Here is a 134,417-nt window from a genome sequence, read left to right as displayed (position 1 = left end):
CAATGTGTCATCTTTTTCAAGTGAATTTATGATGACTGGTGTCACCAGTCAAAAGATTACACTTTTTTCTGTTCCAGATGGATTTTTGAAATTGTTTATATATGCTTGTGACATGAATGTTACTTTCTGACATCTGAAAATTGACTTTTTCATTGCAGCTATATGAGAAAAAACTTTCAGAGGTGACATCAGTGGCATCAATATCAGGACATAACTGCCCTCCTTTTTGTTCTTTCATTAATGCTTACATTCCAAGTTGAGTTCAGACAAATGGAATATAATGGCAGCCTGAAATTTTCTTTCTTTCATTATGCTCAGTCAACAGATTTTTTTTGTTCAACCATGTTGTGACTTGGGAACGAACAGGCCGTTTTGCTGGCATTCTTTTAGTGATGCAATAGAAAGTTTAGTAAAGCTGAGTCTTTTTAAGGAAACTTGTAAGACTGATTTACAAAATTATGTCAAGCAGTATGAAAACAAGTACAAATAAAAGGGGTTTTTCCAAAATGCTGTACCAACAAAACACCAGTCTAAAGAATAGTAAAGAAAAGTGTGTGCGTGAGCCAGAGTTGGTAGTTGTTAATATGTTTCCAAATTAAAATACTCTATATTCAGGCTGGAAGTTAATCCTAATTGGTCTCAAACTGAAAGTGAATCTACATATAGTATATAAGAACATGGATATGGAATGTATTTCAAGTTTGTACAGAGACATACCAATATTACTGAAAGATGTCTCCCCATTTTGACATGAAATAATCAATGGAAATGCAAAAAGGCTCCCATCATCTACTTCAGGCAAATGCTCATATTTCTTGAATAGATTCTTTCTAATCACCGACTTCTACTCTAGCATTTCTCAGTTGTCTTTTTGATGGATATTCCTAAAGAAAATTTATTCATTTTACCATCACATAGATTTTTCTTTTGGAGGGATGGCTGCTTGCCCCTCCTCTCCCACTTTTCTACTCCAACACTCATCTTTTGATTAGGGAAAGCCAGTAGACATGGTGCTTTTGGATTTTAGCAAAGCTTTTGATACTGTCTCTCACAGTATCTTTCTGGATAAAAATGTCCAGCACACAGCTAGAAAAGTCTGTAAGACATTAGGGAGCAATTGGCTATGGGCAGGCTCAAAGGATCTAGTAATGGGATATAGTATCAGGCTGGCCGCCAGTCATCAGTGTTCCCGACTCATTTATGGGCCAGTGGTCTTAATGTTTTTATAAATTTTCCGGACACAGGAATCGAACACTACATTAAGTTTTCTGATTATAAAGATAGGGAGCTGTGGACTCCATCAAGGTAGAGAGGCCTTACAGTGATCTGGATAGACTAGAGAGCTGGGTCACCAACCTATGAAATTTCAAGGACAGGTGCTGGATTTTGCACCTGGGATGGGGTAATTCCTATACATACAATTGCGAGACAAAAGGCTGGAGGCAGTCCCACAGAAAGGGACCTGGGTCCTGGTTTATGGCAAGTTGAATATGAGTCAGCAGTGCCCTGGCATCCCAGGAGGGCTGACTGTGTCCTGGGGTGCATCAGCAAGCATCGCCAGCCATCAAGGGAGGTGATTGTCCTGCTCTGCTCTGAACTGGTATGGTCCCACCTCAAGTACTGTGTGCAGTTTTGGTGCCTCAATATAAAAAGGACATCAACTATTAGAGTATGTCCAGAGGAGGGTAACCAAGACATTGAAGACCTCAAGGGCAAGAGTGGCTGAGGTCCTTGGTATGTTCAGCTTAGAAAAGGCTGAGGGGTGACTTCATCATAGTCTACAACTTCCTCAAGGGGCAGTGAGATGCTGATCTCTTCTCAGTCTAGTTCAGCTGGATATTAAGAAAAGATTCTTACTGAGAGTGATCAGTCCTGAACAGCCTCCCCAAGGAAGCGTCATGGCACCAAGTCTAGCACTTCCAGGACATATGGGTGATACCCTTGTCATATGATTTACTTTAGGTATCCTGGGATATGGAGTTGGACTTGCTGATCATTATGGATCCCTTAAAAACTTAGATATTCTATGATTCTATGAATACTAGAGTATGACTAATCCCTTTTTGCCATGACAAACAGAAAAAAGAGTTCACATACTTCCACTGTTTTTTTGAATCATGTCTGAATTATCTGTTCTCATAGCATAAATTGGTTACATCACTCTATAATGCTACTAGCATGGCCATTATTTATCAGTTTTTTACATGTCACTGCTGTGTCATACTACCAACTAAAAATCTATGGTAATAACAAACCTCATTCACGATAAGTTTCTAGATGACTCATTCTGATTCTGACTCTTTCCAAATTAGCCATGCTTCATACTGCTCTAGGTTAAATCACCCTGTTGAGCTCCAACTAAAGAGGGATAGAAAAAATGGCAAGATTAAAGCCTCCTTGCTGATAAGACCCAGTTCACCTCAGCATTTGCATAAGAATAATACAGACAATCTTTTTCTGTTCATGAACTGGCAATCTTCTAGATTGTTCTGTGTAAAATTATTCACCTTAGCTCCAAATTCAACCAGATTTGCTAAATTCTGCACAGACTTGGCAACCAGCGTCAGTGTTCTTGCAGCAGTAGGGGAAGGAGATCTGATAGGAATAGAAAGTAGAAAGTTACTGACCATTGAAAACCTCCAGTAGTCACAAGAAAATTCTCTTCCACAATTTTTTAATCATGAATTTAATACTTTAAATGCTGTAAGAGAACTGCATGTGAAAAATTTTCTCAGATCAAGTAAATTTGGTGTTTTAGTAATTATGTCCACAATAAATGTCAATATGCATATCTGACTTTCTTAGTTTAAGACAATTTACAGGGTGGAGACTTCAATGTGAGTTAACCTCCCCTTAGTTTTAACCACTCATCCCCTTTCATCAATAAGGAGAGACAAATGCAAAAGATATAAGTGAAAAAATAACAATTTGCTAAAAATAAAAACAGCAAACACCACAGATTAACAGCACTAACCACTAGATACAAAGGTGCTGATTCATGTGCCCTCCCCGGGAACAGAGAAAACAAGGTAGCAGAGAAGCCCCCTCCTTCTAAGATAGCAGCCACCGTAGCGCCTATGTGGCCCAGGGGCCAAGACAAAATGGCAGAGAAAACTCCCCTTCTCCCAAGATGGTGGCCACTGTAAGCAGTCCATGTAGCCCAAAGGACAAAGACAAGATGGCAGAGAAGCCTCTGACTGCGGACCACACACGCCGAGAGAGAACTAAGGAAAACAACACAGCAACCAAGCCTACACAGTTCCAGAACACTCTCTCCCCCCCCAAAACAACAACCAACAAATAAAACCTGTAAAAAACTATTTTGTCCAAAAGGCTCTGATGCTGCAAAAATACTGAAAGAAAATTCCCAGCATTTGCAGGTCTGATCCCTCCTCAGCATGGTGCAGCTGGAACTGTGGGCAATGGCTTGAAAAACTTCTGGAGAGCAGGTCCAACCCCTCCTTGCACAGCAGGGATTGAACTGGGGGCAGTGGCTGGAAAAACCCTTGGAGAGAGCAGGTCCAACCCTCCTTGGCACAGGGCAGGAAGCAGCAGTGAAGGATTGTGAAATTTTCACAAAGCCCAGGACGAGCATAAGAGCTCTTGCCTCATGCTGCTCACAGGAGTTGGCAAGTGGCAGACAAACAACCCAACAAGCAGGGAAGATGTTGCAAAATCTGGTCCAAAACAGCTTCGGATTGTGAAATGCAGCTTCTCAGATTGCCCCATTACAGCAAGGAAGTATGTTAGAAACTTTGCTCCAAAAGAAAAAGAGCCCCCCTTAGTTTGTTTTTTGTTTGTTTGTTTTTTTTATTAACAGCTCTAACAGCCCTATATAAAGTCCATAAACTTACCTTAGTGAAAGTCAAGAATATTATCCAGACTTCTAAACAGGACTAACACTTACAGACAAGCTTAAAGGGATTACACAAATTTATGGATAACAACTAAATTTACAGCTAAAGACACAGTGGTGTCAATGTAGTCCCCAAATTAGGAAAATAATATAATCTGAAGAATATAAAAACAATAAAGAAATTATAGGAAAGATGTGTGCTAATGTCTTTACAAAACAATTCCATGGGTGAAGGTATGGGTATTATGTCTTTGAAATGGGTCTTAATGTCTCTACCAACTTCAAGCCACAGGTTTGTTACAGAACCCAGACAGTTTGACTCCTGAAACAGACAAGTGGGTCTGCATAAGCTTGAGTTTCTGGACTTTGGGGGAAAATGACAGGTTGGGGGGGGGTATGTGATAGGCGGTTTGCAAAGTCTGTACTTTCCTAGTACCTCAGCCAATGAGGAAAGGAAGAGGGCAACATGCGGCTGGGAGTTTGGGATAAAAGGAGGCTGTGTCCTCCAAAACCTTAAGAGAGAAAACCCCACAGGCATGTGCCTCAGTGGACTCTCTCCCTTTATGGACACTGGCTTTTCATAGCATGATTTTCCATACAACATGGGAGCTCTTGTCCAGGATCCTTCCATCTTCTGGGGCCGGCACACGGCAAGAGGAGCTGGAGGTGCACCTCACCCACTTTTTAGGTGACCAGCTCCCTTTGATGCTGGCTGGCACTGGGCTATTGACTGGGTTCCTGAGACTGTCCAGGAGACAGACGAGAGGATGACCAGGGGGATCTGTGAAGAGTCCACAGGAAAGGACCACTGGAAATCTCAATGGTGAGTACAATGGAAACTTTGGGGAGTAAAATATGGCAGGATGCCCAGAGGGGGCTGTAAAGGAAAGTTGAGAAAGGGTCTCTACTATAGGGATGACGATCCCAAAATACCTCCAAAGGGTCTTTTGGGAAAATGTTGAGATGGATTGCACATTCTCCCAGAGGTAGTTAAGGACATGGACACCCAGAGGGGGCAATAAGGGGAGTCAAGAAGGAGCCTTGGAAACAGGGGACAGATGGTGTTGGTTTGGGAAAGGATTGGTTGAAGGGGAATGTGGAGGAATACGGTTAAGGCAAATAGCAGCGAGATACTACATGATAAGGAAGGAATCGACAAACAGTGAAGATTTGGATGTTCTTAGCCTTATCTTTAAAATTTGCAGTCTAATATAGGGCCAGCTGCAGGTGTTTTGTAGTCCCAGCTTCCAAGACAGGGAAGGCAGGGAGATATTGTTCCCCCCCCCCCCCCCCCCCCCCCCCCCCCCCCCCCCCCCCGGTCATTATGGAGCCAGAGTGTAGGATTTGGGTTTGTCCGCTTACTACTCAGGACTTAGGGGGGTTTCTCTATGGTGAGGAGTGCCGAGGCCAGGCACAGAAGTGTGGGACCAGGAGCATGGTCTGGGGGCCTGTGGGGAGGTGTGGGGCCAGGCTGAGGCTGTGGGGCAGCTGGGGCTCAGCACCAAGGAGTGCTTGACACCGCCACACCTGCAGGCAGGGGCTGCAGTGGCCCTCCAGCCCCTATGAGGTTTATCTTGTCCACCTGCCTGTCCCTGTGGCACTGTCAGCTGTACTCACCTGCCAGGACCTGCTGCTTTACAGAGCTTCTGGTGCTGGGAGAGCAGCCCAGGGGCCTGGACAAGTGTGCTGAGGGGATGCATCTGGACACTGCAGCAGAACAGGGACCAGCTTTAGTGTACAGTGTAAGGTAGAGGGACTGGCTTTGATGTATGGAGTGAGATACAATCTGTCACCAAAGCCTGGCCTGATATAAGAAGGGATTTTGTTTGGGTCACCAGGGAGGTGAGTAATTTTGCTGAGTTTGGCAGCTGTGGGAGGGTGACATCCCACAGGCAGCAGGAGCATAGGCTGGAGAAGTGTCAGAGTGGGCCCTTGCAGGAATTGGTTGGAAAGGCACATCAGGTATATTTAAGAAGGGATGAGGAGAAGGTAAAGGTACAGGCAAGGATAATGGCACAGTTTTTAATCAAGGTACCATTTGTAAAAATATATATATATATATAACACTAGAAATGGATTGTTAAGGGTGTCAGGATCTCCTATTGTAACAGGGGCTCACCACACTGGAGCCTTTGCTAAAGTGATGGGTGGGTCTGAACTGAGAAGTGTGTTTCCTAGTAGACATGAGAGCCTCTCTGTCTACTTTGAATTTTATGCCAAAGAGGGTTCCTTTGATAATTCAGGAAGTAGGAAAGATGAGACAGTGCTTTTTATTCGACCACTACTGGTGAATGTGTGAGATGGGTTTGAAAAGCATGAGTTTCTGTTTGTTTGTAGTTGTGGTTGTGGCTTGCTAGGAGGGTATTTGATGACTGAGTTGGGAATGCAGGTTAGTGTTGTGAGGGGTGATGGGGAGGCTAACACTGTTGTGCTGATAAAGCTTATGCTAAAGTGAACCCAGAAGTGTTGGCAGTCCCAGGGAAATAAGGAAAACTGGATATGGAGCCTCTCCAAATTACTCTGAGGCAACCAGGACAAGTGGTGTCTATAAAGTAATACCCTCATTCAAGGGAAGGAAGAGGTTACAGCCTGTTATTGAGTTCCTCTTAAAGGCGGGTCTTTTGGAGCCGTGTATGTTTCCTTATAACATTTCTATCCTGCCAGTTATGAAATCAGATGGTGTGGGAGCTGAATTACCTGGGACAGATAAAAGCTTAGCCCAGGTTCCCTACACGGAGGGAATAAACCTGAGACCTTGGGAGGTGGGATGTTAGGAAGATGCTAATTGAATCACCCAAAATAAGCCCCGTTGGTTCAAGACCTTAGACTTATAAGGTCAAGCCCCTGCTCTGTAACCATGATTGGACACCTGTCCCAGGTAAAAACCTATAAAATGCCAGGCTAAACACACCCCCAGGCCTTTGGATGCTACTTGCGGTCAGATGCATTAAATCATATCTCTAAGCTATCCATCGTACCCATCTCGTTTATTAGCCATGTGTAACCCAGCCGAACCAGGATTGGGTTTGCGGGGATCACCCCCACCTCGTGACAAGATGGAACCTATAGAATGGTGCAGGACCTAAGAATAATGAGAATACTAAACCCAGGCACTCCATGGTCCCAGATCCTTATACCATCTTGAGTCGGGTTTCCTCCTCACACTGCTACTATTCAGTACTTGATTTAAAAGATGCTTTCTGAGGATGCCCACTTACAGAGCATAGTAAATAGTATTTTGCCTTTGAATGGGAACAAGAAGGAGAAGGGAAAATAATAAAGACATGGATGATCCTTCCACAGGGATACATGGAAGCACTGGTCTTATTTGGGCAAGATATTAAAAGAATTTACTCCATCCTTGGGAATTAGATTATTGCAGTATGTGAAGGACTTGCTCCTATCAGGAGAACGGGAGGAGGTGGTAAGGGAAGCCACTGTGAAACTACTCAATTTTCTGGCTGGAGGATGGGATCTTGGAGTGTCTGAAGGGAAGGCATAGGTGATGGCTAGAAAGGCTGAATGTTTTGGGCCTGTTTTGACTGAAGGCTTGTGGTATGTTGGCCCAGAAGGAGTTTAGGGAATCTTGGAGGTGCTGTTGCCCAGGACGGAAGGGGAGCTGTGACAAGTTTTAGGATTAATAAAGTATTGCAGGACCTGGATTAAGGACTTTTTATTCTGTGACTTTTTAAAACCAGATAGCCCTGTTGTGGTATGGACACCAGAAAGACAGCAAAACTTTAGCCAGACTCAGAAAAAGAATTGAAATTGTATGTGAATGTTAAACAGGGCTGTGCCAAAGGAATTCTAGTGCTAAAATGTTTGACCCATTGGTGAGGGCGCTACCCCATTGTTTGCCCTAAGGGTAACTGTGGCTTTGTTGTCTGCAGAATTGTGCAACCACAGCTTTGATGGTAACTGATGGCAGTGTTATAAGTATATATTATAAAACTGGCTTTTTTCAAGATGTGTGCTATATGATTAATAGCTTTGTGGTAAGGAAATAAGTTTTTATTTCTGCTATTAGTAAAGAAAATTAGGCATAGTGATAGTAGTTGATATAGTATGCTTAAACTGTCTGCTTGGCCGGGATAACATCCAGTGAACATGTAAAGACTCTGCTACTGATATACCAACTATCAGCATCTACCATCTGAAGAAAATATAGACCGAGGCCCAAGCTGAAGGTGATAATGAAGAACAGCCAAGAAACACGCATGCTCTAAAAAGGCAGACCCAAGGAGAGACCATGTAAAACAGTTGCTGGAATATGGAAACTAGTTTATAGAAAAATATGAATATTCAACAGATTGATACAACAGAAAAAGTATTTAAAGAAAGCGTCTGAAATAGCAGGTTGTGGACATGGCTGAATGCCAAGTCACCCGACCCGCCGTACTTCCTTTTTGCTTAATCCGTTTCCTAATTGTCTTTATTTTTATTATTAAACCTATTTCTAAGAATTTACCAGGAAGTGAACTCTGTTTTTCACAGCAGGATTATTAAAGTCTGGCATCAAGTTCTAAATGGATGACCAGCACTAGATTGTTACAGTGTGGAATCTGTTTAATGGAACAGGAAGGTTTAGAATTGAGAAGCGGGGAAGGGTTTAACCTAGCCTCCTGTGTAACTGGTACCCAGGAAGGAGACCTAAAGGAAACTCATGACTGTATCCAGGTAACAGATCTTCAGACCTGAGCTAGGGAAGATTTACAGGGCACCTGTTGGGGGTTAGGTTTGTGCCTTTCTTATTCTTAAGAATTTTTTTCCCCCATAAGTTACTAAGGAGACTAAGTATTGGGTGCTTAAGGGTGCTTGACCAAAGCAAAGAGGTGGCTGAAAGCTCGGAGGGGGAGATAGAGTTTTGGGGCAGGTAAAGGACAGAGCTGGAGGCAGTTTGGCGCTCTGGTTTTCAGCATCGCATCGAAGAGGACACGGCCAGGCTGCTGCTTGCTGTGGGAGGAGTTCACTGTCACCAAAAAGTCCAGTCCTGGGAAATCTACCATCATCTGCTCGCATGCCCTGGAATTCTGAGCTTCTCTGCCTGCCCTGCTGGAGCTGGGCCAACCCTGCCCCACCATCGCAGCTTCTTCAACACTGCTCTTTTTGCTATGGTGTCACCCTGCACCTCCCTGCCCTGCTGGGACACCCTGCCCCTGCCTGCCAGGGACACCCTGCCGTTCCAGTTACCAGTCCGGGACTCTCCACTGTTCCAGTCTAGTGCTCTGAGGGTCCTGCAGGGGCACCGAGACTAAACTGCCCCGGGTTTTGTGAAGCAAAGCCCTCAAGGTTCTTGGTACTGTTTTGCTATTAATGCTGTAGTTGTTGTTTTGGGGTTTTTTTGTTATACATACTAGTAAAGAACTGCTATTCCTATCCCCAAATCTTTGCCTGAAAGCCTCTAACTGCAAATTTATAATTGGAAAAGGGGAGGGGGGTGGTTTACATTCTCCATTCCAAGGGAAACTCCAGCTTTCCCTGGCAGATACCTGTCTTCCTAAACCAAGACAATACCTCTCGGCCAAATGAGGGAAAGGTGTTTATTGATGGATCTTCAAGAGTAATAGGAGGAAAATGAGTTACTGAATATGCTGTAGTGAAAGGAAGGGAATTGCAAGAAGAGGGGAAGCTACCATGCACATGGTCAACATAGACTACAGAATTGTATGCCTTAATAAAAGCCTGAAAATTGTATCAAGGAAAGGTGGTGAATATATTTACAGATTCAAAATATGCATTTGGGGTGGTACATGCATTTGGAAAACTGTGAGGAAAGAGGTTTGTCAACTTGCAGGGGGAAAATGTTCACTCATGAGAGCTCAATTACTTGCCTGTTGGAGGTGGTGATTTTACCAAGAGAGGTAGAAATAATACATGTTAGAGGACATCAGTCAGGGTATTCAGAAGAGACAATAGGTAAAAAACTGGCCAATGGAGAGGTTCAGAAAGCAGCACTTCTGCCAGAGGTCTCTGGGATTCTCCCTTTGCTCCCTGTGGCTCAACTGTTGCTGGGGGGAGGGGAAAGTTGTGGTGGTGTCTTTTCCACCAGAGGAGTTGGAGATAATTAAAAGTGGTGGGGCAAAAGAAAGAGGGGAGCATTTATTTACAATGGACAGTAAGCAGTAGATGCCAGGAGCTTTTACCCTGCAAATATTAAAACAACTCCATCGGGGGAGTCATTTGGGCTCTTGAGGATTGGCAGAGACCTTCCTCAAGATGTACTGCTTTGGATCTTTTTGTTTTAGCAAAATGAGCTATTCCCCATGCTGGAACAGAGGAAGAGTGCGAGTCCTTCTCCTGAGGAATGGCAGAGACAATGTGATGGACTGACCACAACCTCCACCCCCCTGTGCCACTTGGAGTGTGGTGATTTTTAGAGAATTAATTCGTGCTTTATAGAAATATATGGTATAAAATAATTTTGAATCCAAGAAATAAAAGTCAACTGGGAAACTGCAGCCTCTGCCGGGAACAGGGGAAGCAGCACATTTGCAATAGAAAGAAGGGTTTCTCCACCAGGAGATGGGTCTCCTCCCAAGATGGGATTGCCAACCACTCAGTGATCAACACCTGATGGAAATCTTATCTACATCAGCCTGGGTGTGCATCCCAATGCAGAGTTCCCATAAATGTAATCAGGCGTCCAGCCCTGTCTGGAAAGCTATTCATCGGACTGGCAGACAGGAAGAAAAGAAATATGAATATGGAACAGCAACTGAGTGGACAAAAGGATGAGGCAAACTTCTTTCTGGCCAAAAAACTGTATAAAAACTGGCCTTGCAGAAGTGGACTTTGTGAACAGGGGGAGATACAGCGTGATAGAGGCTGGATCTAAGGTTCACCCAATACCGATCCCGGGCTCAGTGCTGTCTTTTGCTTGTGGCCTTTTCAAATTTCTATTTGGCAATATTTCTCAATAAAATGACTTATTGATGAAATTGGCTGATCACTTATTACAGGAGGCAAGGGGAAGAAAAAATAGGGAGTTGTGGTTTTACCCCAGCCAGCAGCCAAGCCCCATGCATCCTTTCTCACTCCCCCCACAAGTGGGATTGTGGAGAGAATCAGAAGGATAAAACGTTTGAAAACTTGTGAGTTGAAATAGACAGTTTAATAGGGAAAGCCAAAGTCATGCATTTAAGCAAAGCAAAACAAGGAATTAATTCATCCCTTCCCATGGGCAGGCAGGTGCTCAGCCATCTCCAGAGAGCAGAGCTCCATCATGCTCAGTGGTTACTTGGAAAGACAAATGCCATCAATCCAAATGTCCCCTCCCTTCTTCCTTCTTCCCTCAGCTTTATATACTGAGCATGATGTCCTATAGTCTGGAATATCCCTTTGGTCAGTTTGGGTCACCTGTCCCAAGTGTGTCTCTTTGCAACCTGCCATGCACCCCCAACTTCCTCACCAGTGTGGCAGTATGAAAAGTAGAAAAGGCCTTGACTCTGTGTAAGCACTGCTCAGCAATAGCAAAAATATCTCTATCAACACTGTGTTCAACACAAATCCAAAACACAGCCCCATACCAGCTGCTGGGAAGTAAACAAACTCTACCCCAGCCAAAACCAGCAACAGAGTGAAGCTGAGCCTGGGAAGAAGGAATGGATAGAGGGAAGGTGTTTTAAGATTTGCTTTTATTTTTCATTACTCTACTCTCATTTGATTGGTAATATATTAATTCTGTTTCCCTAAGCTGAGTCTGTTTTGCCCCTGACAGTAATTGTTGAGTGATCTCCCTATCCTTAATTCATGAGCCTTTTGTTATATTTTCTCTCCCCTGTCCAGCTAATGAGGGGGAGTGATAGAGAGGCTTTAGTGGGTGCCTGGCATCCAGCCAAGGTCTACCCACCACAAAGGAATACAGCAAAACTTAAAACCTGGGATTCCATCAACACAACCTTATGCCTGGTACAACAGTAACACACATACTAGCTGTTGCATCTCTAAGACCTCAACTACATCCATAGAGTTAAAATGCTCAGAAACAATTCTAGGTACTTAAGCCAACTGCAGTGGAATAATCTATGCCTTCACCATTCACAACAAAGCCTGACACCAACTTTCAGATACGATCCCTGATGCATGTCAACATCTAAAGCACATTTAAGAACCATTTAGGAGAATGCTATCTGTTATCAGCCAGAACTGTACTGCAGATCAGTATTGCAATTTCACAATCCCGTTCTAGCAAACAGGAACAGTCCTTGTCACTGCTTTATTTATTGATAGAGATGCACTCTACAAAGAGAGCATCAAAGTCCAAGATAATGCTTTTGTACTGGGCCTGGCTAGGACAGTTAATTTTCTTCAGGGCAGCTCATATAGACCAGTTTTAGATTTTTGACCAAAACAGTACTGATAGCAGACTAATATTACAGCTTTTGCTGAATTATGTTTATATAGCATCAAGGCTGCCTCTGTTTTTTACTCTGTCCCCCCCAATGAATTGACTGAGGGTGAGCAATAGGCTGGGATTAGACAGAACAGGGCAGATGACCTGAACTAACCAAAGAGATATTCCATAACATATAAAGCCATGCTCAGCAATAAAAGGGAAAACGGGGGAGTTTTATGGGTGTCAGCCATCTTTTGTTTAGGAATTGGCTGTGCATCAGTGCACACATGGGAGGTAGTGTGATTACCTTTGCATCACTGGTTTAGTTCTATTACATTTATCCTTTATTTATTAAACATTTATATATTTTTTGTTTGTTTTATCTTAACCCTCAAATTTTCTTTTTATTCTTTCTTTTCTTTTCCTCCATCCCACTGAGGGTGAAGAGGAAAGTAAACAAGTGACTGTGATGCTTTATCTGCCAAACAGGGATAACCCACAATGGTTTTCTTTATTAAACACTTCAACATTCACTTTCTCTCTTTTTTTTGTGTTTTGTTTTTGTTTTTTTTACTTTAAAACAAGACATTGTCTAATCTTTAAGAGTGAGAACTCTATGCTGGCTGCCTTAGGGAGAAAGTCAATTCATTCATATGATTAACATGATTTCACAGTGTTCAAATGACTTAATATTTTGCTAAATAAGGCACTAAAGTAAGTTCATGCCTATTATTACATAAAGTATGAATTCAGTCTGAAGAATAGTCACCTGAGATGATATTAAACATCCTTGGGTTCAGGATAGCAGGACAAATCAGTCGAAGAAAAACAAAGCCACTGAAAAAAAAAAAATTATTTTGCTCAATAATAAAGCTATCATAAGATTAATGTAAAATTATGTAGTCTTTATGCATTGAAGTCAGTGTGGAAATCTTTGTGAGATGACAACCAGCCTGTGGTCCATGTTTGTTAATTAAAAATATCTTGTTATGATTTCAACTATGACAAAAAACAAAATAAAACCAGACACATTGATTTCCCAATTAAGGTGAACTTCCAAAACTACGTGGGAAAAGCTTAACTGTAAAGCCATACTGAAGTCTGCAGTCTAAGATGACACTGGTTTTAAAAAGGAGGAGCACTTTATCTCCTGCCTCCTACACGTGTTGCACTGTCTACTACCACAGGTAATTCATCCTGCAGCCACTCATTTCCCCAAGCCAACATCAGGAGAGCAAGAGTGCACAGTAACAATGGAACCTCTCTTTTGGTAGCAACATGGCCTTAGTTCAGCTTGAACCAATCCATCTCTTAATAACAGTATGTCAATATCTGTCCTAGGGTGACCTTATGATGCTTGTATCCCAAATCATCTGTTCTGTGTGTGCTGTATGTTGTGTTCTGTACCTTTAAGACTGGTTCTGAGACCCAAGCAGGGAAAGAAGAAGCACGCAGTTTGTTTGAGAAAACAGCATTCACTCCTACACATTTTTTCTCTCTGGACTCTGTTGTGTTTGTCAGAGGCATGGACAGCGGCCAGACAGAGAACTTTTTTTGCTTTTAGTTAGTTTAGCTAGCTGAGGCAAAGAAGCATCCTGGACTTTTTTTCATTTCCCTTTTTCTTGGGACTGTTTAAACCTGCTCTGGACTGAAAAACCCAGAGGAGCACGGGGGAGAGCTGGCACCTGTGGCCCACCGCGGCCTGGACCTCTGAAGGGATGAATAAGGGACTGACTGAGCCGAGCTACACCCATGGCAAGGACTTTCTCAATTTGCCCTCTCACTCCAGAATGAGAGGTTTTGTTGTTTCATGTTAGTCATTCTTTATACTTGTGGGCATTTTGTTTGTCAAATAAATAGTATTTTCCACTTTTCTCTGAGGCAATTTTTTCCCGGATTGGCTGGGGAGGAGGGGCCATTTGGGTTTTCTCTCCAGAGGAACCCCATTCAGAGGTTTCCTCCCAAATTTGCCCTAAACCACGAAAATACATTTTTTATTGGCGCTCAACTGCATGGCTTGAGAGAGTGGAAAAAACTTGTATTGATTATTGATTGCATTATGGTTGTACTTTGTGTGGGGATAAAGTAGTCAGCAGCCATGTTGCTCCTTGAATTCCTAATGTCTCTTGGAATGGAGTCCTTTCTGTGTTTCTGTTCCCTAGGCTTTTTTTAGGTTTTAATACCTTTCTGGTCCCTAAGTTTGTTTTCTTATCTGGAAATAGCTCCAATGTTGTCCCTAACACATAGATTTTACACTAGAGGTGCACAAATTAGGATTGCTATTTTGTTGGGCTCAGTGATCATGATTTATAGAACGTATAATGGTAATGGAGTTTGTGCCAGGTATGTTTGGTTAATGGTCCCTTCATCCTACCCTGCATTCTAGTTCCAGCAGCATGTTTTGGGGATTTATGAATAATTGCACCCACTTTGTTAGAGGAGGAACAGGGGATGAAGCTTTTCAGCCTTTCCTGTCCCTCTTCTCTTTTCAATCGGTTACATCACTTTTGGAGAAAGTTCAGTGTCCCCTGAATGTAAGAGACCACCTTCCTGGTGTTTCATCTGGTGAGCTTCCTCTGTATAGTTTGTAGCTGGTCCAGAATGAGGGCTGAGATTTCCAGAGGGGCTGATGAGATCCCTGCCCCGGAAGTAGACCCGGAAGTAGACCCAGGTGTGGAAAATCCTGAGTGGTATGGAGAATGGGAGGATATGGGCCAAACCCTGAAGGAATTTTTTGACCCTATAGCCTGGGACTTTCCACATGAACACATTCAGAACCCGGCTGAGGTGGGGAAATACTTGAAAGAGAAGTGCCAGGATGATTCCAAGGAGAAAAAGATGATTGCAATAAGCTGGGCCCTGGCATATGCTTATCACACGCTGCTAGATACTGTAGAGCAGCAGATAGAGGCAGGGGAGCAGGGAGATAAATCAGCAGCTACCCTAGTCACTCAGGCTGCAGCCAACACCCCAGCTACTCAGACAGCAGCTAAACCAGACAGTGAGTCTGACAATGGCAGTCGCCCCAGCAAAGAAGCACACACATAAAACCAATCGACCAGTAGACAGTGATCCAGGTGAAGGACCCTCAATGCCTCCTGACACCCAATCAGAAGCCCAAACAACCGACACTAAAACATAAACCGAACCAACTGATACACAATTAGAAGCTGAACCAACTGACACAAAATCAGAAGCTGGACCAACTGGCACAAGAACAGGAGTGCAACCAACTAGCACAAGATTAGGAGCTCAACCAGCTGGCACAAGATAAGATGTCCAACTAGCTGGCACAAGATCAGGAGCCACTACTGAGTCCTATTCCCTGAAGGACCTTCATGGCCTAAGAAAGGATTACATTTGACAATATGATGAATCTACAATTAGTTGGTTAGTCTGTCTTTGGGATGCTGCAGGCGAGGCTACAATGCTGGATCGCACTGAAGCGAGGCATTTGGGATCCCTGTCACATGATCCAGTTATCGACCAAGGAATGATGAGGGAGGTTACCCTTTGCAGTCTCTGTGAACGAGTCCTGGGAAGTGTGGCACAAAGATATCCCTGTGCAGACAATCTCTATGTGCAGCAGACCCAGTGGAAGACCATAGAACAAGGTATTCAGTGCTTGAAAGAAATGGCAGTGGCGGAGATTGTCTTCTCAGATCACCTAAACACTAAGAACCCGTATTTGGTACCATGTACACTCGTGTTGTGGCAAAAACTTGTACAACTTGGGCCACAAGAATACTCTTCTGCTTTAGCAATAATGAAGCAGGATAGAACAGAGGAGACTGTGCTGGAAATGGCAAAGAAGCTTCAAGCATATGCAGATGCTGTGCACGGTCCAACACATGCAAGAACTGTAGTTATGGAAACCTATCTGCAGAAATTAGAAGACAAGATAGAGGAAAATCACAAGAAAATCAGGGAGTATATTAAAGAGGACATGCTCCAAATCTTGGCAGCACAGGTCAGAGGTTCTGGCACCAAATGCAGATGTCCCCCAGATAGAGATGGAAGGGGCATCTCACAAGGTAAGCTGTGGTCCCTCCTGTGTGATTGTGGAGAAGACATGAGGAGATGGGATGGAAAACCTACTGCTGATCTGGCATGATGGGTGCTTGAATTGGAGGAAGGCAAGACTCAGAGAGGAAGTTCTACCAAAAAGGAAGCAGCTCCAGTTACCCAGGGAAAGATGGGAAACCAGGCTTAGAGGGACCCTGCCTCTAGCCAGGTAGAGGCTAGGGAAAACCATGCTTTTTGGACTGTGTGGATTCATTGGCCTGGCACATTAGAACCACAAAAATATGAGGCCTTGGTTGACACTGGTGTTCAGTGGACATTAATCCCATCAAGACATGTGGGGGCAGAATCTGTTTCTATTGCTGGTGTGACAGAGGGATCACAGGATTTAACTTTGGTGGAAGCTGATGTGAGTCTGACTGGAAATGAGTGGAAGAGGCACCCTATTGTGACTGGTCCAGAGGTCCCATGCATTTTGGGCATACGCTTCCTCCAAAATGGGTATTTCAAAGACCCAAAGAGACTCAGATGGGCATTTGGGATAGGGACTGTAGAGGCAGAGGATGTTAAGCAATTGAACACCTTGCCTGGACTGTCAGAGAACCCATCTGCTGTAGGACTTCTGAAGGGGGAAGAGCAACAAGGGACAATTACCACTTTGACAGTGTACCACTGACAGTACAGAACAAATTGAGATGCTGTGATTCCCATCCACAAGATGATCCGTGAGCTGGAGAGCCAAGGGGTGGTCAGCAAAACACACTCACCCTTCAACAGTCCCATCTGGCCTGTGCGCAAATCTGAAGGAGAATGGAAATTGACTGTGGACTATCCTGCCTTGAATGAAGTGACTCCACTGCTGAGCGCTGCTGTGCAAGACATGTTAAAGCTCCAGTACGAGTTGGACTCCAAGGCAGCAAAGTGGTATGGCACTATTGACATTGCCAATGCATTTTTCTCCATTCCTCTGGCTGCAGAATGCAGGCCTCAGTTTGCCTTCATGTGGAGGGGTGTGCAGTACACCTGGAGCTGATGGCCCCAGGGCTGGAAGCACAGTCATACAATCTGCCATGGACTGATTCAGACTGCACTAAAAAAGGGTGAGGCTCCATAATGTCTGCAGTACATCGATGACATCATTGTGTGGGGAAACACTGCAGCTGAAGTGTTTGAGAAAGGAAAATAAATCATCTAGATTCTCCTGGAAGCCGGTTTCACTATCAAGAAGAGCAAGGTTAAGGGACCTGCTCAAGAGGTCCAGTTCCTGGAAATAAAGTGGGATAAGATGGATCATGTCAGATTCCTACCAATGTCACCAACAAGATCACAGCAATGTCTCCACCAACCAACAAGAAGGAGACACAAGCTTTCCTAGGTGCCATAGGCTTTTGGAGAATGCACATTCCCGAGTATAGCCAGATTGTGAGCCCTCTCTACCTGGTCACCCACAAGAGGAACACTTTCCACTGGGGCCCTGAACAGCAACATGCTTTTGCCCAGATCAAGCAGGAGATCACTCATGCAGTAGCCCTGGGCCCAGTCAGGACAGGACCAGATGTGAAGAACGTGCTCTACTTTGCAGACAGGAGCCATGGTCTGTCCTGGAGCCTTTGGCAGAAGGTGCCTGGTAAGACTCGAGGCCAAGCACTGGGATTCTGGAGCCAAAGTTACAGAGGGTCCAAAGCCAACTACACTCCCACAGAGAAGGAAATTTTAGCAGCCTATGAAGGAGTCCAAGCCACCTCAGAGGTAACAGGCACTGAAACACAACTCCTGGCCCCCTGACTACTGGTGCTGGGGTGGATGTTCAAAGCAGAGGTTCCCTCTACCCACCACACCATCAATGCCACATGGAATAAGTGTATTGCTCTCATCACACAGTGCACCCATATTGGAAAACTGAATCAACCTGGAATTTTGAAGATAATTACAAACTGGCCTGAAGGTGAACACTTTAGTCTTACTGATGAAGAACAAGAGCAAGTGACCCATGTTGAAGAAGCTCCACCCTATAATCAACTGCCAGCAGAAGAAACACGTTACGCTCTTTTTACAAATGTTTCTTGTCACATTGTAGGGATGAAACAAAAGTGGAAAGCAGCCGTATGGAGTCCCACATGACAGGTCGCACAAGCTGCTGAAGGAGAAGGTGGATTGAGCGAACTCGCTGAACTCAAAGCCATTCAATTGGCCCTGGACATTTGTAACGGAGGGTCACACTTGTGGCTGCTGTTAGGAGCACGAAAGGATGAGGCAGGCCAGCAGGAGGTCAAGAAGGAAAGCTTCCACTTTATTTTTTTGACTCCATATTATATACAAATTTACAGACAGGCCAAGATTGGCTACACAGGTAGCCACTTCTTCGACCTCATTGGTGAACATCACCATCAATCATCATTCTCCTCCTAGAGAGGAAGAATGTAAACAATTCTAATAATATACATAGTTTACTTGAAGCTGTGTGAGAACAAAACGTAAACAGTGAAAAGAAAGCAAACTTGAGGCAACAGACATTGCTGAAAGAGAGAAGTGACCAAAGCTCTACCTCTACACTGATTCATGGATGGTAGCCAATGTTCTGTGGGGATGGCTGGAGAAATGGAAAAAGGCTGATTGGATACATAGAGGAAAACAAATTTGGGCTGCTGAAGAGTGGAAAGACATTGCTACCAGGGTAGAGAAGCTACCTGTGAAAGTCCGCCATGTAGATGCCCATGTCCCCAAGAGTCGGGCTAATGAGGAGCACCGAAACAATGAGCAAGTAGATCAGACTGCAAAGATAAAGGTGTCAAAGATAGACTTAGACTGGCAACACAAGGGAGAGTTGTTCCTAGCTCAATGGGCTCATGATGCCTCAGGTCATCAGGGCAGAGATGTCACCTATAAGTGGGCACGAGACCGAGGGGTGGATCTAACCATAGACAGTATTTCTCAGGTTATCCATGACTGTGACACATGTGCTGCAATCAAACAGGCCAAGAGGGTGAAGCCCCTACAGTATGGCGGGCGGTGGTCCAAATATAAGTATGGGAAGGCCTGGCAGATGGATTATATTACACTGCCCCAGACACACCAAGGTAAGCACTGTGTACTTACAATGGTAGATGCCATCACAGGATGGCTGGAGACCTACCCTGTGCCTCAAGCTATGGTCCATAACACCATTCTTGGCCTTGAAAAGCAAGTTCTTTCGAGGCACAGTACCTCTGAGAGGATTGTGTCAGACAGTGAGACTCATTTCAAAAATAGCCTTATGAACACCTAGGCTAGGGAATATGGTGCTGAGTGGGTGTAGCATATTCCCTACCACGCACCAGCTGCTGGGAAAGTGGAGAGATACAATGGACTGTTAAAAACCACCTTGAAAGCATTGGGTGGGGAATCTTTCAAAAATTGGGAGCAGCATCTAGCAAAGGCCACCTGGTTAGTCAACACCCGAGATTCCACCAACAGAGCAGGCCCTGCCCAGTCTGAGCTTTTACATACAGTAGATGGAGATAAAGTCCCTGTAGTACATGTAAAAGGTTTGTTAGAGAAGACAGCTTGGATCAATTCTGCCTCAAGTACAGACAAACCCATCTATGGGATTGTCTTTGCTCAGGGACCAGGCTGTACATGGTGGATAATGCAGAAAGATGGAACAACATGATGTGTACCTCAGGAAGATCTGATTGTTGGGTGAGAACCATGTGTAAATATCACTTTTTGTTGAATGCCACTGCCATTGTCTGTATATAGCTGCATATTGTGTCTATATAGATATATGCATGTATAATGTATGTGTTTGTAGAGTTAGAATATATATTAGTTTTGGTAGATTGACAACATGGGGATAAGGAGTGGAATGTCCTAGGGTGACTGTATGATGCTTGTATCCCCAATTGTCTGTTCTGTGTGTCCTATATGTTGTGTTCTGTACCTTTAAGACTGGTTCTGAGATCCAAGCAGGGAAAGAAGAAGCACGCAGTTTGTTTTGAGAAAACAGCATTTACTCCTATACATTTTTTTTCTTCGGACTCTGTGTGTTCATCAGAGGTACAGACAGCAGCCAGACAGAGAACTTTTTTTGCTTTTAGTTAGTTTAGCTAGCTGAGGCAAAGAAGCTTCCTGGACTGTATTTTTATCTTTTTCCCTTTTTCTTGGGACTGTTTAAACCTGCTCTGGACTGAAAAAACCGAGAGGAGCACAGGGGAGCTGGCATCTGCGGCCCACCAGGGCCTGGACCTTGGCATTTTCCAGCACCGAAGGGACTGGGACTGATAAAATATTGAGAGAGCTGAGCTAACTCACGGCAAGGACTTCTCTCAGTTTTGCCATCTCCCTTCGGGGTGGCAAGACGTTTTGTTGTTTCATATTATTCATTCTTTATGCTTGTGGGCATTTTGTTTGTCAAATAAATAGTTTTTTCCACTTTTCTCCGAGGAAGTTCTTTTCCCAGACCGGCTGGGGGGAGGGGCTGTTTGGGTTTTCTCTCCAGAGGAACCCCATTCAGAGGTTTCCTCCCAAATTTGCCCTAAACCAGGACAGTATCCTAGAAGGATTATACTGGATCAGCTACTTTCTTCACAGAACTAATTGCTGCCACCCAGACAACCTAGAAAGCTAGGGAAAAGTACTCCGTTTGACTGCAGAACTAAGAACTTATTAAACAGAAACCCAAATTGTGTGGGCTTTGCATGGTCTGGTTCTTGGTGGGGGGGGGGGGGGGCGGGGTGGGGGCAGGGGGGGCCACAGAGGTGGCTTCTGTGAGAAGCTGCTAGAAGCTTCCAAAGATAGGCATGCTGTTGGCCAAGGCTGGGCCAATTAGAGACGGTGGTAATGCCTCTGTGATAACATATCTAAGAACAAATCTAAACAAAGTTTGTGGTGCAGCTTTAATTCTAGCTGAGAAGAGGAGGAGGTGAGAACATGTGAGAAGAACAACTCTGCAGACACCAAGGTCAGTGAAGAAGGAGGGGGAGGAGGTGCTCCAGGCACTGGAGCCAAAATTCCTCTGCAGGCTGTGGTGAGGACCATGTTGAAGCAGGCTGTCCCCCTGCAGCCCATGGTGATCCATGGGGGACACAGAGATACACCTGTAGCCCATGGGGGAGGAGCCCACACTGGAGCAGGTGGATGCCTGGAGGAAGCTGTGGTCCACTGGGAGACCTGTGGAGACAGGAGGCCCTTGCTTCCAGGCTGGAGTAGCCTGTCCTTGAAGGACAGCACCCTGTGGAAGTGACCTACGCTGCAGCAGTTTGAGGCGTAATGCTGTCTGTGGGATGGACTCATGTTGCAGCAGTTTTGGGAGGACTGTTACTCATGACATGGAGCCATGTTGGAGAAGTTCGTGGAGAACTGTCTCCCATGGAAAGGACCCCACAGTGCAGTAGGGGAACGACTCCTCTACCTGAGCAGTGAAAGCATGGGTGATAAACTGCCCAAAACCCCATTCCTTGACTCCCTGTGCTGTCAGTGGGAAGGAGGGAGGGGTTGGGGGGTAAAGGAAAGGTGTTTTGAAGGGCTTATTTTACTTCTAATTATCTTGCTCTGATTTTGTTAGTAATAAATTCACTTTGTATCTCTAAGTTGAGCCTTTTTTGCTCTTGATGGTAATTGATGAGTATTTTTTCCCGGTCCTTATCTCAACTCATTAACCCCTTGTAATATTTTCTCTCCTCTGTCCAGTTGCAGGGGAGGGTGAGTGAGCACCTTTCATGGGTGCCTGGTGTCCGGCCAGTGACAAACCACGACAACTGTCCTTCAGTTTAGCATGAGAAAAATCTAACTTTCTGTTAACATCTAAAATAAAAATAACATAAAATAAATTATCCATTTCAGGTTAACCATAATTCTGGAAGAGTGCTATAAAATCAAACGACATATGAACCAACTAAAGCAATCTAACTTGCCTCTCATTTTGTTCAGAGTGCATGGACACTACCAGCAGACTCTTATTTTACTACAGCAATACCAAAGTTTGACCTCTTACAAAAGAGTGGAAGTGGACCTTGCACTACCTTGCTTTTAAGTATACAGTGATGGCATTGTCCATTATTAATTGGAAGTGACACATGTAGCAGTGACGTTAACACAGCTTTCATGTGTCCAACACATATGAATTCCAATATATACTGTTATAGAAGTCTCCTGTTTGTCCAAGAACCATGGATTATGGGTTGACAAAACTCTCCTGGCCCAGTGTGAAACAAAAATATTTTCTATGAGATGAATTTAAAGCTATGAGGAAGTAAATAATTTTGAAGTCATGGCATGTACATTAATTTCTCCTATAGATGGTGTATTGTTTTTGCACAACTTGGTTTTTGGGGGGGCCACAGAGGTGGCTTCTATGAGAAGCTGCTGGAAGCTTCCACCATGTCCAGCAGAGTCAATCCCTGATGGCTCTTAAGATGGACATGCTGCTTGCCAAAACTGGGACAATTAGAAATGGTGGTAATGCCTCTGTGATAACATATTTAAGAAGAAAATCAAAACAAAGTTACATAGTTTTTCTTCTAGTCAGAAAACAGGAGGAGGTGAGAACATGAGGGAAAACAACACGGCAACACCAAGGACAGTGAAGAAGGAGGGGGAGGAGGTGGTCCAGGTGCCAGAGCCGAGATTCCTCTGCAGGCCGTGGTGAAGATCATGGTGAAGCAGGCTGTCCCCCTGCAGCCCATGGGGATCCATGAGGGATGCAGAGATCCACCCGCAGCCCGTGAGGGAGGTGCCCATGTCAGAGGAGGTGGATGCCTGGAAGAGGCTGTTATCCAGTGGAAGACCCAGTGGAGAGAGGAGGCCCCTGCTTCCAGGCTGGAGCAGCCTGTCATTGGAGGACTGCACCCCGTGGAAAGAGAGACCCATATCACAGTAGTTTTGGGAGGACTGTGTGCCCGTAGGGGGATTTCACGTTGCAGCAGGTGTGGTAGAACTGCTGCTCGTGAGAGTGGACTCACACTGGAGAAGTTCATGGAGAACTGTCTCCCGTGGGAGGGACCCTACAGTCTTACAGAGGAAGGAGTCCTCTCCCAGAGTAGCAGAAGAAAATCTCGGTGATGAACTGACCAAAACTCCCATGCCCTGTCTCTCTGCACTGTTGGTGGGAAGGAGGGAGGAGCTGGGGGGAAAAAGGTGTTTTAAGGGCCTATTTTACTTCTCATTATCCTGCTCTGATTTTGTTAGTTATAAATTCACATTACAACCTAAAGTTGAGCCTGATCTGCCCTTGAAGTGTTTTCTCCCCATCCTTATCTCCACTCATGAGCCCTTTGTTAATTTTTTTCTTCTCCTCTGCCCAGCTGTGGCAGGTGAGGGTGAGCAAGCGACTCTCATGGCTACCTGGCATTGGGCCAATGTCAAACCACAACAGGTGGCCTGAGGACAACTGAGGTATGAAGCCAAGATGGACCTTGCAGAGATAGAAAATTTGCTACTTCTTACACTAGTCAAGCTGACTAAATTAGGAATGAGTCATTACCTAGTATGGTCTTTTACAAAGAAATAGAAATGGCAACACTTTCTGAATTTTACAGAAACAAGCTACCCAGGCACTTAAAAACTATCCACCTATCTTTGAATATGTAATTATTCCTGGACCAAAACCAGTGCAGTAAAAGATAATATTCTTCACTAGAGGCTGCAAAAAAACCCCAAAAAACTGTAATCTAGAGACAAGTCACAAGTATCCACTTATGAAGAGAGAAAGGGACCCAATATTTACAGTATTCAGCAGAGATCTCAGAAAAATTCTCAGTGTAAGCTGTATCACCTAGGGAAAGCCACATGGTGCTCTCTGGAGATGGGAAGAAATGGGAAGATGGGAAGAAATGGGAAGAGACATAGTATTTGCTTCTAACTTCTACATGATTGCAATAGACTAGCCCAAACACCTCTGATAAGAGCAGCCTCAATTTTAAGGCAAAACTGTTGCAGAACACTGTTGGCAGGCATTTTATTGAAGATTTTTCTTCATTAAAATCTTGAGTCACTATTGTTACGAACACTTAATGACAGGAAAATAAGCATGGAAGGTACTGTACTAGGTACACTAACATTAACTGAAACTCGGGAAGGAAGGGCTCCTATATCTTCATTTCTGTCTCCAGCCAGTGATAAACAAGAGCCAATAACAAATCACCTGGAAGACACTGTTCAATGGGAGATTAACCTCAGCAAATCAGATAAGTGCCAGATACTGGTCTATCAGAAAGCTAGGCTTGCAAAAAAAAAAAAAAAAAAAAAAAAAAAAAAAAAAAAAAAAAAGGTAATGCAAATATAGAAAAGATGTGGCTTTGAAACCTTTAAACCCCTACAAACAGTTAGAACAATTGTCAAGACCTCATTTTTGTCAAAGGTTTTTTTGATCTGCACTAGCAACTGATAGTGTTAAAGAAAGAACTATTTATTCAATTGATTTATGAATGCATACTGGAGTTTTTGTACTTGGTGCCAGTTCAAAGGAGTCAGGTTCAGTAGCCTGCAACATTTTTAAAGAGACTGGAATGTTTCAACATGATTGGACTGGAGCCGAGAAATAAAACTGGGACAGCATATAAGTAGGTGTTTTCCAAAATGAATGCTGATTCCAAGTGGTCAGCACAGGGAGCCTTCATTGATGCAGAAAACTATATATTCCAATGCAGAAAGTACCTCAGTGAAATCTGACAGTCCAGTCACCTTTCTGAGAAGGCATTAGTTTCCTTAACATGTTATGTCTGCACTTTAAAGGACACTTAGCATGTGTAAGATTTTTCCAGTAATTAACACACTACATAAGGGTCCCTGGATAAGGCACAGTCCTCCCAGATGGCATGACAAGAACATAATCATTAGAGGATACAAAGCGTTAACTATCACTTTGAGAGAACTTTTTCCTCTTTCCCAAGATCTTAGATTAAATAAATTAACAAAATACAAGTAAATTCAAAGTTAAAGCTATGAAGTATAGCTATACTGACCTCTATACTAGACCGTTAGCAAGTCTCCAACAACATGACTAAGAATCTAGCAGATCCTTAATTGAGATATCATGCCCTACTACCACAATAATTTAAAATATTCTTGTAACCTATATAAATACTAAAAACCTTTGTCACTTAAAGAAAAAATTGATAAGCACACTGAAGCATGACAGTAATAAGACAATAAAATATTATTTTCAGCATAAAATGACAAGTAACTTACCTAACAACTCTTGTTCTCATTGTTGTATTAGCTGGCCACTTGTTTTGAACAGATTTCTGCAAACATCCATAAATATATCTCAACATCCTGTAAAAATAATAACTAATGAATAATTTAATTTAAAAAATTTAATGGGTAAAAATAGCTGGTTAGAAAGCATCTAGTCCAATCTCCTCCAATTCAGACATAAGCTGTAAAGTAATTTAAAATCTGCTATAACAGTCCCTTTACAAATGGCAAATAAAGTCCTTGACTAATGCACTACTCTATTTGTGAAGGTAAAATTCTGATAAATCATGTATGCATTATATGTTTTATAATACTTTTTTTCCTATTTCCCTAGGTAACATTTCCTTTTTTAAAACAAGGTTTGGTTTGGTGGCTTTTTTCCTTGATTTTTTTTCCACTTTTTAACTGAATGAATAATTTGTGCATCCATAACTAGAGGTCAGGTGTTTAAAAATAGTTATGCAATAGTCCTCTCCTAAAAAAAATAGGAGCCCTCTGGTATATTTCAGAAAATGTTGAAATGCACCATATATTTAACAGGATGAAGCTTTTAATACTAACTGTGCTGGTTTTGTATTAATTGATTTGTGGTGAAGAGGGAAAAAGTGAGCCACAGAAGTGAAGCCTCTGTGAGGAGCTGCTAGCAGCTTCCTCTGTGCCAGGCAAAACCAATTGCTGGCTAACTCTGAGAAGTGGCACACTGCTAAGCCAATTAGAAAAGCTAGTAACGTCTCTATGATACTGTTATAAATACATATTATATGATTGGCTTTTCGCAAATATTGAAATTAGTACTATATGTGTTATGTTGGAACGTTATGCTGTATTAATATAGTCTCTTTTAGTAGTGTGATAAATAGTTTTTAGGCTAATAGCATAGTATTAAAATAGAAAGTATGTGTTGTAAGATGTTTTTTGTAACTAGCTCAAGGAATGGGAATGACAATCAAGAAATTCTTCACATTATCCTATCTGGATAGAGATAACAGCAACAGACACCAAAACCCCAAAGGAAGAATTTATTGCCTCCATTACTGGGGAGTTTGAGACTCCATGGAGCCACAGGAGGACTGATTTGCAGGATGGAATGGTGGTGGTGGTGGGGAAGTTGAAATTAAGCAGAAACACCTAAAGTCAAAAGGAATGTTTGAATCATGTATGGGATTTATGAATATGCAGTAGGCTATTGATTTTAAGGGAAGATCCTTTGCTAGCAAGGTGTGCTTTTTCGCAGAATGCCAGGCACCCTGATGTCTGTAAACTTTTGCTTATGTCTCTTATTGTCTTATTTTTTATTATTATTAAACTTTTAAAACTTTAACAAAGAGAACCACGTTTTTAACAATAACATATTTAAGAACAAAAAAAACGTGGGAAGCTCTCTTGTGCCCTGCTCTCTAAAGAGAGGTGGGGGGGCTGGCCAGGGCCCCTTCCTGGCAGGGGCCGCTACCCTTTCCCAGTGCGGCCCCCAGGCCATGCTGCCAGGGGCCATCCCGGCACCACAAGCAACCATGGAGCTGGGGCAGCACCGTGCGGCCACGACTCTCTCAGCATGGCTTGCAAAAGACTTTATTTACTTCACCACTTTGAGCCAGCCATGGTGCGGACAGAAAGACAAAACTGGAGGCAGCAGCTTTTCTTTTTTTGGCATCCCACATGAAAAAAAGGTGTGGAATGGAGCTGGCAGCCAGTGCGGCTTGCGCAGTGCCAGCGGACACCATGTGACCAACAGAGAGAGAAGCACTGTGAGCAAATCCCCGATTGCAGAGCCTGGACAAGACTAACCTTTCAGCACTGCAGAACTCTATAAAAACTGTTTCAGTTGATAGAACTTGAGAACAACCGAACCTACAAACACCAATTCTCTCCAGAGTCAGAGAAAAGGAAAAAGTGAGGACACATGAGGAGAACAATATGATGACACTAAGGTTGGTACAAAAAAGGGAGGGGGAGGAGGAGGTGCTCTGAGCGTTGGAGCTGAGATTCTTCTGCAAGCCGTGGTGAGGATTATAATACAACAAACTGTTTCCCTGTAATCCATGAAGTGCATGGGCAGCCCATGAGAAAAAGGCACTCGTGCTGGAGCGTCTGGATGCTGAAAAGCTCTGATCTGGTGAGAAGCTTGAATAGAGAGAGAGAACCCTTGCTTTCAGAAACAGAGGAAGAGGACCCTTGCTTTTATACTCTAGAAAAGCTCATCCTTAAAAACTACACCCCATAACTAAATGGCCCATGAAAAGCAGTTGTGGAAAGACTGCAAGCTGTGGGAGGGACTTCACATTGCAAGCAGGTTCTGGGTGGACTGTTCACCATGAAAATTAAAACCACCTTGAAAAAGTTCACAGAAAACTGTTTTGCATAGTGTTGGGGGTTAGGTTTGTTCCTTTCTACTCTAAAGATTTTTTCCCCATAAGTTACCAAGGAAACTAAGTGTTGGATACTTAAGACTACTTAATAAAAAACAAAGGGGTGGTCCAAGCTCGGAGGGAGAGATAACTCGAGTTTTGGGGCAGGTAAAGGACAGAGCTTGAGGCAGTTTGGCACTCTGGTTTTTTCGGCGTTTGGGGAGAGAGAACGGCTGGGTTGCTGCTCACTGCTAGAAGGGTTCACTCTCTCTAGAGGGGTCCAGTCCTGGAAAATCTACCATCATCTGCTCGCCCTGGAATTCTGAGCTTCTTTGCCGCCCTGTGGGAGCTGGGCCAGCCCTGCCCTGCCGTCACGGTTTTGTTGGCACTGCTCCTCTTGCTACAGTGTGACCCTGCATCTCCCTGCCCTGCCAGGACACCCTGCCCCTGCCTGCCGGGACATCCTGCCATCCCAGCTACCAGCCCGGGACTTTCCACTGTTCCCAGCTTGGTGCTCTGAGGATCCTACAAAGGCACTAAGACCAAACTGCCCTGGGTTTTTGTGAAGTTTTTTCTTAGTACTGTTTTTGTTATTAATGCTGTAGTTGTTGCTTTTTGTTTACTTTGTTATACATACTAGTAAAGAACTGCTATTTCTATTCCCAAATCTTTTGCCTAAAATCTTTTGACTGCAAATTTATAATTGGAAAAAAGGGGAGTGGTGGTTTACATTCTCCATTCCAAGGAAAACTCCAGCTTTCCCTTGCAGATACCTGTCTTCCCAAACCAAGACACATAGGAAAGACCCTGGGCATAGGAAAAGACTCCTCTCCTTAAGCGAACTGAAAAAAGATCTTAAGAAGTGGCAAACTAACTAAAATTCCCATATTTTGTCTCCCTGCACTGTCGGTAGGAAAGAAAGAAGGGCTGGGGTGGGGAGTAAGGTGTTCTAAAGCTTTATTTTTGGTTCTCGTTATCCTCTTCTAATTCTGTTAATAAATTTTTCTTTATACCTTTTTAATTTTGAACCTGTTTTGCCCTTAAAGTGTTTTCTCCTAATTCTTCTCTCACCTGATGAGTTTTCTTTCCCCCTCCTCTGCTTAACTGTAGAAGAGGAAAATCAGTAAATGAGTTTTGTGGGTGCACTGGCAGGTCCAACCAGTAACCTAACACTGCCAAGTCCACCATTAAACCCCATCTCGAAGTGAAACATCCACATGCCTTTAAATACCTCTAGGGATGGTGGCTCCAGAACTTCCCTGGCCAGCCTGTTCCAATGCTTTACTGTTGCAGTACATCCCCATGCCCTAGCAGGTGTTTCCATATTAGGAAAGAGTGTAAGTTTCACCCCTGACCTTTTAAGGAAAGAGAACCAGAAACTTCTATGCTTCTCTCACCATAATTGGCCCAGTGCCGGGACAAAGGCACCTGTTGAATGCTTGAGCTGTTCCTAAAGAAATGTAGCTCTTTTCTATTGAGCAGCATGCCAAAAAACCCTCCTTGATCGTTGAATACTTAAGAGAGAGCACAGAGTCTTTCAGTGCTTTTTGGGGTGTCTTAGCAGGTGCAAGGGACCTCCCTGCACTGTGCACGGCTTTAATTCTTTTGTTTTGTATAGTTTATTTTCACTTTAATTAAAACTTTTTTGCTTTTCCAAACACCTCCGATCATGCCATTTCACTAATTTTTATAAGCCATTTCTGAGAGGCTGCTGGCAACCCTCAGAGATCGATAAACCTTTGTGGGGCTAATAACACACTGGCCTCCTGCAGAAACGTATCACTTAACAACCGTTTTGGTGAAGTAATTTTTCGTAATATCCAATCTAAACCTCCACTGTCACAACTTGAGGCTATTTCCTTTCTTTACTTGCTACTTGAGAAGAGACCAACACTCACCTTGCCACAACCTCCTTTCAGGCAGTTACAGAGAATGATAACGTCTCCCCTGAGCCTCCTTTTCTCCAGGCTAAACCAACTGAGCTCCTTCAGCCACTCCTCATAGGACTTATTCTTCAGCCTCTTCCTCAGCTCTGTTGCCTTTCTCTGGACATGCTCCAGCACCTCAATGTCTTTCTTGTAGTGAGGGGCCAAAAACTGACCCTAGTAATTCAAGGTGTGGCCTCACCAGTGCCAAGTACAGAGGAACAATCACTTCCCTGATCCTGCTGGCCACACTATTTCTTCTACAAGCCAGGATGCCATTGGCATTCTTGGCCACCTAGGCACACACTGGCTCATGTTCAGCTGGCTGTCAACCAGCCCTCCCAGGTCCTTTTCCACTGGGCAGCTTTCCAGCCACTCCAAGCCTGTAGCACTGCCTGGGGTTGTTGTGACCCAAGTGCAAGACCTGGCATTTGGCCTTATTGAACCTCATACAATTTGCTTCAGCCCATCTATCCAGCCTGTCCAGATCCCTCTGCAGAGTCTTCCTATCCTCATGCAGATCAACAGTTCCACCCAACTCTGTTCTATCTTCAAATGTACAGAAGGGCAAAAAGCAAGAAAAATTCACAAGCTGACATAAAAATAGTTTAATAGGTGTGATGATTTCAGGTTGAAACCAGGTGGAAACACCAATTCATGTAGTGGTTTCAAGTTTGCCTATTTCTGTTTCCTGAATTATGCGTAGTGGTTTGAGTATCTACCAGAATTATTTACTTTTTTTCTGCTGTGAGATAGGATTAGGAGAGAAGCAAAGCAAGCTCAAAACTTAAAAGGGTATAAAGACAGGTTTATTAAAAAAACTACCAAAGAGAGAAAAAAAAATATGAATAAAACCTTTAAAACACTTCCCCTCTCCCCCAACAGCTTCTTTTCCCTTCTCACAGACAATGTATAGAGACAAAACTTGGAACCCTTGGTCAGTTTCCCACCTATAAAACAGTCTTTTATCAGTTCATTTAGAGAGAGAGATATCTTTTGGTTTACTATGGGACTTCCCACAAGACAAAAACAGTTCTCTTGTGGCTTTTTTAATTCTCACAAAAGCAGCCGTCTTGGAATATGCAATTCTGAAGTCCTTCCCATATCATCCAGCCTTCCCCTGGCTGCATATGGGCAATGTACTCACGGGGTATCATTTTAAAGACAAACGGTTCCAAAAGCAAAGGCTTTTCTTCCTCTCTAGGAAGAGAGATCTTTTCTCTTTCTAGGGGCAGATCTTCATCTCATCTCTCTCTCTCCCTGTTCAAGCTTCTCATAAGATCACAGCTACTTCAGTATTTACTTAGTCCACCACAAATGCCTTTGCTTATATCTGCAATCTGAACACTCATCATCTTCCCGATACACATTTCCACAACTTAAAGGGATATTCTAGCATACTCCACTCTGTTACCACAGCTCACAAAAGATTTTCAGCCTAAAACCAAGGCATCTTTTCATTCTCGTCCATCTAAGATGTAACTCTTCCTTCACTGACTTTGTTAAGATAGGGTTAAGAATTTCTGTAGCCACAAAGCTGAGGAATAGAACCTCAGCTCTACTGCAACCAGGATGTGCTTTCATTGTTCCAACCAAATCAAGTATGACTTTGCCTGGGTAATCGGGGGGGGAGGAAGGATTGGCTATGTATTTTAGAAATAAAGCTATCCTCTACTAGGTCGGGTGAGACTGTACCTAATCATCATAAGATAGATGATATAATTGTAACAATTGTTGGTAGCTGAACATAATTATTATCTTAAACTAGAATCGTGAGAATCATAAAGGAAGATATTTACCAAAATTCATGCTTGGGTGTATACAATAGAACAATGGAGGTTTAATGTTTAACATAGAGTTATGTAACGAAATGCCATAATACAGGGCCCCTTTTGGGCCCTCGTTGGAGTTGGATTTGGGTTTGTACCCCGGCTCCCAGAGCTCTCATTAATAAAGCACCCATGTGATCATTCACGGTCATGTGTTTTCCTCGCTAACAGCTTTGATGTCTTCATATTGTCTTTTTACATGTCTTCACTGTCTTTTCTCTCACTCAGAGAGGATTTAATGTTTTGCAAGTTTCATCTGTCAAGGAAAAAGTTAACATTCTCCCAGGTCTACAGTGGGCATGATGGTTCTTCCCTGGGCAGTGGCCGAAGGTGGTAAAATCAGGCCGTGCTGAGCTGTGCCAGGATCCCAGGGGCCCCAGCAGCACCTAAACTTCAGCTGTAGGGCCACCCCACACAGCTGGGCCCCCTCTCCTCTGCCGGATGACTTGGTAGCGGTGGCCAGAGGTGTATACAATGAAGGATTCTTCAGAAAGCTACACTGGGTAGGGGGCTAGCTCCTGGCAGGGACCACCCAGCCCGGCTAGGCCTCCCAGGGCCATGATGGGAAGGGGGGGGGGGGGGGGGGGGGCTTAGTGGAAGAATGTTAGCAGTCACTGGGCCCGATCCGGCCAGGACGGGGCTCTCTCTCCTCCCCTCCCCCTGCTCGGCAGTCATTGGGCCTGGGCCTGAGTCAGGGCTCAGCGGGCTTCCCGGGAAGGGGCCTGGCCCCTGGCAGGGCCTGGCCAGTCTGGCCCCCATGGCAAGGAGGGAGCCAGGCCCAATTGTTACCTGTTCCCAGGTTGGAAGGAAAAGAGAACTTCTCGGGATTTTCCCTGATTTTTAACCTGTGTTTTCACAGAGGCGTGTCACCTTTCTAGTGGCTTTACCACATGTCAGTATTCAAACCTGGTCACTGACTGGTTTTGCTATAACTTTCTTGAAAAAATTACTTCCGTGCAAAACCAGCACAAGTGGTAAAGTAAAAGCTGTGCATGCAAGGAAAGCAAAATAAATTAATTCACTACTTCCCATTGGCAGTCAGGCATTCAGCCATCTACAGTAAAGCAGGGCTCCATCATACATAATGGTTACTTGGGAAGACAAATGCAGTAACTCCAAAATGTGTCTCCTTCATCCTTCTTTCTCTGAAGTTTTATTGCAGAGCAGAACGTCATATCATATGGAATGTCCATTTCGTCAGTTGGGGTCAGCCATCCTAGCTGTTTCCCCTCCCAACTTCTTACCCATGTCCAGTCTATTTACTGGGGGGTAGGGCAGAATGGGGAGAGAAAATACAACCCTCAACACTGTGCAAGCACTGTTCAGCCAAAATATGGACGTGTTATCAACACTGTTTTAGTCACAAGTCTAAAAGAGAACACCATTCAGGCTGCTATGAAGAAAATAATCTCCATCTCTTTTTCCATACCATTTGCATAATATGCTTGAGTTGTACACTATCCAGTACATCTTCATTAACCACCACCCTGTCTTCCTATCCTTTAGTATGCATACAGATATCATTCCCTTAGTCTATAGCCCCCCTCTTGCCCCCAAAGTGTCCATAAAATGTCCATTCAGTTCACTTAGTCTGTAACCTGGGTTCTGTTATAGTGGTCACTTGGAACAGAAGTAGTGCATTGTGTGGAGTCATTTGGCACCAAAGGCAGCTCAGATTGTGTCACTGCTGCACTTGCAATGCTTTTTGCAAAGCTCATCCACCACTAGTTCAGGTGGTCCCTTTTATAGTACTACTTCTAGCATGCAGCTCAAATCATGGGTTACAACAGTATAATCACATATCCATTACAATCTCCACCCCTGGTCCTTTTGGATCAGACTATAGAGTTTTACATCACAACGAACTCCATGCCTTGTCCCCACTCTGGCATGGATTCTCCATGGGCTGCAGTCCCTTTGGAGGCATACCTGTTCTAGCATACACTTATCCACAGACCAGCCACTTCCACTCCAGCTCATACTGGAGTTCTTTCATGTCCAGTATGGCAGCACTAAACCATGGCATGATTTTATTCAGGCCATGATAGTCCACTGTTAGTCTCCACCCTCTGCCAGACTTCTGCAGGCCATATGGAACTATTCAAGACTGATTGAGTATTACTGATTACTCCTTGGCTCTCCAGTTGATGAATCAGCTTATGAAGGAGAACCAGGGAGTCTTGGTTGATGCAATATTGCCACTAGTTCAATATCATGGTAGCAGTCTGCACCTGCTGCTCTTCAACACAGAGAAAACCCATAACAGAAGGTCCTGCAAGTGTCCGGGCAAAGTAGACTGTTGTTTATTCTTCTTTGCATATACAGCAGCTACACCAAAGGCCCACCACTACCCTTTTAAATCTTTGAAATACCCTCTCCTGAAACTGTCTGTACCAAGGATACATGGAGTCTCTAGGTCAGTCACAATAGGATACTTCCGTCACTTATTCCCTGTGAGGCTCACCCCAGCTTTGAACACAAATTGTTGGGATCCCCTTGTTCTAGAAATCCAGATGGGTTTCATCCCCTTGGACCCTAATGGCATTAGGGTACACTGTGCACTCATGTCCACCAAAACCTTATACTCTCATGGGTTTGATGTGCCACATCATCAAATCCATGCAGTCCAATAAAACCAGTTGGCCCTTTCCTCTGCCTGACCCCTCTGTTCTTGGTTGGAGCATTCATTACCCAACTCCTGTAATTGTAAACCAGAAGTCCTTTCATTAGGACCAGGAGGATCAACCCTTCTACTCTGTCTGGGGAATGGCTCAAAAGCAACTGGAGCAGTAATCTTTTCTGAATGGAGCTTTTCTGGCTGCTGCTTTTCCTTGCAATTCACATATGTGGTCTAGGTTTGAGGTAGGTGCAATGCTCCAGTTCATGTCTTCCCTGTGATTGCAGAGCTAGAATCACAAGGTGGCATATAGTGTGGACCTACAGTTCCCTTTCCCTTGAGCAGAGAAAAGCTGATTTCATATGGCACTCTTGATAGCCGAGACACCAAACTCTAAGGGTAAGGAGAAAGGGATATTCTCTTAAGAGCATCAGAGCTGGCAGATCAGTTTTTACACAGTTGTTGCATCAATGTCTGTCTATTATCACCAGGGTGCTGGTGCACAACATTGGTGTGTTCCATACAAGCTTCTACCACATGGACTGGAAATAAAGGACTTCATCCAGATCTTTGGAAGCCTGCTTATTGTTCAGATTGCTGTAGGTCACCACCATCACTAAATCCCTCAGATACTGAATACCTTCCTCAAACATGGTCCTCTTGCCTCAGTAGTTTACAAGACTTGCCTTGAGGGAATACCTTGTTTTCATACTTGAAAGGAGCCACTTCCAGAGACTGTGGATTGCTGTCCATCTTTCTGTCCCTTTGTTGATTTCATGGTCCCTTACTAGGGATCCCAGTTGCTGGTCTTGTCTACCTTCTATAATTCCTGACTGTTGGACCCAATATCCCAGCATTGGAGCAACCAGGTCATAATTTGCTCACCTGGCTGGTGACCATAATCTTTCCACATATCTCTCAGTTCACTCTAGGATAGAAACCATGTGATTTCTGATTAATTTATGATTTCAATCTCTTCCCTCTCCTGTTCTTGTGACTACTCTGCTGAAGAACAGGCTGACTCTTCTGATTCTTCTTCCTGCTCTCCCCTCAGGAGGAGGTTTTTCTTCCATTACTAGACAAATGGACCTCTGCTTCCATTGTTTTTTCTTGTCTATAGGAACAACTGTTATAGTTGAGAGTTAGATCTCTAGCTTAGCTAGTGTCTGTTTGTATGTTCTAACATCTAGAGACCCTCTTGAGCTCTTCAAGTGCTTAACATAGGTTCAGTAGGGGTAGAGCAGGCCTCAACACAGTGCTAGAAGTTGTGTCTGATATAGACAAGACATAATTTTATCAAGTGTTCTGTTGCTTCAATAGCATTCCATGCCTGTTCAGGTTTCAAGTCCTATGTCATTGTAGGGGGGAACATTCTAGGTACCTGCCCAAGTTCTATACACCTTGCCACCCAAGACCCATGTGCCTCAGAGCACATCCCTGTGTGGCATTTCAAATTAGCTGACTACCTTTTTGAAAAGCCAGAATTATATTCACAACACATACCAATATAAGCATTTGGATTACACAAAAATGTTCCAGAAACCAGTCATTGTAACAAGGCAAGAAACATCTACCACCAAGGAGAAGGTGCCATTCTTCATTTCCCCCACAAAATGGCTTCCAGAAAAGAGGAAAAAGGTGCAATTGTTAATTGCCTCAGAATTGGTTTCCAGAGTACTGGGACAATAGCAATGCATGGCACAAGCAACAGATTAGGCTCAAGGCCAGTGCTATTACCATAGCTCTCCCAGACATAAACGTAATAAAGTGATAAACAACACAGTAAACTGAAAAAGCCAAAAGCAGCTATTAACAAGCACTAGAGTTTGAGGCAGAGCAAGAGATGGAGCATGTCATGAAGCAGATGATGTAACAAATAAACCAGTATCAAGAAAAAAAGGCAACATCGTGACCAGTAAGAGCAAGTAACAACTTGCCAAGTAATAACTAAACAGTTATAAGAACTATAAATGTAGTCTAGCATGCTCAGATCAAATCTGTTGTTATCTAGAACCTCTCAAGCCCTACACTGGGCTCCAGAAATGATTGTCATGGGTTCACTCCAGCCAGCATCTAAGCCCCCACCAAGTTGCTTGTTCACTCCTCCTGAGCAGCATAAGTAAGAGAATCAAAAGGGCAAAATCAAGAAAAACCTCATAGGCCATCATAAGGACAGTTTAATAGGTGAAGTTGTGTACACAAGCAAAACAAAATAAGGAATTCATTCATGACTTCCCATTAGTAGGCAGATGTCCAGCCACTTCCAGTAAAACAGGGCCTCACCATGCATTAGAGGAACTTGGGAAATATCCCTTTGGTCAGTTAGGGTCAGCTGTCCTGCTTGCATGCCCTCCCTACTCACCTTTTTTTCCAATTTTCAGAGATGGAAGAAACAGAAGACAGCAACTGAACAACAAAAAAAAAAAAAAAAAAAAAAAAAAAAAAAAAAAAAAAAAAAAAAAAAAAAACCAAAAAACAAAAAAAACCACCTCTACACTGAAAATACTGTTAAACAGTAGCCAAAATACCAGCATGCTAACAGCACTGTTTTAGTCACAAATCCAAAAAAACAGTACCATTCCAGCTACTATGAAGAAAATTAATTCCATCCCAGACAAAATCAGTGCACAATGCAAAATTTATCATTCTTTATATTAAAAGAGAACGATAAAAAAGTGAAAGAAAACTGTTAGCACTACACACTTTTTATTCAATGGTTTCAGACTAAAGAAGTTATTTTAACTTTTTTTAAAAAAGGAAAAGAATAACCTGTGCATTTCCCTAATACCCTAATAGATAGAAGTAATCAAAGCAGGGTGTCATTCTACTGCGACCCATTTGTATTGTTAATGCTTTTAATAATTCCATCTCTTTTTCAGAGTAGAAAGACTGGAAAGAATTGGCAACTGACTTAAATATATACTATTGTCTGCCAACTAGTACTGTCCCCCAGCTCTTTGTAGAAACAATATATCAATATTTTATTTTCTTTTCTTCTTTCCCTGACCCCTTGGAGTCTGTTTCGCCCCCGTGACAGTAACTGGTGAGTGATCTCTCAACGGTCCTTATCTCAGCCTTCTGTTATGTTTTCTCTCCCCTGTCCAACTAAGGAAGAGGAATGATAGAGTGGCTTGGTGGGTACCTGACATCCAGCCAAGGTACACTCATCATATTTGCAAAAAAGCACAATTCAGGTTTTGATTTTTTTCTCTGTACATATAACAGCCTGTCTTGGTTTAAAAGACAAATGTCTGCCAAGGAAGGCAGGAACCTTCCTAGAAGGGAAAAGAAGACCCTTCCCTCCAATCTATTATAACTCCAAAAATTATGGGGCTTTCAGGCAAAAAATAGGAGGAAAAAGAATAAGTTCTTTACTAGAATATATATTTAAAAAGAAACAGAACAGACCAAACAACAACACAATAACAGAAGTTTCCCACACACCAAGCACTAGGACTCCCATTTGGTGTAGTTATGACCACAATCAGCAGGGGGCGGTGGCAGCTCCAGTGAGGTGAAAACTGCAGTAATTCACTTGCAGCCGGCAGGGGGCGCTAGCGGGCTCAACTGGTGCCAGGAAGGATGGAAGGAAGGAAGGAAGGAAATTGCTCCTTTTGCAAACTCACAGTCAGCGTTCAATCTCATCACTGCCAAGTAGCAGCTGGCAGAAGCAGGGTAAAACAGGCAGATTCGGTCGTAGTCCGAGTCGCAGCGTAACAAAAGTCCCTGAGCCAAATGCACAACTCCCACAGCACGTGACCACTCTCTCCGATCCCACGCCGGAAGGAAGGCATGCAGCCCCCACCCCCCAGCAAGTCTCAAGCCAGCCCCAACACCTCTCGCAGCAATTTCTATGCCTCAATTTCTAAAATGAAAACCCCAGCGGGAGAGCCAAACCCCCACCCAAAACTCCCCAAAGACTTCACTGGAATACCAGGGTCATTAGCCACTCTTTTGTTAACTCAATCAACTTTTATTCATCCCCCAGGTGCCGCCCCCTTCTTCTCCCAGGGTCTTTTTCAGATGACAGATGGGAAGAAATTCTCTGAAAAACCTAAGCCACAACACAGCCCTAAAGAATTTAGTCTTAGTACTGATTAGTATAAAATAAACCAATAAAAGCCTATTTTATGGTGCAATGTAAACCACAGAGGAATTTTCAAGTACAAATTTGAACAGAAGAGTGCAAACTTACGGAGGCAATATCTCTGCAGCCATGAATATTTTCTCCACCAATTCCGAAAGTATACTGAGTAAATGTGCCAAATTAGTGTTTACATCTTCATTTTTTTCTAACTTTGAAGGATTTAACTAAAAGCAAAAGGGAAAAAGACATGTTTTGTCTCTTGAATATAACTACATATATAATTTGATAATATTTCATACTGAATACTATTTCAAAATAAATTAAATATTCTCATACTTGTACAGAACTTACAATTCTGTTTCAAGGGCTGGCCAGAAAACTAATGTGAAAAAGCAAAGTTTTTAAGTTCTAGTTCACTACTATGCTTTTAACAGAACATTTAACACTATCCACAAGTACCTACCTTTTTCTAAGTATGTATATTTTCATCTTTTAATCCACTATTCTGAGGACACAGCCCTCCTCTTTCCATAATTAAGTTCAAGTGAAAAAGAAGGTAGGAGAGTTGTTTTAGAAATAAAGATAGGATCTAACACAAGCAGTTAATGTAAGGGAGTTTAAAAATGAAACTTAGTTCAGACATTGACTTCTAGCATATCTGGAGCTCAAAACAAGTTATTTAAGGTAGGCCATTCAGTAACTGCTACAACAGAACATATAACTGCTAAGGAATAAATACATAATTTAAAGAAATCTGAGCTTAAAAGCTTATTTAAAAGTGATGCTATGAACATTGTCCAAGGTCACATTTAGAAAAAAAATCTCATAATCAGTTCAGTTCCAGTACTGAAATTATTTCTGAAGTATTAATAAATGCTTCTAAAGCAAATAACCAGTAGATCACAATTTCAACAAATCAAAATTTGAAAAAAACATAGTTCAAGCTATCACCTCACAGGACTGCTTGCTCTCCATTATCTTTAATATACTGTCTTTTAGTGCATGATGAACAAAACGTGTTGCTGTGGCTTTCATATATTGCTCCATAAGTGTACTTGCTAAAGTGGTGGCACGAAACAAAGTAGTAGCTTCATCTGAAAAAAAAATAAAGTGCAAAATTGAGAAAATGAGACAACAAAATGCAGAGGGGAAAAATAAGCTGTGTTCACAGTTTGATATATGATGCAATAAAGAGAGGAGACAGAAATGAAGACATAAGAGTCATTCCCTTCCCAGAGTTTCAGCTAATGTTAGTGTAATTAGTACAGTACCTTCCATGCTTATTTCCCTGTCATTTAGTGTTCGTAACAATAGTGACTCAAGCTTTTCATGAAGAAATATCTTCAATAAAATGCCAGCCAACAGTGTTCTATCCTGGCCACAAACATGTGATAAGGCATAGACTACATGCATCTCTTTCTGGAGTATGAGCTGAAAGAAAACCAAAACAGTGTTCAGAAATTTGTGCTAAAATAACAGTTGCCACAAATACAACTTAGCAACATCTGTAAGTACTATTGAAATTTCTCTCAAACAATAGAGAAAGTGAATTTTGACAGAAAACATGAGGAAACAAACTTAATACCTCTTTAAACTCACTGTACTCCTCTTCTGGCATGATCTTCTCCATAGAATATCGTGCTCGAACACGCAAAGATCCTGGCTCAATACCTTTCAGTGGTATATGGGAACTGAGTTGAAACCACTCGTCTGTTGCATGTCCTTTCTGTAATCGGCTTAATTGGCAACGCATAAACACTAAGAAAAAAGCATTGTTAAATAAGTTATCTCCAGCAAAACAGTGCTAGCATTAAATTAAAAAAGGATTTTTTTTAGCATGTCACCTTGCTTCAGGAAAAGAGTATTAATAGAAATGATCAAAATTTGTGTCATCAAATATATGGACAGATTTTCTCTTAGATGGTTTAACAGACTCCTGAAAACTGAAGTTGAAATATAAAGCATGCTGTAAATAATGTATACCCAGAGATATTTTAAAAAATTTCTTTTTAATGCCCAAACAGGGGGAAAAGCCCCTCTGCTCCCTCAGCTACCTATCAAACCTAGGCAGCAATCAGTAAATTAAAACAGGTAAAATTATTAGAATTCAATGTCTTCTTTTGATTTATTGCTAAAGTAACACATTTAAGTCAGTCAGGTAGGGGATAAACCAATTCATCATCATCTGCTACTTATCACAAGTGTGGACTAGACTGTCTTTACACCAGACAATCAATTGACTTTCCCAAAATATTTCTTCTGAGCAAAGGCTCACATCCTCAGCTGAGTAACGTGCTTTCTTCTTGTTTTGCTTGTGCATATAAGGCATAAATCTCATTGACAGGAACAGTGAGATACAGGATTCAGAATAATCTGATTGAAAGGAATGAGGGATTTGTCTTTACAAACAAACTGTAGGTCTGCTGATAAAATTGGATACTGAGAGATTAGAGAAACAATGGGAAGAACCATAAATTCCATAGGAATTCCACTGATTGACACAAGGAAAAGAAAAAAAAAGGGAGGTATACATTAAAAGGGGGTCTTAGGTATTAGGTGTTTTTGGGAAGTCTGTACCACTCAAGTACCTCAGCCAATGAGGAAAGAGAGAGGGAAATGTGACCAGCAAATTAGGATAAAAAGGAGGCTGCATCCTGTAAAAATTTGAGAGACCCCATGGGAAATGCCCATGACCTCTCCCTTTATTCGAATAAAGTTACAGTACTCCTCTTTCTCCTTTTTGGACATAAACCTCTGGTGTTTGTGGATTAATTTTCCTGAAACTGATAATTTATTTTTTCCCATGGTTATACAGTAGCACTTCCTAGTGATAATATAAATATTATAATCTTATTTTGATCTTAAAAGATTGAAACAGAAACATCAACATATGGACTGCAGAATACTTGTTATAATTTATATTCAAAAACTTTAAGGAACACTTTCTGCTACTTAAAAAAATATATTGAACAATTAGGCTATAATTAGTCTCAATAAGAGACTGCCATTGAGAATTTAAAGATGCTTAAACTTTGCAGTCTAGCACATTAAGATAGAATAACAAATACACAGAAAAAAAACCCCCAAAAGTTGATCCATTCTTTGCAAGCACAGTCAAAAACTACATATAACAACCTTGAACCAAGAATGTTTTATGTGATGAACATTAGCAAAAATAAAAGGTAAAACTGAGGTTTCTTAATGGTTTGTTTGCAAATTTAACTTAGGGATTAATATTTAGTAACAAGTTTATATTTTGATGATTAATAATTGTAATCTGGAAATCAAAGTGGTTAAAACTCAGGGTTTTTTCAGAATAGAAATGAACTTAAGTTTACAGTGAATCATTTGTAAAGCCTTCGTTGAACCCAACCAGAACCAACCAAACAAACCCCCTAAAACCACTAACTGATTCGGAATAAAAGCTTATCTAAATGTTGACAAAGAATAAATTGCTCAATAATGGACATATTAAATGCTGGCTTTCTCACCCACAGCTTACTCATATGTTAGCACAATCCATTTACAAGGCAGTGAGGAGCTGTTAAGGACTTGAACCTCCTATTCTAAGTTCTTCAAAGAAGGGGCTGCCAACGTCTTATTTTTGGTACCTAGTGTTGGTAGACAATATGTTGTTACTGCCATTAACAAGTACCTGATAGGCTCCATAGTTTCTCCCCCTTGTTCAAAGCCCACCCATGTCAATGTAAGAGTGCTTACACATGCTACTTAATACATTTAGCACATATTTCATGAAGAATATGAGAGGGAAGAAGCCAAGTATATAACCTGCCATAGTAGGCCTATTTCCCAGTGCCACAGAAGTGATACACATGTATCACAGTGACTTTTTTTGTCCTCTAGCTCCATATTTTCAAATAACTTCAAAACCAAGTTATGGGACTACTGCAAATACAAACTGGCTGAAAGAAGAGACAAAGGCAATGCACTTGCAGCCCAGTAAGCCAACTGCATCCTGGCTGCACTAAAAGTAGGGTGGGCAGCAGGTCAAGGGAGGTGATTCTCCGACTCTGCTCTCAAGAGACTCCACAAAGAGTACTGTGTTCAGCTCTGGGGCCCCAAGCATAAGAAGGAAGTGAACCTGCTTGAGTGAGTCCAGAGGAGGGCCACCAAGATGATCAGGGGGCTGGAGCAGCTCCTCTATGAGAAAAGGTTGAGAGAGTTGGGGTTGCTTAACCTGGAGAAGGCTGTGGAAAGACCTTATAGCAGCCTTCTAGTACTTTAAGGGAGCCTACAGGAATAATGAGGAGGGACTTTATCAGGAATTGTAGTGATAGGACAAGGGGTGATAGCTTTAAACTGAGAGTGGGTTTGGATTAGATATTGGGAATAAATTCTTTACTGTGAGGGTGGTGAGGCACTGAAACAAGTTGCCCAGAGAAGCTATGGCTGCCCATCCCTGAAAGTGTTCAAGGCCAGGTTGGATGGGGCTTGGAGCAACCTGGTCTAGTGGAAGGTGCCCCTGCCCATGGCAGCAGGTTGGAACTAGATGATCTTTAAAGTCCCAAGCCAAGCCATTCTATGACATAGCCAGGACAGCTGACCCAACCTGACCAAAGGGATATCCCATAATACATGGTGGTGTGCTCAGCAATACTAGGAAGAATACTAAGCTAAGAAAAAGGAGGGGGGGGCATTCATTATTAAGGCATTTGTCTTCCAAAGCAACCACTATGCATACTGAGGCCCTACTTCCCAGCAAGTGTCTGGACATCACTTGTTGATGGGAAGAAGAGAATAATTTTTTTCCTTTGCTTCCATGTGCAGCCTTTGCTTTTGTTAAACTGCCTTTATCTTGACCCATGAGTTTTTCACCCTAGTTTTTCTCCTCCCTTCTCCCTGAGGAGGGGGAGAGAGAGCTGCTTGGTGGGCACCTGGCAGCCAGACAAGGTCAACTCACTACAAATATTGAAAAAATACAGTCCTCACATTAGTCCTTCTTCAGAGCAATTCACTTTTAAAAACTGTGGCTACAAAGGAGAAATGTTCAGAAATATTTTTTCTTGCTTTTGGAGGTTTAGGCAACATTGCACAGAGACAAGTTGGATATGGTCTCTTTTAGCTCAGTTTTTCTCCCCATATACTTCAAATATTTAATAGGGATGGGGATGTAGGCAGAGATGCTTGTTAATTATAGTTGATATGGTCTACTTCTTATCTCAAAATGAAAGAGCTCTTAGGTTTTGCTCTAAAAGTCTACCTAACCATGATCAAAACATTGCCAATCTTCTTGACCTAGGTAAGAACAAGATCTATAACCTTCCACTGGTTGGATACATCTAAAAGTAGCACAATCTCCTTAATCTGGACAAAGAGAAGGAAACTACAAGAACACTTTAAAAGAAGTGACTGAATTATCCCCTTCATGAATCATCCTTTGAAAGGGTCTTTTACTAACCAAAGCTTTGGCCAAGATAAAGAATTTTCTAGCTCAAATGAATAGAACCATGCAATGACAAGGTCAACTGCAATCAGAAAGTCCTTTTGTCTGTCAAATGAAATACATATTTTTTCCTTCTGCTATGCAGAAAATTTTGTAGTTAAAGGAAAGGTCAACAGTTTTGAAATTGAATTAGGTTTGGCAAGAGCATTCAGTCTTCAAAGTAATTCTACTTTCGTCAAAGTTTCCCTACAAATCTCTTCTTTGAGAGGAAAAAAAGAGAAATAAATTGACATGGAGGCAACATAACAGGCCAGTAACACAATACCATGCAAATCAAAACCAACAGCAACAGATCATCATTACTGTGCTAGGCTTTGGGACAGGTCTGAACACAATGGAAAAGTACTTGGAACAACTGTTGGGCGAGAGGGTGTCTGCTCTGCAGGCAACAGAGAGGAGGCAAAGGGATGAAGTTACAAGACAATTATGGTGGGAAACAAAATACCTTGAAGGCCAAAAAATCACATTGTGTGGCTCAAAATTCAAGTATGGGTTTTTTGGGGAGAGTTCATTTTGGTGGGTTGGGTTTGAGGTTTTTTGTTTAGTTTTGGTTTTTGAAAGCTGATAAGTCTTAGGTCTTGTTAGTAGTTTTCTGGAATAGAAAAATATAAACAAAACAGCTGAAGAAGCTGTGTAAATAACAGGAGGAAAGTACAATCTTGGGAACACAAATGAGATACGATGGGGGGAAGAACAAGATGCTACAAGGACTGAGGCAAATTTTGTTTGACAGACTGTCAAATTGGAGTTTTTTTAATTTATTTTCAAGTGAGGAAAGTACTACTGTTTCTCCCTCTTTCTCACTGGAAGCAACAAAAAACCCTGAGAAGGAAAAAAGTAACTCCACACAGTTGAGCTTAAAAAAAAATTAAAGAAATTAAATGAAACTTAACATTTTATGAAGGAGATTAATTCTGACAGCTTTTTTTTTTTTTTGTAAACATGGTCACAGCATAACACAATAGGTATACTGGAATAGAGCTAGAAAAGCCATCAGATATATAGTATTGGATTACTGTGTATTTTACTACTAAAAACATGCAGGTTCTTACTGTAAAAACATTAATGTAAAATTCGTAAGGGACATCTAAAACATACCAATACAGCTGTATGATAGTTACAGAATATACTTAATTCTCTTGTAACAATGTTTGACAAGACCAATGAAATTCTATCCATTGTTAAAGTATGTATGCATCCTTTACATAAAAATACTTACATATATCTGGATCTTTACTTTTCTTTGTTTTGTTACTAACACTTATCTCAAATCTATTAATATCAGATGAAAGATCACTGGGGAAAAAGAGAAAAAGCCCCAATTAATACTATATTTGGCCAACATTTAAATTTATTCTAAAGTTATTTTAATCGTGAGTTATCATGACCAGCCAAAGACAATCAAAGACTTTGTTAAAGATACTTAGATTCATACATAAAATTCTATCCAAGCATTTGTGGATACTATATAACCATACATACAGTATTTTTAAAAGCAGATACAAAACACTACAGTGCAAAGAATCTTAAATGCAATGCAACTTTGAAGTAAAATTCAGTAATTCAATAAGATTAAGACTTACTCAAAGACGAATTCTTCTGACCATACAGGGTTCTGACCTTCTCTGATATGTGTTTTTGCTACCTGAACACTGTTCAGGTAGATGTTACAATATGGATTAGTAAAATGTTTTACTGGGAGTGTATGAGCTTCTTCTACATTCAAGATAAGACTGCTGACCTAAAGAAAATACATAAAGTTTATTTATTTAAGAAAGAATGGAATTCTCCCCCCTCCCCATGTGGAGCCTTAATGTTAAGCAAGAAATACTAAATACAAAATATAATTTCCTAATAGAAAGAGCAGGGAAGATGAATAATGAAAGAAGATTTTAAGAAGCACCAGGGACAAAGCAAGAGCAACAACTTGAAAATAAACCTCCAGCACCATAGCTTTACCTCATTTTTTATTTTAAAACCATCACTATAAAATTTGCAATCACTAACTTTTCTACGCATAGAAAATTCTGCTGAAGCTAAAGACTTGTATCTTAAGTAAGAACCATGGACAAGTCCAAACACAAAGCTGCATTTCATGCTTTCCTAACAGATCAGGCTCAATTGGAGTCAGCAGTGAACCCTGGCAGCCAAGAGGGCAAACCACATCCTGGGGTGCATCAAACACAGCATAACCAGCCAGTCAAAAGAGGTTGATTATCCTGCTGTATTTAGCATTGGAGCAGCCTCACCTTAAGTACTGTGTGCAGTTCTGGGCCCCACCATTTAAGAAGGATGTGAAGGTCCTTAAATGTGTCTAGAGAAGGGCAACAAAACTGGTGAAAGGGTGGGAATGAATGTCCTATGAGGAGTGGCTGAGGACACTAGCTTTGTTTAGTTTGGAGGAAAGGAGGCTGAGGGGTGACCTCATTGCTCTCTACAGTTTCCTGAGGAGGGGAAGTGGAGAGGAAGGTGCTGAGCTCTTCTCCCTGGGATCCAGTGATAGGACATGTCGGAATGGTTCAAAGTTGTACCAGGGCAGGTTCCGACTTGACATTAGGAAGCATTTCTTTATCCAGAGTATGGTCAAACCATGGAACAGGCTTTTCCCAGAGAGGTGGTTGATGTCCCAAACCCATCAGTTTTTAAGAGGTACTTGGATGATGCCCTTACTTAATACTATGCTTTAACCTTTGGTCAGCCCTGAATTGATCAGAGTGTTGGACTAGGTGATTGTTGTAGGTCCCTTTCAACTGAAATACTCCTATTCTATTCTATTCTATTCTATTCTATTCTATTCTATTCTATTCTATTCTATTCTATTCTATTCTATTCTATTCTATTCTATTCCCCAGTAGATTACATAAAATTCTTTTGTTTAACACACTACACTGTTTTCTCCCTTTTATAAGGAAGATATTAGTCTGTACCGTAGATTCTCAAAATAAGAGCACTTGGAAACTCAATTTCCAAAAAATGAGAAGTGAACACTCTGAACTCATTTAAATTAAATACATTTTAAACAGTCTACTATTTTACAAACTTCTGAACTGCATGCAATTCATACTTAATCAAATATCTACAGATATCAACTGAAATCAATTTAGTCAAATACAGGAAATATAATACTTGATCAGGTCAAAATTTCATTTAAATGCAAATATTCAGTACCAGAAATTTCAAAGGACAGTTTGAGAAACTCCGAAACTGATATAACTTCTGTAAGGCAGTCATGGAAGTATGATTTTTGATCTTTATACACTTCATCTACCTTGATCATTCATGCTTTTTATAGTTTTCACCTCTCTAAACAGTCCAATACTTCCCACACTTATTTACCTGGAAATTCTTTTACTCATTCCAGCCTATATTTTTCTCATTTTCTTTATACATTTGGTATAAGATGATCAAAACTAACTGTATCCTAAATGAGAATATCATAAATATGAAATAGTATCTATCTTCTATACTATTCCTTCATGCAGCCTAACATTTGCTTTGTGTTTGCAAGTACAGAACTATTTCAGATGATCACTATGTAGGTGCTTCGCTTTTCTGGCTCCAAATTTCTTTGCCACTTCATATATCAATTGACCTAATTTAGTTTACTTCTTCAGAAGTATTCAATCATCTTTAATGTTGACCACAAAAAAATTTCTGCATTTCCTAAAAAAATCCCACCAATAAAATGTATTCCTTTTCCTATAGACTGGTAAAACAGCTACTTCCAACATTCATAGTGTTCAAAGATACCAGGGATTCTTTATTCTCATTATTCTTCAATCATCACTTATATAGTCATTTATGATTATCTGTCCTCTACCTCTGAAAGAAATTCTGGCCACAACAGTACTCTCAAGAAACCAAAAGAATATACACCACAATCACAGTTAAGCATCTATTTGTCACTGAAAAATGAATATATTAGTTATATTATTATTTTGGTTACATGTGACATAAGTCTGTCAAATTGAACTGTAAGAGTTAAGACAATACAAATGCTGAATTGTTGACACTTACTTGAATGGGATCAGAAATTAATACCTAGCAAAACATCTGCCAATTGCCTAAACACCATTTTGATCTTTGTGTATATAGATATCATAACAGAGTGGAAGTCATTCGCATTGGTTTAACAAAGTTACTGTATAACTCCAAGAAAAATAAAGCACATGCAGGATTTACTATTGTTGAAAGGAAAGTTCCGACATATATCATTTTGCAAGAAGGAGGCAACCTCTCCCCCTCTTCTCTCTCTCCCTCTCCCATATCTATATAGCTTCACCTGACGTAGACGTTTATTTGATGTCCCTGTACTGTTTTTCCTTAAACTGCAAAACATCTGCAGAGCCTTCATCCAATCCTAAAAGATAAAGGCACAAAACAGTGTAACAAATAGTTAGATACAGCTTCTTGCAATAGAACTGACATATCAAAAAGTATCTGAAGTTGTTTCTTTAGTTTAAAAAGAACCAACTTATATACAACTCAGAGTATGAAACTTTGAATAGTAAAGCAAAATTCATAAATTTCTCAGTAAATCTAAAAAGACATTGGCAAATTTGAGTTTCTCCTTTTAGAAATACCAAGCATTACTAATGGATATACAGTGACCTTTATCAATTTTCCAGATTAGTCATACTTAATTAAATAAAAAATGGTATATAAAATGAAGCAAGACTTGATTGCTTCTGAGAAACTAACAGATAAGTCCAACTGTTCTGATCATTCTCTCTTCTATTTCTATATGCAATTGTATTTACTCTATGTGCTTCAAACTAAAAACAAAGCAGCATTAACAGAAAAACACTGAAAAGTATAACCTTCACCCCCATTCTCTCTGCTCATAAATACATAAAACAGAGTAGATACTTGGGAAGGTGGAAGATATGCTATAGCCTCGTTTCTCATGTTTTCACATCCCACACCATCAAATGTTGCAAGTTCTCATGAAGCACAAAATTTAGGCTTTGACTAACATTCATAAAGGTGTAGGTCAAAGATCTGCTAGCTACTCTCGAAGTGCAATTTAATAATTTTTAAAATACAGGTACATTCAGTATTGCAGCTATTCTCAAGTAAACCACTTTGGGAGTGAAGTTTAAGCTTTCCAAACCTTCCACAAAATGAGTAAATGTCAACTATGCATCAAATTTTTATTAGCTTGCTTTCTTATTCAAATAAGAAAAAGCAAATAAAGAAATATAGAACTTACTAAACACTCTAAATTAATCTAAATATTTCCTAGATACAGTCATCTTTATTCTCCCTTTTAACAGGAAAATCTATCTCCTTAAACATCACAGCTTACAGCAGCAAGTATGAACAGTACACCATAGTATGCACAGTGACACTAGCTATGTCATGAGGCTAACATATGTCATGTATATGAGGCTAACACTACATTACATTACATTCACTTAATGGTTTGTACAAACCTCAGACAATATGCAATCCATTGGACAGCTGCTTTGATATTTACCCCATTATATGAAAACCATCAAATTTTCCTTAGTATGACAACAAAACTATTCTTCTGTGAAATATTATAAAGTACAGACAGCTGTAACTTCTGAGAACATAAGCATTAGTAAAACATCTGACTTACCTGAACCAGAATAATTTTATAAAAGAAATCCCAGTATTCTGTATAAATGCAGTGAACATCTTAAGTGTTAAGCAAATCTAAACCAAAAGTAGATTATACCAAATGTTCAGAAAACAGGACAAGATATTCTGCATGTCCTGACAGGATCTTCTGCCTACTATGTATTCTTAAATAAAATCAAATGCATAGCTTGACTTCTGACACAAAATGTCAGTTTCAGAGCTCTGGAATACCAAAACAACTTGATGAATAAGAACATAGTCACATCTTCCATATGCTCTCCTATTAGTGAGTGACTTCTAGAGAATTAAACTCTATTCCTACATTTCTTAATCAGCAAACATTACCTGTTAGAGAGCTAATAACTACATGATACCAATGTAAAACACAAAAAAAATTTATTTTGTGCAAGATTAGGGCCTAAGACAGGACGAATAACTGTAAATGGCTTGACAGATTTTGATTGGTAGGCATACCTGCATTAGTATTTTAGTTCTTATCAGGAATGTGCCCTTGAAGCAAAACTCCCACTTACCATGCTCTGGTTCATTAGTTGGAAGAGTGCTGGAAAGTAAACTTTTTTTTTTTTTTTTCTGCACTGAACTACCCCAAAATATATTCTCCAGAAATATCTAATGGAAACTAATGGAAGTTCAGTCCATGGACCAGACTTGAACTTCTCCAAAGTAGAAACCCTAAAGCATAGGTAATGTAGGTGCTGGATTATCATCACCAACTATATCCCTCACAGATCTGCTATTATTGCATGGTAATATTTGCTAATGTAGACATAGCCACCATACATTGTACACTTGCTTTCTATTAGAGAAGGATAATATCATTAAACACTAGAAAACAAAAAATTACTTTTAAAATTATATTTACCAACAAAAGCTCTCACCTGCACTTGTTCTTGAGTTTCGCCTGCAAAGTAAAAGATGTAATGCTCTTCACTGAAGTGCTGAACTACTATCTGAAAACAGTTTGGCCTTAAAATCAAACAAAACAAAAATGTCGGAAAAAAACCCAACAAGAAATGTTTCTACATGCTTCAAAAGTGCATTTTGGTTGGAATGAATGATGCAATTTCAAGAAAATTGCACTGTAGTTCAACTAGTTTGTTTCAGAATATTTAAGAAACTTGGAACAATTAGTATTGAATATACATGTACACTGATACTTGAGGCAAAATGCATCTGATAGCATTAACAAGTCTTTTATGAGGACTATTCACCACAAACATTTTAAATGATGCACAGGTTCAGCATTATATCCCAAGCACTTAATCATGCCTTATAGATTTGTTGTTTTAGGAGTTCAGGAAACCATATTAACATAATGATTTCTTTATCTGAATGTGTTCCACAGCTCTCACAATCAATAAAATGTGTACTGGATCATGATCAAATATGTGTCATAGAAACTTTTTAAGCTCTAAATGTGAGTATAACATCTTCTCTATTTTATGTATGCACACACTCATTTGTCAAGAAATCTCAAAAATATTTTGTACTGTTGCATTAAAAGTTGCACACTACAAGTACACTGAGTCTTCCACATTACCTTCAAGGTAATTTGGCTCTCCCAAACACAGTTACATGAAGGATCTTACTTCACTTGCATGTGATATTTCAGTCTTCCCTTTCTCCCCATCCATTGTTTAGGTAAATACTGGCATGGCATTTTCTGGCCATGCACACAGGAGGATTGAGGAGAGGGGCAAAAAATAGCTGGGTCAGGGGCTACTTAAATTATTGTTAAAGACATGCAAAGCTACAGCTCTCACTGTACTTCTGAGAAAAGGGGAAATATATTTTAAGTAGCTGGTAAAAATAAGAGGAATTTTGTCTCAACTACAGTTTTTCATCAACAGCTTTCCCAAGCAGGTGCAACCATACATCTCCTTCTACCCACACTTTCAGTGTTACTTATTATCTAAATATAATTTAACCCACAGTACAGCATTTCTTAGAAGCTGCTCAACATTCACCATTAACCAAAACACTCCTTGTTTACAGTATCCACCAAAGTTTCATGTATAATTGTGAAATTTCATGAGGAATATCTCAGTATTTTTTGAAATGGTACCCTCATATCTATGGCTCCTCATTGCAATAGTTGTGCAGATCTTTCAAAATGATTGCAAAATGTATAAAAATCAGATGCTACAAGAACACCAGATCTTTGCAGCTTAAGAAATGCCACTAATTTTAAACATCTACCTTCACATTATCTATGTGAAAAGACTTTAGGTTGAGTAAATTCTCTTAATAAATATTAAGATGCATGGAATAATCAGAGCTGCTGTTTGTGTTTTTCTATCTGTTATGAAAAAATAACATTTGCAGGAGTAAATGCATATATTTTCTTCTATATTGCACAGGATTGCATATTTTTTTATAATTAACAATGAAAAAAGTGTGATCTCTTTCATCTTAGTTATCAGTGATATCAGGAAGTGATTTGATTCTCAATGTCTTTGCCAGTAATCAAATCACTTGCAGTTGACATATTTAGTACAGTAAATGAAACTGTGAAAATGCTCTCTTGCAAAAATAATTTTTAAAATGTTTGCTTATATGAACTAACTTGTTCCTCTAATATTGGTTGGTCTAATCTGATTCTTATTGATGCCTAAATAGAAAAGCACTGACACATTATATACCTAATTTACCTTTCTAATACCTATCAACAAAAGAATGTAGATCTTTTGAAATTGACAAAATTCTTGATCTTATCAACTCTTGGTTCAATCAGATTAAAACACTCAATACAGTTGCTTCACAATCTTTTTAATACATGAAGAACAATTCATACACAATATTGAAAAATGACAGTGCAAAAGGCCAAATCATTATCACATCATATTATGCGAGAAAATCTTAAATTCCAAAATTTCTCACTAGAAGCTGTTTATGAACAGTTCCTAGCAATCAAGTTGCCATGGCTTAAGTTTCCATTAATCAGTTAAATTTGTTTACATATGCTCTTGCAATCTACACCAACTATGGAATAAAATGCAATATGAAACAAGACTCACAATACTTGCATTTCACAATCAGCAAAAGCTAAAAGGAAACCCCAAAACAACAACCAACCAAATAAAACCCCACACGTCGACAGTAACTGGGGCTCAACTGTCAAAACCCAAGTTTATTGTGCCAGGCCAACTTGTTCATTAGTGACGAAGTGTTTGTATCTTGCATATATCTCAAACTAGTAGTTAGCTGTCCTGCTGCATGTACAAGAATTAAAAGCCAGTGCCCTACCTGCCAAATAAACTGTCGTGTACTCCATAGACTGAACAAACACTAAGGTCTATTAATCCTTTAGGTTTTGTGGCTCGTTTTTCACTTTCAAAATAAATAAGCTGGGCATCATTTCCCTCCAATATAAAGTACAAGTTTTTCCATCTTTTTCCTTTACCTGTAAGGAAAGTATAATATTGTTTTAAAGAAAATGTAAATTCTGTAAATGAAGAAAAAAGAGAGCAGTAAGGTTTTTGTCAAAATACAAACAGAAGAACAGTGTACACAGAAGAACAATGTACAGGTAATTATGTTTAAGCAATAATATCAGTATACATACTCAATTTTTTCAGGATGCAGCTAAAACTAGACCCTCTTCACAGATTAAAGTACAATTTCAGATGATTCACTAAACATTTTTATTAATCTCAACAGGATTAAACAAGTGTGTGTGAGCTCCGTTCATATCAGTGAGAAGAGTACATCTATACAGTTTTCAAATAATGTATGATGCTGTAAGCAATCTAATTTATCATGGCTATTTTAAGTAAGAAACCGAGTTCTTTTTGCATGAGAAAATTATTCCTAAACTCTTACCAACTGATCAGCATAACGAATTGCATCACAATATCTTAAATCAAAATTACTAAAAAACCAGAAATGGGAATAGTGTATATGCAAATCTGGATCAGAACCACAACCTAAACACAGATATATAAAAAAATTGACCATTTCAAAATTAAAAAAAAAAAAAAAGAAAAAAAGCATTAAAAAATGTTAATACACGGAGATTTATATGTTGAGTTTTGTTGGAAGACAAATTAGATGTACCAGTAAAATGTGGATTTAGCCACTGACTAAAACAAAAATAAATCACTCGTTGTTTAATGTCCACTGAATAAAACTAATAAGGTTCTGAACTTATTCATACATAAACCAGAGTACATTTTGGAAAAACATTTAGCCTTAATTTTCAACTTGATCATCATAGATCCACCACAGCCCTTCATAAACAACCTTTTGCTCACTTCAGTTTTGCCTCCACTAGTACCACCACTAGACAAATTTTGCATACACATCTGCAATTTTTAGAAAAAAGATACATTTTATAAAATCAAACAGGACTCACTTTTTTTCAGAAGATATCCTTTTTTGACAATATTTTTATAAAAAGCATCCTTTGTTTTGCGACGAATTGTATTGTAGATTTCTTTTCCATCAACTGTATCATTAAACACTGGTTCTTGATGCTGGTGAACAAGGAAGAAAACATTGAAAACATTTTTTTTACGCTCAGAAATCACTGTGAAACAATTGCATACTATGCAGCCGCAACTGAAGTTTTACTGAATGCTACCAATTCTTTATTTTCTCATGTATCTTAACAAACCAATATAATTTTATACAATACATTTGGCAGAAATGTAATATAACTATTTCTTGTGGAATGATTAGGCCACAATTATATTATGAGAAGAAAAACAAGGTTTAAATACAGATCAATTTTCAAAAAGTAACATCTGTATTTATGTGTTTTAATACTAAATACCTTTCAGCGATTTATGCAAAATTTACACAAATCTTTAAAGGTTATTTACCTTCTAACTGTCTTCTACCATGGATTTTGGGACTGAGTAATTAAGGATAAACTCTGAACCAACAAGAATGGTATAGATCACAATAAAAACTGAATTAACACACAGCTAATGCACAGTTCCTCACTAATCTTATTAGCACCCGTATTCTAAACGACTATCATTCTAACAAAAAGCAATAGGAGAAAGTAGAAACAAGACATCGAAAAAGGATAAATTCACATATAAAACGAAGATCTGGAAACGTAGTTACCCAGCTAGAATGGCCAAAAGCCAAGCCAAGTTTGACCTTACCAAATCAGCTGATCAGCAAAAGTTCTTTAGCCATAAGAAAACATGAAAAGCAAGACTATCAAGCAGTGAGAACAGTACCAAGATGAAGTGATATGCACTAGCTCCATACTAAATACTCTACTTTTCTCTCCTGTATTCCATAAGAATCATGGTTTTAAACAACATGACAAAGGCAAGATGAAAAACATTTCAGTAATAGGAATTACAGGGCTGACAATAGAAGCAATATCCAAGTTTTTACTAACTCAGTAAAATCCCCGTAACATATCTATGAAAGAAATAACATACAAAACAACACATCTAGTGGAAAATGTTTTAAAGTAAATTTCAAAATTCGAAACAGGAAGTCTATTAGATTGAAGCAATAGCATGCAAGACTTGTGATTTTTTTTTCTTCACAAACAGCATGACAGTATGTGGTAATCACACCATCAATATCTTTTTTTATCAGTCACAAATATATCTTAATAACTTAAAATAATTTGATGCAGTCTCACATGAAAAATTAGTCAATACAGAGAAATCTATTTATACAGTAACCATAACTGAATAGACAAAGTGCCAAAAGGAAGATGATCATCATAATCCAAAAAGAATGATGGAGAACAAGGCAAGTTATTGGGTGAAGCTTTTCAAGGATCAGTCTCTGAATTCAAGTTTCCTCACATTTGTCCCAACCACATTAAAGAGCATGAGTTAATAGTAGCAGAAAACTGGGAGGCATTGATGACAAGCCAATCAGCCAAAAAAAAAACCCAACAAACAAACAGAATAATAAGGTATGATTCTAATAATACAAGATAAACATTGCCCTGTTGATACTTACCAATAGTTAACAATGATACAATGTGGATATGGTAATGACACAGATAACGTTCTAGGATATGACACAGATAACCTGCAATCTGGTAAACACTCTCACAGAAAAAAAGGAATTACTAATGACATCGTAATCTCAGCTGTTCTGGTCCATTACATTCAAGAAACACAAACTCACACTGGAATCTGTGGTAGTAGGGCAACTACAAGAATCTTATGAAGAGACAAAAACCAAATTTTGGTATGCTCATGTTAGTGAGCTGACTAAAGAATAATACAAGAAATGCCCTTGAATGAATATAATAGATCTAACAAAGGGGTAACTATTTAGGTTAGAAATTAAAACCAAATTTCTAACCATCAAAACAGGAAAGTTGAAGATTAGATAGGGAGAAAGGATAAAAATGTACTTTTGAATTAGTTATAACTTTATGAAAAACTAGACAGTATAGTTTATTATCACTGGCCTCTTAGGATGAATTTATGCTACAGGGCAACAATGTTCTTGAACACACCCTGTATTCCTGGCCCCTTGAAAATCTCTGAAGCTTTTCTGTTCATATAGATTTTCTCTGAAGGAAGAAAGATACTAGACACAGAAGAACAGAGAACAACCTACTTCAGGGACCAGAGTAAGGGGCACAAGATGGAGCATTTACACCCCAGAGCACAGACAAAGCTTATTATAACTTCTGTTTACTACAAGCCAATTGATAAACAAATGCATATGAAAATAAAATGAAAGAAACACACAAACTCAAAACAAAAATTCAGGAGGAGATGATGCTGTTTAACTACAATAGATACCTCTGCAGTAATTCAGTTCCTATATTATAAATATTTGAGTATTAAGTCAATACCTTCAATAACAAGCACTCAGAGTTGAAGTTTTACCTGCATTGGAACAGGATCTTTGAGGTAATATCCTTCAACAATCTGTTCTTTTCTATAATGTTCAATGATCTCTGCAATACTGTTCAAATAAGGAAAATAATATTTAAAATGTTAAACCGATTAATTTTTCCTCTGTGACACATGCAATCACACATTTCCTCACAAATTATAATAAAAATCAAGTGTTAAACATCATAATCTCGTTTGCAGCAATGACAACCTACTAATACATTGAAGTCAAGAAAATTCACAGAACTGTATTTATTTATTCTAAACTTCACAGAATATTTTCAATCAGTTGTTGAAAATGCATGTATTGAGTATGTCTGGGATGGAGTTAACTTTCCCCACAGCAGTCCTCACAGTGCTGTGCTCTGTATTTTTAGCTAAAAAGGTGTTGATAAACAATCAGTTTTGGCTACTGCTGAGCACTGCTCCCACAGCATCAATGCTGTCTCTCCAACCCCATTCCTCAAAAGCCAGTAGGCTGGGGGTGGACAAGAGCTTGGGAGGGGACACAGCCAGGAGAGCTGACCCAACCTGACGAAAGGGATATCCCATACTGTATGACGTGCTCAGCGATAAAAGCTAAGAGAAGGGGGGGGGGGGGGGGGGGGGGCATTCCTTATTAAGGCATTTGTCTTCCAAAGCAACCACTATGCATACTGAGGCCCTACCTCTCAGCAAGTATCTGAACATCGCTTGCTCATGGGAAGAAAAGAAAAAAAATCTTGTTTTTCTTTGGCTTCCCTGTGCAGCCTTTATACCTTTCTTTGTTAAACTGCCTTTTTCTTGACCCAAAAGTTTTTCACCTTGTTTTTCTCCCAGTCCCACTGAGGGGGCTGAGGGGCAAGAAAAGGTCTTGGTAGGCACCCATATTCAAGTAACATGTGCATTTCTCAGCTCTCCAACCTGATTGAAAATTGTTATTTTATTAGTAATAATTTTCAAAGTTCTAGAGTTACTAGGGAAGGGGAATGGAAGATATTTCAAACTGTGGAAATCAAGTTCTTTCTAGGAAGACAGGAATGGGAAATAAAAAAAGTTTTGTAACATGGATTATGCAGATGGTACTTCAAATCACTGAACCATCATGTTAAATTAAATACTCAGTAAGTAACATGTCTCTATGGGTAAGCTTACATTCTAATCACCAAAGTCTGGTTTAAATTCTGTTTTGAAGGATCAGGAAAGAAGTAGTGATAGACACAATCTAAAATTCAACACATCTTTGAATTGTTCTTATTTTTGTAGTTATTGAAAGTTACATTGTAATAAAGAGAAGTTAACATCAACACAGATGAAACATTAATCTATGAAATATAAACCTGAAGATAAAGAGGTAATTCAGAAGAGAACAAAAACATACATTATGTGTTTTCTCATTTCATAGAGACTGTTAGCTGTGTGTGGAAATGCAATCAAAAAGGCACACATGATAGATCTTTGGCATATTACAATTGGATAAAATTTTATCGAAAGGAAAAATATAGGCTACTATAGAAATGATCATAAAAACAATCATAAAATACATGTAACTAAAACAATAGAAAGAAATCTATTTGCTTTTCCTCAATTTCATTCTTCTAAAGCTATCAACTAGTGTATACACATTAAGCTAAAAATGTTCACAGAAAGATTAGTTATTTTTTCAAGTTTGTAATGACTTGATTTTCTCAATATTACTAAAACCCAAATAAATTTAAAATTTTATTGATATGTAACATGCATATGCCATTTTCACCATGAAAATTTAAGCATTACTACACTGCATAAAAGAATCACTCACTGTATTTTGCATGTTGAACAGCTATTGCCAACATGAGGGCAATCAATAATAAAGCAGTTTTATACAATTTCTTTATCCCTCCTCTCCCCCACACAAACTCAACTTAGATGGTCATTATCTATTGTCTAATCAATGAAGCAGTCCAAATGACTGAACAAACAAAACACTACAAACAGAAAGATATCACATATAATCAAATACACTTGGGAATGAATTTGCAAGTCATCCAAGTTATCTAACATAAAATACAAAGCACGAGATGGAACATACCACAAAAAGAACCAAGGTGACAGGAAAAAAAGGATTTAAAAAATTTTTCAGCATCTGAGAGCAACAAAATCCTACTTACATAAAATACATTAAGGAAGGTATAAATAAGCACGAATTTAAAAAAATGAATGGTTAAACTTGATTCAATATGGAGAAATAAATATGAGTCTCAATACTACACTACAGATACATTAGTAACTATAAAATGTTTAGCATAGTTTATTAGGCTGCCCAGATCCTAGCTACTTGGATAATTTTAAAAGTATCTAATCATAATGAGTAGTATCAGTCTTTTAATACTGAATGGGTGAATTAAGAGTTATTCCAACAGCTGATGATAAGGACATTAGAACAGAACAGCATTTTACTCCGATAAGGACAGTAGAACAGAACAGCATAGCCCTGGAAAAACAGATAAAGGATGTAACTTAGACAAACAAAAGTAATGCAAAATGCAAGCAGGATGCCGGCTCAGCTCTGCAAGGCTGACAAAGCAGAAGTTATGCAAAACAACGATCTTGCGCTTACTCAAAAACAGAGCTCAAGGAACAGCCACCTAAAAAAGGACACCAGATGCTGAAGACTACCAAAGAAGCATATAAGGACTTCTGATAAGGGGTGTGACCATGTAAAATAAAGCCAAGGAAGTGGGGATAGCGAATGAATATGTAATCAGTGTGTATGATAAAAACTCTGTTCACTTGATGCTCAGTGCACTTGAATGGAGGAAGGATCCTCTGAGTGACCAGCATGCTGCAATAAAGAATGCCTGCTTTCTAAAACTCAAAACTGTGTTAGAAAGCTTTTATCTGGCCGATTTTGGAATCAGTGACATTTCAAATAGTGAAGAATCCAGAAAACAGAATACTACATCATTAAACTATAAGGAAAAAGAATTAACATGTTAAGCCCATATTCTTCAGCCTATCAAAATATGGATTAATCTATCAGTTATAATAAAAAAAGTCTTCCAACAACTCCAATCATCATCTAGTCTAAAAATTGTCTCATCTCTCAAATTAAAGATAATTTGAAACCTTGTTCAATGTATAACTGTTGGGTCAATATTTCTTATGTTCTACTTTGACATGAAATCAACAGATATACCACCTTGTGCTGCTGCCCCCCTTCTAAATTTTTCAAGTTTTTGGAAAACTCTGTCTCAGGAAGGTGAGATTTCAGAAAGAAAGAAAACAGAATGAAAGGAAAAAGTGGCATGAGATATGTGGTAGGATAGGTATGCCTATCCTACTCTACCTTCTAAAATCAGAAGTGAAACTTTAAAAAGTGCTACCTTATATTCAAATTTTTACTTCCCAGGTAGTTTGCATATCCAGATATGGGACTGGAAGTCCCACAACCTGTATAAGCAATACTACATTTCTGCCTATACTCCAAAAGCAAGCACAGGTAGCATTTTCATCAATCTTCCCAGTAAGGGGAGAGGCTTTAGAAGAAACAGGTGAACTCAAGACATCAATATCTGGCTCCAGGTCTGGTGCCTCTACCAGAACATTGCTTTTTATAACCATGAAAAGTCTGAAACACAAGGTATGCTGGGACCTGACATTATACATCTGTCCTGACAAGGGAAACGCTTCTTTGTTCATAAACTCACAAGACTGATTGAGAGGACTTTAAACTACAGTCATTGTAGGAAGGGGATACCAACAGGAGAGCTGAAGGTAAGCCAAAGCTTGTCATGGCATCGCCTGAGGGTGGCAATGCTAATGGGAACATTTATGCTGTTCCGAGTAGCACTGAGGACTTAGGAGCACATCTAAAATGCTTGTACACCAACACATGCAGTATGAGAAACAAATAGGATGAACTGGAAGCGCTGGTCAGTTCCCAGAGTGACAATATCATTGGTATTCATGAGACTTGGTGGAATGAGTCCCACAGTTGGAGTGCTGGGATGATGGGCTACAGGCTGTTCAGGAGGGATAGGCAGGTCAGGCAAGGTGGAGGAGTTGCACTGTATGTAAAAGAGACTGTACAGTCCTTACAGTTAACAATAATGTGTCTGAGAGACTCTGAGTGAGGATTTGGGGGAGGGAAAACAAAGCAGCTGTTCAGAGTAGGTGTCTACTATCGATCTCCCAGACAGGATGACAGCACTGATGTTATTCTATAGGCAATTAAGAGAAATCTCTGGATCAGTAGCCCTTATCCTTATGGGAGTTTTCTACTTCCCTGACATCAACTGGGAATATCATATTGCTGTGACAATTAATGCTAGGAAATTCCTAAAGTTTGTAGGAGATAACTTCTTGTCACAGATACTCAGCGAGTCAACTAGGAAAGATGTCATCCTAGACTTATAGTTTGCAAATAGAGAAGGACTCATGGGAGATATGATGGTAGGTGGCTATCATGGCCACAGTGATCATGAAATGGTTGAGTTTAAACTTTTCAGTGTAATGAGAAAAAAGGACAGCAGAGTTGCTACTCTGGACTTCAAGAGAGAAAACTAGGCTATTCAGGGAGCTACTTAGCAGTGTCCCCTGGGGAATCTGTTTTTGAGGGCTTAGGGGTCCAAGAGTACTAGTCAGTCTTTAAGAATCACCTTCCAAAGCACAGGAATAGGCAATTCCAGTGTGTCACAAGTCAAGCAAACGGGACAGAAGACTAGCTTGGCTGAACAGGGAACTCCTTGTCAAGCTCATGTGGTGGTTTAGCATGAATGTGAAAAGTGTTTTTCCCTAAGGAAGTTCTAGCATGGATTGTGATTGACAGCTTGGCTGACGAATGGGAGTGTTTCTACATCTCTGGAAACACAGTCTTAAATCATAGATTCCCAGGTGACTTGTTCCTTTCCTTTTCTGGCTGATGAGAAGGTAACATCATTTGCAAGTCGGGGTTCGGGCTCGGCCCCCTGGGGCCAGGCCTGCCAGGCCTCGGGGAGGAGCCCTGCCTGTGGGACAGTGGCTGAGGCTGGCCGTGTCCCCTCTGTCCCCTCCCGGCTCCTCCGATGGGGAGAGGAGGAGGAGGACTGCAGATCAGCAGTCTGGCCCTGCGCCAGGACCTCGGTGGCCGTGCTCTGGGCCTTGGTTGCCAGAGCCGCTGTTCCAAAGGAGAAGAGACTTTTTAAGAACTTTTCTCCGGAGCTCCAGGGAGCTCCAGGGCTCTCTCTCTCCCTTCCTCCCCTCCACCATCACCTGTGGCCTTGAAGTTCCTGGAGTCCGCTGGAGAGAAAAAAAAAAAACAAAACTCTGGGCAAAGACTTTAACCCTTTTCCCTCCTCCATGGAAGACAGAGGGATTTGAAATGTAGAGAGAAAGCATTGAGACAAAGTCAGTGAAAGAACTGAGAAAGACTATTGGAAGATGGGATGGAGCAAGTGGACATTTTTGACCAGACTTCTTTAGATGTGAATTATGGGGAAATGGACTGTTTTTGTAATATCCTAATGCTGCTTGGGGGAATGCAAGTTCTAACCAAAGGGTTGTGTGTATTGATATACATGGGTTTTAATTGAAAATTTTGATTAGAATATGTCCCTGGCTCCTGTGAAAGAACAAGGAGGTCTCTATTTCCTTTGAGATAGAGGTGATTTTAGAGATGGAAGAGAATCCCTGTTTTGTACTAGAAAAGCATTCTTAAAATGATACCCCAAACAGCGTGGAAAACTGTTATATGGGTGAGACTGCACAGAATCTGCAAAAATTCCAGGCAGTTGCAGATCTGTGGCCTTGAAAGCCACCAGACCTTTTCTTGTGGTGTGTTCTCCATAACCCTAGAGAGGTTCCTCTCCCAAGGTGATGTAGGATTGTGTTTAAATGGTGGCAACTGACTGAAAATTATAGTTTTCTCTCTGTGGTGAGTGGGAAAGTGAACAGTTTGGCTGGGGAGGGGGGGGGAAGGTGTTTGAATGTCTCAGAATGTCTCTTTTTTTTTTCTCTCTTTTTCTTTAGTGTATATTAATAAAATCTATCTGTTTTTACTTTTAAGTTGTGCCTGTTTTGCCTTTTTCTCCCAAAGTCCTATCTCCCAGTTGATAAATGAAATTTGGTGAACGTGAAACCATGACAGCTCAGAGGGAAAAACAACTGTATGATATTTGGAACTGAGGTCAGGCTTCACAGAAAACTTACAGAGCCCTTGTTTGCATATGAAGGGAAAAGACATTGAAGGCTAAAGCTCAACTAGTGTGTAAACTCTGGAAAGCAGCCCTGCAGAAAGGGATCTGGGGGTGCTGGTTGACAGGAGGCTCAGTAGGAGTCAGCAGTGAGCCCTGGCAGCCAAGAGGGCAAACCACATCCTGGGGTGCATCAAACACAGCATAACCAGCCAGTCAAAAGAGGTTGATTATCCTGCTGTATCTAGCATTGGAGCAGCCTCACCTTAAGTACTGTGTGCAGTTCTGGGCCCCACCATTTAAGAAGGATGTGAAGGTCCTTAAATGTGTCTAGAGAAGGGCAACAAAACTGGTGAAAGGGTGGGAATGAATGTCCTATGAGGAGTGGCTGAGGACACTAGCTTTGTTTAGTTTGGAGGAAAGGAGGCTGAGGGGTGACCTCATTGCTCTCTACAGTTTCCTGAGGAGGGGAAGTGGAGAGGAAGGTGCTGAGCTCTTCTCCCTGGGATCCAGTGATAGGACATGTCGGAATGGTTCAAAGTTGTACCAGGGCAGGTTCCGACTTGACATTAGGAAGCATTTCTTTATCCAGAGTATGGTCAAACCATGGAACAGGCTTTTCCCAGAGAGGTGGTTGATGTCCCATGCCTGTCTGTGGACAATGCCCTTAGTAATATGCTTTAACTTTTGGTCAGACCAGGACTAGATATTTTTGGTAGGTCCCTTCCAACTGGAACAAACAAAAAAATCCAACCAACCCCACTCACCCAAAAAACCCCAAATTCCAAAACCTACCCCAAAACAAAAAACAAAACCAAAAAACCCCACCCTCCCATAACAAAACCGCATCAAAAACAAACAAAAGAAACGCAACTGTAAAACAGGGAAGCTATTCACAGAATAGTTGAGGTTGCAAGGGTCCTCCAAGATCACCTAGTTCAAGTCCCCATCTCAAAGAAGGTATAACAGATTGCTTAGAACCTTGTTCAGCAATGTTTTGAGTATCTTTAAGGATGGAAGCTCTACAAGCTCTTTGGGTCTTCTCTTCCAGTGTTTGATCACCATCACACTGGCCAATACTACAAAGTTTCTCTCTCTCTTCTTCGTTCCCTCCCTATTAGGTATTTATACAGAGTGATAAGATTCCCTACCACCACCTTCTCTTCGTAAAGCTAAACAGTCCCAGCTCTCTCCACTTGTCCTCAAATGACAGATACTCTAATCCATCATCTTCATGGTCCTTTTCTAAAAGCCTACAACACCTGGACTCACTATTCTTAAGCAGTCTCCCATCCAGTACTAACTGGGCCCAAAGCTGCTTAGCTTCTAAGATGAAATGAAACAGTATGTTCAGGATGGTGTGGCCACAGGCTAGTAAGCATATTTCTGTTTGAGATTTCATGATATGCAGTTAGTAAAATCACATCCCCTCCTGTCCCACCATCATACCCCTTGTCCTCACAATCGACTTTGCCAATTTTTACTTGAAAAAGTTGATATTCATAAAATCATTTAGGTTGGAAAAGACTTCTAAGATAATCAAGCCCAACCATTAACCCAGCACTGACAAGTCCACCACTAAATCATGTCCCTAAGTACCACATCTACACAGCTTTTAAATCCCTCCAGGAATGGTGACTTCACCACTGCCCTGGGAAGCCCTTTCTAGTGCTTGACAATCTTTTTGATGAAGAAATATTTCCTGATATCCAATCCAAACCTCCCCTGGCACAAATTGAGGAAATTTCCTCTTGCCCTATTGCTTGTTACTTGGGAGAAGAGACCAACACCCACCTTGCTAAAATCTTCTTTCAGGGAGATGTAGAGAGCAACGTCTCCCCTGATACTCCTTTTCTCCAGGCTAAACCTCCATTCCCTCAGCCACTTCTCATAAGACTTGTGCTCCACAGCTTCATTGCCCTTGTCTGGACATGCTCCAGCACCTCAATGTGTGTCTTGTAGTGAGGGGCCCAGAACTGAACACAGTAACCAAGGTGTGGCCTCATTAGTTATAAGTATGCCAGTAGTCACCTATCTTGTCCATGAAACAAACGTAAAGATCACAAAAGTTACATGCTTTACTGAAGTCCATGGAAAAATACTATTTCAATATCTAGTCAAAATAATTCACTCACTATGTATTTCACATTTCCTACATATCAGTACCTCCAAATAGACAACTAAAAGACTATAGACTGTTTTGTAGAGATGATATAAGAAATAAGGAAAGTAAATTTCCATATGAGTGTAAATATGGTCTGTTAGTTATACTCATCAATAGAAGTTTTGAGCAATTTATATGCAGAATAGTGAGTGAACATGCAAATGGAGAAGGTTAGTAGAAAAAGTAGTCTTCCTATGCCTCACAGAACACTAGATTGCCAAGATGTAGCCAGGAATTTTTTACCATGATCACCCAAAATAACGTTGGCTGGTTTTTGGAATTTAGTCTGATAAATAGTATTGCTTATATTGGTTCCAGTCCCATGTCTGGATATTTACATTACCTGGAAAATAAAACAACAGTCAACTTTTGAGTTGGTTTCTTAACTATTCTTCAGGCTGTTACTTTTGTATGGAAAACTTTGTTCTATAATTTTTGTGACTACAATTGTAATCAATACTCTGCAAAAGAAGATTGGCTTTATTTTATCCATGTTTAATCCCACTTAAAATCACTAAAGGAGCAAGAGAATTTTATTCAAGAGAAACAACACTACTACCAAGGATGATTTTTTTTTTTAAGTTCCAGTGTAATACTAGTATCGGATTTAAAGCAGATACCTTCAGAGCATTTAAAGAAATAGCTTATAAAAAAGATCAATGAACATTGTTAAACACATGCATTTAAAGAAGCAGCAAACCTTCAACCTCTAGTTTTTCACCTTGAAGACAAACTCTACATTTTTTAATAAAGAATAAACACAGATGTTCTCTCTGCCCCAAGAAATGCTCATAAATCATTTCAGTATCTTGCATAAACTCATACTTCCTATATTTCTGTTCTGAATTTAATGCCGTTTGATGCTTTTCAGCAAATTCTGACTGTTTCATACAACAATCCACCTTAGTCTATTCTGACTGTTTCATACAACAATCCACCTTAGTCTTCACATATTTAAAGATTTCCTTCTTCCAGAGTCCATAACAAATAAACCAGTACAAGAATTAGAAGCACACAGAAAGCTATTCCTTTTTTTCTGCTTCAAATTTATTGCCCTCTGCAGTATATCTTATGGTAAATAATTTGGAGCAGTTACCACCTCCATTTTGCATCATTATCCTGCATATTTGAACTTCCAAGAAGTCTAGCAACTGTCAGTAAATATGAATTGGACAGAATTTGAGCCTAAGAGTATATTAGTAATTCTCCAAAACATTCAACTAAAACTAGAAGTCTTTCAAAGCCAAGTAGTTCTCTCACACTGAGGAAGATCTTTGCAACCTAGGTGCCAAAATATTCAAAAAGCCCTCTAAAAGCATATTATCATAACTTAGCGGTGCCTAATCTTTTAATCTTTTTTTCCATCCAATGTCAAGGAAAGAATCTTCTCTAGTAAATCTAGCAGTGGGACGTAATAACTTATTGCAGTAAGTTTCTAGAGCTATACTCTCAAATACTGCAAAGCCATTTGAGACTAATAAGACTTCCACTAATTTGCTAATCAGTTTGACATCACCTAGAGTGTTTGAAGTCTATCATTCTCCTAATATGCCATATAACTAGAGAATGGGCAAAAGGGGGTTTAACTTCAAAGGCTGACACTGAAGCTATCTTGATTTTCAATAAGGATGTCTGGAGGCCAGACTGATTAATGTAGAAGATACTCAAGCAGTCTGTGTGTGGGATATATATAGGTTAACAAGGTTCCAATTGCTTAGTCCCAAACCATTGTCCATTTGAAATCATATGAAGAAGTCCACTGAAGTTCTTAGTTAGGAGACCTCAACATTTTCTTGGACACACCAGTTGCTTGATCTCTACCCACTCAGAAGCCAAGCTGGAATTGAGAGAAATTCTCAAATGGAATGAAGAATGCCCTAGTTCTAGGTGAACAAGTCCAGCAAATTTCTGATCATGTGACAGGCAATGGCCTCATTTAAGAGAGACAGGTGAGTTTTCACTATCTGTACTTCTGACCAATATATTCAGATATTTTAAGGTGATTAATTTAATGACTTTTTTCAACAATAAAGGCAATTTTTCCCTTTGTTGTCAATACTCATTTCTATTGTTTATACTTTAAAATGCCTATTGAATGTCTCCAATAAAACTAACATTTTAATTTTCCCCTTTCATATACACAAAACTCCCTATTATAAATAATAGTTTCCAAGACAACACAGCATTCTCCTAATTACATGTCATAATCCAATGTATAGGGTAAAGAAAATAATTTACAGAAGGAGAAAAATACTTCAAAAGAAACAAGTTACATCGAAGCTTTTGAAGGTTTTTAGAATGCACTTCGTTACAACCAATTACTAAGCAAGTTAGTTAAAACTCATAGTATATCCTTAAGAAACACTGAAACTTTATGGTCATATCAGTAAGTTATCAGCAATATATTATACAAGTTCCTTACAGAACTGTAAAATACACACAACTATTAAAACTTACCTATTATAATATCTGCCTCCCATCATAAACTGATTGCTTGATGTTGGACATATTTTAAAACGCTGAATATTTTCACTGGTCCGAAAATAAAGGGAGTAATCACCAGGTGTATTATCTGAAGGCCTCACAAGAAAACTGCACACCTGACCAACTGAAAAGATATAATACAGCATTCTTAACTGTTACTTAGTGTCACTTATGATTTCTTAGCAAAGCTCTTTCTGTACAAATTAGCAAGAATTGCACACTTAAAGGATAAAGTCTGATCTAAGTTCCAACAGTGATCCCCCATTCTTCCCCCAAAAAGGATGAAGTAGTACTAAACTGCCAAAGTAATTGCCAAATCGTTTGGCTGTAGGTGACAACCTATCCCAAACTTTTGTCACCTCTTTACAAGAGCATATGGTGTACATATGAGTTTTGACAATATTTTTAAAAAAACTAAAGATTTTTGTTCTCATATTTAAGGTATGTTATTTGACAGTATGAGTCTGAAATCTTGATGTTTTAATTTTAAAAATTATTTCCTCCATGAGGAGACTAAAGTTTAATACATTCTCCCATAAGTATATAACAGCACCAAGCCTTCCAGAGTTCAAGAAGTGTTTGGACAACACTCTCAGGCACATGGTGATTCTTGGGGGATGGTTCTGTGCAGGGCCAGGAGTTGGACTCAGTGATCCTTGTGGGTCCCTTCCAACTCAGAATATTCTGTGATTCTGTAAACAGTATTTTCTCCACAGCATTTTAATGAAGCCCGAGATATATTTATGTATATTACAATTTTTTTTAATTAGCTATTTCAATCAGAATTCTGAAACTAACTGTACTTGAGAACATAAAAACCCTTAATGCTCAGCTATGAGGTTTTTGCCAATGTAGTAGCAACCACAGATCGGATGCTCATATGTTCATACAGAAAAAACCCCAGGTTTTCCTGCAGTCTCAAAGGATTAATTTGTCTCATTCCTCTACCACTGTATTTGCATCTGAAATAAAAGTACCTGTCATCAGCAAATTGTAAGCTTCTTGTTTGGAGATCTTCCCATGGAACCATCTTTAAGATAAGGAGATAAATTAGAAAGCAAGACTATCAGCTCTTTTTTTAGTAGTTTTGACATCTAAGGCTCTGACATCTATGAATTAATCTCTGGTACATATGAATTAATCTTTGTTTTAAAAACATCTAGTAAATATAGATTATATAAGCAACTGTTATGTTATTCAGCAATTCTGTTTTTCTACGAACAGAATGAAAAATAAATATCTACATCTATATAAAGTTATTTTGAGTACAGGTGTCCAACACAAAGTAGATGTTCAAATCCAAATGTGTTTAGAGATTAAAGGCATTGTTTAAACGCTAGATAATGACAGGCATATTTGAAGCCAGTCTCAGATAGAAATTTATTTGAAGCATGAAATACAAAGTCCAAGGACATTAATGAAAGTTAAATGCTATACAGAATAACTAAAATTGAATTTCACTATAAGCTGAGGAAATAAACTCCAGCTTTATTAACTACTGAATAAGAATCACTTTATTTTCACGCCTTGCATCTTCCAGAATCCTTCATCAGAGCATCACCCTAAAAAAATACAGCAATCTATCCAGTCTTAATCTGATACCTATGATTATAGGAAACAGCTTGATGTTGCATAGGTATTTAGTTTACATGTGAAATATCACATATTACATCTTGAGAGCTCATCCTGTCTTTTAAAGGAAGACTAGGAATAGGGCTTTTCACTGCAAGGTGTATATGCACATGCATGCATGTTTAAGTGTGTCCTCAGTAACAAAGGGGTCCAGGAAGGCTGGACATACCTTAAGATGGAAATGGTAAAGGTGCAAGAGTAGGCTGTCCCTGTGTGCCTAAAGACAAGCTATCAGGCAAGAAAACTGGCCTGGTTGAACAGGGAGCTTTCACAGGAGCTCAGGGGAAAAAAAGTGAGTTTATGGCCTTCGGAAGAAGGGGCAGACAACTAAGGAAGAGTACAAGGATGTTGTTAGTTCATGCAGAGAGGGAATTAGAAAGGCAAAAGCCCAGCTGAAGTTCAATCTGGCTACTGTCATAAAAGAAAATAAAAATATTTTTACAAATTCATTAACAACAAAAGGAGGGCCAAGGAAAATCTCCATCCTTTATTGGATATGGGGGGAAGGATGGGATGGACACATTGTCCCCAAGGATGAGGAAAAGGCTGAGGTACTTAACGTCTTCTTTGCCTCAGTCCTTAACAAAGACTGGTTATCCTGAGTGTACCCAGCCCCCTGAGCTGGTAGATAGGGGCAGGAAGCAGAATAGATCCCTTGCAATCCATAAGGAAGCAGTTAGTGACCTCCTGAGCCACTTAAACACTCACAAGTCTATGGGGCCTGATGGGATTCACATGAGGGTACTGAGGGAGCTGGTGGAAGAGCTTCCTAAGCTGCCCTCCATTATTTATCATCAGTCCTGGTGAACCATGGAAGTCCCAGATGACTGGAGGTTGGCCAATGTGATGCCAATCTACAAAACGATCCAGGGAACTACAGGCCTGTCAGCCTAACCAACAGATCATCTGGAGTACCATCCCACAGCATATGCAGAAAAAACAGGTGATTAGGCCTAGCCAACATGCATTTAGGAAAGACAGGTCCTGCTTGATCAACATGATCTGCTTTTCTGACCAGGTGACCTGCCTAGTGGATGAGGGAAAGGCTGTGGATATTGTCTACCTGGACTTCAGCAAAGCCTTTGATACTGTCTCCCATGGCATTCTCCTAGAGAAGCTGAAGCCCATGGCTTGGACATGTGCACATTGATGGGTAAAAAACTGGCTGGATGGCTGGGCCCAGAGAGTGGTGGTGAATGGTGCTACAGCCAGTTTGTATCTGGTCACTAGTGGTGTTCCCCAATGCTCAGTGTTGGGGCCAGTCCTGTTTAATACCTTTATTTATAATCTGGATGGGACAATCAAGTGCACCCTCAGTAAGTTTGCAGATGACACCAAGTTGGGTCAGTGCTGATCTGCTGGAGGGTAAAAAGGCTCTGCAGAGAGATCTGGACATGCTGGATCAATGGGCCAAGACCAACAGTATGAGGTTCAACAATGCCCAGTGCCAGGTCCTGCACTTGGGTCAAAACAACCCCATGCAGCACTACAGCCTGGGTTGATATCTGGCTGAACATGAGCCAGCATGTGCCCAGGCGGCCAAGAAAGCAAATGACATCCTGGCTTGTATCAAGAATAGTGTAGCCAGCAGGACCAGGGTAGTGATTTGCCTCCCAGTACTCAGCACTGGTGAAGCCACACCTCAAATACTGTGTCCAGTTCTGGGCCCCTCACTGCAAGAAAGACATTGAGGTGCTGGAGCAAGTCCAGAGAAGGGCAACAAGGCTGGTGAAGGGTCTAGAGAGTAAGTCCTCTGATGAGCGGCTGAGGGAGCTGGGGTTGTTTAGCCTGAAGAAGGGGAGGCTCAGGGGAGACCTTATCACTCTCTACAACTACTTGAAAGGAGGTTGCAGCCAGGTGGGGGTCAGCCTCTTCTACCAGGTAACTAGTGACAGGACAAGAAGACATAGCCTCAAGCTGTGCCAGGGGAGGTTCAGGTTGGACATCAGGAGGAATTTCTTCACAGAAAGGGTTGTTATACATTGGAATGGGCTGCCCAGAGAGGTGGGAGTCAACCTCCCTGGAGGTGTTTAAGAAAAACTGGATGTGGCACTTAGTGTTCTGGTCTAGTTGACAAGATGGTGATCAGTCAAAGGCGGGACTCAATCTCAGAAGTCTTTTCCAACTCAAATGATTCAGTGAAATAGCCCAAAATGGGACCAAACTAGGGCCTTAAAGGGAAAGTTGCACCAGGGGAGGTTTAGATTAGATATTAGGAAAAATTTCTTTATGGAAAGGGTGGTCAGGCATTGGACTAGGCTGCCCAAGGAAGTGGAGCAGTCACCATCCCTGGAAGGGTCCAAAAAATGTATCGATATGGCACTTGAGGACATGGTTTAGTGGTGAATATGGTGGTGCTGCTGGGTTTATGGTTAGACTTGATCTTAGAAGTCTTTTCCAACCTTAATGATTCTGTGATTTTGTGCAAAATAAAGCCTCTTACACATCAAAAAAGAGCTCTAGTTCTAACTTGCTTTCTATACTACCTTTACAGGAAAATCCCTGGCTATTGGAATATTTACAGAAATCCCTGCCTCCCCTGGAATCTTCTGAGCAGCATGAGTAACTGAATTGAGTATCCAAGCTTCAAGATTCCACTACAAACTACTTTGCTTTTAAAAAAACAAAAGTTCCTGTATTTGAAGGCATCCCAACTACTGTTATGTTGCTATACCAAACTGACTAGCACAACACTGAAAACCTGTAAACTGAAGCCACATACCAATAATTTTCTTTCCCCTATTAGGAACAAAAACCACCAAGAAAACACCATCAGAAGAAATGCCTTCTTCTAACATCAGCCCTTTGGAGACTGCAAACTGGGTAAAAAAATACAGAAAGCAGAAGCTGCAATTATTGCAAGCAAAAAGAGGACAGATGAAGTTATCCAGCTACTAGAAAATTTCTGTAACTTTCATTTGCTGCTCATCTTTAAAACTGAAAATCATATAAGAATCAAGTTTTCTGTATCAATTCATTGTTAATTGTATTAGGTTTCTTTTTTTAATTATTTAACAAGTTGGAATTCACTGCAAACAAATTATTCTAGTGTGTCCTAGTTTTCATTTAAAGTGCTAGCACATGAGGCTAATATCAAGTGTTGTTATTATTATACTATCATTCCTCTAAGTTATACTTTGATCCCTCTCATGCACTTACAGTTGAGCAGATCTGAAAAAAGGTTACCTCTAAGCTAAACTGTATGTGTATAAAAAATCCCCACAAATCAGAAAACACCACATCCTCCATTGAATATATTCTAGGTAAAGTGATCACAGAGACTCATTCAAGATTTTCACTGCAAAACCCATTAACATTAGGCATAACTAATACAAGACTTCATGTCAATAACGTATGCAACTTCAACAGCTAGAATAGAAGAAAAGTCTTAAGATTAAAAAACAAGTACATTCAATTTTGGTTCACCTTCCCAATCTCATAGCTTAAGTTTACAAACAGTTGTTTTATTATTTACTTTTAATAAAAACCAAAAAAACCTTACATTTTGCCTTCATGTGGATCTTCTTCTCTTCCCTAATAGGAAAATTAACATATTAAGTGCATGACAACAGTATGCTTGAGTTTAGAAAAGTAAACTTCATAGGTTAAGCCCTTCTGTAGAAATAAACAACACTAAGAAGTCCAAGACATTTTTGAACTAGATGGCTAATTGCACAGTTTATGTAAAGAGGTTTTCAACTTCATTCACTGGAATTCAGTGGAAATTCAGCCATAACATGTTATTTCAAAGGTTTGTTTCTGTCACTCTTCAAGTCCTTCTTTACACGTGGTAACTTAAATCTCAACATTTGTGAACTTCAACCACTAATGTAGAAATTTATAGTTAGATGCTCTTACACTACCATTTCAATTTAGCCATTCACATCCTGATATAGATGTGAGAACAGGTGAAGCAAACTCTACTAATAGCGATATCCATATGCTGCAAAGCAAACATCATCAAGACTCCAAAGCAATGGTGAACTACTTTGAAAAAAAAAGCATGGTGGGTGTTTTTGTCCATTAAATTATCTCTTATCCTGCAGTAAATCAATTATCTTTGTCACCCGATTAGCTTCCTGACTTAGCATAAGCCCTTCTAGGTATAATTAACTCATCAATATTTTGATATCCACACTTGGCCCTTAAAAAATGAAAACAAAGACATATGGCAAAAAATTTGAGTCTATACATTTATGAATATCTCATAGCAAACAAACAAACAAAAAGAATGTAACTGAGTGACTAGCAAGTTATTTATCAGGACTGGTGAGTTTAGGAAACTGCTTAATAAGTTCAAAGTATCATTCATTTGCACATGAGCATTTTGGATAACAAGAAGAGGTACTTTGGATATTAAATTAGACTTAATGGTTTGTTAAACTACTTAAAAACTGGCAGATTCAAATACTGCAAGAAAGTTTAGAAAAGTACATAAAGTCAGGCAGCTAAATTACACTAGTTTGGTTTAATTTCAATGTTAACTTCCACACACAACTAACAAAAAATAAAAATCAAATCTCAGTTCTGCAACAGATTTGAATATCAAATTACTTACTACTTCTTCTACCAGGTCTTCTACTATAAGACCTTGTTCATCTGTCCGTAGGTTTGTAACCCACATCCAGCCATCTTCCAATTCATTATGCACAATAAACATATCTCCTTTAAGGAAACTGAAGAGAGTTACAATAACACATATGTTAGAAGTATAATCATAATACAAAGTTTAATGAACACAGTGAATTCTTGAGCATAGTTTCAGAAAAACATTTGAGAAAATTTGACCATGAAAGATACATTTTTTGGTATCCCAAGCACATAATGTGCATTTTTCACAGAGTTTAAGTAGGTATGAATATCACATGAATGTTTATCTTTCTTTATTTTACATTTAAAATCTAATAGATACTTTAAAGTACGCTAAGGATGCATAAAACAGATAACACCACAACATTAGATGATAGTAACATTCTTTTATCAAGAGGGACCAAATACTAAATACAGGTAAAAACAGTCAAAAATTTCCTTAATAGTCTAAAAAATAATATTTCTATCAAAACCTAATTTTGTATAATAAAGCCTATGGAATATCTACTATTTAAGTATTTGGATATGAAGATAAGTGCTAAAAAGAAGATACAGAACAGTTCCTTGAGAAGACATGCAAATAACTACAAATAAGAGTATAAATACAAAGCATTAAAACATTCTAAGGAGTTTCATTACTGGAGGGTTAGTATAAGTTATTCCTTAAGTGTAATCCCAAACTCAGGTATACTGGTTTTCACTAGAATAGAGTTAAATTTCTTCATAGTAGCTCCTATGGGGGAGGGAGACAGTGTGCTTGGGGACTGCTTGGGCATCAGTCTGTTGGTGGCATGCAACTGTTTTCATTTGCATAACTTGTTTTTCTTGGGTTTTATTTCCCTCTCTCTTTGTCAGTTGGTGGGTGGGGTTTTTTCCCTTACAACATTTTTTTTTTTTTTAATGATTAAAACTGCCATTATCTCAACCCACGGATGTCTCAATTTTACCCTTCCAATTCTTTCCCCATCCCACCAGGAGGGAGGGAGAAAGAGGCTGTGGGATGCTTAGCTGCCATCTGGAATTAAACCACAACAGTCCTTTTTGGTACCCAACAGGGTCCTCAAAGGGTTTGAGATAGTAACAGATTTTACCAGAAGGTATTAGAAGGAACTTATATCTGTTAACAGTTGCTGGTCCCAATATTGATCTATCTGTTCTAAACATTAGTTTATCTGATCTGTGCCATGCTCCCTTTTTTACTGTACATGTTAAAGACTGGTTTTGGCTTTTGCAGTTTTCTGTGCTCCGTAGCACTTAGTTGTGTTTTGCCTGGGATATTTATTACTAAAACACTAGCCTGGTGCTTAATCTGCTGTTTGGGCTCTGTACTGATTCCATTACTGTACTTTGGGAACTGTCTCATGGAGACAAATAACAATTACACTTCCTCCAAGAGGATTTCCGTGGAGGAAATAGAGAATGGCACCTTCACCATCTTCTTATGCGATGTTTTCTCCCTCGTTATAACAACTCTTCAGTATCTTAAACATTCTTGGGTAATGAAAATACTCCTGTTGGTATTTCTTAGAATATTGTTTTGGCTTTTTCCAATGTTAACAAGCAATTTAGGAATATCACCCAGACACCGTGGCAGTATGGTTATGGACGGCAAGGTGTCTTGGTTTAAGACAATTTAAGAGGTGGACACTCTAAAATGAGTTACCTCCCCTTATAGTTTTAACCGATCTCTTTCCACCAATAAGGAAAAATGAATATGAGTAGATATAAGTGAAAAAATAACAGTTTACTAAAAAAACTCAAAATAGCAACAGGCAAAAAAATAACAGTAATAGGCACTAGTTACAAAGTTGCTGAAATCTTGTGGATACCCCAGAAACAAAAAGAAACTCAAAATGGCGGAGTAACCCCTTCTTCAAGATGGCAAGCAACCATGTGTGGGGAGGCAAAGGTAAAAGATGGCGGACAAACCCTGCTCGGCTCAACCTTCCCCCGGAACAAAAAACTGGGAAGGTAGGAGCTTACAAAGCAGCTCTAGTGGCAGATAGGAATTGCTGGCGTGTGTAAGGTCAGTGCTGCTGCTTGCTGCCACCTCCTGCCACCCACTGGACTGTGCCAAGGTTGGTACTGGTGTCTTGGGTCCCTGTTCTGATGGGGAAGAGGAGAAGAAAATGGACTCTCAAGCACGGATGAGTGGTGGCCCAACCCCAGCCTGGCTCCAGCTTTGCACTGCCAATAGGTGTTGCAAATTTCACTCTGAAACAGATTTTGATTGTGAAATGCAGCTTTTCAGGTAGCTACTGTTGTGAGTAAGGCCAAAAGGCAAGAAGGCACTCTGCTTGAGCAACTCTGACTTTGTAAAATGGCCCTGGCAACCCCTCAGCCTCATGAGTCTGTTTCTGACTATGCTGCCAGGCCTTAAAGAGACAGTAACATTTTTTGGGCACAGATATAAAAAACAATAACATTTTGGGTTACCCAGGACACAAGACATGTAAGAAAATATGGGCAGGTAGCTAGAACAGTTGTCACCTCCAGTGGTCTAAGACTTCACTCCCAGATCCTGATGAAGTGATAGAATGTTTGAAAAAAGATATTCCAAAGAGGCACAACTTATCACACTCTACTGGGGCCTGGCTTGCACCAACCAAGACTATTTAGAACTGTTCAGCACCCTAAAGGAGGAGGTCTTCTGGATCTGAAAACATACCAATAGACACTGTGACTAAATCAGAGACCCAGCCTTCACATATATCAGTCACCTCTATAATTAAAAAGAAACAATGAAAGTGGAAGTCAACTCATTCAGTAAGGGATGAAGAAGCTTCTCCTAAGAGGGAGCAGCAGAGGAGTCACAAGAACAGGAGAGGAAAGAATGAAATCATAAATGAGACAGAAACCATATAATCCCTATCCCTAAGCAAGCAGCGAGATATGTGAAGCCATCATCCAGGGGAACAAACTGTCAGCTAGTTATTCTGATGCTGGGATGTTGGAGTCAAACATCAGGAATAAGACAGTAAGGAAACCTAGCAGCTGGGAGCCCTTGTTAGGAATAAAGTCACTGACAAAAGGATTGTAAAAGGGGCAGCAATCTTCAGTCTTTGGAGGCAGCTTCCATCGTGTGTGGACAGCTATCCCATCAAGGAAGGACCTACAAATTCCCAAAGCAAGGTGACCACCACTGGGAGAGGTATACAGTATCTGAGGGAATTAACTGTGGTGGAGGTATGACAACCAACAAGCCGTGTGAAATCCCATGCACATGGCCCATGTGGTGAAAGTTTGTATGAAGTGCACCAACACTGTACACCAACAACCTGGCAGTAAGGAGCTGGAGAGACACAAAAGCACCAACTGTGGTTGGATTGGTCAGCCAACTTGAGAATTCAAAGAGAGTCTCACTTCCTCCCTGGGTCTTGGCTGTGGAGAAACTGTTCCAACAACTGTACCAGCAATTAAAGAAGGATAAGTCTTCCTCACCCATAGTGACCAACATCTTGGCTATTAAGAGTCAACCTTTTTGTGTTCAGGGAGAAGTTTATCACTGACACACACCAGATGCCACCCTGTGGTTCTATCTGCCATGCCCAGGAGAAGGACATAAGGAAGTGGGATGGAGAACCTACCTGGAGACTAGAAGCTCAAGTACAAGAAAAAACAGCAGCGAAAAGGCATCCATCTGGGAAAATTACTGCCCCAGTGTCTGTTGGTGCTTAGTTGCTGGCTAGGGTTAAACCATAACATCAGGTCATATGAAAACTGTGGAAGATCAGACAGCTACAGAAGCTGAGCTGGGTAGTGCCACCAACCTCCTGGACCTGGTACAGTGGAAGCCATGGGAGAGATAAACTCAAGGCAAGAGCAAAAGTGAAGACATCATGTCTGGTCACTCTGACTGCTCTGATTAGAGAAGATGTAACAAGGACATTGTTGGCACAATGAATGTGTCAATAATGCAAGAATGTAACAAGGACTTGATAACCGAGAAGATTGTGTTTCTAAGGGAACTGGGGCAAAGGGGTCCAAGTGGAAAATTTTGTACAGAAATTAGAGACTTATAAATATGTGTGTTTAGTGTAATAAACTGGCTTTGCTTGCATAGCATGGTCCATGTCCTCTCAATTCCAGTGAAAACCTTTCACTGGAGCACAGGGGGACATCTCAATCAAGTCAAATGGTGTATCAGGGATACAGGCAATAGCTACATAGTACTGAAGTTCATCAACTACCAAAATCAGATAGCAATTTTCTACTGAACATCTCCTTGAGAGGGTGTGATAGATGCACCCACTCTGTGTGAACAGTATTAATTACCATTTAATAATTGTTTAATCATTAATAAAACCCTTTTAGTTAACCCTACAATGATGACTTCTTTTAATAATTCATCTGTGACAGAGTAACAAAAAATGCATTAACTTGAGCACAAAGTAAAAAGCAAGAAAAAAGCCTAATGAAAATACTTAGAATGAATTCAGCTACTAATGAACCTAAATCTTAACAATGTAAAATAGACAGCAGTCATCCTATATCAGTTTAGTTTGAAATGCTTCAAGCTTTCTAAATATTAATGATGACATTAAAATTAAGTCAAGATTCTGAGAAATATATAACATCTTCAAGAGTACATTACAAGAATATAATACATTAATTTGACCTAAAAGGGTGTACTTTGTACCAGTTTTGCTATGAACAGACTACTTTACCATGCAGACCTCAGAAACCTAGCCAGACACATAGAACTACAATTTCCTGTCATTCTTCTTACCATAGCAGAGTAATGAAATACTTTTTCTTCCTAAGTTGGTAGGTGCAATTAGGCATTTACTGGACTTGATGGACCCTATTACGCATAAGAATAGAAAGAAGCCTTACTTTTAATATACAATTAGGGAGTTCCCTCCTATCTACTACCTTATTGTATGCTTAGAAGGTCTTCTCAAAGATGAATATCCTCAGTGTTTTTTAGAGATCAGAATGGACTGGATAAATTTTCACCCTGATGAGAATATAAAGCTGTCATGTACTTTTCTCTATAATCTTAGGTTAACAGTCCTATCAAGAACCTTATTCCTAATTACACCACCATGTTCTATAAACCTGTGAAACCAAGACAGTCTCATCAGAAATTACTACAAACATCTTTCAAATCTGGCTCTTCTTTTTTCATTTGGAAGAAAACTGATATCTCAGGAAAGCAGTATTAATTCCAAGCATCTAGTGCATGTTCTTCCATTAGATACAGGACGGTTGGTTTTGCATCTTTTCCACATAATATATATAGTGGAAGAAAAAAAAAAAAAAAAAGGCAGGCAACATACCTTTAACCTCCCAGAGCATTAAGTCTAAGATGCAATTGAAAAGTATTTGCATAGTGAACATATACCTAAATCATTAGGTTTTATAAATACTCCAAGAATTTCACATATGCTTCTACCTATTATTAAAACATACCTTATTTCATCAGTTTCTGGCACTTTGGTGTAAGGTAGAATTGCTCGAACTCTCCTTCTATCTTCCACAGGCTAAAGTTTTAGAGAAGAGTTCAAAGATATTAATTTTCCCTTTCATTCTAGTGTAGCTTCCTCTCCCCAACATTATGCTATTCTGAGGCAAAAGACTGGTAAGAGTAATTTGTATCCCTTTGCTAGTTTTAAGTTTTTAAAGGGTCAAAAATAGTAAGAGCCAGAAATGCTCGATTACTAAAGTTATCTACAAAAGTCTTTGTTTTGCTTCTAGCCCTGTAACATTATCAGTTATGTAATCTCCAAAAATCAAATTACCAACAGTATAATTCCCATGAAAAAGCACTTTACAACTTACTTTTTCTTAGTGGAAACTTGTGACAATTAAACATTCAGAAACACATCTTTATTCAGGGGGGGAGGGGAGCATTACTCATACTGATAATTACTGATATTGTCTTAAGGATAGTCACTTGAAAGAAACAGCTTTCCGGAGCTTTGGTTATTTCAAGGATGTGTATTTCAAAATCTTTGCTACAAAACAGTAATATTATTTTGATATATTAAGTGTGTAAAACTCTACATTATAATGGTACTCTTTAATAGCCAAAACCCACACATTTTCTTATTTCAGTTTACATACAATATTATTACTACATTTGGAGATAGCTGCAATACCTGACATCTAGCTTTTTCATTACAGATTTTTATTAAAAATCAATTTTTTATCATTAGTTTCTATCAGTAAAACCTTGCTTATATTCATTATACTTTACTATATGCTGAGATAGGTCTAGAACTAGGGGGAGCCATCTACAAGGCTTTTTTCATAGAAAACTGAATATCAAGTGCAAGAATAATGATATTAATATTTAAGTAAATGACATTTTAAAATTTTACTACTTGCCTCTGGAGGTGCTACTGGAAAGAATAGTTTTTCCCCCTTCAGTAAACAAGACACATGACTGTAATAGCCAATTAGGTCTGAGAGTGAAGCAAAGCGACGTCCACCAATGTAATAATCTCCACACATGGCAATAATCCTGTTAATAGAGAAAAGGAATTTTGACAGAAGAACTTTTGCTACAAACTGTTGGGATGGTTTGGGATTTTTTTTAAAAGGAAATGAAGATGATGTTGAGTTGTTAAAGCAGGCTGTCTACGTTCAAAATACAATATTACAAACTCACTCTCTAAAAATCTTTAGAGCTACTTGGAAAAGCAACTTTGAGAAGGGAGAAAATATTGACAGAGGGACTGAACTATTCCTTTAGTTACACAAAAGAAAAAAATGAACAAGACATTTGAGCTACTTAAAAATTATCATTTTTTGGTAAAAATTGTGAAATTATCAGTTTTATGAAGCTTGCAGAATGCTGAAAACAGTTTCCAATAAATTATGTAGTAAATGGGAAAAAGGTCATACTTCCACCAGAACTCTTTGTTGCAGTGTCAAAACAGTAATTTTTAGGATCATAGAATCAGGTTGGAAAAAAACCTGTAATATCATGGGTTTTTTTTAAGATAATGGGACTTAAACATTATCCCAGCACTGTCAAATCCACCACTAAACCACGCCCCTAAGCACAACATCTACACATCTTTTAAATAACTCCAGGGATGGTGACTCCACCAATTCCCTAGGCAGCCTGTTCTAATACTTCCCTTTCTGTGAAGAAATATTTCCTTATATTCAATCTAAACCTTCCCTGATGCAACTTGAGACCTCTTCCCCTCATCCTATTACTTGCTCCTTGGGAAAGACAGACCAACATCCATCTGGCTACAATTTCCTTTCAGGTAATTCTAGAGAGCAATGTCTTCCCTAAGCCTCCCTTGCTCCAGGCTAAACAACGCCAGCTCCCTCAGCTGCTCCCCATAAGACTTGTGTTCCAGACCCTTCCTCAGATTCATTGCCCTTCTTTGGACACACTCCAGCACCTCAATGTCTTTCTTGCAGTGAGGGGCCCTGAACTGGACACAGTATTCATGGTGCAGCCTCACCAGTGCTTAGTAAAAAGGGACAATCACTTCCCTAGTCCTGCTGGCTACACTGTTCCGGATACAGGCCAGGATGTCATTGGCCTTCTTGCCCACCTGAGTAAACACTGGTTCATGTTCAGCTGGCTGTTGACCAGCACCTCCAGGTCCTTTTCCACTGGGCAGCTTTCCTGTCCCTCTTACCCCAGCCTGTACTGTTGCATGGGATTGTCATAACCCAAGTGCAGGACTCAGCACTTGGCCTTGTTAAACTTCCTACAACTGGCTTTGGCCCATCAATCCAGCCTGTCCGGATCCCTCTGCAGAGCCTTCCAGCCCATCAACACTCCCACCCAACTTGGTGTCATCTGTGAACTTACTGAGGGTGCACTTGATCTGCTCCTCCAAATCATCAATAAAGATATTAAACAGGACTTGCTCCAGTACTGAGCCTTGGGGAACACCACTGGTGACTGGCCACCAACTGGATTTAACTCCATTCACCACCTCTCTCTGCTCCCGTCCATCCAGCCAGTTTTTTACCCAACAAAGAGTGCACCCGTCCAAGCCACGAGCAGCCATTTTCTCCAGAAGAATGCTGTGGAAATATCTGCCAAAGGCTTTACTGGACTTGAAGTCTAGGTAGACAACATGCACAGCCTTTCCCTCATCCACTAAGTAGGTCACTCCTCATCATACAAGGAGATCAGTTTATCCAAGCAGGACCTGCCTTTTATAAACTCATCCTGGCTGGGCCTGATCATCTATTTTTTCTGCATGTGCCGTGTGATGGCATTCAAGATGATCTGCTCCATAATCTTCCCTGGCACCAAGGTCAGGCTGGCAGGCCTGTAGTTCTCCAAATCCTCTTTCTGGCTGTTCTTGTAGATAGACATCACATTTGCTAACCTCCATTCAATCACAGAAAATTCTGAAGGGCAAGATGAAAATATAAAGATTTTTCTCCCCAATATTTTCTATCACTCAGCAACTCACCAAAAAATATACTACTACAGCCAAAAAGAATTTTGTTTTGATAGACTCATACACTATCTGTCAATCGTATGCTGCATGAGCATATGCCCATATCCAACTTGAGAGGAAGGGGATTTGGAGAACTTTCACCCACAATATTGGTATTTCAGTCAAACAGAAATATATAGCGAAAGTTTAATCTGAGAAATATCACTTTTAGGAAACAAATATCAGTGAGATTGTCAAGCAATGAAAATTTCACCCATTTTTGGCAGAGAACAAGCTTTGGTGGAAGTGACACTTCCAGTCTATGGGACCCAGGGGCACATCCCTATATTTGGCTGAATTAACTTCAAGACTGTCAGTCTTGAGGTTGGAAAAATGTTTGAGTGTGGCATCTGCCCTTCTAATAACAAAAACATATACATTCTGCAGTCAGCAAGTGAAATCAAAAGCAGGTCTGCTCTATGAAGACCAGTATCAGCAGACAAATTAGTTTCCTTCAGATATTTCACATACTTAATGGATCCAAGAAGAAAAGACTCTTTAACATTTGAAAATATTATAAGATTTCCCATTTTCTGAGATGCCAGAAACAATTTTATGGTGGACATAAACCAACATTCAACACCTGATACTGGCTACAATAAGTGGAAGCTATTAAAAATGAGACTCTTGAAAACTTAAAAAACAAGTATTAACATAACTTCATTTTCTACTACTGCTACATAGTAATCAGTTCCCTAACAAGAATCAGTATAGCTGAGAAGCATGAATTGTTAGCTCAGACATGATGCAAACATGTGCATGCTATTTGTTTGCTTTGCAATAAAATTTGCTTTCTGTTTATTTCTTGTTATCTAGATAGCTGACAAAGGATTTTTCTAGTACTGAAGATGCACTTGATATCCTGTTTTGTGAAGATGAACATTACACTGCAGTACACTACATGCTAACATTCAAGTGCTTCCCAGAACATCTGATTTACACTAAATGAGACTAAATTAATGTCTATAACTTGCTAATGGTAAAATAACCACATTTACAATTTCAGATAAATGGATACTTGTATTCAGAACAACTAATTCTAACACAGACTGAAAGTTGATTCTAGCAAATCCTCATATTGTTAAATACATTACCTCTTTGTTTTTCCTTATTACCTTATAAACACAGATTTGCTATGACTGACATTCAAATCTGTTCTTTAAGCTGCAATATCTGAGGAATTGACTTAAAACAATCTGATTACTACTAAGAAGCCTGCATGTTACTGCAAATTTAGTCACAACAGCTTCAGACAAGCTTTTCTATCGTGATAATGCTAGTTTCCTCACATTTTCATTCTTCAGCCTGTAAAGGAATTTTTGTAGCATGGTTTAAAACAATTAAACCCTAGCAAAGAGCTATACCATACATGGATAAAAAGTAAAAAATATTCAATTTATAATACAATTGTTTTCTATACCATACTAAATTCTAAACCCACAAATAAATAAGTTACAGTGTTTTAAAACATTTACTTCTCACCTAAAATGATTGACACTTGTTTTACTAAGGAATGAAAGCACAAATGAACCTGGTCTCCGATCACTCTCTCGAATAAGGTAACTTCCAGGTTTTTCTGCTTGCCAAAGACGTTCTTCTGCAATTGTTCTGTCGAGTTTTCCATGATACCACCTAAAAAACATGTAACAATGGGTGTCCTTAAGAGTTAAGGCTTCTGTTTATTCTCACAGAACAGAGCTATGAAACTAATGAAAGATCTCAGTTGAAACTGATAAAATTCCAAACTTTTATTTCAAATAAAGTTATCAGATTTTTACATGTGCAACCTCTCTCAAATTACTTATTTCCAACACACAGAATTTAGAAAGCTTCACAGGTTCAGATAATCTGTTTCCCCAAATAATTCACACTGGAGGAAAGCACTCTGAACCATCCAAAGGGGACAAAGACTCTCTATAACCATCTTTTTTTATTCCCCAATTTGTTAATTTTCAGTAAATAAGTAGTATCAGATCTGCTGTATTTTAAGCTTAGGCTCTATTCAGGCTACAATACAACCTGTTTCTCAAACAACAGAGATCACAGTATCAAAATCTGCAACTAAAAAAAATTACAGCATTCACACCAGAGTACATTTCAGCCAAAATGTCTTCCCCAAACACAACATGCAGCCTATTAAAAGCAAATACAAATGCACGGCAACTCACAGACTTCATAATATGACAAAAGAACACTTCAGTTTAAGTCAAAAGCTAAACTAAAACATTCCTTACCCTTTCCTCAGCTTTGACCTCTTTCTACCCCAAGCAATCAAATGGAGGAAAGGAGCAGTGGAGGGAGCAAATCGAAGCAAAGCCAAGTGTTGCTCGCAAAATCTTTTAAAAACTAAAACTTTAATACAGCTAATGTTTTATACCATTTAAATTATAAACTGTTTCAGACGATTCACTTATTGATTCTACCAATTTGCACATCTTGCAAGAGTTGCAAGAAAAGCATTTTAGAAGTGATATGAAAGGAATCTTCTGGCTTAAAATACACAAGAAAAAAATGAAAAATTGCAGTTTAGAGTAAAAATACCCAACAAAACAGCTTAGCTGGTAATAAAAATCTTGGAAAAAAAATTTCTATAAAATAGGAATCCTCAAAGCCAACTTTCACTTCCATCAGAATGAAAGTCAAATAAATAAATTATACAGATTACAAATAACAGCAGAAGTAGTACCAGTGCCAACACTGTTTTCATTGGCAAAGATGCAGTCTTGTTAGTATAGTGCTCTCCTTTGCATCTCCCCATCCTGATTAAAACAAGTTAAACCACTGAAAGAATTGTTTTGTCTGTACACTGTATTGCATTTGAGGCAAGGTTAGAAATATCGTGTCTGTGGTGGGTTGACCCCAGCCAGCATCTAACCACACATACAGCTGCTTGCTCACTCTCCCAGTGATACAATTCTGCGTGAGGCCAGCGTGTTACAAGCCCCATAAAGGTGTATTAAGCTCTGAGGGTTGACCAGCAACTTCCCAGAAATGGCTTAAGAATAATTAGCAAGACAGCTGATCGGGTGTGTTTTGAAAAAGCAAAAGGGTTTAATAAAAGAGAAAATAACAAACTATACAGAACAAAAGACGAAAGCCGTGCACAGTGCAGGGAAGGCCCTTGCACCTGCTAAGTCACCTCAAAAAGCACCGAGAGACTTTGTGCTCTTTCTTAAGTATACAATGATCAAGGAGGGGTTTTTTTGGCAAGCTGCCCAATAGAAACAGCTACAGGTCTTGAGGTACATTCCAAAGATCCAACAGGTGCCTTTGTCTAGGCACTGAGCCAATTACAGTGTGAGGAGCATAGAAGATTCTGGTTCTTCTTCCTTAAAAGTTCCAGGGGTGTAACTTAAACTCTTTTCCTAACACCTGCTCGGGTGTGGGGGTGCACTGCAACACCCCAACGCCCAACAGAACAGGGTAGAGAATAGGAAAAACAAAAGCAAGAACATTCATGTGTTGAAAAAAAGTTTAATAAGTGAAGAAAAAATAAGAAGAGGCTGGTGGAAACAGGAAAAAAAAACCCAAAGCAATGCAAAGTCAATCACTCACTACTGTTATAAATGCATATTATAAAGTTGGCTTTTTGCAAATATAAAGATGAATGCTATATGTATAATGTAGAAAGTTTTACTGTATATTTTCGAGTTGTAAAACTTAGTGACATTTAAAACCAGTCAAACCAGTTGAACAAAACTGAATCAAACCCTCACCAGAAGATACAGAGAGAAATTCTCCTACATTCCTGAATTGATTAAGATCGAGACAGCAGTGAAACAAAAGCTACAAGAAGGAATTCATTGATCTCCTGGTATCAGAAAGACTACCAGGTGCCAATAAGGACTTTATCTAATAAAATGTTAATTTAGTACAATGGGGCAAGTTTTGAAGGAAGGGGGGCCAAAAAACCAAGGGAACATCTGGACTCAAAGGAATGTTTGAAAAATGCATATGTAAAAGGTTAATCCTTAAAAACAAGGATTTTCAAGGAGCGAGTGTGCTCTTCTGGTGAGGCACCCTTGGCCAAGATACTTTTGCTTTTTTGTCTCCTAATCGTCTATTTTTATTTTTTATTAAACTTTATAAATTTTTCTAAGAGAGTGAAACTCGTTTTTCACACTACCTCCCACAAGCAGACCAACATCCAGCCAGTCTCTGAGCAACCGCTACCTTGGAAGACACACACCCCTTCTTTTTTTTTATTATTGAGAATGATACATGATATGGTATGGAATCCCTTTGGCTAATTTCAGTCAGCTGTCCTGGCTGTCTCTCCTCTCAACTTCTTGCCCACCTCTAACCTACTTGCTGGAGGGCAGGGGGAACAGTGAGAAACTGAGAAAGTTTTAACATTGTGAACACACTGTTTAGCAACAGTCAAGATACCAGTGTGTTATCAACACTGTTTTAGCCACAAATCCAAAGTAAAATGCCACAGGGGCTACTATGAAGAAAGTTAACTCAAGCCCAGTCAGAACCAGGACACCCTTAGATGGCTCTATACCATTTAGAATTTAATAGGTCAAGATCAATAACTCAAATTTGATGCGGTTCCAACTGCCAACTGCTTAATGCATTCGGTTAGAAGCAATGCTTAACATCTCTCAACTTCACATCAAATACGGTTTTTCCTCAAAGAGATGCAAAATTGTGTCTTACCTCGCTATTCATAAAAAGAAGCTGTCCCTTTGGACATGACTATTATCAAATGTTTTAATTTCAAAGAGTAACTCACTATTACTAAGACTTTAATCATTGCCAAGGACAAGATCCCTATAATTTCCAGTCACCTCTTATTTTCTTGCCTAGTCCTAACTAGGAAGACTTTTGTATTTTCAACCTGAAGTTCTAAAGTTTTACATGATGATCGAGGTTAGTATTTGCTCCTTTCTTTTTTCCTTTTTTTTTTTTCTTTCTCTTAGGGAACTTTTCTCATGTTTGTTGCCTAAGAGACAAGAATAATGAATACTTAAGAGAGAGAAAGGATGTGACCAATATTGGGTGAGAGGTGCAGCTGGCTGCAGTCTCCTAGCTGTGATGTTTTCTCTTGGGAAGTGCAGAGCTACTGCGAGATTTTGCCTGGGGGGTGAGAGGTTGGGCTCATCCCACGCTCTTTCTCGCTCTCAAGACTAGAGAGGAACAGTCGGGCTGGTGCTATTGTGGGGCAAAATTCACTGCCACCAGTGAGTTCAGCCGTTTACTGTTTCTCCTACGGTGGGTGAGACTTTGGTCATAAGAGCAGCCGTTGAACTAGGACCTTTTTAATACCAAACCTCACTGGTGTTATAAATGCATATTATAAAGTTGGCTTTTCGCAAGATGTGTGCTATATGATTAATAACCTTGTGGTAAGGAGATAAGTTTTTATTTGTGCTATTAGTAAAGAAAATTAGGCATAGTGGTAGTAGTTGATAAAGTATGCCTAAACTGTCTGTCTGGTCAGGATAACATCCAGTGCACATGTAAAGAAGACTCTGCTATTGATACACCAACTATCAGCATCTACCATCTGAAGAAAGCATGGACCAAGGCCCAAGCTGGAGGTCATAATGAAGACACAGCCAAGAAACACACATGCTCTAAAAAGGCAGACCCAAGGAGGGACCATGCAAAACAGTTCCTGGAATATGGAAACTAGTTTATGGAAAAATATGAATATTCAACAGATTGATACAATAGAAAGGGTATTTAAAGAATGTCCCTGAAATAGCAGGGTGTGGACTTGGCTGAATGCCAAATCATCCGGCCAGCCATACTTTGCTTTTTTTTCTATGTCCTAATTGTCTTATTTTCTATTAAACTTATTTCTTAAAATTTACATAGAAAGTGAACCTTGTTTTTTACAATTTTGGGGCACTTGCCTGGATATACCTCATCCCTGAAACCCCAGGAAATCCAGAGTGAGGAGGGTGCCCCCCGCCTGATTTTGGCAGCCTTGCTTTGTTTGTCTTTGTGGGAATTGGAGATTGCAGGTCATATATCCGATGAGAAAAAAAAAAAAAAAAAAAAAAACAAAAAAGACAGAAAAAGCAAGCAAGGAAAAGGCTCCCTAAAACTGCAGGGTTTTGTTTTTGGTTTTGTTTTTTTTTTGCTCCATAAAAACCTCATGCATGAAGAGCCTAAGAAAGAAAAAAGATTGAAAGCATTTCTTAGGGGAGTGGGTTAAAGGGGGGTCTGTGTGGTGTGTGAATGAGACACTGGCTGGGTGCCCCAGACTGGTGAAACGAGTGTGGTAGCTCCTTAAGCTGCGGTTTCGTTCTCTCGCTAGAGGGGCGGCCAGTACAGAAGCGAAGCGAAAGATAAATAAGAGTTAAAGTGACCCCCGGGTGGCTGGGACGGGGTCCCAGGGAGGGGTTGGACCCCTCGGGTAGGGAGACGATAGTTTTCCTATACAATCCACTGGGAAAACAGGATAAAAAGAAGTGAAGGACCCCCAAAATATTGCCGGATTAAAGGTTACTTAACCTAAGACCATCTGGAGAGTGACCAAATATATGAACTTTTTGCCAGACTGAGGAAAAAAACCACAAAAAGGCTGGGAGTGTAAGGTTCAAGACACCTATGTTTTAAAATTAAAAAAAAAAAAAACATTAAAAAAAAAAACCTGACAGGTTGAGAAAACACTAGAGGCTTAAAAAGTGTGATAATCCAAGAGCATCTGGAGGAGGGTGAGTTAAATACCTATAGGTAAATAATAAATATTAAAAGAGGGTACCATTTTCTTGTACTGTCTGCTTGTGAAAAGGGAAGAGTGAAAAAAAATTGTGTAAGTGGGGTGAGTGAATGTATATGTAATATTGACTGTTGATTAAAAAAAGAATTTTTTGGAAGAAAGTGCATGGTATTTTACTACTGAGATAAAGAGTTTTCTGTGCCTTGTGGGGAGGGGAAAGGGGGTGTTAAGGCTGTTAGGGAAAGTAGAAAACAGAGACCAAGCGATAACTTGATAAAATCCTGAAAATGGGACAGAAAATCAGTAAAAATCAGGGTTCAGGAAAAAAAAGGGAAAAAAGAGTTGCCAGCAGAAATACCCCAAGATAGCCTTTTGGGAGTTTTGTTAGCAAATTGAGATATGGATCCTTGTAGAAGAAAAAAAGACAAAGTAAAGATGATTCAGTATTGTATCATTGAGTGGTGTAAGAGACTGTCCGAAGATCCCTCATCTGCCTCACGACCATCGTCAAGGACCGAGACTGAAACCCCTAAAAGGACTCAAAAACCCCAACACAGGAGTGCTGGCCTGGCTGAGGTGGGATGTTCGCCAACTGTTGCCTGCAGGTGTGTTCAATGGAAAAACTTTGCACGCATTTCCATCGGAACATCAGAACCTGAGCTGAAACAATGGGAAAGTCACGGTGAATTAACTGCACTTGATGACGGCTGTACCGTTCTGAGTTAACACTGCACTTGCTGACGGCTGACCTGTTCCGCTACCTTTTGGCCAACTGCCTGTTGCTTTGGAGAAGGGCTATAAGGACCCCTAAGTTAACCAAAGACTTCGAGATCACCCTGTTGGAGTCCAGGACATCCCCTTGGATGACCTGGGACCCGAGGAAGAAGACGGATCTATTGGCCGGACCATGAGGATTTCGTCTCTCCATTGGCAGCTATACCCACCCTCTCTTTCTCTTTTCTATCTTTTGTTTCCCTTCAAATCCTTCTAGTGCATTTGATGTTGGCACTAATAAAGGTGTATTTGTTTTGATGAATACCGAAATCCCCTCTGTGTTGTTTTTGCACTCTGAGATCAGTTAACGAACCATCACGATTCCCGCTTGCATTAGCGGATCGTGACAAGTGGATAACAAGAGAAATAAGATCTGACCATGTTTATTGGCCTAGATATGGTTCTTTTGAAGAGTGGATTTGTCAGGCTTTAAATATATTTGTAAATTCAAAAGAACCGTTTATTCCGGAGAAAAAAAAATATGCTACCTGTTGGAGAGCAGACATGGACCCTATGGAGATAAGAATTTTTAAAATATCAGTAACCTCAGAGACAGAGCAAGAGGAGAAAAAAAGAGAAAAGGGCTTAGATCTATTGAAAATTTAGCCTCCCCCACCCCTTCCAGCCGCCCCGCCTGCCCCCGCTCCCGCGCCGCTTTCTCCCCCGCCTCTGCCGGCCGCCCCCCCCCGTACGCGGCCATCCCGCCCGCCTCGGCCCCGGTACCGGCGGCTCGCCCCTCACACGCCGCTCCCGCACCTCTGGCTGCCCAGCCGTTCATAGCTGCCGCGCCTGTGTTTGCTCCGTCCCCGGCCGCATGCTCGGGGGGTCGCTCCCTTAGACATGCCGGGACATGTGCCAGCCCCAGGCCCGGCGGCATGGCCCGCGGCAGCTCCGCCGGGAACCCCGGCTGTCCCAGCCACGGCCACTTCGGCCGCCCTTCCCCCACCTGGGGCTGCTCCGGCTGTCCCGGCCCCAGCAGCTCTGCCCTTGATGGCTCCGGCTGTGCCCAGTACAACCAGTAAAGAACACGTGCAAAAGATTAATGCCCCGATTTGGTTTCCCCCAGAAAACCCTGTCCTGTCGGCGGTTCCGGCTACAGCCCCCGCCAACCCCCTCCCCTTCTTGGAGGACTCAGCCCCAGGGGAGACCCCTGTCCCCATCCCTCCCTCTCTGCCAGTCCCAGCAACCCCTGCCTTTGCCACCGTCCCCATGGTAACGACAGGCGCTGCTAGCCAGGGGAGTTCTCCTCTTAAAGGGGAAACACCATACCAACATAAGGATAAGAAACAGGAAAGCTGGGATAAAGGGATTAATTTATTCCCATTACGGGAAGTTCCTATGGGAGGGGGGAGTACAGGGTTTGTAAATGACCCTTTAACATTTTCAGAAGTCAGAATTTTAAAAAGGAAATTAAAGGGTTGTCGGAGGATCCAGTAGGTGTTTCGGAGCAACTAGATCTCTTAGGGCCGATGTTTTTCACTTGGGGAGAGTTACAATCAATTATGAGGATTATTTTTTCCCAGGAAGAAAGGCAGATGATTAGAGCTGCTAGAATAAGGATTTGGGAAACGGAAAACCCGCAGGGAGAACCTGGAGACCAAAAAATGCCAATGCCATCTCAAAATTGGAATCATAATGATGAAGAAGCAGGACGGAGATCTATGAATGATTATTCTAATTTGATAATCAAAGGAATAAGAGGCTGTACCACAAAGGCAGAATGTCAGGAAAGCCTTTGAAGGACAGCAGGAAAGAGAGGAAACTCCAACAGAATGGCTAGAAAGACTCAAGAGAAATATGACACAATATTCTGGAATAGATCCTGAGACATCTGCTAGACAGGCTTTATTAAGAGTTAATTTTGTTACTCATGCCTGGCCAGATATTCGAAAAAAGCTAGAAAAAATGCAAGATTGGCACAAAAAATTACTAAATTATTTATTAAGGGAGGTCCAAAAAGTTTATGTTAAAAGAGATGAAGAAAAAGCCAAAACAGAAGCAAAGATCATGGTAGCCATGATGCGAGAAAGTAATTTCCAAAAAACCCAAAGCCCCCGCGTACCACTCCTAGATATTCAGGTCTTAGAGACAGGGAAAACGAGAAAAACAGAGCCCCAGTACAAACAAATTCCCAGGAGCACCATAAGAATGTCTGTTTCTTTTGTGGGGAAGAGGGACATTACAAACCTGAGTGTCCCCACTGAAAAAAAGATTTGAAAATTTTCCAAGAGATAAACCAAGAAGAATAGGGAAGTCATAGGCTCTATTTTTTAGGGGACAAGTACCATCAAGAGCCTTTGATAACTTTAAAAGTGGGTCCCCAGGAGGAGCAACTAGAATTTGTCGTAGATACACGTGCCGAGAGGACATGCTTATTAAATATTCCAACAGATTATAATGTAAGTAAAGACACTGTAAAGGTGTCAGGGGCAAAAGGAGAAAGTTTTACAGTTCCTGTTATTAAAAATGTGGTGATAGAAGGTGAAACTAGAATTTGGATGGGAGATGTCTTATTAGTCCCTGGGGCAGGTAGTAACTTTTTAGGGAGAGACAAGTAGAACTGGGAATAGGGGTCATACCAGAAGAAGGGAAAATGACAGCTAAAATTTTAACAGTTGACCAAAAGGATGAGGATGAAATTAACAAAGAAGTTTGGGCTGGAGAAGGAAATAGGGGAGGATTAAACATAGATCCCCAAAGGGTCACAATTGAAAGAGAAGAGTGTCCTATACGTGTACGTCAGTACCCTATATCTTTAGAACGGCGAGAAGGTTTGAAGGTGGTAATAGAAGGATTAGTAAAGGATGGAATATTAGAACCTTGTATGTCTCCTCATAATACCCCTATTCTGCCAGTGAAGAAGCCTGATGGCAATTATAGATTAGTACAAGATTTATGGGAGGTTAACAGAAGAATGGTACCAAATCCTTATACTCTTCTAAGTCAAGTCCTACCCCAGCATCAGTGGTTTAGTGTGGTGGATCTAAAAGATGCTTTTTGGGCTTGTCCATTAGCCGAGGAAAGCAAAAATATCTTTGGTTTTGAATGGGAAGATCCACATACTGGAAGGAAACAGCAACTAAGATGGACAAGATTGCTGCAGGGTTTTTCTGAGTCACCCAAGTTATTTGGACAAGCTTTAGAAACAATTTTACAAACTTTCTCTAAACCTCCTGGAATACAAATTATACAGTATGTGGATGATCTCTTATTATCAGGGGAAGCTAAAGTTGAAGTTAGGGAAGCTTCCATAAAACTTCTGAATTTTCATGGGGAAAAAGGACTAAGAGTATCAAAAGAGAAACTGCAATTTGTACAACCTGAAGTGAAATATCTTGGACACTTAATAAGCAAAGGTAGCCGAAAACTAAACCCTGAGAAGATTGCAGGAGTTTTATCCCTCCCCCCTCCCTCTTCAAAGAAGGAAATAGGAAAACTACTTGGATTTTTGGGATATTGTAGACTATGGATCAAAGGGTATACACAGGCAGTACAATTTTTATATGGAAAACTGACAGAGGGAGATGATATAAAGTGGACCAAGGAAGATGATAGTAAATTAGAAGAACTGAAGACAAAACTAGCCTCAGTGCCAGCTTTAAGCTTACCCTCATTAGAAAAACATTTTCATCTGTATGTAAACGTAGAAAGTGGAGTACTTCATGGAGTTCTGGTTCAAGAGTGGGGAGGAGTGAAGGGACCAATAGCTTATTTATCAAAGATGTTGGACCCAGTGAGCCACGGCTGGCCAGTATGTATTCAAGCTATAGCAGCTACTGCAATCCTGGTAGAAGAGAGCCATAAGCTTACTTTTGGAAGTAAACTAGTTGTGTGTACTCCTCATGCAATTTGGAATGTATTAAACCAGAAGGCTGAAAAACGGTTAACAGACTCTAGGATGCTGAAATATGAAGCAATCCTGATAGACAGTGATGACCTGACATTAGAAGTAAACAAGAGTTCAAATCCAGCACAATTTTTATATGGAGAACCAAAAAATTATTTAACATATAATTGTTTAGAAATTATCCAATACCAAACTAAGGTACAGAAAGATCTTGAAGAGCAAGCCCTTTCAGAAGGGGAAACAATATATGTGGATGGTTCTTCCAGGTGTATACAAGGGAGAAAAATGTCAGGATATGCTTTGGTTGATGGGAAAAATATGCAAACCATTGAAAAGGAAAGTTACCTTCAAACTAGTCAGCTCAAGCTTGTGTATTATATGCTCGAAAAAGAGCACTAGAATATTTGGCACATAAAAAAGGAACTATATATACTGATTCAAAATATGCCTTTGGGGTAGTACACACTTTTGGAAAAAATTGGGAAGAAAGGGGATTACTCAATTCAAAAGGAAAGGGGTTGATACATGAAGGTCTTATTTTGGAAGTCTTAGAGGCATTAAAATTGCCTGAGGAGATAGCTGTAGTACATGTCAAAGGACATCAAAAGGGAATGACCTCTGAAATAAGGGAAAATAATCTGGCAGATCAAGAAGCTAAGGATGCAGCAGAGAATGGGACACAAAAGGTTAAGCTAATTCTGACTTCAAATGAGGAGGAACTGGAAACTCCAAAATTCAGTGAAGTGGAAGAAGAATTAAGTAAGATAAGGGGAAAGTCAGATGAATCAGGGAGATGGAAACTTCCTGATGGGAGACAGTTACTTAATAAGCCACTCACTAAGAAAATATTAGAAAATGTGCATCAAAAAGCCCATTGGGCTACTCAAGCTTTATGTGATCACTTTCTAAGGAACTATGGGTGTAAAGGGATATTTGGATTGGCAAAAGAAGTAACTGAAAGATGCATAATTTGCCAGAAGGTAAATAAAAAGGTAATGAGAAAAACAACATTAGGAGGTCGAGAGTTAGCTCTCTGAACATTTCAAAGTATCCAAGTGGATTTTACTGAACTTCCTCAAGTACAAAGATGGAAGTCTTTATTAGTAATAACAGACCACCTGACTCATTGGGTGGAGGCTATTCCCACTGTCAAAGCCACAGCTAATGTGGTATGTAAAACCCTTTTGGAACAAATTATTCCCGAGTATGGAATGGTTAATAGGATAGACTCGGACATAGGAACACGTTTCACATCAAAAGTCTTACAGCAAATCATTCAAGCCTTGGGAATAAAAGGGAATTACACACCACATGGCATCCACAGAGTTCAGGTAAGGTAGAGAGGATGAACCAGACTTTAAATAGAACCTTAACAAAATTAGTAATTGAAACTCAAAGGTCGTGGGTGAAATGCCTACCCTTGGCTTTATTGAGGGTTCACACACAACCCAGGTCAGACTTGGGAGTGTCGCCTTATGAGATGATGTTTGGATTACCCTTTCTGACCACCCAATATGAAACAGCCACTTATGATGTAGGGGAGATGAGTGTTAAGAAATATGTCAACACAATTGCAAAAACTCTTGAAAATCTGCGGTTGAAAGGGGTAATCCCTCAAACCGCACCGTTAGACTTTAAAATCCATAATATCCATCCAGGGGAGTGGGTACTAGTTAAAACTTGGAAAGAACAATCCTTAACTCCACAATGGGAAGGTCCTTTCCTGGTATTGCTGACAACTGAGGCTGCGATCCAGACCAGGGAACAAGGGTGGATCCACGCCAGCAGGATCAAAGAACCCGTGGAAGAACCAAAGGAATGGACTGTAACATCTAAACTGGGTGATACCAAACTGACTCTTAAACGAGGACTGGGTGGTAATGAACTGGGGAGAACCTAAATGACCCAAGAAATATACAGTGAATCAAACCTAATTGGGAAATAAGGTCAAGCTTATATCAGTGGTTTCAAGTTAAGTCTGGAAGAATTCCAGAACACCTCCATTATCACCCCTAAGACGGAATACTTCCACTTCAAACAGGAGGATCAGGACTGTTTCGGTCAGAGGATTCTCATATTCTCACCTTAGGACTTAGACACAGAAGAAGAGTTACTACCTTCATCAGAATTATGCTATATACCCTGCCTGATTCATCCCAATACTGAACATGTTAGCTGGGTTAAATGTAAATGTTTAAATTGTAGAAAAAAAAATTGGTATTGTAATTCACAAAAGTAACACTCTCATTCTATGAAGTGTTGAGTGACAAATTTATTCCCCATCCCGGTAGAACTAAAAACAGCTGAAATAGTAACTTTGCTTTGGGTATGCGAATTACTCGTGCCTGTTGAGTGGAAAAATACCTGAGGAACAGTGGGGAAATTACAGTTAAGAAGTGTCAAAGACAATTTGCCTGGAAACTAACAAAAAGGAAGCGACAAGGAAATAGAGGGCAAGACTGGGTTGGACGCTTGTCCTGGGATAACTATGATGCCTCTGTATCCCCAATCGTCTGTTCTGTGTGTGCTGTATATTGTGTTCTGTACCTTTAAGAGTGGTTCTGAGGGTGAGCAGGGAAGAAGACGCGCGCAGTTTGTTTTGAAAAGTATTTACTCCTCCACATTCATGTTTTCCTCGGGACTGTGTGTTTGTCAGATACACCGAGAGCGGCCAGGGAGAGGTTTGTTTTTTTCTTTTAGATAGTTTAGCTAGCTGAGGCAAAGAAGCTTCCTGGACTGTTTTTTTCCTTTTTCTTGGGATTGTTTAAATCTGCTCTGGACTGAAAACCCAGAGAAAGACTGGGATCTGGCCTCCATGGCCCACCGGGGCCTGGACCTCGGCATTTTCCAGCACCGAAGAGACTGGGACTGATAAAAGACTGAGAGAGAGCCAAGCTAACTCCTGGCAAGAACTTCCTCAGTTTTGTCATCTCTCTTCAGAGCAACGAGAGGTTTATTTGTTTAATTTTTTTTTTTTTCATTCCTCATGCTTGTGGACATTTTGTTTGTTAAATAAATAGTTTTTTCCACTTTTTCTCTGAGGAAATTTTTTCCTGGACTGGTTGGGGGGAGGGGCCGTTTGGGTTTGCTGCCCAGAGGAACCCCATTCAGAGGTTTCCTCCCAAATTTGCCCTAAACAAGGACACCACTGTACTTGCCACCAAGAAGATCATATACACCTGCTGTGGGTTGCGACTCCATAGGCATGGAAGTTGGAGGTATAAGCCATACCAGACTTCTGTTATTCCTTTTTCTGTCACTCATTCTTTGTCTTTTCTCTTATGGGATATCAGCAAAGTCATGCCACAGATGTTATCGAAAGTTGTATATGGAAAGACACCGAGGTTCCTTTCTTATTACACATACCCATATCAACAGTCACTGTTATAACCCATCCAAATTAGATAATTGTATTCAAAATGGGAAAAAATATTGGATTGCGGAAAACATGGGGACCAGTGGTGACAGGTTGGGAAGTAAATGCCCAAAAGGGAAAGATGGATTTGTTTCACATATGCTGTTGGGAGTAAAGGCCAAGATTTAGTAAAAGAGCAACTGGTGAACAAAAAGACAAAGCTAGCACAGCAATCAAACCCTGTACAAATTTCACTCCAAGATTTGTATACAAAACTGGACCAGCAATTAGAAAAAGAAATAGATATCTCGAGACTCGGGAAAAATCTGTTTGTGGAATTGGGGGAAAGAATAAGTAAGGAACTTAACATAACCAACTGTTGGGTCTGTGGATGGGCTTTGATGTCAGAGGAATGGCCATGGAAAGGCAGTAGCTTAGGCCCAGTGGAACTCCTTAAGTGGAACCAGACAAATATAAGAGGGGAAAACCAACCGGAAGGGTGGATTTTAAGTGCAACAGTGATAGGGGAAGAATGTCTCTGGCACACTGGAAAAAACTTGCTTAATGAAGTGGGAAACACTCCCTGTAAAAGATATAAGGTAAGCAATGGAACTTTTACCTGGTGGATCCCAGAGAAACCAATTGGACTATAAAGAAAATGAAAAAGGGAAATTGTGAATATAATAATGAAGTTGGACTTTTTCAATGTAATGATACAGAAAAACATCCTTATTTTGGGATCCCAGAAACATCCAAATTTTAGGAGAATATAAATCAACAGGAAAATTATTATTGGAAAGCACCAGATGTCTTATTTTGGATATGCGGAAAGAGAGCATACCCAAGACTCCCCTCTAGGTGGAAAGGGAGTTGCACTTTGGGAATCACACAGGCAGGATTCTTTCTTTTAACAGGACCAAAGGGAGATCAATTAGGGATACCAGTTTATGAGGACTTGAAAAGAAATAAGAGGGATGTGATTAGAGGATTCCAAAAATGGGGGAATGATTAATGGCTGCCTGAACACATATTGGAAACATATGGGCCAGCCACCTGGGCACAAGATGGGAGTTGGGGATATCAGACCCAAATTTATTTGTTGAACTGCATCATAAGAATTCAGGCTGTTGTAGAAATAATAACGAACAAAACTGGTCAGGTGTTGGAATTAATATCAAGTCAACAACGCCAAACAAGGGCAGCAGTATATCAAAATAGGTTAGCTTTAGATTATTTACTAGCTGAAGAAGGGGATGTTTGTGGAAAATTTAATACGTCAGATTGTTGTTTGAAAATACATGACAACGGAGATGCTGTTCTGGATATAGTCAATGATATCAGAAAAATAGCTCATGTACCAGTCCAAAAGTGGGAATCAATTCTAAAAAGCAGCTGCTGGGATAATTTACTGGGAATAGAATGGTGAAAAAAACTAGGATTTTTTTCTCTTATGTGCTACTGCTGGACTGATATTACTTCCGTGTTTAATCCCCTGTTTTATTCGGCTGATCACAAACGTAGTTCAAGGCATGCAAGTGGTAACAATGCCTATGGACCAAAAATTGACTACATCCGGAACGGCACAAAAAATCATGCTGTTAAAGAAACAAAATAATGTAAAAGACCCCTTTGAAGAAGCAAAATTGATCTGTGAAAAAAAAAATTAATAATGGAGGTTAGAAAACAAGGAATATGGCTCAAGTATAATGAATTATAAAAGAAAGAGGGGGGAATTGTTATAAATGCATGTTATAAAGATGGCTTTTCGCAAGATGTGTGCTATATGATTAACAACTTTGTGGTAAGGATATAAGTTTTTATTTGTGCTATTAGTAAAGAAAATTAGGCATAGTGGTAGTAGTTGATAAAGTATGCCTAAACTGTCCTGTCAGAATAACATTGAGTGACTATGTAAAGAAGACCCTGCTATTGATATACCAACTATCAGCATCTACCATCTGAAGAAAGCATGGACCAAGGCCCAAGCTGGAGGTCATAATGAAGACACAGCCAAGAAACACGCATGCTCTAAAAAGGTGGACCCAAGGAGGGACCATGCAAAACAGTTCCTGGAATATGGAAATTAGTTTATAGAAAAATATGAATATTCAACAGATTGATACAATAGAAAGGGTATTTAAAGAATGTCTCTGATATAGCAGGGTGTGGACTTGGCTAAATGCCAAGTCACCCGCTGGCCACTGGCTGTACTTTGCCCTTTTTTTTCTATGCCCTAATTGTCTTATTTTCTGTTAAACCTTATTTCTTAAACTTTACATAGGAAGTGTACCTTGTTTTTCACACTGAGAAAGACCCTCACCATCTAGTTGTGTGCCTCAGGGGAAAACTCGGGACCCTGACCCCCTCCGGAGGGAGTGTCTTCTGGCTGCTTGCAGCAGCTGCCTGCACCAGCCCATCTGCCTCCACCCAGCCCCACTGTTTTCTGCCACTGCTTCAGGGCTTTTTGTTACACTTTAACCTGACATCCTGTGCCCGCCCGGACAGCCCGTGGCTTCCGGCACAGCTCCGGAGTCTTTGCTACACTTTTTTTGCCACCCTAGGTGTGCCTGCCTCTGCTGTTCCAGCCTGTTCTGAGGTTTTCCTGTTGCGATCCATTCAGCTTCCCGAATGGCACTGAGACTGGCTGCCTCCGGTGAATTTGCAAAGGAAAATCCCTTCTTTCTCTCTCCCACCAGCTGAGTTGCCATTACCCACGTGGAGAGGCAGCTAAGCTCACGCCACAGCGTCACCTGCAGCCATGGGGGAATTATCACACCTGCCCTGCTCATCCGGGACCAAACAGTGGCCCTGCCGACTGTGATCATAACTACACCAAAGGGGAATGTGCTTGACAGTCGAGAGAAAGCTGTTATTGGTATGGTGGGTCTAATATTGGCTAAACACCAATGCACCTAATAGAATTATTTACTTCTTTTTTGCTGTGAGGTAGGACTTAGAGAAGAGCAAAACAGGCTCAAAACTTTAAAGGGTATAAAGAAAACTTTACACAGAACTGAAAGAAAAGAAAAAAAAAAATAAGAATCAGAATAAAACCTTCAGAACACTTTTCCTCCCCTCACAACTTTCTTTTCTTTCCCACTGACAACATACAGAGGCAAAACCTGGGACTTAGGTCAGTTTACCATCTCTAAAATAGTCTTTCATCAGTTCTCTGAGGGAGAGGAGTCTCTTTTGCCATGTCATGGAGACTTCTCCACAAGAAAAGAGTTCTCTTGTGGCTTCAATTCTCACAAATAGCAGCCACCTGAAAATCTTCATTCATCAAGTCCCTCTCATCTCATGCAGCCTTCCCACAGCTGTGTTCATGGGCCATGTCAAACTCATGGGGTACTATTTTAAGGATGAGCTGTTCAGAAGGAAAGGTTCTCTTCATCTGTCTCTGAGATCATCTTCATCTCTGGGAACAGAGGTCTTCTCCTTTCCCCAGGGGCAAAGGGTCTTCATTACTCTCATCTCTATCTCTGTTAAAGCTTCTCATGAGATCATGGCTACTTCAACATCTACTTGCTTCAGCACGAATGCCTTTGCTCATATCTGCAATTTGAACACTCCATCTGCCCATACTGTTTCCATGAATTAAAGAGATATTCTAGTGTATCAAGTCCATCATCATGGCTTTACAAAAGAATTTCAGCCTAAGACTAAAGCATCTCCTCATTCTCCTCCCATCTGGGACTTAACTCCTCCTTCACTGACGCTGGTGTCTTAATGTTGTTTCTCTACGTTTTCACTCTGTTCTTTTCTCTCACTTGAGAGAGGATCAATGTCCTGCAAGTTTCATCTCTGCAATGAAAGAGTTAATATCTCGCCCGGGGCCTGCATTGGTCATGCTGGTCAAAGCAGTCATAGTGATAGATTCATGCCACACTAGGGCTGTGCCAAGATCTCAGGAGCTCTGGTCTCTGGCCCCTGCTGCGTTCAGTTCCAGCTGCGAGGCCACTCTCTGCATAGGCTGCAGAGCCACCCCAGTCTCAGCCGCATGATCTCTCGCGGCGCCAGGACAGGCCCTCAGCAAGATGACTTGGCAGCACCAGCTGGAGCTGTTGCCAGTGGAGGATTCTTCAGAGGCCACACTGGGGGGGAGAGAAGCGGCTAGGATAGCAGCAGCAGCACACCACGGGGCTGATGGCCTCCCCTTCCCCTGCCCATAAGCCCCTTGGACCCAGCTTGGCCTCGCCAGGCTGTGTGGGCCGCGACAGAGCAGGGCCTGGCCCAGCCCAGCCACAAGGAGGGGGCCAGGCCGGCCTGTTACCTGTTCCCAGGCCGGAAGAAAAAGAAAAGTTTCCTGGGGTTTGTTCAATTTTTAACATGTGTGTTCACAGAGGCGTGTTCGACTTCCTGGTGGTTTAACAAGGTGTCAGTATTTAAAACTAGTCACTGATTGGTTTTGTCAGGCACAGAGGAAAGTGTTAGCAGCTTCTCTTAGAAAAATCATTCCATGGGTGGCTTCTTCCCTCCTCACTAAATGTAATGCAAAGCCAGCACAACTGGTTTTCTGGTTTTGTTTGTTGTTGCTGCCACTGTTCTTGTTGGTTTGTCTTGTTATATGTATATAAGTACTGTTATTTCTTTTCCAATGTCTTTGCCTGAAAGCCTCTTAATTTCAAAGTTATAATAATTTGGAGGGAAGGGGGTCACATTTCCCATTCCAAGGGAGGTTCCCACCTTCCTTGGCAGACACCTGTCCTTTAAACCAAGACAAGTCAGAACAATTCATAGAATCATAGACTATGCTGAATTGGAAGGGATGCATAAGGATCATCAAGTCCAACTCCTGGACCTGCACAGGATAGCGCCAAGAATCATCATGTGCCCAAGAGCATTGTTCAAATGCTTTTTGAACTCTGTCAGGCTTGGCACTGTGACCACTTCCCTGGGGAGCCTGCTCCAGTGTCCAACCACCCTCTAGGTGAAAAACCTTTTCCTAATATCCAACCTAACCTCCCCTAACACAGCTCCAGCCATTTGCTCAGGTCCTGTCACTGGTCACAAGAGTGAAGAGATCAGCATCTGCCCCTTCACTTCCCCTCATGTGGATGCTGAGAACTCCAATGAGGTCTTGCCTGAGTCTTCTCTCCTCCCGGCTGAACAAACCAAGCGACCTCAGCTGCTCCTCATATGGCTTCCCCTCTAGGCCCTTCACTGTTTGTAGCCCTCCTTTAGGCGCTCTCTAATAGCTTTATATCCTTCTTATATTATGGCGCCCAAAACCGCACAAAGGACTCAAGGTGAGGCTGCACCAGTGCAGAGCAGGACAGTCACCTCTCTTGGCCACGTGGTGATGCCTTGCCTGATGCTCCCAGGACACAGTTGGCCCTCCTGGCTGCCAGGGCACTGCTGACTCATGTTCAACTTGCCATCGACCAGGATCCCCAGGTCCTTTTGTGTGATGCTGTTCTCCAGCCTCTCATCGCCTACTCTCACTTCAGTGCCTTCAGGTGTCCTGTACAGGGCCAGGAGTTGGACTTCAATGATCCTTGTGGATCCCTTCCAACTTTATGATTCTATGACTAATCTTTAAACTATTTTAGAAAAACTGCTTATACTAACTACACAGAATCACCATTGTAGAGGAATGGCTAGCTGAGAGAGGTCACGTAGACACGCTGCAGCTGGATAGCAGCAAGATGCGTAGTCAGCCCTTGGTATCTATATAGGCACGGGCACCGTGTCCTTGAGTGCAGCTGTTAAACAATATCAAGATGTACAACAGGATGGGCAAGCAGAAGTTTGGAGGATAGCTAATCACAGGAATGCAGAGGTAGAGGGAGTTAACACTTTATCATGTAACCAATGGTGAGCTCACTTTAGCACTATGTATGAGCCTCATTAAGTATGTTATAAATTGGATAAACTCATCAAAATAAACTGAGACTTGCTGATCAGTCGTATCAATTGTTGCATTTCTCCTGCCAACCACGGCAAATGGTGACCTCGATGAGATAAAGTGAAGGAGACCGTGGCTGGTCAGCGGATGGGGACGGATTCTTTAGCAGTGAGGAGGGTGAAAAGCATCAAGGTGCTGCGCCCTGGAAAACCTCAGCAGAGGGTCTGGCCATAACGTGCTGCCGAGACCTTGCAAGGCTGCAACAGCACTGACGATAAGGATGGAGAGGCAAGCAGCACATGATTTATTCTCTTGCTTTTTAAAAAAGCATCAGATTAAGGGCATAGATCTCCATAAGGAGCTCCCAGGGCTGCTAGCATACAGGTATGCACAGGGGTTCTTTCTGAATCCCCATAATATCCATGAGCTAAGTGAGTGGCACAGGTTTGGTGATAAGTTACGGGAAGCCCAGCGCATCCAGCCGCCGCGCGCCGACACAAGGACAGCAGGAAGTTTGGAGGCTAGAGGCGGGACCGCCCGGTTTGAAAAGTGGAGCCGTGGCGGTTTGCATTGAGTGGAGAGGACAGCTGCGGTAACTTGTGAAACAAAGAAACAGAAGGGAAAAGATATGGATAGAAAGTCTGAGGCAGCTACATGGCTCCTCTCAAATATTCTCTCTAAGAGGTGAAACAATTAAGGACAATGACTAGCCCTATGGGCTAACAAAATAAAAGAGGAAAAGTAGCCAGACCATCGCTCAAGTTTAGTGAGACAGAGTGGAGAAAATAGGAGAAATACTGTAGGACTGTATCATTTGGAGGCAGAAAAGACAGAAAAACGGCTCATGAGTTCGGTGTGGTTTGGGAAAAAAAGTTTAATTACCTTGTGGACTTTCCCGGCCTAAAACAAAGGCTGCCGAGACTGCCTGGCTGCTGAGATCACCATTCAGGCTTTTAACGGGACTAGGAATGATGCAGAGAGATGCAAAAGTCCTCCAAGTTTTACGAATTTTTTCAGTGTTTGTAACCCCTGTCCTGAGAAAGGCACAATGCCTGCCGAATTCTGCTGGATTGAATAGACCTGGTGGCTTCAGGAGCAGAAGTTCTTTCGCCAGCTCCGAGAATGAACTGACCGATCAGGAAGTGGCACAGCCACAAGACCCTGAGGGCGTGGTGAAAGACGAGAGGTCAGGCGGAGCTGAGAGAGACAAGGGGGGCTGGCAGCGGGGACGAAACAGGAGGTGGAGTGCGAGGCGGCGGCGAGAGAGGTGGCGCAGCCCCCCCCCCCCCCCCGGCAACAGGGAAGCGGCGAAGCGCGGGAGGCGGCGGCAAGAGAAGCAACAGTGGACGGTGTCCTTCCTGTGGTTGGATAGGGACAGGCGGCGAGCGGAAGATCTCGGGCTGTAACGGAGAGGAAAGAGCATACCCCAACCCCCCTAAGATAAGCTATCTCTAAAGGAATGTAGACCCTTACTAACATGTGCCAGTACTTTTCCACTCCTTCTTCTAACCCAGGAAATGTGGCAATAACCCCTCTGATGTAGTAAAGACCCCAGAGTATATAAACTGCATTTTTTACTTAATAAACGCCTTTGTAACCGTCTGCCACGTTGGTATTTGCGAGTTACTAGGTCCGGCTCCACTCATGCAAGTAAAGTGGACGCCGTGCTGTCGGTCCTGAAGACCAAGCCTCCACAGTTGCTGAAAAAGAAACAGCAACAAGTGGTGCCGAAACCCGGGAAAGGAAAGAAAGAAAGGACCTTGGCGGACGGGATCTGCGCTTGGAAAGGACACAGCGGGCAGGGGTCGGCCGGCCCGATCTACTGCGAAGGAGAAGAGAAAAAAAAAGAAGGGGGACGCCCCATGGGACCCGCAAACGGCATGGAAGCCCTAGCGAAGGTCGTAAGTTTGATTGCAGCCCACTTGAGAGTACCGTGGGACCAAAGAGATTTATTTCTTGCTATTGCGAGATTATCGGATTTAGGCGTGATAAAACGCCCCATAGATATATTAAATTCAGAGGGGTGGGAGAGATATACCGCTGCCCTGGCTGAAGATACAAAAGCCACCGGCAGCGGAAAAGTTTTAAAAGCATGGGGAAAAGTTGAGAAAGCGTTGCGGAAAGCAATAGAAGAACAGGAAACTTGGAACGCTGCAAAAACGTGTTTATTCGCCGTTACGCAGCCAGGGAAAGGGGATCGCGGGACCGCGGAAATCCCCGGAGGAATGCAGGGAGCGAGGGAGGGGGGCTACAGTGCCGCGGAACCCCCCGGGGAAATGCGGGAAGCGGACGCGTTACCCCCCTCCCCAAATGCATGCCTGAACCCCCCGGAGCCCACAGGAGAACCCCAGACCCTCCCACGGGAACCCCCGGATCCGAAACCCCCCGAAAAAACCATGGTTTTCCCGATCGTTCCTCCCCGCCGCGTCTAGGGTCCGAGTATATCCGTTAGCGACACCTCGCCGGGTTCAGCGGCGATCCCGTTCGCGCCGGGTGGCGATTCCCCAGCGGAGCCCGGGGCCGCGGTCTTTCCGACCGCCGAGCCGCGGCGCGAGCGGGAGGAGGAGCGCGCGCGGCTTTTCTGGGGAGGACTCGCGCGGGAGGCGCGAGACGCCAAGAGGGTGGCCAGCGCCGCCGCGGGCGCGGCGGCCCCGCTGCTGCCACCCCCGCCATATGGCCAAGATGGCGCCGACGGTCCAGAGCGGGGGCTGGGCGGCGGGCCACATGGCGAGGAAAACCCGGAAGCGCGAAACCCCGCAACCGCGCATGCGCGGAAGATCGGCGGAAATCCAGAGCTGCCGGTCTACACAGCGCACGCGCGGGAGAGCGAGGGGGGGCGGACACGCGATCGGGAGCCGCTCCCAATGTCACCTTCTAATGGAGGGGGCGAGCCCGGGGGGGGATATGGGACTGCCCCCACGAAACGCGCCGGCGCCACCCCCGGGAGGAGGGGGGGGGGCCGGGCGCGGGAGGTGGAACGGGGCCGAGCCCGAGGGGACGTCCGAACCCACCCGCGGAAGGCGGAACGGGGGCGGAGCCCGATGAAAAGGCATAGCAAACCGGAAGCCCACCACCAGTCTGCTTCCGACACGGAAGGGAGCCACAGCTCCGCGGCTAGTTATACAGAGAGCTCCGAGTCCGATTCGGAAACGGAGATAACAGAATTTATGAGGTTTACAGCGAAACCGAGCAAAGCTTTTAACAATGTAAGGGAACAAACTCAGCGCAAACTAACCGATTGGGGGAAAATAAAACTAGCTTGCGCCGAATGGGAACCTGCGGCTGCGATACATGCATTCCCGGTAAGAGTTACCGGTTCCAGGCAGAATCAAAGGCGAACTTATACCCCGCTGAGTACAAAAGAAGTTCAGACTGTGGTGAAAGCGGTGCAGGAAAAGGGAATTAATTCAGCCCTTGTGTCCACACTGATTGATGGTCTTTTTAGCAATGATGATATGCTGCCGTTTGATATCTCACAAGTAACCCGTATGTTTTTTGACGGGGCAGGGTTGATTGTATTTCAGCAGGAGTGGTCAGACCTGTGCACAGCTGCCCTAGCTCAAGCCTCAGGGCAGGGACAGCCTCTCCATGGCTCTACCCTGTCCAGGCTGCTTGGCAAACATGACGATGTGGTTACGCCACAAAGCCAAGCCGCGCACCTCACAGCAGAGGAGGTAAAAGCAACAACCAGAGCAGCTAGAGAGGCAATAAGAGCGGCCTCTCAGGTAGTGGACAAATCAACACCATGGTCCACTATTAAGCAGGGGGAAAGTGAAAGCTTCACACATTTTGTAGATCGTTTGCAAGCTGCAATTGACTCGTCTACCCTGCCTGCAGCTGCAAGGGGACCTGTGGTGACTGATTGTCTGAAACAACAGTGTAACACTGTCACCAAGGATATCCTGCGCTCTCTGCCAGCAGGGGCCAGCTTGGCTGACATGATCAAACATGTGGTAAAGGAAGAACATCTAATACCTATACAGGCAGCGGTTCATACCATAACCAATGCCATGGCATGCTTGAGGTGTGGCCAAGCAGGCCAGACCCAGACCCAATCCTTCGTATGTTAGAAGCTACCTTCCTATCCCTGAACGAATCTAACCCTAACCTAACCAATTCCTGTTGGCTTTGCTATGATGTCCAACCCCCTTTCTATGAAGGAGTTGCTTTAAACACCCCATTCAGTTACTCCACAGCTGATGCACCTCACCAGTGCAGATGGGACACACCCCGCAGAGGTATTACCCTAAGTCAAGTCACAGGCCGAGGCGAATGCTTTGGTAATGCAACCCTAGCGGAGTGAAAAGGGAATGTCTGCACCAGAGTTGTAAAGCCTAACAGAAAGAATAATAAGTGGGTAATTCCAGCTACGTCTGCAATGTGGGTTTGTCAGAGATCTGGAGTAAGTCCGTGTGTATTTCTTCCCAAGTTTGATGATTCTAACGACTTCTGTGTCCAAGTTCTGATTGTTCCTAGGGTCCTGTACCACTCAGACGAAGAAATGTACAGCCTTTTCGAAGAATCCAGCAGACTCCACAAAAGAGAGATACTGACAGGTGTAACTATCGCAATGCTGCTCGGCTTGGGAGCAGCCGGTATGGCAACAGGTGTTTCGGCCCTGGCAACCCAACACCAGGGTCTGTCTCAGCTACAAATGACTATAGACGAGGACCTGCAGAGGATCGAGAAGTCCATTTCCTATTTGGAGAAGTCAGTCTCTTTGCTTTCAGAAGTGGTCCTGCAGAACAGGCGAGGACTGGACCTCCTGTTCATGCAGCAAGGAGGTCTGTGTGCTACCTTGAAAGAGGAATGCTGCTTCTATGCGGACCACACTGGAGTTGTCAGAGACTCCATGGCAGAACTCCGAAACAGACTGGCTCAGAGACAGAAAGATAGGGAAGCTCAGCAAGGCTGGTTCGAATCCTGGTTTAACCAATCCCCATGGTTAACCACTTTAATATCCACTTTGGTAGGCCCATTGGCAATGCTACTTTTAGCTGTTACCTTCGGACCATGCCTGCTGAACAAGATAGTCTCATTTGTCAAAGCTCGCCTAGATCAGACTAACATTCTGTTCATAGGCCAACATGAAATGCTGTGAATTTATCAAGGAAAATTGCCAGTCACAAGATTTCCAAACTTGCCTGGCAAAAACTTACTCAGGTTTCCAAACTCCTTTTTCCCTTGTTAAATCCTAACCTTCTACCTCATTTAGTGCCTATATCTATATATATATATATGTATAACTACCTCGTTCTTTTGTGAAAGAGGGGCGGGGGGAGATGTGGTTGGATAGGGACAGGCGGCGAGCGGAAGATCTCGGGCTGTAACGGAGAGGAAAGAGCATACCCCAACCCCCCTAAGATAAGCTATCTCTAAAGGAATGTAGACCCTTACTAACATGTGCCAGTACTTTTCCACTCCTTCTTCTAACCCAGGAAATGTGGCAATAACCCCTCTGACGTAGTAAAGATCCCAGAGTATATAAACTGCATTTTTTACTTAATAAACGCCTTTGTAACCGTCTGCCACGTTGGTATTTGCGAGTTACTAGGTCCGGCTCCACTCATGCAAGTAAAGTGGACGCCGTGCTGTCGGTCCTGAAGACCAAGCCTCCACAGTTGCTGAAAAAGAAACAGCAACACCCTCCTTCACCACGATCAGCAGGGAATGGAAGTATTCCAGCTTTTCAGCTTCAGCACCACAAAAGTTGAGCCCCAACTCCTCATGCAGGAGAGGGAGAAATGTGAAAACCACTGAATACTTGCAGAGCAGGTGCATGATCACAAGCAAAGTTCACGAAAGAAAATGCAGTAATCATTTATTTTTATTGAAATAAAAGTGAATTTTTAATTGTAATAATTTGATGTACTTGGATCCGAGTTAGATTGTGTTTTAGTAATTTATTGGTATTAAAAAATGATTTTTATGTGGTTTAAGGCTTGTTAAGTATAAGTTACATTTAAGATTTATGAAGTTTAAGTAATAATAAGATTTATTTTAAGTTTAGACTTTGATAAGTATAACTTCAGATTAAGGTTTTTAAAGTTTAAGTGATAATAGATTTATAGTTATTTGTAAGGTTTTTGTGTTTTAAAATAAGAAGTAAGTTAAGTACGTTAAGTTTAAGATAATTATTTAAAAGACATAACTTGTTAATTGATTATTTTGTTGTTGCTATTGTTAAGAGCTTTGTTTTAAAAATGTTTTAAGAGATATCACTCTAAGATAAAGCCAAAGTCCTGGCCACACTTTGACTTTAACTAGAGAAGATGTTTTCATCAGCAAATCCAGATGTTTTCTGCACAACAAAAACTAAATACAAGTCACTTTGACTTGACAATTTGACCTTATATATATGACAGCTGAACAGACTTTTGAGGTAAACCAGGAGAGCCTTACTCGAGGAGGTTACCTAAGCCCTCCCTGAAAAGGAGTTTTTCAGCTGTTGCAGAATCTAGGACAATGAGATAATATTTTGGTAATTGACAATCATCCAACTTTATATGTGTTATTATTACAATTCCTTCGATAGATAACCCAATCGGAATCCATTCACCGGAAGCTGCAGGACCTAAAACAACATGTGCAGCTTTTGAAACAAGATGATGGAGTTTTTGGAATAAAATTTGGTCAATGGGGAATAACCGGTTGGCTGAAGGGGATATTACAGATGGAGTTGGTCATTTAGCTTATAATCTGCCTTATATTGCTTGTGCTGCCTTGCTTGATGTCATGTTTGCAAAATATGTTTATAAAAATTTCCAAACAATCATTTAACCATGCTATGCTTGCCCAACAGAAAAACAGGGGATATGTAGAGGAATGGCTAGCTGAGAGAGGTCACGTAGACACGCTGCAGCTGGATAGCAGCAAGATGCGTAGTCAGCCCTTGGTATCTATATAGGCACGGGCACCGTGTCCTTGAGTGCAGCTGTTAAACAATATCAAGATGTACAACAGGATGGGTAAGCAGAAGTTTGGAGGATAGCTAATCACAGGAATGCAGAGGTAGAGGGAGTTAACACTTTATCATGTAACCAATGGTGAGCTCACTTTAGCACTATGTATGAGCCTCATTAAGTATGTTATAAATTGGATAAACTCATCAAAATAAACTGAGACTTGCTGATCAATCGTATTGATTGCTGCATTTCTCCCACCAACCACGGCACACCATAGCCTCGTAATCTGATTATCTAATGTTAGCTAAATCTATGCGTACCATTATTTTCAGTTTCTGGAAACTATCCCAGAAAAATAGAGCAACATACTCTGCATGGGAAAGTTCATACAAAAAAACCCATTCCCAAATATCTGTAAGTAGGTATTAAGAAGAGAAAATCACATAGCTACCTCTGGTGAACCCATGACAGGATTCCTTAACAGCAAATAAGATTTTAAATATTTTCATATAGTTACATACTCAACTTCTTTAAATACAATTACATATAGCTAAAATACCTAACATTAACATACTTATTCCCAACCAAGGAAACTTTATACTTATTTAAACTCAAATCCCAGTTGAGCATGGGCAAGTATTACAGTTTGCGTGTTAACAAAATGAAACAACTAATCCTTAATTTAAAAAAAATCTATGTGAAATTGGTTCCAATTAGTTGTTAAAATAGAGATGAGGATGACTTCAGAACTCAGTCATTGCAATGATCAGACTTCTAATTAACTTATCAGAACACTGAATGGGTACACTGAGTGCCCTAGCAAGCTGGCTACGCCTTTCCTCAAATGTTAACAGAGCTTACAAGTTTATTTAGCGACATTGGTTTCTATACATTAATAATTAATAGGAAGATAAATATTAATCATCTTGCAATGTGTACCTTTTTTAAGTTAAGCAACACTGCTAGCTACCTTCAAAAGAACTTAAAGAAAGACAAAACAATTTATTGAGCCTCTACAGAAGAAATTAGGAGGAAAGTTGTCTATATAAAAAATAATACTGTTTATCCACCTCAGCTTTTCTTGTACTTTTTTCAAAGATGTTGCCAATAGCTATTTCCACTGACATAATCCCAGACTATTTCAAATTACAAGTTTCAATAAGCAGGTAAGCTAATAACAGTCATCAACTCCAAACAGTATATTTATAAATATACAAAACATAATTTAAAGCTAGACCTATGCAAAAAAAACAAACAAAAAAAACCCAAACACACTTTTTTCTATTCCACAGTCATCAAGCATTTAACATAAAAATAAAAAATAGTTAGGACTGTCTGAGTGTATAAAAGAGAAGGAACTTGTCAAGAACCTGTAAAATTTTATTGGTGCCATCCTTGTTTAATTAGAATACTTCTATGCAACACAAACACAGTGTTGACATAAGATGCTTTCTCTGTCCTCTTATTGTGCCTAAATACCAATGGGAGTTTAGTTTGTTTTTTAAAGGAAAAAGGAAGATATGGGGTAAAAGGGAAAACTACTGCAGAATTACTAAGAATTTATGACTGAAATAGGTATGATTCTATGATGAAAAGATCTAACAGCAGAATTAGTGTTCTTCCACCATAAAAAAAGGAAAAAAAGGAAAAGAAAAGGTGAAGAAATATAGCATGATAGCATGCTTCTCAATAAGGTATGCGAGTAGGTGAAGTGCATAAGACCCATATTGAAGTTGTGGCAGAGAATATACAACAAGATAAAAGTTTGGTTAAGTACAGATTGAGTCTCTACTTACTATTTAGATAAAATAACCTTTGATGTTAATTAGAAGTACTGACCAAAAGAAAACAAAACAACAAAAAGCACACAACAAAAATCCAGAAAATTCCTCTATTAACTTTTTTCCAGCATCAAATGTTGTTCCACTTTTGTTTTTCCAAAGTTGAAGCTTCCATTTACATATGTACTTATGTTCAGTTTACTAATTGTTTCACTTCCAACATAAGGTTAAAATACAATTTTGTTCTGCTGCTCCTAACCATGGTTTTAAAACAGTATTTCTGACATCATCTATTCAGACCAAAATAAACCCAGATTTGTATACAATTCTATTCTGCAAGTACACAAATTAGAAAATCTGGACAAATCAGCAAACTACCCAAAATAAGGTGTTTATAGTCCCTCTGCAAATCAAAAACAGGCATTAGTAAGAAACACTCATTAACTGATAAAAAAAGGTTACCTGCTAACTACCTTAATTGTGAAACATAAGAGAAATACCATACACTAAAATCAAGTTACAACACAGGTGCAGATAGTTAGAATTAGACTCACATCCACAAAGGGAGTGTAACCACCCCAATATCTGCTGGAAGAACAACACATTAGACATAAGCAATCAAGGAGGTTCCTGGAGAGGCTCATTGGGAATGTGAAGGCCAAAGGCAACCCTGGCTACAGTGACCATGAAATGGCAGAATTCAGGGAGGCAAAAAGCAAGATCACAATACTGAATTACAGGAAAGCAGTGTTGGCCTCTTCAGGGATCTGCTTGGAAGAGTCCCATGGGATAAAGCCCTGGAAAGAAGGGGAGCCCAAGAAAGCTGGTTAATATTCAAGGATCACCTCAACCAAAGGCAACAAGAAGGGCTTCTATAAGTACACAAGTGACAAAAGGAAGACTAGGGAAAACATGGGCCCACTGCTCAATGGGGCAGGGGCCCTGGTGATACAGAACATGGAAAAAGGCTGAGGTACTGAATGCCTTCTTCACCTCAGTCTTTACTGGCAAGACCAGCTGTCAGGGACTGAAATGATTCATGCCTTAAACACTGTTATAAAATAATTTTGCCCATTATAGCAAAACTGTATAAAGAAGCCACTGAAGCCAACCCCTCCCTAAAGATGCCTGACTAGAACTTTGGACTGAAAGTCAAACTGCTGAGATTAGATAAAGGGAAATCCATTCTTCAGTCATCTCAGGCCTGGAGAGAAGTAAACAAGGGAAAGAATGAGAGCCAAACCCAGCAGCCATGCTAAAAATCATCTCTGGCTTGTTTTGGGGTGGGGGAGGCCATAGCCCACAAACCCATTTGCTGAGAGCAGGTTTGCACAGATTTCCCCCCCGAACCAAGATGAGGGGAGGAAATTTTGGTGTCTCGTAACTTCTGCTCAGGGGCAGTGAACCCATACATCCTCCCTTATTCAAACTGGCTATGGAACCCCCAACCCCAAGAAGACTACATCCATGGGACATTCACGTGAGAACTATTATAAATACATATTATAAAGTTGGCTTTTTGCAAATATTAAAATGAATGCTATATGTATAATGTTGGAAAACTGTGCTGTATTAATATAGTTTCTTTTATTTCTGCTATTGACAAAACTTAGAAATGGTAGTGTGATGAATGCATATATTTCTTGGACTGTAGCATGGTATTAAAACGGAGACTGCTTTTTAGTTCATATAGCTCAGAGAATAGTAAAGATAATCAGGAAATTCTTCACATTCTCCTATCTGGATGAAGATAACACTGACAGACACCAAAGGAAGAATTTATTGCCTCTCCATTATTATGGAGTGTGGGGAGAGAGTGAAGCCACAAAGAGAAATGGAATGGAGGCAAGTTGGGGGTTGAAACAAAGCAAAAGAATGTTTAAATAAAGCATGAAGGTCTACGATTATGCAACATGCTGGTGCAATTAAAGAAGAGTTTCTGAGATGGTAAGGTGTGCTCTTGGCTGAATTCCAAGCACCCGGCCATTAACTAATTTTTTTTCTGTCGCCTAATTGTCTTTCTATTAAACTTTTTTTTTTTTACAAAGAAAGTGAACCTCATTTTTCACAGAACCAACTGAGAGGGTGTGTTAATCCATCAAAGACACCCTCTCCCCAAAGTGCCCCCCCAGAGTCATTCCTGAGGCCTTGCACCACAGGACTGCACTTGATGCAACAAATCCGGAGTCTGTTGTAAGAGAATGGCAACCCCGTCCGTCCCCCCGTCCCCCCGAAGGTGCCTGGGTTTTCCTACCTAGACTGAACATATATTAATCCATTGGGTTCTATGCTTTTTGGGGGACCTTCAGCACCAAGAAGACCAGCTGGAGAGGATCAATGGAACATCGTTGGGATCCACGGATGGTGATGTTTTCTTTATTCTCTCTCTGTCACTCTCTTTCTGCCTCCCTACCTATTTTTCTATTTCTTTCATGCGGTAAATGTAATGTATAAATTCGTGTATCAAAGATTTGGTTTATTAAAAGCTACGCCACGGCATCTCCGAGATTCCAAGACCTTTGGTGCAAGCCGTGAAACCACAAAATTTGCAACAAAAATGACATAGCCGGACTGGAGATGGCCCGTTCATCAATGATGGGCCTCCACTTAACAGCTGCTTGACATCTGATGCCAATCTTAATAGAGGATCCTGGAGGATGACCAAATCAGCACCCCAAAGATGAGATCCGGGAAGACTATCAAGTCTTCTCACACTTACGGGTGATTTGTTAAAAAAATATGGATATTGATCTAATACCAATATCCAACTATGACGGACAAAGACTCTCTAACAGTTTGAAGTTAGAAAGTGTATGTTTATTACGACGCCGGGCAGTGTGAGGGATAGCTCCCAAATACACACGCGCAATTTACAGATGATCACAGGGTCTTTTTATGTACAAAAGTGTTGAATACCCAAAACACAAATGCATATTCATGACTCTGGTCCATCCCATTCCCCGCTTCGTATGGTAATTAGCCAAAAAGCAATTAAGCATGCGTAGTTTGTTCTTTGAAATGGGTCGGTGGTCCTTTTTAGGGGGTGGGGTCTCAAAATGATGAAGTAAGATGCGTCTTCCTCGCTTTGCCTTTTTAACCTTTTAGTGTTGGTGACACCTGGATCCTGTTTTCTCAAGACTATCTGATTTATGATCACATTGTGTTCTTGGGGTCTATTGATTAAGTTGACAGGTCTCCTGATTTATCGGTTCCTTAAATCCGGCTTATGTTAAAAAAAGAAGTTTACCTCAGCATGTAAAGGGAAGTCTACGTCAGCAAGTCCACGTCTAGTTTAACTAAAGTCCTTAATTCTTTAAAATTAATATCTCATTCCCCACTTCTTCTTTAAAGTGAGTAAATTCCTTTACTCAATATAGAGAGTCTTCTTCATCTATCCAAGCCGCACAGCTGGTGTCTCTCAAGACTAAGCCATATGCTTTTGATAGTGAGGTTAAGGCTGCTACTTGTTGTAGCATCCTCCAATTCCAAACAAGTATTGCAACAGATAAAATTAAACTTATACTAACTAAAATAAGCAACACAACTATGGGGTGGACTAAGGTGTTTAGTATACCAGCTGCTGTTGGAGACCACCCAAAAAGAACATCCCACCAATGATGAGACAAATGTTCTTCAAACCTTTTAAAAACTCCTTTGATGGTCTCTGTATCATGGTGAATTGTAATTAATGTCTTTTTGCCCCCTTCTCTAATTTCCTTTAAGATTTCTCTCAGTTCAGGGTGTTTCATCAATTGAGCAACTAGAGTCAAATTCATCCCTATGGGCACAGGCAGTATCTTCTGTACAGTGGTTCTTTATATATTGTTGTGATACTACAGGTGCTCGATAGGAAAAATCACATCCCTTAATTCTGACAAAATTGCAAACACACAAATTGAATTTGGTCTCCTTTACAATTTGGCTGGCTATTCTTAAGATGAGGCACGCTGTCCTTAGACAGACCCAACCTTGTCCTGTATATACCAGTGAAGTTTTCTGTTCGCCTGGATGCGTTTCAAAGTGACAAATATTTTGATCTGTATCTAAGCAAGTGTCTTTGACACCTTCCTCGCAGTGCAGGGCTCTAGATTAACAGTTTGCCATTTTCCTTCAATTTCTCGTGCCCACATCCTGTGCTCAGAAAGGTACAATACAGTTCCCTCATGATTAAATCCTAAGGGGACTATTGGATGTATCAGGTCCACTGAGGCATCATGTGTGTTATTGCACACCCCTCTATTTTGAGCCTAAACTGTGGACATTGACTCAAGCATTTGTCACAACATTCAGGACTAATGCGGATGGATCTCATGGGTGGGTGGTAAGCCTTGTGGAACCCATCCTGTACGAATGCATATTTACATCCCCAAATATTTCTTCCTTCCCACAAGCTTGCATTTGTGACTTTTAGCATCTTATTTAGAGCCTTACGAGAGTAAGCATCATAAGCTCTCCCTTGACACCTATTTATCTCAGTCACATTGTACCTGCGTGGTATTGCATTGACTCTCATTATGGTTAAGGGAATTACTGCAATAATTACAACTTTCTACATAATGTGTTAAAATCAGAAAGTTCTCAATAATTGGACTAATCCCTTCTCTATCTTCTTTCTTTTGGGGGTTATTGTTTAACTCTTACTGGCTGTTCTCCTTCTTTAAGTTTGATTTGTACTGGTAGTGCATTCTTTGCCCTGCCTGGTATGTCAGAAGCCCACACTCCAGGAAACACTTGATACCTTTTTTTTTTTTTTACCTCCACCTGCTCTAGCAGTTTTGTGCCCAAAAGTGCAGATGGAGCTTTAGGCATATATAAAAATTGAAGAATTTTTTTTTTTATTTACCAATTTTTTCTCCAGTGATTCACAAAAGTAACCTCTTTCAGATTGGCCAGTCGCTTCTTTTACCATAACATAGTCATTGGTTACAGGTATTAGGACCTTATTTAGCACTGAAAATGTTGCCCTGCTGTCTATTAAGAATTAAACTCTTCAGGCCTCATCCAGTAAACCTTCTAGATTCCAGCTGTCGGGACCCTGGATCTTCTGGAGTTTCCACCTGATGTCTCTTGTAGACTGTAATTGTTGTGTCCCTTCATTAGATCCAGGATCCAGGGTGGTGTGTCGGCGCATCGCATCTTGCAGGTCATCTAGAAATCCACAAGGTGTCTGGGAGGGGCCTTGTTTGACAGCATATAGTGCTGACCAAATTATGGTTTTGAAGATTGCTCTTTTTAGCCCTTCTACTATCAATTTTTGGTATGTTTTTAATTGTCCCAACCCCTCATCATTATTAGGATCCCAGCCTGGGTCTTTAGCCACTTTCAAAACTAATTGCTTTTCCATTTCTGTTAAGGCATCAAGCAGCAATTGGAGGTCTGCCCAATCAGGTAAATGCTGCTTAATAATAAACTTCATTTTCTTAGCAACCCCTATTGGATCACTTTGATAACCCTTAGCACTCTTTTCCCAGATCTCTAAATCAATTGAGGAAAAGGGAACTTTAATCAGTTTTGTTTCTCCATCAAAGGTCATTGCTTATCTGCTTGTATGTATGCTTGTATGACCCCTGTGGTTTGTTTTCGGGTCCTGGATGCTATAGGCCCTTGTGGGAGAAGTTTGGGGGCTGACAGGGGAAGTTCAGGTTCATCCCACTCACTGTCACTGCTAGGCAGTGGTGGGTATGGTTCAGGAGTGGGTGGAGAAATCCCTGCCTTAGTTGCTGTCCTTCCAAGGGAAGATGAAGTCTGCATTTCCCCCCACCCTCCCCCTTTCCTGTCTTTTTGGAGGTGGTTTAAGTATGTCTTCTGTCTCCTGTTCTAAAGCCTCTACTTGATATACCTTGTCAGGATGTGTGCACCTCTGATTTATAGAGCAGGTGCTGCAGCAACGTTTGGGCTTCCCTTTAGTAGCTTTATTGTCCTTTTCAAGGGCCAGTACTAAAGGATCAGATAGAGGCTTCATTCACCAATGCCTTTGCTACTCGGGGTGATCTCGAAGGCTGAAAAACATATCTGCATATGTCACTTCTGACCACCTTTGTTCCCGCCGGAGGAAAAGCATTACCATTTGCTGGCCACTTCACTCCCTCATCAAGTTTATAGAGTGGCCACCACCGTGTACATAACTTGACCATCTCCCCCCTGTACCATCATAGCCCACCAGCTCTTTCCAGTGTGTTAAAATGCACCCCAAAGGGCTTCCTCTGGGAATATCTTTGCTTTCATTTGCCCCCATATTCAGGATCCTATTTTTCCCAATGCCTTTTGACACACAAAAAAAGAAAAAAAGAAAAAAAAGAACAGAGAAAAAAATTTCCTCTTAAAAAAACCCACTACACAATCAGCCAGGCACTTGACCCCAAATTGCTGGTTATTAATCACTTATTAAACCGGGTCTTCTGTTATGCCTTGCCTTGGGTATATTACTACTAAAATAATTAAAATTAACAAATGTGAACTTTGCAGAGTATCAACCGAGTTCTCGCAGGAATCCAACAATTCTACTAAAATCCCGGCCACCTCGGCTGGCACTGGGCTTTCCGTTCTCTGCACACAATCAAAAGATGCTAGACCGGGTTTCCCTTTTCTGCAGGGACCTGGCTTCAAACACCAACAGTTTTAGGCTCACAAAAGAAACAGCCGGGGTCCCTTGCGCCCCTAAACACATTGAACCAAAAAAATTTAACAAGGTCTCGCCAAAATTCCCACAGATTTCAGCCGGGACGTAGCACAGACCCTTCCGCAGGAAAGCGGGGGGGGACCTTGATCTTACACTGCTTTTCTGCTCCTCTGTGGTTGAGGATTAAGCCACCAGCACTTTAAGATACTACCACACACTGGCAACTGCAAACCTCACAAACAGATAAGAATATTTCTTTTTAACTAAAACATCCACTCGCCAAAACCTCTCCGCGTCTTACATAGAGCTAAGGGACGTGGCTTGAGGTTGCGCAAGCCTAGATTCCTCTGCGGTTACCGGGGAAACAAATCACCCCCAATCACCGCGGCTGTGTGGGGCATTCTCTTTGAAAAGGAAAACCCCTTACCCTTGCTTGTTTGGTTTTTTTTTGTTTGTTTGTTTTTCCTTTTTTTTTCCTTTTCTTTTAAACAATTTGTTCACCCACAGATGTTTTTCTACTAAACAACACACTGATTCAAATTACAGATACACTTCAATCACGACATAAACTTGCAAAACTTCCAAAAACACTCACAAAGGTTAGTAACACGCAGCAAAGTCACACAAACCAAAACGCGTACTACACAAGCTTTTACAAACCACAACACATACGGTACACAAATGATTCTTTTCCTCACCAAAACGCACACAATCACCAAACCACAGGACCACCACACACACACCTTCGGTGCGGGACCACGACCCAAGACAGCACCTTCCGTGCCCCAAAACTCGGGCCGGCCTTTCAGAGTATGGATCACCAAGGCGCACCTTTAAACTACAAGCCGAGATCGGAGCCATCACTGTTCCCCAAACCAACAAAACCTGCAGCCCTGGGGCCGCTGCTGCCCTCCCCTCTACGGGAGGGAGCTTTAAATTACCAAAATCGGAGCCACCACTGCTCCCCAAACAACAAAACCTGCAGCCCTGGGGCCGCTGCTGCCGTCCCCTCTACGGGAGGGAGCTACAAGTTACCAGCTCTACCTGGAACACAACCAACCATTTACAAGACTCCGCGGAGTTTCCAAAACCCAGTCAGGCTTCTGCTTTGCATAAGACGTCTCTTATGACTTATAAGCCGCCTCTATTCCAAGGTACCTGTTCCCAATATTTTAAACATACCTTTTGTCCGTAGTTCCAGCAGGCTCTGGTCTTTCCCCGGGGGTGTCAGCGGGGCCACGGGAGCCCCTCTTCCCAGGAAATTCTGGGCGGGCGCCCTGAGGGGTCCCAGACCCCGATGGCCCCCTCGGCCAGAGAGAGCAGTGTCCTGCCGCGGTCGCCAAAATGATTTGTTAAAAAAATATGGATATTGATCTAATACCAATATCCAACTATGACGGACAAAGACTCTCTAACAGTTTGAAGTTAGAAAGTGTATGTTTATTACGACGCCGGGCAGCGTGAGGGATAGCTCCCAAATACACACGCGCAATTTACAGATGATCACAGGGTCTTTTTATGTACAAAAGTGTTGAATACCCAAAACACAAATGCATATTCATGACTCTGGTCCATCCCATTCCCCGCTTCGTATGGTAATTAGCCAAAAAGCAATTAAGCATGCGTAGTTTGTTCTTTGAAATGGGTCGGTGGTCCTTTTTAGGGGGTGGGGTCTCAAAATGATGAAGTAAGATGCGTCTTCCTCGCTTTGCCTTTTTAACCTTTTAGTGTTGGTGACACCTGGATCCTGTTTTCTCAAGACTATCTGATTTATGATCACATTGTGTTCTTGGGGTCTATTGATTAAGTTGACAGGTCTCCTGATTTATCGGTTCCTTAAATCCGGCTTATGTTAAAAAAAGAAGTTTACCTCAGCAATGTCTAGTTAGTAAAAGGGGAGTCTACGTCAGCAAGTCCACGTCTACTTTAACTAAAGTCCTTAATTCTTTAAAATTAATATCTCACGGGAACCTCTGACAGGACCTCGCTTGGAAATAGATACATCAATATTTCGACTTTCATTGGACTTAGCCTCAGAACAAATAAACCGTATAAAAACCCTTACACCAGGACACAGGGTGTGCGGTTGAGGTTGGACGGTACCATTGTTACTGTCACTCTGCCCACCCAACATTCGATCGATGTTGTCCAATTTTATTGTGGCTTTTTAATTGGTTTTTTATTGGTTTTTTTTAATTGTCTTTTTAATTTGTTAAATAAATTCTGTTATTTTGAATTGGCTTCTTCTCATTTATAACAGATTTGGTGCCGTGACTCGGATGCAATACCGGTGCTGCGGAACCCCTTTGCACGGGAGGCGCCCCCGCTGATTTCAGCGGCCCGGCGGAGCGGGAAACTATCACCTATTGAATCACGAACTAAATTTAGGTTAAGCGCCACAATAAAAGAGGTGTTTTTTTAGATCCAAAGAACTCAGGAAAGACCGGGGGGGGGGGGTGGGAGTCTTTCGGAGCTGCGGCTATTGTTTTCACTCGTAAAATTTCTCCGTGCACGAAGATCCCACGCAAGAAAATAGCTGTAAGTATTGCTGGTTGAGTGAGGGTGATTGGGTGAGTGAATGAGACGTGACCTGGTCACGACCCGAGCGCGGACCTATATGTCGCATTTCCAATCTCCCGCGAGGGACTTGGTCGGCTGACAGGGAAGCAAGTCAGGGAAAAGTCATTTCGCTCATCAAACCCAGACTCAGGGGAGTCTGGGGAACTGATCACAAGGAAGCTAAAAGGAAAGGAGACGTTCCTCTGAGTTCAGGAAACTGGTAAGCCTTTTAGCTACGGGCTTGGTGAGAAGCCCAGGACGCAAACCGAAGTTTTTTTCACTGGACGAACAGACCCACAGCTCAGCTCGCTCGAACGGGTAAGTAGTCCAAAAAGCGGAATCCGGTTTGTGACAAAACAGTTTGGGAAAGGATCACAGCTCTTAGCGGAAGCTAAGAATTCATCGCGAGACCCACCACCAAAAAAGGTAAGAAAATTTTTAATATAATGGGGCAAGGGAAAAGCAAACACCAAAAAGCCTTGTGTGAAAGGTAAAACGTTTACCACAAACGCATACAAACTCAGGCTCTGCCCCCGCTCCGAAACCCCCGCCCCAAACCTGGCGGGCGAACCCCCCCCTTCCCTCCGGCTTCAGTGTCTCTGCAGCTCCCCCGCAGAAGCGCAGTGTGCATGCTCCTCCCCAGCCCCGGGGAGTCCTGTCCCCCCCGGCCCCTGTAACCTGACCCTCTCTGGCGGGCCGCTGCCACTGCCGACACAGCAGCCCCCAGAGCAAGGGGACGTCCCTTCCCGGCCCCGGCCCCGTGTCAGTCCCGGGTGGGAAGGTTGAAAATTGAACCAATTTCAATTAAAAGTTTCCCCGTGGTAGCCAATCCCTATTCTAAACAGGATCCCTCCGGAGAATGTGATACAGTGTAATGGGTCTAAAAGATGCATTTTAGACTTGCAGTCTGGGAAAATTAGTGGATTCTCCTAACCCTTTTGGTCTGGATCTTTTAAACAATTATTAAGTCAATTCGTGCCAGCAGAAGGAATTGAGTTATTACAATATATTGATGATTTGTTAATAGCTGGCCCAAGGGAGGAGCAAATGAGAATATGTACAATCTCACTGTCGAATTATATGAAAATTAAGTTTCAAAATCAAAGCTACAATTTGCTGAATCAAATGTAAAGTACCTAATTGGATATCAAAAGGTAAAAAGAAATTGGATCCTGAAAGGGTGGCTGTAATTATAGCTCTGCCCCCCCTTCCATGGACAAAGAGGGAAATCAGGCAATTGTTGGGACTATTAGGATACTGCAGACAATGGATTGAAGAATATAGTAAAAAGGTAAGGTTTCTTTATGAGAGACTAAATACAAATAAAGTGAAATAGACTGAACAAGATGGATTAAAATTTAAAAGATTAAAGATGTCACTAATAACTGCTCTATGTCAGTTGGTGGATGGGGACTTAGAGAGCCACAGCCACCCCAAAGGATGTTTTGCTAGAAACAGCTCCTTGGGGGGTCAGGGCTCTCCTCAGCTGGCCAGAGGGGCTTCTTAGCATCGGGCAGAGCAGTGATTTTTCAGCTTAGTGATTTCAGCTCAGTGCTTTTAGCTTATGCCCTTATGAGTTAGCCCCTCTTTTAGCCGGTCGTGGTGAGAGAGGTCTCGTATGGAATTTCCGCAGGTGGTACTTTATTGAGAGGGTACCAGTGAAAGGGATCCAGGGACGAGGAACCTCTGCCGACCAGAGGGAACCCAGGGGTTTTTATGGGACACCAGGGTGGGAGGAAAAGGGTATAGAACCAATCAATTGTAACAGATCTACATAAAATCCCGAGGGGCCTTATGGGTCTTCAGTCAGGTCGCCGTAGCTAGGAGGTTTGTCTTTGTCTTAGGTGCTCTGGCTGAAGTTGCGAAATTCTTCCTTAACTCCTCAGCTTAGCTCCCTCCAGGGCAGAGCAGCCGGGGCTCTGCCCACCTCCACACTGCTCCTGTGTCGAATTTGTCAGATGTAAAAAGGTGGTTTCAGTTGTCTGTGGATTAGTGTTTTAACTCAGAATTGGGCAGGGACCAAAAACACCTGTGGGATATGTCTCTAAGCTTTTAGATCCAGTGAGCAGAGGATGGCCCACTGGCTTGCAAACTATTGTGGCAGTAGCTCTGCTGGTGGAAGAAGCTAAAAAGGTAACATTTGGGGCTTCCCCAGTAGTATACTCACCACACAATGTGAGGAGCATTCTGCAGCAAAAGGCAGATAAATGGCTCACAGATGCCAGACTCCTAAAGCATAAGACTATTTTGGTGCATTCACATGGTTTAAAACTTAAGATAACAGCTGCTCAGAACCCAGCCCAGTTTCTGTTTGGAGAGGTACTGGAAGAAACCACTCATGACTGCACTGAAATGGTGGAACTGCAAACCAAGGTAAGACCAGACCTGGGAGAGAAAAAATTGGAATAAAAAGAAAAATGTGTGAGATGGATCAGCAAGGGTAATAAAAGGAAAAACTGCTAGGATATGCCATAGTAGATCGCAAATCTGGAGAAGTAGTAGAATCAAGGCCTCTAAAGGCAAATTGTTCTGCCCAAGCCTGTGAATTATATGCAGTGCTAAGGGCACTCAAAAGATTAAAAGGAAGAGGAGGCACTGTCTTCACCGATTCAAAATACACTTAAGGAGTTGCACACACTTTTGGTAAAATATGGGAAAAAGGAGGTTTAATTAACCCTCGAGGACGAGGGTTAATTCATGGGGAAATAATAAAGCAAATCCTGGAGGCAATCAGGGATCCAGAAGAAATCTCCATTGTCCATGTCAAAGGACACCAGGTGGGTATGCAATTCCAGACCAGAGGAAATAATTTGGCAGACAAGGAGGCAAAAAAGGCAGCATTACTCACAGTAAGTATCCCTGAGGTTCAGGAAGAGGAGACCCTGGAATATCCCCATCACCCTTCTCAGAAGGAAATTGAGGAATATGAAAAAAAAAATAGGAAGTAAGTTAGAGGAAGGAAGGTGGAAATTACCTGATGGGAGGGAACTGGTATCAAAAGAATATACCAGGAAAATTCTGAAAAGATTGAATCGGCAAACACATTGGGGAACACACGTTCTAACAGAACCTTTTTTTTTTGAGATAATTTAAAAGGTCTTGGGTAAAATGCCTTCCTCTAGCTCTCTTAAACATAACAATTATATCTCATTCAGAAACAAGATTGTCACCATTTGAAATGCTTTATGGAATGCCTTACAGACACAGAGTACTGGTTGGGCATCTTCAAATAGAGGATACCCAGATTCAGCCATATCTAATTAGCATAAACAGAAATTTACAGGACCTCCAGAGAAAGGGGCTCATTCCTCAAAGTGCCCCTTTGGGGTTTGCTAGTCACAAAATAAATCCTGGTGATGAAGTTTTGATAAAAAACCTGAAAGGAAGTCCCTCTGGCACCTCATTGGGAAGGCCCTTTCACTGTCCTTACTACAGATACAGCAACCAGGACTGCAGAAAAGGCTGGACGCACGCTTCAAGAATAAAGAAGGTTGAGTCTCAAGGCACTGCCCCGAAGTGGAGAGTGTCTTCGTCTCCTGGAGACTTGAAAATCAGATTTCAACGCCACCACAAATGAACAGAGGGGATCAGATAAGTTGTATAAAACCAAACTGTGATTGTTTTCTCTTTGTTTACTTTAAGTGTGTATACTGTAAGCATACTTAAGTTACCCATTGTAAAGGGAATTGTGTACTAATTGTCTGAAAGAAGAGCAAAAAGAGACTAGCCATTTTTTCAGTAATTGCCACTAGCTTGGGTCTACTGGAGTAAGATTCTCCAGAGTGGTATCAAATATATAAAAAGGGAATAAAAGAACAATTGGATGCAGTGGCCAAAGTGCTCGATGTTGAGTGCCGAAGGACAATCAAAGTATCTTGCTACTCAGATACAGTCAGGTGGTCCCAGTGGAGTGTCTTTTAAAGGAGGTTTGTGGCTCAGACCAACAGGACCCCAAAAACATACTCCTGCTGCCAAGAAGATGGGTTACCCCGCCGCAGACTGCTACCCCGTGGGCGAAGGGAAAGGCAGAGGAGTGTTGTACTGGGGAGTCCTTGTAATTCTGAGCCTAGTCCTGAGCGAAGCAGGGGGATTCCACCCCGAGAACCCTCAGAGGCTGACCCTCATGAAGGAGTGTGAACCATGCCTGGAGGTTACACAAAACAGACAAACAAGGAACCTGAAGTATATACCATATTATGATTGTCCAGGGGACAAGGGAAAGGGATACTGTTTCTTTAATGGTACTCAATATAAAATTTGTGAATCAGAAAAAGGCGTGGTATGCCATGACCCAAAGGCAATTACTAAAAACGGGCAGTCCAAAGCACACAGAATTCACAAATGGTAAACCGGAAAAAGATACCAAGTATACCAATGTGTAACCAATGTAACCGGACTGTGTGGATAGGGAGAAAAAAAAAAAAAAAAAAAAAAAAAGAAATTATTTAATTATTTTTGAATACTATCAAATTAATAGACTATGCTATGACAGAAACAGATTAGAAATATGTACTATTGATGGAAAGATGTATTGGGTAGGAAAAAACCTAAAACATGAGGTAAAAACACTTTCAGGAAATTAACCCATACTATTGGATCTCCTCAATCAAGATGATAGGGTATATTTTCAATTTGATGAGGCCTTCTGTTTTTCAAAAAAATAAAGAAGGACTCAACCCTGAAAGTAAGGTGCAAATGATAACACAAGAATTAAGGAGACAAGAATCAGAGACAAAAAGAAAAAGAATTGAACAAGAAAGATCAAAAACATTTAGTGAACATTATGAGCAGTTGGAAAAACAATATAAAGATTGGGGATTACCTGCCCCAGATCAGAACCTATTTATAGATCTGATGCAAGAAATTGCCACTGAATTAAGTCTATCTAACTGTTGGATTTGCAGAGAATTAAAATCAGCAGGAAAATGGCCATGAAAAGGTGAGGGTTTGACTCCAGAACAACTCCTAAAATGGGACAATACCCAGATATCAAAAACTATTCAAAGACCTGAAGGGTGGATTCTAGACAAAAGAATCATTGGAATGATTTGTATCAGCAGGGAAAGTAAGGAATACACTGAATTGGTAGGCTACACCCCCTGCATATCCACCCTAGCAATAAATTCAAATAACAAGTCCAAAGTCTGGCAGCCTGACCCCCCCCCAAAGGGGTTTTGGAGCCAAGAAAAAAAAAATGGATAATTGTGAATGGTTTGAGTCGATTTGATTATATTGGTATAAGAGTCCTGGAGCCAACCCTTACCAGTCCTTTGAAGATTTGAGAGAGTACTGGAAAGAGCCTGAAAAGGTAAACATAAAGTAGAAAGCCCCTGATGGCATCTACTGGATATGTGGGAAAAAGCTTATAGTGAACTACCTCAAAAGTAGAAGAGATCTTGCACTTTGGGAATGATTAGGCCCTCATTTTTCAGTTTTACCCAGGACAAAAGGTAATCTGTTGGGGGCCCCACTATATGAAACCTTAGATAGACAGAAAAGAGATTTGAAAAAAGGCTGCCTTTAGCAGGAGGAAGTCAAAAATTGAGAGAAAAAGAATGGCCTGCCAGAAAAAAATAACAAAATATTATGGTCCTGCAACTTGGGCAAATGATGGGAGTTGGGGATATCGAACCCCTATCTATCTTTTAAATAGAGTGGTGAAATTAACCATTTTAATTGGTTTTTTATTGTTTTTTTTAATTGTCTTTTTAATTTGTTAAATAAATTCTGTTATTTTTAATTGACTTCTCATTTATAACATTTCACTTATTTTGTCTCTCTTTCTCTCTGTCTCTCTCTCTCTCTCATATTTACTATTAAATAAAACCCATACTATTGACTTTGGCATATGGTCTTTTTGCACCTTAATTCAGGCAGAGGCATTTCTAATAATTTTAATAACCGGATCATAACACCAGCCTTCAGAAATCCTGAGTCCCAGAGACCAGAAGAAAGGCTGGAGCAGGAAAGATGCACTCTTGGTGGAAGATCAGGTCAGGGAATACTTCAGCAAACTGGGCATAAGTAAGATCGCAGGCCCTGATGAGATACACCCATTGAAATGAATAAAATGTAAGAGGTTCCCATTTTTGACACAGTCTGTCATTTGTTAAGAAAGTTATGCTGTTTAAAATGTTATGCCAGTTTTACCCTGTCTGTTAAGAAAGCTATGCTGTTTGTACTAAAATTTGTACCCTCAAAACCCTATTCCAAGTTGTATACCCCCTCTAAAACCCCGGGTTCCCTTCCCCTTCCGTCGGGCTAGGCTGTCCCCATTCCCCGCCGGCTCCTCGAACTGCTGGCCCCGCCTAATAGGAAAATCCAAAGACTTCCATGGTGCACCGCTCCAAACCGAAGTGCAGTTGCCAGCAAACAGACCCAAAAGCCGTGACCCAGCACAAAATCCAGATAAAAGGGAGACACTACAACAACGAGAAGACCCCTCAGCTACCTAAGGACTGAATTCTGCTTCTGCTGCCTCGCCATGACCAGAAGGAGACTGGGAAACAGTGACACCCTTAGACCACACGAGCCCAGTTGAGTTCCTGAAGATTCCCGCGAGGCCGGAGCTCCCGACTCTGCTGTGGCAAGAGCAGCAGATTCGTCTGACACCTCATCCTCAGCGGCGGCCCGGACGAGGATGGCGAGAAGAACAGCGAGAACAGCGAGACGGGCGAGAACGGCGATAGGAGCGGCAACGGCGCAGGCGACCCCTCAAGTTCCCCCTTGAAAGAGCTAACTAATAAAGGCCTTTCAAAGGAGCAGGTCTCCTGGCCCATTTTTTAACAATTTGGGGGTTCGCCGGGATCTAAGCCACGCCCAGAAGAAGACCAGGACGGGAAGGCGCAGCCTGGCCTCGGACCTCCTAGACAGCTGGACATCCCGGACCAGAGGGCGACGCTCGCCAGCCTCGTGGGACACCACTGAGCAGTATCGGTAAGACAACCGCTGGCGGGAGTGGAGAAGAGCGAGTGTGGAGTGAATGAGAGGGGGGCTGGCAGCTCGGACCCCCCAAGCGATTTTGGACTGCTGAGTACCGCGTTTCCGCACCCCCGCGAGGGGGCCGGCTGGGAAAAGCAGGAAGCGAGTGGATTGGGAGAGACTGAGGCGTCTCCAGGGGCATAGGGGCCCCCCTCCGGACGTGCAGAGGAATTTAGAGAGTGAGGGGCATGTCAAAGAAGTGAGTGGCAGAAAAGGCTTGGGCCAATTTCAAGCGTGCAAAAGGGCTCGAGCAGTGTGAGGCACGCACCACACTGGCTGAAGTTATAGCCCGGGGTGTCACAGGAGACTAGCGCTGGCTGGGGTAGCGGCTGGAACCCTAAGGGCGGGTGCCCAGGCTACTTTCGGGGCTTGTGAGTTGGCACTGACTGGGGTAACTACCGGGGTGTGGGGAGAGAAAGAGAGCACTGGCTGAGGCTACGGCCTGGGGCGTCTAAGTACCGGCTGGAGTAGCAAAGATAGGCTGCTTTCGGGGTGCTTTGGATGCTGGCTGGGGTAGCTGTCGGGGTGCTGGGATAAAAGAGTCTGCATTGGTCGGGGGTATCTTGGGTACACTTTCCAGGTTCGAGGGTGTCATATTGGTCGGGGGTGCCCAGGGAAGAGGTACGCTGTCCGGGTACGGAGAGGTAGAACTGGTCGGGGGTGCCCAGGAGGACGCTGTCCGGGTGCAGGGGAGTGAGAGTTAGGGGAGTCCCAAAGTGCGAGGGACTTAAAGATAGGGTGAGTGAGTGAGTCGCACACTGTATGTCCAAATCCTGGCAGTAGGTGGTGGCTGGAACCCTAAGCCCTGGTTGACCGGCCACTTACGGGGATTTGCCTGACATACAGGAGAGAAAAGGAGTGCTGGCTAAGGGGTAGTGGCTGAGGCCCTAAGGGCGGGTCACCAGGCTACCTGTGGGGCATTCCGAGCACTGGCAGGGGTAGTGCCCAAACCCTAAGAGAGAGTCCCTGGGGCTACTTACGAGTGTTCAAAAAGTGAGTGAGAGTTAAAATTTGAGTTGCCCGTCTTTCAATTTGTGTGTGTGGAGGGGCACCCTTAAGAAATTTAGTTAAAACAAGATCAAATAATTTTGCTTTGTGTTGCCCTGAAGTGAAGTTTCCATCAGGGTAAGAGCACCGTAGTTTTTTATTTAAAACCCAATAAAAATGGGGGCGTACATAAGTAGACTGGAGCCAGTTGAGGAGAAAAGAAAGAAAAAGATAAGAAATATTCCACCAGACAGTCCACTAGGACAAATGGTGGAACTATGGGAGGTTGATGAAGCCACTAAAGGCTTGGACAGAATCAAAATGATCCATTATTGCATAGAAGCTTGGCCTAACCTAAATTTACCTAAAAATGGCCATGGTGTAGAACTAGAGATCCCTGGATGTGTTCACAATTAACTCAATACTTGAAATCTCGAAGGGATTCAAGTACCGAACAAATACTCTATGCTGCCTGTTGGCAGAAACAAGTAGTCAAAAATAAAACAGCAAAAATATGTAAGATACAGCAAGGGAAACAAAGGAATGAAAAGCAGAAAGAGAACCAAGAGAAAGCTAGCCATAATTGGGACCCCTTAGAACATTTGCCTCCTCCTCCAGTTTATCCCGAAGTACTACAAACTATCCCTACTAATCCTCCAACCTCACCTGAAAATCATATCCCACCTTCCCAAACTGTAATCCCTGTTCTTTCCCCAGCCTGCCCCCCCACAGCTTATAACCCCTCTTACCCTCTGCCATTTCCTAACACTGGTCTAGCCTCCTCTCCTTCACCATCCACAATCCCTGCACCCTCTCACAGCTGGGAGCTGGGTCTGGCACCTAACAGTGCATCCTGTCAGGCAATAGAAAAGCCGGAAGGACCTTACAGTAACACCAGGTCAAAAACCAAACTCTTTCCCCTAAGGGAGGTCCGGATGGATGGGGCAGTTGGAGGAATAGGGTTTGTCAATACACCTTTATCAGCGTCAGAAGTCAGAAGTTTTAAGAAAGAGCTGGGTAATCTAGTTGAAGAGCCAGTGGGAATTGACAACCAGATTGACCAGTTTTGGGGCCCAAATATTTATACATGGAGGTGTGGAGGTGGGCAGAGCCCCGGCTGCTCTGCCCTGGAGGGAGCTAAGCTGAGGAATCAAGGAAGAATTTCACAACTTCACCCTGAGCCACTAGGACAAAAAGACAAACCTCCTAGCTACAGCGACCTGTCTGGAGACCCACAAGCCCCCTCGGAATTTTATGTAGATCTGTTACAATTGATTGGTTCTATACCCTTTTCCTCCCACCCTGGTGTCCCATAAAAACCCCTGGGTTCCCTCTGGTCGGCAGAGGTTCCTCGTCCCTGGATCCCTTTCAACTGGTACCCTCTCAATAAAGTACCACCTGCGGAAATTCCATACGAGACCTCTCTCTCTCTCACCACGGCCGGCTAAAAGAGGGGCTAACTCACAAGGGCATGAGCTAAGAGCACTGAGCTGAAATCACTGAAAGCTGAAATCACTGAGCTGAAAAATCACTGCTCTGCCCGATGCTGAGAAGCCCCTCTGCCAGCTGAGGAGCGCCCTGACCCCCCAAGGAGCTGTTTCTAGCAAGACATCCTTTGGGGTGGCTGTGGCTTTCTGGGTCCCAAGCGGCAGACCCCATCCACCAGCTGGCATATGGGGGGAACTAAACTCCATCTTAAAAATACTCTTCAATCCAGATGAAGTTCGGCTGGTCAGGACAGCAGGGATGCGCATCTGGGAAAGAGAAAACCGAATGGGCCCTCCCGGTGACCAGAAGTTGCCAATAGCTGACCCAGGGTGGGACCCAAACAGAGAAGAAGGGAGGAGAAATATGGAAGATTATAGAAACCTAATAATAAGAGGTATTAAAGAATCAGTTCCCTGGAGTAGCAACACTAAATTAGCCTTTGACAGGGCCCAAGAGAAAGATGAAACCCCAGCAGCCTGGCTGAGCAGGCTCAGACGGAATTTCCAGCAATATTCCAATCTAGATCCAGATAGCCCAGAGGGACAGATATTATTAAAATTACAGTTTGTCACAAAATCCTGGCCAGATATCAGAAGAAAACTTGAAAAGATGGAGGACTGGCAAGACCGAGAAATAAATGAATTATTAAGGGAAGCCCTAAGAGTATACCTTAGGAGAGAAGAAGAAAAAACAAAAGCAAAAACCAGGATTATAGTAGCCATGGCCAGGGAGAGTGTAAGAGATCTCAGAGAAGATACAAAGGATGAAGCAAACACAAAATCTTTACCAGGAAAGGTAAGAGGAAGGAACCCACCACCTTGGGGTATTCTTCAGAGGCCAGGAGAGACCCGAAGCTGTTATTATTGTGGAGAAATAGGACACTTTAAGAAACATTGCAAAAAATTGTCATTTGATGAGACTGTTATGAGGGAGCAAAAGGCATTAGAAAAATTATTGAAGGGAGAAGTCAAGGAGGATCAGGGGTGTCATGAGCTCTATGCATTAAGGGACCTCATGAAACATCAGGAAGGGCCCATAATAAATTTTGAAGTAGGTCCCCAACATGAAGAGTTTAAATTTTTAGTAGATACTGGTGCAGATAAATCATGTATCAACCGACTTCCAGTTGGAATTGCAATTGGAAGAAAAACATGTGAAGTCCTAGGAGCAGAAGGGGAGCCTTTCAGAGCTTCAGTTATAGAAAATGTGGAAATTAAAGGAAATTGCAGAAGATGTGTCACTAATTTAATATATCTACCCAAAGTAGACAGTAACCTGCTAGGAAGGGACCTGCAAGTTCAGTTGGGAGTAGGGATTCTTCCTAGAGAAGGAAGAATGGTGGTACAAATGATGAGGCTGACTATTGAAAACTTGGGAGAAATCAAGCCAGAAGTCTGGGCCAAGGAGGGAAAATATGGATATTTAGATATCCCGCATATAAAAATAAAAATGCAAGAAAAGACACCTCCTATAAGAGTCAGGCAATATCCTATCTCTCTAGAAGGAAAAAAAGGACTAACCCCAATTATAACCCATCTACTCACAGAAGGAATATTAGAACCTTGTATGTCACCCCACAACACCCCTATTCTGGCTGTAAAAAAGGCAAAAAATAAGTTTAGATTAGTGCAAGACCTAAGAGAAATGAACAAAAAGACAATTACCAGGCACCTGGTAGTACAAAACCCCTACATGCTCCTGAGCAAGATCCCTAGAGAACATTCCTGGTTTACTGTAGTAGATCTAAAAGATGCTTTTTGGGCCTGTCCTTTGGCAGAAGGAAGCTGAGATTGGTTTGCTTTTGAGTGGGAGTGCCCTGAAAGTAAGAGAAAGCAGCAACTGAAATGGACCCGCCTTCCTCAAAGATTCACTGAAAGCCCAAACCTCTTCCGGCAAGCCCTAGAAGAGTTACTAAGACAGTTTACCCCTAAAAACAATGTGCAAATCCTGCAGTATGTAGATGACCTCCTAATATTGGGGAGAGAGCAAGATGAAGTAAAAAGAACCAGTATTAATCTCCTAAATTTCCTAGGGGAAAAGGGCCTCAAAGTGTCAAAGAACAAACTGCAGTTTGTAGAATCACAAGTCACATACCTCGAATACCTCATTGGAGAAGGGTGTAAGAAATTAAGCCCTGAGAGAATCTCAGGTATACTCTCAATCCCAGCTCCAACCACAAAAAGAGATATAAGAAAATTATTAGGACTATTTGGTTATTGCAAGCTGTGGATAGAAAAATATTCCCAAAGTGTTAAATTTCTATATGAGAAATTAGTCCAACCTGAACCTGTGAAATGGACAGATAGGGATGAAGAACAATTGAAAGACCTAAAGACAAAATTGTCTTCAGCCCCTGTCCTGAGTCTCCCAGACCTTAAGAAAAAGTTTAACCTATTCATTAACACCGAAGGGGGAATAGCTTATGGAGTATTAACACAAGAATGGGGAGGACACAAAAAGCCTGTCGCATATCTTTCCAAACTTCTGGATCCAGTTGCAAGAGGGTGGCCAGCTTGCCTCCAGGCTGTAGCAGCCACAGCTGTTCTTGTGGAGGAAGCACAAAAACTGACACTGCAAGAAAAAAATCATTGCACACACACACCATGATCTCAGGACAGTGTTGAGCCAAAAGCTGTCATAAAAAAAAGTTCTCTGTAAGTTGTTATTCTAAGTTATCATGAAGTGTTAAGCTGTTTTAAAAAAGTTGTGATAATAATATCATTACAGATCTCTCATAGGGCACACCACAGAAAGGCTAATCAAAAACTGAAAAAGAAGTGGGAACACACTATAAGAAACTCTGTAAGGCCAACTAAATAACTTCCCCAACCCAAGAAGCAAGACCAGGTGAGATCGAGACAATGGTTCATACTGGACTCTTGGAAGAATGACGGGGAAAATCTGCAGTCCCTTATAAGAGTTCGCACTCATGTGAATCCCACGTGTTTTGATAATAAAGCAATATTAGATTGTAAAAAAATGCTGCAACATTTAAGCAGCGCCTAACTGGAGAGTGCCCTATAAGAGAATGGTTTTACCTTAATTAAAACCCCAAACTAAAGAACTAAAAAAAAATTATACTCCCATGAATCAGAAACTGCCAATTGATGCGGGCAAAGGCCCGATCAAAGAAATAGAGGGGGGACTGAAATGAATAAAATGTAAGAGGTTCCCATTTTTGACACAGTCTGTCATTTGTTAAGAAAGTTATGCTGTTTAAAATGTTATGCCAGTTTTACCCTGTCTGTTAAGAAAGCTATGCTGTTTGTACTAAAATTTGTACCCTCAAAACCCTATTCCAAGTTGTATACCCCCTCTAAAACCCCGGGTTCCCTTCCCCTTCCGTCGGGCTAGACTGTCGCCGTTCCCCGCCGGCTCCTCGAACTGCTGGCCCCGCCTAATAGGAAAATCCAAAGACTTCCATGGTGCACCGCTCCAAACCGAAGTGCAGTTGCCAGCAAACAGACCCAAAAGCCGTGACCCAGCACAAAATCCAGATAAAAGGGAGACACTACAACAACGAGAAGACCCCTCAGCTACCTAAGGACTGAATTCTGCTTCTGCCGCCTCGCCATGACCAGAAGGAGGCTGGGAAACAGTGACACCCCTAGACCACACGAGCCCAGTTGAGTTCCTGAAGATTCCCGCGAGGCCGGAGCTCCCGACTCTGCTGTGGCAAGAGCAGCAGATTCGTCTGACACCTCATCCTCAGCGGCGGCCGGGACGAGGATGGCGAGAAGAACAGCGAGAACAGCGAGAAGGGCGAGAACGGCGATAGGAGCGGCAACGGCGCAGGCGACCCCTCAAGTTCCCCCTTGAAAGAGCTGACTAATAAAGGCCTTTCAAAGGAGCAGGTCTCCTGGCCCATTTTTAACACTCATGAGCATGAGGGAGCTGACTGATATCATTGTGAGGCCACTCTACATAATATTTGAATGGTCGTGGCAACTGGAAGAGGTGCCCAAATAGAGGAAGAAAGCAAATGTCACCCAAATCTTAAAGAAAGGGGACCCAGAGAACTACAGGCCAGTCAGCCTCATCATGATGAGATATTAATTTTAAAGAATTAAGGACTTTAGTTAAAGAATTAGACATGGACTTGCTGACGTAGACTTCCCTTTACATTTTGAAGAATAAAAGACTTTAGCACGTAGACTCCCCTTTTACTAACTAGACATTGCTGAGGTAAACTTCCTTTTTTTAACATAAGCCGGATTTAAGGAACCGATAAATCAGGAGACCTGTCAACTTAATCAATAGACTCCAAGAACACAATGTGATCATAAATCAGATAGTCTTGAGAAAACAGGATCCAGGTGTCACCAACACTAAAAGGTTAAAAAGGCAAAGCGAGGAAGACGCATCTTACTTCATCATTTTGAGACCCCACCCCATAAGAAGGACCACCGACCCATTTCAAAGAACAAACTACGCATGCTTAATTGCTTTTTGGCTAATTACCACACAAAGTGGGGAATGGGGTGGACCAGAGTCATGAATATGCATTTGTGTTTTGGGTATTCAACACTCCTGTACATAAAAAGACCCTGTGATCATCTGTAAATTGCGCGTGTGTATTTGGGAGCTATCCCTCACGCTGCCCAGCGTCGTAATAAACATACACTTTCTAACTTCAAACTGTTAGAGAGTCTTTGTCCATCATAGTTGGATATTGGTATTAGATCAATATCCATATTTTTTTAACAAATCAATGACCCCTGGGGAAGGTGATGGAGCATCTGATCCTGAAAATCACTTCCACGCAGGTGAAGGACAAGAAAAGTTACAAGGAGTAGTCAGCAAGGCTTCACAAAGGGGAGAGAGGTGCATAACCCTGACCAACCAGATAACCTTTTATGATGAAATGCCTGGCTTGGCAGATGAGGGGAGAGCAGTGGATATTGTCTACCCGGACTTAAGTAAAGATTTTGACCTGATCTCTGTTGGAGGTTAGGATTTTTCCTGTTTTCCTTCTCTTAGGGAATTTTCGCCCATTTTGTTGCTAAGAAACAATAACGATCGGTACTTACGAGAAACAAAAGAAGTAA

The 134,417-nt window shown here is 41.4% G+C and overlaps 1 protein-coding gene across 1 annotated transcript; it reads right to left on the bottom strand.

Annotated features, from left to right (window-relative positions):
- Positions 1–12,782: 12,782 nt before the first annotated feature.
- Positions 12,783–84,307, bottom strand: LOC136373395 (ras GTPase-activating protein 1). Its single transcript, XM_066338302.1, has 21 exons — positions 84,246–84,307; positions 83,032–83,181; positions 79,454–79,589; positions 78,536–78,606; positions 73,089–73,206; positions 72,033–72,064; positions 67,876–67,928; positions 66,872–67,022; positions 56,111–56,189; positions 53,638–53,758; positions 52,530–52,686; positions 50,162–50,249; positions 47,938–48,015; positions 45,239–45,396; positions 44,875–44,951; positions 39,777–39,949; positions 39,463–39,622; positions 39,143–39,285; positions 38,300–38,415; positions 25,380–25,466; positions 12,783–13,028 (listed from the first exon to the last, which is right to left on the bottom strand). The coding sequence occupies exons 1-21, from the start codon at positions 84,305–84,307 to the stop codon at positions 12,941–12,943; spliced, it is 2,298 nt and encodes a 765-aa protein (XP_066194399.1). The 3' UTR covers positions 12,783–12,940.
- Positions 84,308–134,417: the final 50,110 nt, after the last annotated feature.

The sequence above is a fragment of the Sylvia atricapilla genome, chromosome W (genome assembly GCF_009819655.1).
Source record: "Sylvia atricapilla isolate bSylAtr1 chromosome W, bSylAtr1.pri, whole genome shotgun sequence".
NCBI classification, from domain to species: domain Eukaryota; kingdom Metazoa; phylum Chordata; class Aves; order Passeriformes; family Sylviidae; genus Sylvia; species Sylvia atricapilla.
This window is presented reverse-complemented; position numbering and strand designations above follow the sequence as displayed.

Bases quoted from the DNA above. Each gene is read 5' to 3' on its own strand.
- LOC136373395 (XM_066338302.1), bottom strand. From the start codon at position 84,307: ATGGGGAGATGCAAAGGAGAGCACTATACTAACAAGACTGCATCTTTG. The intron at 53,759-56,110 runs GTAAAACTTCAA...CTTGTTCACCAG, and splicing joins AAGATCCTGTTCCAATGCAG to CATCAAGAACCAGTGTTTAA. The intron at 52,687-53,637 runs GTGAGTCCTGTT...CTTTCCTTACAG, and splicing joins AGGATATCTTCTGAAAAAAA to GTAAAGGAAAAAGATGGAAA.